We start from the raw sequence: 140635 nt of genomic DNA on the forward strand, positions 1-140635 counted from the left end.
CACTAGTTGTTCTAGTCGACTAATGGACCAGATGAACGCATTCCTAAGACAAATATATGCAAAACATGTGCAGGCCTTAATAGCTGCAGGTCTGCTTTGGCACCAGCAAAAACTCCAATTTTCAAGAGAGTATTGCCTACCCAAACGATCCATCTGTGTCCATCAAAGTGTATGACGATCTGAAGCAGCTCTTCCACAGCACAGTTGCCCCAAGATACGACTGGACATTAAGGAGGATCACCTGAAGAACGGGATGCAACTGTCAAGAAACACGACGCTGAGGAGGGTTGCATCCCAAATCCACAGCATTTCATCCCAGCCCGTGGAAGTATAAGAAGCAGGAGATCGGCTAGAGGACAAAGCTCACCAATGTTCATCTTCGGGAACTTATTGAATATCTCGATGGTTCCCGAAGGAGGGAGTCGCCAAAGCTGTTCTCAACAGAGGCTAGCATGGGTGATTCAAACCTTTCTTCCTTCTCTTTTTGTGGATCGATGAAGGCATTCTTATGTGCCGAACACCGACAGAGACTAACGAAGCAACTGTCAGGCAAGTACCTTCGCTGTACGGAGAAAATCAGAAACACGAAGAAGTGTCCTTCAACTTGAGTAGTGTTTCTGTTTCTCATACAGTTTCTCTAGCCAGAGTTTCCATGGAAATGGTCGAAACTCAAACATCATTTCTGCAATAGCTTGAACAGATGATATGAGGTGAACAACATGCATGGTTGCTCGGTCACACGGTGTCAGTCGTGTGGCCAGGGGCATAACTACTTTTCCTTATGCAGATATTTGAATAACTTGTCAAGACGATATTTGGAAGTCCTGCGTAATCGAGAAAAGAGAGAGCAAACAACCAATCTAAGTGCTTAATTTAGGTACATATGTAGGAGAGATAATGTCATACTTCCGGTTTCATTTCCACTTAGCAATAAAGCGATCAATGAGCAATTGAACAAGAAAATAAGAACTAGTGAATCAAAGAAAGTTTGGGAGAAGTTTATTCCGACATGCGTTACTTGTGTGAACGGAACAATCTCCGGGCATCACCCGAGTAAGTATCCATCAAGGAACATGCAGTTTGCACCACGGTGAGAACAAGCAGCACCACAGCAACAACCACAGAGATCCCAGACCACGGGTTGCTGAAGTAGTCCCTTTTAAGGATGACCCTCGACCGGTAACAGGCAGCCATGCACTGGTGCCACCAGGTCCGGCTGTATGCATTCAGGCTTTCGCACTGGCTCGAGTAGAAGAACTGGCTGGATTCCCTCATGGTCTCCTTGTACAAGCTGTTGAAGAGACTAGCCACGTCGTCTGTGCTCTTAAGCTGATTTTCCAAAATCCCACAGTGGGTTAGAATGTCAATGTCGTCCGGCGTGTCGATGAGGCTGTCCATGAGGATGGCATAGCTGCTGATGTACTTGTAGTCGTGGTGGCACTGCTCGTATGCGATCATGTTCCTGAAGTACACCTCGGTCCACTCGTGCACAATCAGGTGTGACATCTCGAGGGTCCCATCCCTGAAGACAACATCAAGCACGGAGGAGGTTCCCTCAGCCTGTCTGAACTTGACGCCGGCCTCTTGCAGCTCCTTTGCGCTCCGAGTCAGCTCGAATTTCTTGGCCTGTTTGGACGACTTGTCCCGTGGGAATGAGGGCAGTTGCAGGGCTCGCACGTAGTCCACTAGGTGCCTCACCTGAATTCTCGTGCCTGCGAGCTCATGCCCATGCAAGACATCTTTGAAGTACTCATAGCTGAGCTTGAAGAACGTAACAGTGGTCCTCAATGTGGTGAGGTTATAGAGCTCCTCGAGGACAAAGAACGGGACTTGGTTTTCCAGCAGCAGGACATCGTGGAACACGCCATTTTTCATCCACTGCTTGCTGAATATCTCGTCGTTCTCATCTCGGTGCTCGGGCCAATGGTTCCTTATGAAAACCTCAACAACAAAAACTGCATCCACTAAGATAATTTCGACGAGCTCGTCGCTGCCTTGGGTGAGATTTTCTTGGTAGCACTGCCGAATTCGGTCTTCCAATTCCTTGATCATTCTGGTACAAGCCAGGAGGTCGGCCTTGATGCGACTGAGGAAGCCTTTCAAGTACTTCATTTTGATCTCCTCCCTCGGCTGAAGCACTGTCTTATCGCGGTGGAACGGCCCGATGGAGATGACTTGAGGTGTGTACGCCTCTTCGTTTGCTGCACGGAACTTCTCAGGCACTCGATAGATGCAACACTCGACGGACACGGGAGGTAATTTGTTGATCTTGGTCATTATGGTAATCGCGACTTCCTTGACAGTCTGACTCATACCTAAACAAAGTGAAAGAAAAAGATTACCAGCCCTGGAAACTTGAAAGACTGAGACAGGTACATCGGGGCATGATTACAGCGATTTTGGTGCCTAATGACAAGAATGAATTAAGCAGACGCTCTATTTTGCCATTAACGGGACTTGACGAGCACGCTCGAGTCCAGTCTAAAAGAAGAACAGAGGCAAAAACAAGATGAAAATGATGTTTTCTCTAGTCAGAAAACACGCGATGGTTCTTGACGCGTTCAATCTGTTCTAGAAGGGGCACATAGGCCTCCATTGACAGAATAATTTCATCTAATTTTGATTGTCATGAAGCAATCCCTGATCTCAAAAGATTCAACCTGCGGTGCTCCGCTGTGTTTCTGTTCGTGGACTTTGGTCAAATTGGAAAGGTCGTTGGGTTTCAGGAGGCCCTGTGCCTCAGCTAGTTGAGAAAATATCTGAAGAATCTGCAAAGCCTGAGAAGTGAATAATGAAAGATCGTCAGCTCCCCAGAACTCTCATTTGCGGTGCAACAAGATCAATCTGGGGTCAAAATCACGTTGCTGCTAATGATACAAGATCACATAAATCCTATAAATCTTGGGATAAGGATGCTATAAGCGCCGTAACTTTCTACGGCACTCATTTAAATCTCATAACTTTTTCTTCCCACACTTGAGTACCAAATCGGTGAAAAACCGTTCACTTCAATGCATATTCTAGCGATTCATTCTACATGGCTTTTTAAACTAAAATTTGATTTTGCCGTAGTTTTTCAAAACAAAAGTAAAGTCCAACATGGAAAGTTGTCGGTCCGACGTGGCATAACTCTCTCTCTCTCTCCCAACTTCTTCAATCTTCGACCATGGTGGTGATGGTCGCATCCATTGCTGCACTTTCCGTGATAGTCACCGAAGCCCTCAAATCATGCAACTTTGGCTTTTGCAGCACAAGATAAAAGCAAACGCTCGTGCTGCCCCACTCGGACTCCGTCTTCTTTGCATTCTTCACCGTCCATTCTCAAAGCTTATCGCACGCCGAAAAAATCAAAGCTCCTGAAATGGCGAGCCTTTAGAAAGAAGAAGGTGGTGATGCGGGTTGGTTTTTGTGGGTGACCAGAGCCGAAAGAGGCAACGAACTTTTTCACAGCCTTCCGATGATGGTCACAGGTTGTTCGCGAGGGTGAGGAATCCGAAGCCCGCATAATCAAATGCGGTTGCTTCAAGCGGAGGTCCAACGCACTACACAAGCTGAGCAATCTTCGTTTTCGAAGTCGAATCCCCAACTGCGAGTTGGGGCAAGGCAAATTGTGGGGTAGGGCCTCAATTGAAGCTATTAGCCCCAAGTGGTCAATTTAAGGCAAGAACAAATATGGAACCATGTCGTTTCTACACTATTTAGCTGATTGGATTTCTCCGGCGAGCCACCTCAGACTTTCCAGCATGGGAAATTGCCGATGACACTTAAGTGAACGATTTTTGAAAATTGTGGCACTCAAGTGCTCGAAAAAAAAGATTATGATACTCAACCATATGAAAATTATGGCACTTGCTGTGGGTGTTATCCCATGTAAATCTTACTGGAACACGAATAGTCTAACCTTCTATACTCTCGATTATCATGCGAGCGTTGAGTCGAATGCATCCATAGTTCCTGTACTTTCTAATTTGAAAGTAACTGCAGCATATGGTCACTAAACATGATGCACAAGAAGTACCGAGTTGAAAGGTGTTGAGAGAAAAGCAAAGAAGGCTTACCTGAGACCCCAGATCGAGAATGCCTTATTCCTTCTTGCTGTCTTTGGAGAAGTCCCGTTTGCTTCCCATAATATATAGTGAGAAACCATGCAAATCACGACAACATAAGCTATTGGGGGACAAAAGAAAGATCTGATATTCTTTAACCTTCTATGAAGCATTATTATCTTATACACACACACAAAAAAAGGTCTAACATTACCATGCACCGCAAAGAGAAAAGACAAGGGGAAAAGAACACAGACCAGAGTTACCTCGTTTCTTTGCCATTAATCTCAAAAGATCTCCTCTTGGTCCAACTTTGTCTGGACTGTTGGAGAAGTTTTTGATGCAGAAAAAGTGACGGTTCTTTGGTCATAATTGCACGGCAACTACGCAAGTATCCTAGTTATTCTCAGTGATGCAACAGCAAAAGCAAAATTCTTCTTGTCATATTGTTTGTTATAACCATTTTATAGTTACCGCTACCCATATGACTAATTTAAGGCTTATGACGAGTTTTTTCTTTAGCAAATGGGATATGATTTACTTTATTGTTTGTAGAAGATTTATTTTATAGAATTCCTTGCGCATATGCCATTTGTGCTGTCAAATTTTTTTTTTTTATGGTCGATTGTGCCATCCAATGAAGCAACAAAATCCGAAGGATTACCTAGATGATTGGTCCAAGAAACGCACATATGTTACTTTGTACTAATTCATCATGGAGCCTATTAGAAGTAGAAAATTCTAGGAGCCAACCAATTGTGAAGGCCCTAAACCTTTGCCATAAAGAAGCAAATAAGAAGGCTAAAACAGAGACGGAGAATCCAGGAGGGAGAGATCTCAAGTCATAGGATGAGCAAGATTGGTGCAAAGATGAAATGCTCCCATTGTCGTAAGGAAGGACACCATAAAGAAAAGTTTTGCATTGAAGACGCAACATCGACAACAACAGCCACTTGCAAGGGCTGATGTAGGGCCATCTAAAGATCTAGCTGAAAGGCTAGGTGCAAGTCTAGCTCAATAGCCAACAGAAGGGCCTGTTGTAGGGCCAACCACTGAGTCGACTATTTAACAAAGGAGAAGAAAATATCTAGTAAGCTGTACCATTTGTGCTTGTATTATTTTAAGGGATGAAGTTTAACTTCGTTATATCTTTCTCATATGAGAAGAAGACCAACTGCACAAATTGCTAAAAGTGAGGTACAAAGCAAAGAAGGGGACTCTTGGGAAAAGGATAAGGCAATTTGGTTTTGGCCTTTTGATAGACGAATGTGCTAGAATGACTAATTTGAATGTAACTTTTGTAGGACTCATGCATTTATTTTATGGTATTTCATTTTGTTGACAATATGGTTATGTTGTTGTAGCATGGCAAAAGTTCAAAGGTGCTTATCTCTCAAGGTGGCCCAATTCAAGAGTCAAGGACCGCGCCGGAAAAAAGTACTTCAAAGAAGAATATGTCGGGTGCAACTCCAAAACAACCACCAACAAAAAGCCCAGCAATAGTCAATCTCAACCAACTGATTTCGACACCATAATGACTCTATGGGGAGCTCCCATGAATAACACATCCTAGAAAGAAAATGATATTTGGGCTAACAATACAACCTAGAGTGTGGTGAATAGGTTGAGTGAGATAAAAATAAACTTTCACAAAATGCAAAACCATTTGCAATCAAGATGATGTTGCAAACATATGGGCATGTATGCAAATGACAAGTGAATTAGAGTGAGATAGATAGATCAAATCCATAAACAACTTTGCGAAACATAACAAGTTAAAGCTTCACCGGCAACATAAAAAGTTTAACACAATGCGGAGTGTTGCGGTTGAACAAATACGCAATCGAGTGCGGTGCTGATAAACAGATAATGTAATCAGGAATGATGATAATAAAGAGATAAAAGATAGCACACTTTATAGTGGTTCGACTTTATTCCCAAGCCTACATCCACTCTACGGATTAACAGCCACAATGAGGCTGGAATCCATTAGTAATCAGCAGTCTTGCTCCTATACAAATAGATCACACTATCGGGACAGCCACTAGTCCTACATCCATACACTTAACCATTTGCTATTACAACTCAGTAGCACTACATAGAGATAATAATCAGCATCGCATATGCTAACAACATAAGCAAATAGAAGGAGAAGACTCAAGAGCTAAGACTTGATTTTTTCATCTTCACCCAACACCGACTCACTTGCTTCTTTAGCCTTCCTTCTCCTTATATAGACCTTCGGGCTTCATACTAACTGTTGAGGGTTTTCAAGGAAGCATAATTGGCCACCAAGAAAAAACAGTTGAACAACAAGCACATTGGGCATCCTTATTTGCATGGGAGACAATAACAATACTAATACATGCTAAAGACAAATAGTAGTGGTCCTGATCCGAGACAATCCGTACATGTCGGGTCGGGATATCATGTGGTACAGCTTAGCCCTTTGTCATAAGATCAAATAGTACAGATCCTCTCGCATGTAAGGAATGATACTATAAGGTATACTATTCATCCATACTATGCATAGTGTCATTTGTCAGTGATCCTTCCGCAGTCTATGTTTATGGAATCTACAACATCAAATGGCTCTATTATGAACAATCAATAGTCGTATTGGATAACAAATATCACACCATTGTCACACCAACAACCAACAAGTATACGCACTATCACCGGTGCGCACACACACTATCACCAATATCGCTTGCGAGTAACCTGGCTACAATCTCCAGTGATGATATCATCCCAAAGACATATTGAGATGACAACAATGATCTTACCACCTTTCATTAGTACCAAAGACATCCAAGAATACTATCTTTCTTGGTCCTTCCAAGCTACCATGATGTATACTCTAGACACTTGTTCATACATCTGCCACAACACGGTTTCTTGTCTTTCCCGACAATGTACGATAATTGATAATGGTAATAAAACAACCAGTTATGTATCACCTACTATTACTTGACCAAAACACGTGTTAGGAGCCTTTGATTGTTTGTCATCTTCAAAACATCATAAGGGATTTTCCCAACAAATGGCTGCTGCTAAGAATAAGGTATATAGGACATGAAGGCCAATTGAAGAACCTACATGGCCAATTAGAAAAAAAATGCAATGATTATGAACCAAGTCAAAAGCCCATCCAAAGGAAAAGGAGCTAGGGGGTTATGCATATTGACTGATGGAAGGGTGCTGGATATGATCTTTTTTGTTTTTAGTTAGGAGGTTGTGCATACTAAATGATGGGAGGTTGATATTGATTGATGGGATTGATATTGTTAAGTGTTGAGATTGTCGGATATTTTTGTTTAGAGGGAAGCCAACCCCTAGATGTGGATGCTTTTGTTTGGTTATTCAGATTGATTAAATGTAAAGAAGCGGTTGAATGTATAGGGAGCGATGATTATTTTGATAATTCCATATGTTGTGGTAGGTTATGCTGGTGCAATGCTTGTATGTGCAAGTGTTTGCTACGATACTGATACTTATTGATTGGTGATGGTGTGGTACTTCTACCAACAATTGTATGAGTTGGTGCAGTAAGGGCTAGTGCACTGCTTGCACCAGGAATTGCATGTGTTAGTGCCAGTACAAGATGCACCGGCACTTATATGTACTACATTGTGCTTGCACCAGCACATACTGATGCATGTGTTAGGGTATGATCAAAAGCAAGTTCTGAGATGACTTAAGAGTCTAACTACTCACAATTCCACTATCACAAATACAGCACAGAGACATTAAAGGATAGAAAATTTTGCACATAGAGTTTATAGTAGTTCGGCTTTGTTTCAAGCTTACATCTACTTCTTCACGCTCACAACCAATCGGCTGGATAATATTAGTAAATAGCTCAGAGGTTACAACTTGATGACTATTCTTGAGCCAATAGACTTCCCTTCTAACACTCTCTTACTTGGATATGAACCTTTAGGTATTACACTGCTTGGGTCAAGAATAAATGAAGGATGTTGAAGCTTTCTTGAACTTTGGAATTATAAATTCCGAACTCTCTCTCTTTCCCTTCAACCTTGAAGTCTCCTTTTATACTCATTCACCTTCAAACTAGCTATTGCAAGGTCTCCAAACAATCCCTCTCCATGCTTCCCGTTTGGATGAGATTATATATAAAGGATTTCGTAGCTGTTGAGATTGAAAATTAGAATCTCCCATTAGATCGGATCGCCCATACAATCATGATCCGGGTTTCTAAAGAAAGAATTCTCCATTTCGTAAATCATTATCTTCTTCCTTAATCCACACTCTTGAATGATCTTCGTGATTGAAAATCTTGAAGAACAAATCCAGCTTGTTTTGCTAATCGTTGTGATAATATAATATCTCACATATATTATCTCGAAAATATCTAATGATAATCTAATCATTGCATATGAAGTACTCCCTCAGAGCCTAAGCTTTGCGATAATATCTAAGCTCCTTAACTTAGCTTCTGAGCTTGCTGCACGTTAAAAATCCTTCGACTAAGCCCAAACGGATTCTCGAGTCTTAACCCAAGAGAGGTTAAGGCCCAAAAGGATTATCCATGCAGGAATCTTTTATTGAACTAGAATGTTCGTTTTCCAATAAGGAGTTCTGGGTCGGTTTTGGACGAAGAGTGTCAAATGCGGACGATGTTTGTATTAGCGTTGAGTACGTAGTATAGACTCTTGGTAACTCAATGACTAGCACGTTCGATGGTTTGTGATGAACCACCCTTCGACACACTATCACGTATGATACGACATCGAAATTGAATCGACGGAGTCGGACCCGAATAAAGGACACAATGTCGGAATTTAATCGACGATTCTTGGACGGGGGAAGTAGAACACAGCACCGGAATCTAATCAACGGTACTGGACAGGATAGATGAAGGGTACAACACTGGAATTGATCGACGGTATCGAACCTGACAAGCAGATGCCGGAATCTAATTGACGACACCTAACTCTAGGATATGAAACTCGCCAGAATGGAATCAACGACGGGAATCTAAAGCTATAGCTAGACTAAAAGCTAAGTGAAAGGATAAAGACTTGTTTGTTGAGTTGTCCCCTTTTCGTCGAATGACTTGGGGTATTTATAGAGAGCTTCTTGGTAACCGTCGACCAGTTATTGCCTTTGGTTCTCCACTTTCGCACGTTCTTCCATTCTTCGACAGTTTTCATCGACGGTTCCCGGGTTCACGTGCCACTTCCTTTTCACCTTTTGGGATTACCGCCTTTTTGCGTAATCGCTTTGATCATGGTCTCTTCGCGCGTCTTTTTCCCTTTGCTTTTGGGAGCTGCCGCCTCTAACGTATGGCATCTTCTCGATTAACCAGAACTTGATTTTAGTACGCCCGGTTGTAGCTAATCATGCATTCTTCACACACCTGTCACATAACACCTTAGGTAATTTTAGGTGTCAACATATGCCCTCTTTTTTAAAAGAGGGGTAAATTGAAGATTTATCTCTTTTAAAAGATATCCTTCGATTCGAGCGTAATCGGCTGTGTCTTCATGATTACACATTTTCAATCTCCATTCCCAAAGCGCGGTCATTTCGGATTTCCTGTTTTGTTTACTCTTGTACACCATCTTGACCTTTGATTCGGACCACTTTTACATTTGTGCAAAAGCCCTCTGTCGTCATTCTCTTGCCTTCGGATATTCCAAAACCCTAAACCCTTTAGAGTTTTGTTTGAACCCTTTCCATGGCAACCTAGACCTTCGAACTCACGCCTAAACAGCTTGTTGGCCGCTTCAACAAGCTAGTCAACGATGAAGATGCTAACATTTGCTTCCTTAAATTATTGAACACCACTGGAGAACACGCTGGATTTATCCTAGGCCCTAGTCTTCGAGATCACAACCATGTCCCAGCTTTCCTTCAGCCTTGTTTCCCAACAAGGAAGAGTGGGAAGCTTCCTATCCAGGCTACGCCTCCGAGGGATATATGGTCGTCTCCGTCTCCTCGATTTAGAAGTTTTCCTTCATATGACTACAAGTTCTACTCCTAGTTTCAACGCCTGCGAGATGACCCACCAACCGCTTCTTCTTGGAGAGCATCAGAAATAACGACAGCACTTGAGGTCGGCATGTTAGCGCATGATTTGAATAGAGGACTACTAGGCTGTATCGTGAGTTTCTGGTCTCCATCGACCAACCGCTTCTTCTTCCCGTGGGGCCTTATGTCGGTCACCCTTTTAGATATGTTCGCAACAGCTGGCTTTACTCCCCATAGGACCCCTCTTGTCAATCTCAAAATCTTCGATGATTGCTCCATCTCCGAGGACGCATTTGCTTATGGAAAATTCCCGGACGCCTACTTGCAAAACTTCGGCCCGATGACTCCTGTCGAACAGATGACTTTTCTCCCCTTTTGGCTATCAAAGTATGTATTCTTCAGTCCAACACTCAACGTTTCCAGAGACTATGCTGTCCTAGCTTCCAATTTAGCATGAGGAAGAAACATTGCTCCCGAACCTTTAGTTTTAGCAATCATGTACCGCATCATTACCCATACTTCTTCATCGATGATGTCTACGGACGAAGGTGTGCTATTTGGTTCGCTCTAGATTTTGCAAGCTTGGGTGGCATTCTATTTTCCTTTCCGGTTCGAGATTGTACCCTGCTATCGGGAGACTGGACCACCTTTTCCCTTTGGTGCACGATTGCTTATAGCTGCCCAATTGAAGGTTCCTGTTGGTACTCCATCTTTGTACTTCTATTTCCAGTAGATTTTATCATTCGATGTGGCGATGATAGACATGTTCCCTTATCATTCTGCCAACTTCGATTCCATTTTTTATTCTGGATCATCTAAACCGTATAACTTCCGCGAATTCTGGACCTGTATTCTATCCCCTATTGATTTGCCTATCTGGCTTTGTTCCAAAGGTAGATTCTATCCTAACTTCAAACCTTACTCTCCCCAATATTGCACCAGGAAGTTCTATCTTCGACAAGTTGTTCCTATGCCTATTCCATATTCCATAGACTTTCCTTGGATGGCCAAGAAGCCATACAATCTTAAGGTAGATGCGCCTTTCACCTATTGTGCTCGGGTTACCACCCCGATTCACCAACAATTCTCTAGAGACATTCCAGGAATCCTTCAATCTAGTCCTGGGGTCACATTTGAGTTCACGGACTGATGGTTGTCTTTTGCCTTCAAGAGCCCTTATGAAGATGCGATCTCATCACTTCTAAAGATGTCAAAAATCGATCAAGCTTTTCCGCCGATCTGGTGTTGAGGACCAATTGAAGGCGTAGATCACCTCTTTAGGAGAGAAAAGACAAGTTGATCTTTCCAGGATTGCACAGCAAGAAGCAGAGTAACATCGAACTAGGAGTGCTTGTCTGGCTCGGAACCACAAGTTCGAGGGTCTTTTTTGTAACTTGCTTAAGGATGTACAAAAAGCTCTGTATTCCAAAAGATCTCAATGAAACTATTTTCGCGCCAATACTTCCACGATCTTCCCACGTTCGCGATATTAACTTACTAGCATGAATCGGTTACCTTAATGTCTTCTATATATAACGACCATCCTCGATCATTAGGCAACATCCCATCATGGCAAGCCATCGCCCAATTTTTGTAGGAGTTTGCGAGACTTCTCATCTATCTCGCCTTGATGATCTTTCATGTTGTGAGGATAAGGGTGAACTATCTTTGTCTTTCATGGATTACCAACCTGATAATGGCCACATCATCCTCGGTCCACATCTCAATCGCTTGCCTCCTCTCTCAATGTTAGTAGAGTGTTTCCCTCGTCATTATGAAGAAACTTTGCCCATCGATCTATCAACCATCTGCACTGCCCCTTGGCTAACGTGTAATCATCTATGCAATTCTTACCCATCTTTTGATAACTGATTCTTTTATTGGTACATTAGATTGAGGGGAGAATTTTCTGACACATGGGATCAAGCCCATATTGGCAAAGCGTTGCGGTTTTGTGGTATGTCCGTCGATCCTATGGAATATGGCCTTATCGGTAGTCCGTGCTGCTTCTAGTCACCCTCGTCTAATTGTTTCTTTCTCCCCATTGGTCCGGTGACCATTACCTTGTTCGACATTTGGTCCATTGCTGGCCTTTCTCCCTTCCTTGAGTGTGATATTCAACTAGCGGGTGACCAGCCTTCTTTCAATACCTGCCGACATCCGGACCTTCCTTACGATGAATTCATGAACTATCATGCCAAGCTTTTAGGACCCATTTCTCTAAAAGAGCATCGACCTTCCTTTTATGCTTGGCTAAGCCGATACATTTTCTGTCTTCCCACGTTGCAAGTATCTTTAGAGTTCCTAGATTTAGCATGTGCACTTGCTCGCGCAATCAACGTAGAACTAGGTCGTATGGCTCTAGCTTCACTATATCGTGGCCTGTCAGCTGCACAAACTTTTTTGACTGGGGTATACCTCAACGTCTTCTCTGGTCCATTGTGGATCTTGCATGGGTGGTTGTGAATCTACTTTCCCTAGTTGTTTCAAAAAGGAACGGCTCCATTTCGTCGAACCCCAATTCTCGAGTCGACTACTACCAATGACTCTGATCCGGGGTTGTTCAACCGAATACTTTGCCTATTGCCCGATGGCTTCTCCTCTTTCGACGGCTTTCTCAACATATTGCTATCCCTTACCAATTTTGAGTTTCGCCAGCTATCCGTCGATGAAGGAGTTCATAGTCCATTAAGTGACGATCCCGATGTTCACCTGTTTTGGATGAGCATCTTGACCCCATCCGACCTAGCACTTAATCTGTTTGGCGGTGGCACATTCTCATCGGGCTTTGAAGTCTATAATCCTCACTACTATGCCCGCCAATTTGGGCTTACCCAAGGCATTCCTATGCTAGTGGTGTATTCGATGAACTTTCGTTTCTCCAATCATCAGGAAACAAAAGCAGACATGGTTTGTTATATTGAAATTGCACACATTATTCTCGAATGTGCTTACTTTATCGGCTTTTCTAGCCATCCATGTGGCTCCCTACTTTTTGACAAATAGTGGGCTGATTATCGCATTTTTCTATTCTCTGATGGTGTTGATGACATTCTTTTGAAAGTTCATCGAGCTCCATTGGGTTTACTACATCCTTTTATGAAACGCGCTCCGTCACCTATATCGGATATGAATTTGGAGCATTCAGCTAATGAAGGTACCTGTTTTTTTGCTTATCGGTTATATTTGACTCTGTTCCAACTAACTTGCTCCAATACGGGTGATTCGATAGCTTCGAATGGCAATATCGAAAGGACCCTGGATGCTCCTTGGGTCGCCCACACTAACATGGTAAGTGCTTCAAGTGGCCCATCAACTTGGTTCTCCAATGACTACCACCTCATCCACGCTAAATGGTTGCGACTTCACAACTTGTTGGGAAGAGGGTATGTCACCATATGCAACGACATGGTCATCGAAGATGAAATTAAGACTCTCCTCACTTTCTTGGCTTATTTGCCGTAAACGAGCTTTTCCTTACATGTAGCTCGACTTTGAGATCATATAGGGCACGGCAAAAAGATCTAGAAGTCATTATCAAGCTAGAGGAAGATACCCTCTTTGCTACCGAAGAACTAGCGCGCTATCGGGATATTCTTGATACTCCGGAAAATGACGGATATATCCCTCTACGGACCTTATCCGCTCGGTTAAGGACAATCAACAAGCAAGAAATCCTTTGCGATTCTCTGCACCTTGAACTTCTAAAGGCCAATTTCCGGAGAGAGGCAATTATTGATGTCAATCGTAGCAGTGATATGCAGCTTCATAGTTTTATCTTAAACATCCAGCAATATGTTTTATAATTCACTACTATTGATTTCAATGTTACCTTTGTCGACTTCATTGCCCCCTTGTTTCAATTTATCTTCAACGAGCATTTTTTGTCTTAGTTTAGACCCGCGCAACCCATCATGACACAATTTCAAAAGATCTCTTTTTTCCCTCACGGCATTTAATGATAGACGCCGTTTCAAGTACCTCTCTTCAAATTGAACAGTCACGGCGCTTCGATGATAGTGACGAATAGTTATGGAACCGCCGTCCACATCATCGCGGTTATTTGCATCTTTCCACTTTTCACGATGCACTCCTTCGCCTTGTAACTCGATAACCATCCACTAACTTTATTGTCTTGGCCATCGGAAGGTCGTGGGTAGATATTTGGTATCATGGAGACAACTGCTCTTGATCTTTGCCTATAAATAGCACGGCTCTTTCGTGGTGGGTCCTCATTCACACTTTGGCCCTTGCAAACTCAAAGCAAATCCTCACAAAGCCATTATGAAGCTTGTGTCTTCTTCTCCATCTTCATCCTCGCCCCAACCTTCTATCCGTGAGTTCAATACCCTCCGGAAGGAGATCATTTCCCTCCCGAGTTACACTTACACCATGCTGATGGTGAGGCCCAAGGCGATCGAGAAACTAACTGGCCTACTTCCTCGTGCTGCACCCCATAACTTTCCTGTCGATCATCCACTCCGGCCCAACTATAACGAGTTCATGACCACTTTTGGCTATGGGCTCGAAAAGTTCCAGCAAAACCAGACAGCAATCACCAAGCACGATCTAGTCGATCACGAACCGTGGTGCAAGATCGAGGAGATCGAGAATGGTGAGGTTATCTACAAGGAGCTCTGCGCAGCCTAAGAAGCTCTTTATGCTTCTCATTCGAGCGTCCTTCGGCTCCGCAACATCTTCTCGGATCGCTCGAAGACTAGCCGGCGCTAACCGAAGAGATCTTTGGCAGGCGGGGCGAGGCAAAAGCATGAACTAGCCGAGAGCTACGAAGCTCGGTCTTTAACTTCTGCCGAGACCAACATTGAAGCCCCGAAGGCCATGGTGGATGCAATCGACGGTCACGTGCAGACGCGGGTGATGCACCTTCGACACTTAGAGTGCGAGCGGGATGACACGGAGGCCTCTGCGAACGATTTAGCCCAAGCCAAGCATCGGGCTCAAGAGGATAACATCAAGCTGGAGGACCGTCTGCGCCACTTTGTCGCCCGCTTCAAGGGGCACCTTAAGCAGAAGTAAGGGCATGCTTTGGAGTGCAAGAGAGGGACAAGAGAAGAGAGAGAGAGAGAGAGATATGGAGGGAGAGAAAAAAAGGAAAGGAATGTACTTGGTCCAGTCAATGCAATTAACTTTTCTCATTCCTTGCCCCCTGGTTCTTCTCACATCTCCCACATAGACGAGTAGAATTTCTTCAAATATTTCCTGTTAATCGATCGCTGTAGATCTTTTCCATTGATTTCTTTCATGATATAAGCATTCTCAGGGAGAACATTGGTTATCCGGTATGGTCCCTCCCATTTCGACGACCACTTACCATATCTCTCGTTATCGAGGCTTGTGGACAAAATGTTTTTCCACACTAAGTCACCAAAGTCGAAGCGCTAAACTTTCACATGTTTGTTGTAGGCCTTGGCAATTCTTCCTTTCTAAGCCATTAACTTTTCCAATATTGTGGCTCGACTTTCTCCCAGCTCATCGATCGTTACATGCATTGTCTCATCATACTCTTCTCTCGTTATATCATCTTGCAATTTCACCCTCAATGATCGCACCGTGATCTCAAATGGAAGTACAGCCTCTTGTCCATATGTTAGCATATAGGGACTAACCCCAGTGTTTGACCTTTTAGAAGTTCAATAGGCTCATAACACTGTGGACAGAAGCGAATCCCATTTTCTTAGGTTATCTTCCAGGTGCTTCTTTATTAATCCGATGATCACCTTGTTAGAAGCTTCGGCTTGGCCATTAGTTTGAGCATAATACGGTGTTGAATGAATCATCTTGATTCCCCTAGACTTAGTAAAATTCAGTATTTCTCGCCCTATAAAGACTGTCCCTTGGTCCGCCGTCATGGTCTGTGGGATTCCAAATCTATGTATAATCCGCTTTTTAATGAACTCCCTCACGATCTTCTGCGTCACACTTTTGTACGAGGTCGCTTCGACCCACTTCGTGAAGTGGTCGGTGGCCACTAGTATAAAGCTATGCTTCTTCGATGAGGATGGATATATTTTTCCTATTATATCCATTGCCCAACCTCGAAAGGGCCATGGTTTGATAATTGGCTTCATCGGCGCAGCGAGGACATGTTGGACTGCTCCATGCCTCTGGCAAGCCTGGCATCCCTTGGCATAGTCGATACAATCCTTAGGGACATGTTGGACTGGTCCATGCCTCTAGCAAGCCTGGCATCCCTTGGCATAGTCGATACAATCCTTAGTGATTGTTAGCCAGAAATACCCATGCCGTCGTAATAGCCATTTCATCTTTAGGCCGGCTTAATGAGCCCCACAAATTCCTTCATGAACTTCTGTCATTATGAGCATTGCTTCTTCTTACCCAAAACATTTTAAAAGCAACCCACCCATTGTTTTGCAATACGACTCCTCATCGATCAAAAGGTACTTCATAACTTGTCTCCTAAAATCCTTACTACAAGGATCTAGGTTCCTCAAGTAGCTCACCAGGGGAGTCCTCCAGTCTGTTCGACTAACCTGGATATCTTGGCTTTCAACTAGTTTGCTTTGAGCCATCAACACATGAACATCTACCGAAGGTAACACTTTCATCCGGGTGATTATATGGTCTGCCAGCTCCTTTGATGTCTTGTACCCATATGCCATCTAGGCTAACTCATTGGCTTCCAAATTCTCACTTCTTTTGACATGAACTAGCTCATACTCCACAAAGTTTGACAGCAATCCTTTCGCCAAACTATGATGTAGGATGATATTTTCACTAAGGCATTGGTATTCTCCACTGAGTTGCCTTATAACCAACTGTGAATCACCTTTAATTCTAACCGACTTGACCTTCATGTCAATCAAAATATTCAACCCCACAATCAAAGCTTCATATTTAGCTTGGTTATTTGAACATTCGAAATCCAATCTATACATCAGCTTTGTTTTTTGTTGACGGGGTAATATGATCATAATCCCGGCACCAAACGATCCAAACGCAATCGATCCATCAAAACACAGCACCCATGGTGCAATACGAAGATAATTCTCACTATCTTCTATCTTTAAACGTAATGGATATTCGGTAATGAAATCGGACACGCTTTGCCCTTTTATTACTTTAAGCAGCATGCATATTAAACTGATTTCCAACAAAGTAAATGTCCATTTAGAAATTCGGCCTCTGACAATCGGCCTGGATAACATGTACTTAATTTCATCTGTCCTACAAATTACATGTACCGTAGTCCGCAATATATAATGTCGTAATTTCGTACATGCGTAGTACAATGATAGATATAACTTTTCTATGGGAGTGTATCTTGTTTCAGCGTCATTCGACGTTATTTCGGCGTCGTTCAGCATCCTACTCGGGTAATAGACCGCTTGCTCCCTTCCTTCGTCGTTTTCTTAAGCCAACATGCTTCCAATCGCAGTATTGGTCACGGACAAATACAGCTTCAACGGAATACCTCTCTTTGGTGGCGTCAGAGCCGGCGGCTTAGTCAGATACTCTTTCAATCGATCAAAAGCCAGCTGGTGTTTCTTTTCCCATATGAATGCTTGTTCATTCTTCAACTTGAGCAAGGGAGAGAATACTTCGATTTTTCCCGACAAGTTAGCTTTAAAACGACGCAGAAAGTTTAACTTTCCTAGCATCTTTTGAAGTTGCTTTTTATTCGCAGGGGGCGATAACTCTTGGATAGCCTTGGTTTTGTTTTCATCTATCTCTATACCCCTTTGGTGAACTAAAAAACCTAAGAAGTTACTAGCCCTCACGCCAAAAGCGTATTTCAAAGGATTCATCTTTAATTTAAACTTCTGCATTATAATGAAAGCTTGCTCTAAGCAATCGAGATGACTTACTTCGTCGGTCTTGACTATAACATCATCGATGTACACCTTCATGAAGTCGCCAATCATATCATGGAAGATAGAGTTCATTGCCCTTTGGTACGTGGCGTTAGCATTCTTTAGTCCGAAGGGCATGATGACCCATTCAAATGTTCCAATGGCACCGGGGCACCCAAAGGCTATCTTATGCATGTCCTCCTCAGCTATGAATATCTTATTATATCATGAATACCTATCCATGAGAGACATAATCTCATTTTTGGCAGTCGAATCAATTAGCATATCGGCCATGGGCATTTGATACTCATTCTTCGGAGTAGCCAGATTAAGATCTCGAAATCGATACATTCTCTAAGCTTGCCATTCTTCTTCTTGACAGGTACAATGTTTGACAACCACTCGATGTACCTTGCCGTTCTTATAAACCCCGCAGTGAGGAGCCGTTCGATTTCCTCCTTGATCTTGAGTATCACTCACGGAGTAAATCTTCTTGGAGCTCGCTTATGTGGGCTAAACCCCTTTTTGATTGGCAATCGATGCTCAACCACCTCTCTTCCAAGACTAGGCATCTCATGATAATTCCAAGCAAATCAATCCTTGTACCTTCTTAACAGGCCCACCAATTGATTTTTGTACTCTGGGTCAAGCAACTTACTCACATACGTCGGCTATGAACAAACCTCATTTCCGATATTCACTTCTTCCAACGGATCTTGGGTTTGGACGAACTTGTTATCTTCCTTTAATGGTGACTTCTCAAAGTCTAAAATGTCACCGACAACCTCATCTATTTGCCCAGCTTTGTTCGGCCCGTAGGCCGAGTACCTCTTAATGAGGTCTTGTAACAATTTATGGTCTCCCATCGACAACTTCGTGGTGTCGTTCTGCTAGTTCTTTCTTAGGGACCCATTCGGTGTTTCCCTTGTCAAAACGGCAGAACGCTATGTTGCTTGGATCAACTTTGGGGGGTTTGGAGACGCGCGAACAATCATTCGATATGTCCCGACTATTTTTCCTTTGTCTCGATGCCCGAGCCCAAATAACACAGGGCTGGTTGTTGGCTTTCACATATTCCACCTTATCGCTATTCTAAAATGTCAGCATTTGGTGCAAGGTTGACGGGACACATTGGTTCGTATGTATCCAATCTCTCCCCAAGAATAGGTTGTATGATCCGTTAGCATCGACTACACAAAAGGATATCCTCGACGTCTTTAACCCCAATGTCGGATTTGCCACGAACATGCCTTTCACCTCGGTAATCTCGCCTGTAAAGTCCGATAACTGGATATTCGATGGGATTATATCATCATCTTTCCTTCCTAACTCCTTAAAGAACACGTACGGGATGAGATTCAACGTAGATCCGCCATCTACCAGTACTTTCATTCTTGGCTGGCCATTTATCTTGGCACCAATATTTAACGATTTCAAATGGCCAGAAACGTCATCATGAGGTCTCTCAAATTCCATGACCTCTTCACTGTCGAAACAGAATCAGCCCTCTCATTTTCTTTGGTTATAACTTCACCATCATCGCCAAACACATGCAATTTCGTCGAAACTCATTAGGAAGTTTAACTTGAACCATAAATGAGCTTAAGGGTGATACTGACACGCTTGCAAGAGACCTGGCTCGTGATTTTGGCTTCGATACTTCCCGGGTCGCAAGCCGAGCCTCTTCACCATTTGGTGTGCTCCTCCAGATCAACCTCTTGACTTTCCTAAGTCTAGGGCCATCTACCGCTACGAGAGCTGGTTTAGCTCGAACATGACCAACTGGGTTGGATTGCTACCATAATTGGTGAATTCGCCTTTTTCCTTTGTACCCTTCTTTTTTAGATATGGGTCATGACCTCCTTTGGAATTTCGGTAGTCTCATACCATAATCCCTCGGGTGGATTATTTGGTATCTTGAGGGTTCGTTGACGACGCGGTTTGGTCGGCATGCCTATCCATAAGACGCTCCCTCGTGAGGATGCATAGGCAAGAAAGCATAGCTCACACGGTAGTCGAACTTACCGTTAGGCTCTCCCAACGTGCCGGTCGTAGGATCTCCTTCCCCATACCTCTGCTTGAATGTCTTGCGGGATTTTTGGTAAACAAGAGGCTTCCTCGATGCTACACTCTCGATTTGGAATTGCTTCCGATTCTGTTTGGCAGCTTTGAGGTTATAGGACTTCCTTTGAGCTTGGTTATTCTAATAACCATTCTCCCGTTGGCCTATGTTCTTCAATTTTTGTCTGCAAGCATAAGTTTGAGAACTTATACCTTTCTCTTGATTGTTTCGGAGATACCATTCTTGTCATCACAGGGAACGGATCGACATCTATCTCCATTAGAGATTTGCCCTTATCATCGGCGAACTTGATCTTCCCTTATCGAATTGCTTCCTATATATTTTTCTTGAGGACCAAGCAATCCAAGGTGTTGTGGCTCCATGAGTGATGCCACTTACAATACTTTTTTCCAACTAACTCGCCCTTAGTCGGTATCTCTTGCCCTTCGGTCGCCTTAATTTGTCCATCAGCTAAGAGTAAATCGAAAATTTCTTCGGTTTGACTTACGTTGAAAGAGTAATACACCACTTCCTTAGCCTTAGCCATGATAGTCGATCTTTCTTTGACCTTCACAGGCCTTAACGCTTGACGGGTGTAAGGTTGGTCGATGATTATTCGAGCAACAGCCACTTCAACAGGATCCGTTGGTTCCTGGTCGAGGTCGAGTGAATTGACAAAATTCAAATCTCCTCTTCGCGGGTGTCTCTTATCTTTTTCTCTAAGCAGACTTTCATGCTTGACAGCTATTGTCGATAGTTCGAACAAGTCGACACACAGTTGACCACCCATCCTATCTCGAATTTCAAACTTCAACCCATTGAAGGCAAACTCCGCAAATGTGCTTTCAAGCAAAGGGACCAGGCATTTGTTCCTAGCCTTCTTGAACCTTGTGATAAATTGATCAACAGTTTCATTTGCCATTTGTTTCATTGTCGACAAATCAGCAATCAACAAATTTGGCACGGCTCACTGGAACCGGCTATGAAATTGACGTTCCATCTGTTCCCAAGCTAGTATCGAATTTAGTAATAAGGCAATGTACCATGTAAATGCTGTCTTCGACAAAGAAAGTGGGAATAATTTTAACTTCCAATGATCAGCATGAGTAGCATCTCCACATAAAGCTAAAAAGCGATTGACATGCTCGTATGTAGACTGCTCATCTTCACCAGTGAAAAGTGTAAACTCTAGTATCTTAAATCTTCTCGGATAAGGGATTGTATCCATCCAATCGGGGTATGGCTTGCGATAAACATTAATTCTATACCCTATAGTTGGAACATTATACCCAACCACCTGGTCGACGGCTAGCTAGTTTGAATACATCGGTTGACACGGTACACGATACCCCATTTGTTGTAGAGCTTGATACCATGGTTGTAGGGCTGGCTGAACAACCTGAAATACTGGCTCAGGAATCTGTGGCTGTAATCCTAGTTGAAATCCTAGTTACGCATATTACTACTGGACATGATACCGTGGTTGAAAGGGTTGATCTGGTCCCCTAACTTGGGGCAACCGATCCTACCCTCCGGCTTGGCCTTGCCCCCTAGGAGGAATGGGTATCACTCCTTGGTTTTCATTGATCATGGGTACGGGCGGCTCTCATTCACCGGGGCATGAGCAACAATAGGTTGAGTAGTAGGTATTGCCTGTTGATTGACAGATCCTAACACCTCAATTGGATTTGCATTTACTTAAGGGTTAGAACCATCACCTAGCACAGCAGGAAGGACTTCTCCTCGCTGTAAAATCCTTGTAGGCGCCATCGGCGGCAAGTTTTGCCCAGCATAACCCATATTTGTTAGCGTAGTGGCTGAAGCAAAGGAATTTCTAGCGGGTATGGGAGAGTTCCCACCTTGACGTTACACTGAAATCCCATGTTGACCCGAGGCACCTTCATGGTAAATGTTAATGATCAATGGTCTAACAACATTAGTTATTCGTTGAACCATATGATCTGTAAACTCGTTTTGGATTTCCTCAATAGTACATCTTATCGACGATAACATGACGGACGTCATCTCCATATTTCTTCTAGGCTCTTCAATATGCTGTCGACGCGCCTCATCATCATTACCCTAGACCTGGTTCACCAATCCATGAGCTGCAGTTGATGATTCCGCTCGCGGCACTTCTTCCATGTGTTCATCTCCAATGCCGTCTAAGTTGTTTCGTCCTCTTGTGCGTAGCATAGCACTCTCTCGAACCGACACCTTGTTGTCCCACCGGGTGTGCCAAAAAAGACTGTTGCACGTTAAAAATCCTTCGACTAAGCCCAAACGGGTTCTCGAGTCTTAATCTAAGAGAGGTTAAGGCCCAAAAAGATTATCCACGCAGGAATCTTTTATCGAATTAGAACGTTCATTTTCCAATAAGGAGTTCTTGGTCGGTTTTGGACAGAGAGTGTCAAATGTAGACGATGTTTGTATTAGCGCCGAGTACGTAGTACATACTCTTGGTAACTCGATGACTAGCACGTTCAATGGTTTGTGATGAACCACCCTTCGACACACTGTCACTTATGATACGACACCGGAATTGAATCTACGAAGTCGGACCAGAATAAAGGACACAATGCCGGAATTTAATTGACGACACTGGACGGGGGGAAGTAGGACACAAGACCGGAATCTAATCAACGGTCTTGGACAGAATGGATGAAGGATACAACACCGGAATTGAATCGACGGTATCGAACCCGATGAGTAGACGCCGGAATCTAATCGACAACACCTAACTCTGGGATATGAAACTTGCCAGAATTGAATCAACAACGGGAATCTAAGCTACAGCTAGACTAAAAGCTAAGTGAAAGGATAAAGACTTATTTGTTGAGTTGTCCCCTTTTCGTTGAATGACTTGCGGTATTTATAGAGAGCTTCTTGGTAACCGTCGACCCGATTCTGCCTTTGGTTCTCCACTTCCGTACGTTCTTCCATTCTTCGACGGTTTTTATCGACGGTTCCTAGGTTCGCGCGCCACTTCCTTTTCCACCTTTTGGGATTACCGCCTTTTTGTATAACTGCTTTGATCATGGTCTCTTCGCGCGTCTTTTTCCCTCTACTTTTGGGAACCGCCGGCTCTGACGCGTGGCATCTTCTCGATTAACCAGAAATTGATTTCAGTACGCCCAGCTGTAGCTAATCATGCCTTCCTCACGTACCTGTCACATGACACCTTATGTAATGTTAGGTGTCAACTGAGCCTCTTTTAACGGATTCAGTTATGTGTAACTATTATTTAACAATTGAATGTACATTACGAAAATATACAAAATAAGTAATTCACTGTATTAACTCAGATACTAGGGAATATGAATTGTTTTGCCAACTGGAAAATCAATTGAGGTGTTTTTCTCTCAACACATGGCACCTATTTTTATTCATTGCACATGTGATTTTTGTCATTTATATGCAACGGACAAATTACATTATTTTACATGAACTTAAATAATATGTTGATTGCCCTATTGACAGGGATATGTATACCTGCTGATTATTAATTACTGTGCTATTATGCTTTTGGGTAGAGTGGTGGGTAGATCTCCTAGTTTAGACCTACAGCTTTCATTTAATAAGCTTAGCATCATCCCAAAATATTTTCCAAACTGGTCGAGTTCGGAATCCGGGGATACTTACCAATTCCGGAGATCTCTTTAAGGACCTGATCAGCAGAAAAAGTAAAGTTGTGTATTTTGTCCTAGGAACTTTTTATTGTTTATAGTAAGAAATGAATGTATGTATACAATACTTGAGGTTACATCATTTACTCATTTGAGGTTAAAATTGCATGAAAAATTCAAGTCATGACAACTCCACTACAAAGGCAATGTCAAGTCGTGTTATTGTTAACTAGATAAGAGAACCCACCTAAAATGTTCGACCTTCCAATTCTGGTCCTTCAACTTTGCACAACTTTATATTACCGTTCTCTTCTTCGACACCCAGAATCACGAACTGCGAGTTGAGAATCGAGATCATCTCGAGCGAGAGAAGACTTGGAAGCCAATGTAGGATCGGTGGCTAGATCTTATAAGAGGAACGAGCTGGTTCAGATACGCCATGACTCCGCAGTGCGGTTTGTCTCCAGCCACCGCTTCATTAGTGTCTTTGGTTTGCTTCCCCACTTCCTCTTTTGCTTCGATTTTCGTTCATCTGATTTGGAATTTGAAGTTAGCACTCTAGATCCTGGCATTGCTGTTGGATTAGTTCCGAGGCTCCATGAATTGTTGGAAACTCTAGTGTGGACCCTACTTTCGCGAGATCGGTCGCTTCTTACAAGGCATTATTGGAAAGATCGAGTATTTCTTGTAATTACTTTCCTGGATAAGAATCTGCATTCTCTGTTTCTTCCATTAGATCGGAATTGATCCTGCATCCCTGGTCAATGACCTGACATTTTCTTAGCTTTTGATTCTTCTCTTTCTGGTGATCGCTCGTCCCACTCAGCCTGTTACTTTTGAAAGCATTAATGTGTTCTACAGTATTAGTCGACCTTTCTGGCAGCAGAGAAACTCAATAGTAATACTAGGCTTCATCAGGATTTATTTCACAAATGATGCGGCCATTGACAAGTATGTTTAGGATATTGAAACCCTAGTTTGAGACTTCATTTCCTTGGTTCTGGTAATGCCTTTTATATTACCACTTGCGGCCGCGGAACAATCTCCGGGCATTGCCCGCGTAAATATCCAGAAATGAACACGCGGTTTGCACCAGGGTGAGAATGAGCAACACCACAGCGGCGACCACGGAGACCCCAGACCATGGGTTGCTGAAGTAGTCCCGCTTGAGAATGACCCTCCAGCGGTACCAGGCAGCCTTCCACTGTTGCCACCAGGTCCGGCTGTACGCGTTCAGGCTCTCACACTGGCTCGAGTAGAGGAACTCGCTGGAGTCCCTCATGGTCTCATTGTACATGCCGTTGATGAGACGAGCCACGTCGTCCGCACTTCCAAGTTGATTTTCCAGAATTCCACAGCTGATTAGGATGTCGATGTCTTTGGGCGTGTCTATGAGGCTGTCCAGGAGAATGACGTAGCTGCTGATGTGCTTGTACTCGTGGTGGCACTGCTCGTACGCAATCATGTTCCTCAAGTACGCGTCGGTCCATTCATTCACAACCAGGCGCTGCATCCCTAGGGTCCCGTCCTTGAAGATGACATCGAGCAAGGAGGAGGTTCCCTCGCTCTGTCGGAAGTTGAGGCCGGCCTCTTCCAGCTCCTTTGCACTCCGAGTCAGCTCGAATTTCTTGGCCCGTTGGGATGCCACGCCCTGCGGGAATGAGGGCAGTTGCTGGGCTCGCACGTAGTCCACTAGGTGCCTCACCTGGGTTCTCGTGCCTGCAAGCTCATGCCCGTGCAAGACATCTTTGAAATACTCATAACTGAGCTTGAAGAATGTGATAGTGGTCTTCAATGCGGTGAGGTTATAGAGAGTCTCGAGGACAAAGAAAGGGACTTGGTTTTCCAGCAGCAGGACGTCGTGAAGCACGGCATTGCTCATCCACTGCTTGCTGAATATCTCGTCGTTCTCATCTCGGTGCTCGGGGTAATGGTTCCTTATGAAAAGCTCAACTACAAAAACCGCGTCCACCAAGATTATTTCCACGAGCTGGTCGCTGTCTTGGGTGAGACTTTCTTGGTAGCATTGCCGAATGCGGTCTTCCAATTCGCTGATCATTCTGGTACAAGCTAGGAGGTCGGCCTTGATGCGGCGGAGGAAGCCTATCAAGTACCTCAGTTTGATCTCCTCCGTCGACTGAAGCACTGTCTTATCACGGTGGAATGGCCCGATGGAGACGACTTGAGGTGTGTACGCCTCTGCTTTTGCTCTGCGGAACTTCTCAGGCACTCGATAGATGCAACACTCGGAGGACATGTGAGTCACGTTGCTCATCTTCGTTGTTATGGCAAGTGCAACTTCCTTGACAGTGTGACTCATACCTAAACAAGCGAAAGAAAAAGATTACGAGCCCATGAAACTAGAAAGAGTGAATAGGTACATTTGGGCATAATTCTATCGACATTCATGCATGTCGCGTTGATTTAGAGCCTAATGACGAGAATGAATGCAGCATATGTTCTTTTTTCCATTTAACAGGACTCGAGTCCTGTCAAAAAGAAAAACCGAGCCATAAACAACATGAAAATGATGTTTTTTCTTGTAAAACAGAAGACATGCCGTAGCTCACGGTGCATTCAATCTGTTCCAAAAAATGGCACAAAGGTCTACATCGACCGAATAACGTGATCTGATTTTCATTGTCTTGAAGAAACCCGTGCTCTCGAAAGATTCAACCTGCGGTGCTCTGGTGTGTTTCTGCCATCAAGTTTGGGCGAATCGGGCAAGTCCTTCAGTTTCACAAAGGCCTTGTGCCTGAGCTAGCTGATGAAGAATCTGCAAAGCTGGAGAAGGGGATAAGGAAAAACCGTCAGGTCCCTGGAGCTCTCACCCCCGCGCAACAAAGTCAATTTGCAGTATAAATCACATGGCCACAACAATAATAGGAGATCGTAACGCGCGAAAATCTTGCTGGAACACACATAATCTATCCTTCTATCTCTTGGCTATTCTACGGGCAAAGACTAAAGTCGAATGCATTCGTAGTTCTTGCACTATTCGATTTGAAAATAGTTGCAGCATGTGGTCACTAGACATAATGCTGTGTGTCTGAACAAGAAGCACCGAGTCGAAAGATGTTGGAGAGAAAAATTAAGAAGGCTTACCTGAGATTCGAGATCGAGAATGCACTTGTCCTTCTTGCCGTCATAGGAGAATTCCGGTTTGCTACCCATAATATATACTGAGAAACCATGAAAGCAGTAGCTATGGCGGGACAAAAGAAAGATCCAATATTCTTTATCCTTCTATGAAGCATTATTATCTTATACACTCGGAAAAAAAAAGGTCTAACATTACCATGCACCGCAAAGAGAAAAGACAAGGGGAAAAGAACCCAGAACAGAGTTACTAGGTTTCTTTGCCATTAAGCCGAAAAGATCTCCTCTTGGCCCAACTTTATCTGGACTGTTAGAGAATTTTTTGTTGCAGAAAAAGCGACAATACGTTGGCCACGATTACACTGCAACTATGAAGCATTCTAATTCTTCTCAATGTCGCAACAGCAAAAGCAAAATTCTTCTTGTCGTAACGTTTGTTCTATGGTTACATTCACCCTGAAGACTAATTTGAGGCTAATGACAGGGATTAGCTCCCCTGTGCTGGTTTCGTATCAATAATTTATTGACCACAAATACTTTTCAAGGTTTTTCGGTATTTAATGGGTCTAATGATTAGCTCCCATTACTTGATCGGTTTGTTGGGGTTTAGTTTGATGACATTGTGGAACCTAGCGCTTGAGGAGCAAGTCTTCCAAGTGTTACGGGAGAACGACCTGTATGTTAGCACAAAAAATGCGCATTCCCACAGCGAGAGGTACCGCTTCTCAGCCACATCGTTGGGGGAGGTCAGGTACTGTTGGATTCAGCAAAGATCCAGCTATCCCGGAATAGGAGCCGCCAACCAAGGAGATGGAGTTGTGATGGTTCCTTGGTCTCACCAACTACAACGAGTTATTCAAGCATCACCATCCCACTCACATACATGCTAGAGGGAAGCAGTGGGAGTGGACGGATTGATGTCAAAAAGCGTTCAACCAACTGAAGCAGGCAATGACCGAAGCCCATGCTCGCACTAGGCAATAAGTGGTGTCCTCATGCAAGAGGGGCATACGATGGCATTTAAGTCAATGAAGCTTAACGCCACCGAGCGACGCTACACGGTTCAAGAGAAAAGGGATGACGGCAGCGGTGCAGTACCTTTGTACATGGCATCATTATTTCTTGGGCTTGCGTTTCATCAAGATGTTAGAGTTATCCTAATGTGAGCTTATATTAATTGGGATTGTAATAACTGATTTGGTCTAATAAAGATTGGATATAAAGATTTTTAATGGGCCTAATATGAGCCTAACTAGTGTGGGCCGAGTTCGGCCCGGCCCGTGATGAGAGAGCCCACCAGAAACTCTATAAATAGCGCTCAATCCCTCCTCTAACCCTTAAGGATTCAAAAATCACCTTACATAAAGTTCAGAGAGAAAGTCAAGGGCGTCTCATCAAGCCGATCATATGGAGGGTTATAGAGAAGAAGATCTAGAGCGTCGGCTCATTGCGATTCCGCTTGAAGTACAATGGATTTGAAATCAGGTGCACAAACTCTTTATTTTCTCCGTATAGTGTTTTATTTCTAGTTATGGTGATCCAAGGATAGCCGCAATAAGTTTATAGCTGCCAACAGTTGGTATCAAAGAAGCTCCATAGTCTAGATGTGGAACGTTCGGTTTTTGCTTGTTTCCGAAAATTTGGGCTGATGAAAATAGAATTTTATTGCATATTCGAAATCAGCTCGTTGTTCCGAGCCTTTTGAGTGGTGATCGGCCTCCGGCGGAGGCCGCAAGGTGTCGCACGCGCGCCACGCACCACCGCGGCGTCAAATCGCCGCAGGTCACGTGCGCCCACACGCGCCGTACGCGGCACGCCTCGGGCGCGTACGCAGCATGTGTGCACCGAGGCGGTTGCCGCCCGCGCACGCGACGTGCGTGTGACACGTGTCCTCGACACGTATCCCTTCCGGGCGAGGCGGTGGGCCCACGTGGTTGCTGACGTCAGCACGCCACCGCCTTGCGTCCGGGTCGACCCGACCCCGATCCGGTGGCCCGACCCGTTGACTCGCTCCAACCCGACCCGTTGACCGACCTATTTGACCGTTGGCCGGGTCAACCTGACCCGATCAGTTGACCGTGGACCGGTTAGGCCGGTCAATGGTCGGATCGGATTTTTGTGGACCAGTCAAACAGGTCGAACCGGTCATTGGTCCGGCTTACACGGCCGGCGCATGCATGGCACGTGCGACGCGTGAATCCCACGCACAGAGGCTTTAGGCGGCGCATGTGGGGACGTCTGAGCTCCGTTTGGGGCGATTTTGGTACCGGCGTGCTCATATGAAAATTCTCTACATTGTGGTATATTTATTTTAAATATTTAGAGCTTTTAAGGATTGAAAAATTGATAAAAACCCTATATATGTGTATTTCTAGGGGTATTTTTGGCATTTTTCTTATATTTCCATATAGTTTTGGAAATACTAAGGCCGGCTCATACATGTATGACCACATACGGAATGTGTAGAGTATTCTTAAGTATTGGCATGTATAAAGGTTAACATGCATCAATAAATGAAGCAATATCATTGGCATCAAATGTGATTTTAATGACAATTGCCCATGTCTTTAAGTTTAAAATTACATGTATATGATGAAGGTAAGACGTAAAGATTATATCCTTGGTATGAGAGAGTTTCAAAGATTCAATTGGACCGTGATCGCCAAAGTGGCACACTTGATTGAGTTTGAGAAATATCAATCTCGTATTGTGATAGGATGTCTCCTATTCTAATGCATGATCATACTCCCAAAGGAGGTGATTGTGTATTGATTATGGAGGGATACATGTACAGCTTATGGTTGAGGATTGACTAATCCTAATGGTTCATCTACCCAAAGGTGGTGATTCACGAAGATTGAAATATATTCTAATGACCGCCGACATATGGAGAGTTTACAACTGCATGTTATACAACATACCCAAAGGTGATTGTATGATGGTACATGTAACTCTCTAGTTGTGTACTTATATGGTTTTTTAAGTTACATAGTACTCACTTGATGCTGATTATATGCACTACTTGTTTTTCCAGTCACCTTCATTGTGAACGACAACTCCATTACGATTGAGGTTCTTCATGGTTCAAATTTTAAGAAATGGAGAGAGCATTTTTTATTTGCTATGGAGCTAGCGGATGTTCATGTGGCTCTTTATGAAGATAAGCCAGCTAATCTCATTGAGACCAGTACAGCAATTGAGATGGCATGTTTTGCCGCTTGGGAAAAGAGCAATATGATATGCTTGTTATCAATGAAGCGATCCACACGGGAATATTTAAAGAGTAGTTTGCCAGTTGACTACACCGCAAAAGAAATGATGGAAGTTTTAATGGCTAGAAACCGAGTATCATCTAATGCTGAGGTTGGGACACTTGTCCAGGTACTTTTTAACATGAAGTATAATATGGGTGCAAGAGGAGTTGGGGATTATATCCTGAGAATGCTGGATTTGCAAACAAAACTTAAGATTACGGGTATTATAATTCTTGATACCATTATGGTACATCAAGCCTTAAACACCCTTCCCCTTGAGTTTGGTATGATCAAGACTAGTTTCAACACACGGGATGAGACTTGGTCTATCAATGATTTGATAGCCAAGGTAGTGGTAGAAGAAGAAAAGCTGAAAAAGGATGAGGGCATTACGCTATAGTTGCCTCCGGTTACGGCACTAAGAAAGGTAAGGGGTTCAAACTTCGTACTCGTAAAGGAACTCATTTTGCTACTAGTTCAACCGACAATACGGATTGGCTGTCTTAAGAAGGATAATGACCGTTGCTTTAAGAAGGATAATGACCGTTGCTTCTTCCGTAAGAAGAGAGGTCACAAGAAAAATGATTGCTTCAAATATAAGAATTGGCTGTCTAAACGTGAGGATGCAGATATTGATTCTTTGGCATCTGTTTGTGAATCCAACCTATCTCAAGCCCCATCTACTTCATGGTGGTTAGATAGCGATGCAACTAATCATGTTGCATTTACCATGCAAGGGTTCATAAATCGGAGGAAGCCAAATTAGAATGAATCAAACCTCAAAGTGGGAGATAACAATAAAGTCGACGTTGAGTTCGTGGAAGATATAATTTTGGTTTTAGAATCTAGTTTCAACTTGATATTGAGGAACACTTTTTATGTACCTTCCTTTAGACGAAACTTAGTGTCTGTATTATGTTTGGACATGTGTGGTTACTCTTTTGAAATAAAGAATAATGTGGCTTCCATATTTTTTAATTCAAATAAAGTTAGATACTGCAATATGTCCAATGGATTGTACATATTGGCTGCGTTTGGTCGTCCGTATAAAACTCGGGATAGGATATGTTTTATCCTATCCCGTGTTTGGTAGGTGTCCCGGATAGTATAATGTCGGATATAGGGGGGATATAACCCGTATAAAAAAATCCTAGGGGAGGGGGTAGGATAAGGTCGGATAGGATTTTTCTTATCCGTCATATAAAAACTAACTTTCTTGTCTCATTTGTTTCTATTTTCATTTTATTTATTTTTTTTTTGCAAAGAGGTTTGAAAATCTAATAACATGTGTATATTTTCAAGTTTTTTTTTTGTGTATGAGAACATTATTTTTATAGTAATAAGATCGGAATATTTCATGAGCATCACGTAGGGCATATATGTTCTTTATATTGATATACGGTTTACGCCAAATGCATGATAGGATAGGATATGAGAATATCCGACTTTAAATCCGTAGTTCACCAAATGATGGATAGGATATGGCCAAATCCCTAGATTTCTTATCCTATCCTATCCAATCATATCCCGACGAGAAATCCCGACGACCAAACGCAACCATTGTGTTTAACTCCCAATGATATATACGTCACTTATACAGTTGAAAATATTATCTCCAAAAGAACTCTACCTAAGGAATAGTCTTACGCATTGTGGCATAAACGTCTTGATCACATTTCTAGGGAAAGAGTGGAAAAACTAATAAAAGCTGACATCCTACCTACTCTTAAAAGTGACTTGGAAACTTGTGTAAGCTGCTGTAGAGGTAAGATGGCTAAGATAAAGAAGAAGACAGCGGTCATGAGTTCTAACTTGTTGGAGGTCATTCACACCGATATCAGTGGATCTTATACTGCGACCTTGTGTAGAAATTTTTATTTCATCACTTTTATCGATGACTATTCCCGATATGGTTATCTGTACTTGATTAAGGAAAACTACGAGTCTCTTGACAAGTTCAAGATATTTCGGACTGAAGTCGAGAAACAGCTTGGGGAAAGTCATAAAGGTTGTCGATTTGACCGAGGTGACGAATATTATGGCCGACATGGCGATCTTGGACAGTTTAAAGGGCCATTTGCTAAATACTTAGAAGATTATGGGTTAGTAGCTCAGCTTACTATGTCTGGGAGCCCCGAACAGAATGGTGTAGCCGAAAGGCGTAATCGCACCCTTATGGATATGATAAGGAGTATGATTACTAGAACTAACTTGCCACTTTTTCTTTGGGGTGAGGCTTTGAAAACAGCCCTTTATGTTTTAAATTGGGTTCCCACTCAAGCCATTCCATTGACTCCTTTTGAGTTCGGGACTGGACGTAAACCCAGTTTAAATCATTTAAAAGTTTGGGGTTGTCATGCAGAAGTAAAATTATATGATCCAACATTAAGTAAGCTGGACTCTAGAACCACTCGATGCTATTTCGTATCTTATCCAGATCATTCGAAGGGATATCGGTTTTATAACCCTAATGGAGGTACAAGAATTGTGGAGTCACAGACAGCGAAGTTTCTGGAATTTGATGTAAATAAATAGGATAGTTGTTCAAAGACTATAGAAGATAACGATACGATGGAGACTACTATGTCGTTTCCACTACCAATACATACCATTGTGGAGCCTCATATACCATAGACCGAGCCTGTTGGGCTTTAAGATCCAATTATTGAAATAGTTCCCGATGAAGTTATTCGGGTCCCACGGTTGTAGGATCAAGCTGAGGTAGCTCCGCTTAGGAGGTCTATCGGGCAGAGAAGATCGGTTATTCCACCGGATTATATAGTCTATCCGGGAGAGCAAGACTATGATATCGGCTGTGTGGTTGATCTAGTTACTTATACAGATGTTGTTTCTTGTCCTTAATCGGATCCGTGGATGGATGCAATGAAAGATAAGATGCAGTCTATGAGACATAATGGTGTTTGGGAACTTGTTGTATTGCCTGGCGGTCATAAAGCAATTGGCTGCAAATGGGTGTATAAAACAAAGAGAGACTCTAAAGGAAAGATAGAAAAGCTTAAAGCTAGACTGGTAGCCAAATGTTTCACTTAGAGAGAAGGAGTGGACTATAAAGCAACCTTTTCTCCAGTCTCTTCTAAAGATTCTTTTAGAGTGATCACGGCATTAGTAGCTCATTTAGATATGGAGTTACACAAGATGGATGTAAAGACTGATTTTTTGAATGGTGATCTTGATGAGGAAGTCTATATGGCACAACCCGAAGGTTTTGTAGCTGATGACTCGGGTAAGCTTGTGTGTAGATTGAGAAAGTCTATTTATGGTCTCAAGCAAGCTTCCAAACAATGGTATTTAAAGTTTCATAGTGTTGTGACTTCTTTCGATTTTGTGAAGAATATAGTGGATCGGTGGGGAAAAGTACAATAGAAATGCCATAACTTTTGTACGGCGTTCACTTGAGTGCCATAACTTTTAAAAATCGTTCGGTTGAGTGCCATGTTGACGTGGCAGCCGAAAAAGTTGACGTGGCAGTAGGAAAAGTTACTGTAGCACGCCGAAAAAATTACTATATATGTCAGAAAGTTGATGTGGCACATCGGAAAGCCGACGTAGCACGCCAAAAAAGTTCTTGTAGCATTCAAGTAAACGATTTTGCTCCGACGTAGCACTCAAGTGAACGATTTTTGAAAGTTATGGCACTTAAGTGAACGTTTTGAAAGTTATAGCACTCAAGTGAACGATTTTGATCCTTCACTAGGGAGATCGCCAAGTGGGAGCTTAAAGCCGAGCCCACCAATATATCTAATTGAACCCACATTCACTCAAAAGCTTAAGCTAATGAGTTATTGGCCAACTTGGATATATTAACTGATAAACACCACATTAATTATCCAATATGAGACTTTTCTAACACAGCTCACACGTGCATCCTAGCACGATGGACAAATGGAAGGGATATGCAAGTTTGTAGTTGTACATTCGGCATCATGTGAACCCAACTCAAAAGGATTGGGCAAAGATAATCAATGTAGCCCAGTTCTCTTATAACTTGTATTAGGGCGAGTCCACCAATAAAAGTTCCTTTAATATCATGATGCGCAACAACCACTCACACCTAGATGGCTGCCACAAACTATCGAGGGAGCAGCCCATCGGCTTACAAGTTTGCAAAGGCATAGCATGAGCACGCTAACTTGGCACATTCTTGTCTACATAAGGCCACGAAGTTCATGAACAGTAGGTCAAAAAAATGCTTGCATGTAGAGTACTAAGTTTGGGACCACTTTTTTGGCCAAACCGGACCTTATTCTTCAACATCGAGATGTGCACATGTAGTTGGATAGCCATTATCTAGGTCGTTCCGAGTCTTGTAAAGAATGGAGAAGGTGACATACAAGCTACGGCTCTCACCGAAGTTAAAGATACATCTAGTGTTCCATATAAGCATATTAAGTTTGTTTCATGTAGATCTAGAAGACCCAAATCAAGGAGAATTGCAACCTGCACCTCTAGGGGCGAAAACCTCTTATGATCACAATGTCGACTTCATTATGGCCGATCGGGTCATGCAGAAACAGTACTATATGCCAAAGCAAGAATACTCCATCCAATAGAAGGGGTTTGCTTGAGAGTGAGACGAGTTGGGAACCTGTGGAAACACTCTATCAATTCAAGAAACAGATTGGTTCCTTCAATGCCAAGGATACAACAAGGGCATTGTTATATTTGGCATGGGAGGATGTTACGATGTTGCACTTTACCCGGGAAGTAGGCAAAGATGGCCCATGAATCAGCCGCATGATCTAGAATCTTCTTTTATCTAGGGTTTTCTAAGAGATTCTAGAATGATACGAGGGTAATATGGAAAATGTACATATGTATATTTTGGAGTACTCCTGGGGCAATATAGAAACTATCACGTGCCCTCTGTCTTTCTTCGGTTTCTCTTCCTATGTCACCACCCTTACTATCAGGTCATTAATTAACAAGGTCTCATCTTAGGAATTATAACTAGTCTTGATAATCCCAAAATCAAATGGAAAGGTATTTAGGGCTTGATGCACAATTCAAGTATCAAAATAGCAACACTAAGAGCCCTAAGCTTTCTCTACAAATCTACCATCCTTAGGACATAATTCCTAACTCACGGGAATCAGCATACGTCATATTGAAAAGTCCTTGCGGATGTGTCTCAATTTCAACATTAAACGAGATACAGTTCCTAACTACCGAGGCTTCCATTATCTGTCTAGCAATGCAGTCAGCTAGCAAACCACTCTTTACATGTTCCTGAATGGATCACTTCATAGATAACAAGCAAATCTGATTGCTCTTTTCCTAAGTAGTAAAGCGTGCTTTCTCGAGTTTCATACTAGTATCAAAGAGAGCTATCGACCCATTCTCAGTAAGAGCAATATGAACATCTATCAGCTGCATCCCAAATAGAAAATCCTTTCTCCATTTCTTAAAGTTTGAACTGGTAAGAACCACAATCTTAATGGAGCTATCGTTTATAGAGAAGGTGACTAAAAATTTAATAATGTGTACAATTAGCATCATGTGAGTACTACATCTTCAGAGTTACATATATTATCATATAATCACCTTTGCTAGAATACATGACATACAATTGTATACTTTCCATATGACAGATGCCATGAGAATATATTCCAACATCGAGTTCACCACCTTTAGATGTGTGGACCACTAGGATCAATCACTCCTCAACCATATGCTATAGATGAAACCTCTATGAACCAACACACAATCACCTCCTTTAGGAGTATGACCACGCATTAGAACAGGAGACATCCCACCACAATGTGAGATCAATATTTCTCAAACCCAATCAAGTGTGTTACTTCAACGGTCACTACCCAATTGAGTCCTTGAAACACTCTCATACCATGGATATTGACCTTATGTCTCACATTTACCATATACATGTGATTTTAAACTTGAAGATATTGGTTTTTTGTCACTAGAATTACATGCCAGGCCAATTACTTTGTTTCACTCATTAATACATGTTGAACTTTATACATTTCATCATGAAGAAAATACTCTACAAATTCAGTAAATTATCATGTACATCCGAGCTTGCAGTTATATTTTCGTAACCATAAAGAAATATAGCAAAAAAATACAGAAATATCCTAAAAATACACATAGATAGGGTTCTGTACGCATTTTTTCCATCCTTGAAGCATCAAACATGTAAAATAAATATATCACCACATAGAGAATTTCAATATGAGTCTGTCAGCACTAATCGTGCTCCAATCGAAGCTCCAATGAGCCACTTGAATGTTTAGTGCATGTAACCCACGCTCGAGGCTTCTTTCGGCCTGAATCGCCGGTCCAACCGTACACCGTTTCGACCATAGGCTGGCCTGATCGACTTCACCTGTTCAATCGGAAGATCAACAGGTCGATTTAACGATAAATCGGGTCAAGTCAATGGTCAATCAGGTTAGGTCCGGGGTCGCAGCCGCCCGACATTAGCGATGTTGTCAACCCTATACGTGCCTTTGCACGCGCTGGGTGAAGCCTCACTCATGTTCGTCTCCCCTTCAGCACGTGGTTACGTGTGGTACTACGTACGGCGTCATTCGGTGGCGATCCACTCATGGTTTTGCTTGTCTCATTGAGACAAGTCCATCTATGTGATCAAAATCAAATTTTTCCGAACAAAAAGTACCGCAAGGAGGCCAAATCCCTAAGTTCAAGTTCTAGACTATAGAGGCTCTGATACTTCATGGAAGCTGCGAAAGCGGCACCCTAAGATCACGATAGCTTGAATTTAGAACACAATAATGGACTAAAAGGGATATGCGCACCCGATTTGAAATACATCATTCTTTAGGCAAAATAACGACGATCCACACTTAAATGTTTTTTTCTCTATTTTCCTCTGTATCACTGGCTCAATAAGATTGCCCCTTCATCATTCTTATGTGAAGTTACTTGTGCACCAAGATTAGAGGAGAGAGACTTAAGCTCTATTTACAGAGTTTTCAATCAAGCTCTCTCATTACAAGTCGGGCTCAACTCGGCCTACACAAACCAGTCCCACATTAAACTAATTAAGAAACTTTATATATTTTCTTTGTTAGACCAATAATATATTAATGTCAATTAGTGTAACCTACATTAGAAAAAACGTTACACGCGCTGTCTGTGTTCAAATGGACATCACTTCTCATTCCCCCAACGACTGTCCTCATAGTAAACTTGGTGGGCAATGGGCATCGTAGCTGGAGTCTAATACGCCATTAACGGGGGCTATCGGTCATGGGGTGCCCTCTTCGGAAAGCTTTTCTTTGCTGTACGGGTCATTGCTCATCTATATCCATTCTTGAGGGAGTTGGTCGGCCGGCAGAATAGTGCCCCCACTATTTCGATCGCGTGGTCAATACTGCTTGCTTTTATCTTCTCTCAGCTTTTGGTGCGTATCGATCCCTTCACCTCCGGCTTCACGAAAGCTGCTGCAAAAGGTCGATGTGGAATCCACTGCTAGTCAGGAGAAACCTTTGTTTCTGGTGCTGGTAAGAGCCGACTACTTCCCACTTCTTGTGATGTAAATGATAGATACAGTGCCACCAGTCAGGTCCATGCAACGAAGTAATTCATGTTACGTCTTGGAGGGGGATCTGTGCTTATCGTTATTTGTTGCTCCAGCTTGAAATTTGTGTATTCATTAGTCATGGAGTTCTCCATAGTCCTTTAAGGAGATTGCTCAGTTAATTTTCTGTACATACTTCAGTACATTCTTATATAAAGCGCATCCAGTGGCTGAAAAAAAGTTCGGCCTCAAAGTTGTCCCTGGAGCGCCCCCTGCCCCCGCCCGTACGGGGCGGGGGCAGGTACGGGCACTGTGATCTCCAGCCCCACCCTGCCCAATGTCTTTCGTAGCCATGACACTACGAAAATATGAATCAAAGACACATCGATTCGCTCGAAAATACATTTCAAACGTCCTTATGAACTCAAACGCAATTTTTTGAGACATTAAAAGCCAATATTTCTCCTCCTATATTGAGAAGAACTTCGCAATGTACATCCGATGAACCATTGCCGTTCCAATGAAAAGAATTCAAAACTCGTAACTCACCTTGACAATCGTGACAATCATGTCGATTGCGAGCGCGACCTCCCAAGTACGAAAAAGATGCAAAACCGGAAAGACGAAGTAAAATTTCGTCACTGTGCGGTCGATAAATATAGTATTTCTAAGTAACGGCCCTACGAAACGCCACAGTTCTATACACCTCATGCTGTTTCATCACACTGCACCACAGAAAATAAAAAATTTCATAAGTTTGGACCAAAATAAGAATCTTTTCCATTTTCTTTTTCTTTTTTTTACCATTTGGAGGAATACAAAGAATGGAAAGTATAAATATATGGACTCAGACAAAGAAACTGGTCGTCGCTCAAATGAAAATCTGAAAACAGCTTAGAAATAGGCATTCATTCCTTTGTTAGATATTAACGTGAGAAATTAGTTTAGTTTCATTTAGCTAGTATACATATAGTTTAGGGATTAAGAAGTACCATTGACCGCATTTTGGTTTAGGTAGATTAACCCTTTAGAAAAAAAAAAGGGGGGGGGTAAACTTGATTTAAACTAAGCTCGTGGGGGTGCTAAGGTAGGGCTTAACTACAAGGCCATGTTATATTATTTGCCCGACTCAAATTCCATCACTTTACTGCAATTCACCCTTTACTCGTTTTATGATTACTGCTTTGACGTGTTGGATGTGATTCTTTTATATTGCTTTCGTGTCGTTATTTGCTTGCTCTTATAAAAATAGTTAGGTTACACTTTATGACAATAATAAATACAAAAACATTGCACGGACATTTAGCGGACAAGAACTTTAGGACTCATAATTGAATAAAAAACCGCATGTGACACTTGGTTAACAAGCAATCAAGTTTATGTACCGAAAGAGCGCTAGTTAAATAACTAGTATAATCAAGTCCCGACTCTTGATCTCTAGTTTTGTAAGAAGTTTGGGAGAACCCGAGCCATCTCCAATAGGCTAGTGGTGACTCCTTCGTATAGAAGTTTTTGGATTAATCAAGACCGAAACAAAAATTTCAACGCCGTGCGAGGTAAGGTTTGGATGAACGCAAGCTGATTGACGACTGTTGGTCCCCAACTCGGCATTACCTCTAAATCGATCATTGCCCGACACCCGATCGGGAGGATCGCGATAGAGTTGTCGACTATTCTTTTCATCGCTAACTTCTGTTATTCACCAAACTCTGCCACTATCGACTAAGTCTGTCACTTGTCGATTATAATCAAAAGTTAGTCATTTTTGGGTGTAAACAGCTTGCCATTCTTTTGCTCCGTTGCCGAGTCTTATTCAACACACGCATACACACACTTTTACATTAAAACCAAAAACCAACAATGGAAAAAAAAACAAAAAAAAAAACAAAAAAAAACAAAGAATGAGCGAATTGAAGAGTAGTTGGTGAAAAGTTTATTCGGACGTGCATTACTTGTGCCAACGGAACAATCTCCCTGCGTCGCCCGCATAAGCATCAATCAATGAACACGCGGTTTGTGCTGTGGTGAGAACGAGCAGCACCCCCCCAGTGACGGCGGAGAACCTGAACCAAGGCTTGCTGAAGTAGTCCCGGTTGAGGGTGGCCATCCACCGGTGCCACCAGGTCCTGCTGTACGCGTTCAAACTCTCGCACTGGCTGGAGTACAAGAACTGGCTGGATTCCCTCATGGTCTCCTTGTACAAGCTGTTGAAGAGACTAGCCACGTCGTCTGTGCTCTTAAGCTGATTTTCCAAAATCCCACAGTAGGTTAGAATGTCGATGTCTTTGGGCGTGTGGATGAGGCTGTCCATGAGGACGGCATAGCTGCTGATGTACTTGTAGTCGTGGTGGCACTGCTCGTATGCGATCATGTTCCTGAAGTACACCTCGGTCCACTCGTGCACAATCAGGTGTGGCATCTCGAGGGTCCCATCCCTGAAGACAACATCAAGCACGGAGGAGGTTCCCTCAGCCTGTCTGAACTTGACGCCGGCCTCTTGCAGCTCCTTTGCGCTCCGAGTCAGCTCGAATTTCTTGGCCTGTTTGGACGACTCGCCCCGCGGGAATGAGGGCAGTTGCAGGACTCGCACGTAGTCCACTAGGTGCCTCACCTGGGTTCTCGTGCCTGCAAGCTCATGCCCGTACAAGACATCTTTGAAGTACTCATAACTGAGCTTGAAGAATGTGATAGTGGTCTTCAATGCGGTGAGGCTATAGAGAGTCTCGAGGACAAAGAACGGGACTTGGTTTTCCAGCAGCAGGACGTCGTGGAACACGGCATTGCTCATCCACTGCTTGCTGAATATCTCGTCGTTCTCATCTCTGTGCTCGGGGTAATGGTTCCTTATGAAAAGCTCAACTACAAAAACTGCATCCACTAAGATCATTTCAACGAACTCCTCTCTGCTTTGGTTGAGACTTTCTTGGTAGCATTGCCGAATTCGGTCTTCCGATCGTTTGATCATTCTGGTACAAGCCAGGAGGTCATCCTCGATTTGGCTGAGGAAGCCTTTCAAGTACCTCAGTTTGATCTCCTCCCTCAGCTGAAGCACGGGCTTATCACGGTGGAACGGCCCGATGGAGACGACTTGAGGTGTGTAGGCCTCTTCGTTTGCTCTGCGGAGCTTCTCAGGCACTCGATAGATGCAACACTCGGTGGACACGACAGGCAAGTTGTCGATCTTGGTCATTATGGCAATCGCGACTTCCATGACAGTCTGACTCATGCCTAAACAAGTGAAAGAAAAAGATTACAAGCCCCGGAAACTTGAAAGACTGAAACAGGTACATTTGGTCATGATTCGGTGCCTAATGACAAGAACGAATTAAACATACGGTCTATTTTTCCATTAACGGGACTTGCGGAGCATGCTCGAGTCGCGTCTAAAAGAAAAGCAGAGGCCTTGAGCCTCAGCTAGTTGAGAAAATAGCTGAAGAATCCGCAAAGCTTGAGAAGTACATAACGAAAGACCGTTAGGTCCCTAGAACTCTCACTGCCTTTGCAACAAAGTCAATTTGCGGTCGAAATCACTTGGCTGCAGATCATATAACTCCCACAAGAATACTTCAATTGTCATAACTTTACATATGGCGACGGCTTTTTAGCGCCATAACATAACAGTGGAAGATCCTCACTTGGGTGCACATTCCGGCAATTTGTTCTACATGGCTTTTTAAAACTAAAACGTGATTTCGTCGTGGTTTGTTTATAACAAAAGTGAAGTCCAACGGGGAAAATTGTCCGTCCCGACGTGGCATAACTCTCTCTCTCTCTCTCTCTCTCTCTCTCTCTCTCTCTCTCTCTCTCTCTCTCGCAAATATTTCAATTTTCGACCATGGTGGTGTGGTCGGAACTGGATTCCCTAACATTGCCAAGTAACGTTAGGGGTGACATGATCGATCCAGGCCGTCCATTTTTTATTTGGACGGTTCGGATTGATCCACATCACTTTTTTTAAAATTTTGAAATTTCCCACCAAAAAATTTCCCTCCTTTTAAAAAGTGATGTGGATCAATCCGGGCAGTCCATTTTGAAATGGACGGCCCGATTTCCTCAATGTCACCCCTACCCCCATAAAGGATCCGGATCCGTGTGGTCGCTTCCGTTGCCCTCAAATCATGCAACTTCAGCTTTTGCAACACCAGTTTGAAACAAACACTCGTGCTGCTCCACTCAGACTCTGTCTTCTTCGCATTCTTCACTGTCCAATCTCAAAAATTATCGCACGCAGGAAAAATCAAAGCTGCTAAAATGGCGAGCCTTTCGAGAGAAGAAGGTGGTGATGAGGGTCGTTTTCTGTGGGTGACCAGCACCGAAAGAGGCCATGAACTTTTGCGCGGCCTTTCGATCATGGTCACAAGTAGTTCGCGGCGGCGAGCAATCCAATGCCCGCATAATCAAATGCGAGTGCTTCGAGTGGGAGGATCCAACACATTGCACGAGGCTGAGCAATCTTCGATTTCGGAATTGAACCCCAACTGCGAGTTGGGGTCCGGCAAACTGCGGGGTTAGGGTTTCAATTGAAGCTATTAACCCGATTTCGTGAATTAGAGGCAAGAACAGATAGCGTGGTTGCTACACAATTTAGCTAATTAGATTTCTCCGGTGAGCCACGTAGCTCGACCAATAACAAATTGATGTCGGGTCAAACTTTTCGCCATGAGAAATCGCCGATGGCACTTAAGCGAATGATTCTTTTTGTAAAAACTTAAGTAAGCGTTGTACGAATGTCATAGCACCTGTGGTGTTGTTATCCTATGAATCTTACCGAAACACGAATAGTCTAACCTTTTATAGTATCGATTATCCTACGGTTGAAATACATATATAGTTCCTGTACTATCTAATCCGAAAGTAACCGCAGCATATGGTCTCTAAACATAAAAATTTTATGTCTGCACAAGAAGCACCGAATTGAATGATGTTGAGAAAAAAACGGAGAAGGCGTACCTGAGATTCGAGATCGAGAATGCGCTCTTCCTTCTCGCTGTCATCGGACAAGTCCCATTTGCTCCCCAGGATATATAGTGAGAAACCATGACAACAGTAGCTATTGGGGAGACAAAAGACAGATCCGATATACTTTAACCTTCTGTGAAGCATTATCATATTGTACCTGCACACAAAAAAAGTGAAAAGACGAGGGGAGAAGAACACAGAACAGAGTTGTTTGGTTTCTTTGCCTTTAAGATGAAAAGATCTCCTCTTGGTCCAATTTTATCTAGACTGTTAAGAGAAGTTTTCGATGCAGAAAATGTGATGATTCTTTGGTCACAATCACACTGCAGCTATGCAAGCATTTTAATTATTCTCAGTGTTAAGGCTTAATCTCAGTGTTAAGGCTTAATTTACAGTTGCTGCTTCCCAGATAACTAATTTAAGCCTCATGACAAGTTTCCAGAGTGATCACTCTTTCAATTGTTTAACCTGATCCTTAAATTTTGTTTTTTTTTTCTTTTCCAATTGAGTCCTTTGCCTTTTCATTAAATTAGTCATTCTGTCCAACATCGATGGAAGTGCTGAGGTGGAACCACTTCAAATATGAGGTGGGGCCGCCCACTCGCAGGTCCGTCGTTAGGGACACAGCCCTAGTCATCGAAGTGGCAAGTTCTATTAGAATTTGCAAGATATATGGTCCGAGTTCGAGTCTGAGTCCATGATGTAACATGCTCGTCGTGAAATCATGATGGAGGTGGATTAATATTGAGAATCAAGTATACGCTCGATCGAAATAAACACTGAATCATTATTATCAAAACAAACTCTCCACGCCACACGGACAATGACAAAGTATTTTATTATGAGATTTGAATACCAACACATGGAGGAGTACTCCTTTCTTTCTTAACACCCACCCCCTCTCGTTGCTCGGACCTTGCGACCCCAACTTCGAAATTCTTCGAACTTGTCAGCGCCATGTCCTTTGGACAAATTTCTGCAACTGGATCATCTGTCCCCTTCCCCGATAATACTTTTTTTTCCCGCGGGAAGTGATAGCGGACTTCTACATGATTAGTCCTTGCATGTAACACAGGATTCACCATTAAGCTTATGGCCGATAGATTGTCACAATATAATCTTGTCGAGAAGCCTACCAGCTGATGAAGATCCTCCCATAAGTGTACCAACCACATGCTCTCTTGAGCTGCTCTTGCTATTGCTCTAGGGTTAGCTTCTTTTTGAAACAATGACATAGTTGGTTATCTTTTACTGCACCATGACATCAGTGCTGATCCGAGACTAAATATGTACCCGGTAGTTGATCGCCTTATGTCACGATCGCCAAAAAGAATTAGCATCACAATGCCCTACTACCTCATATGATACTTCTTTCTTATACAAGAGCTTAACATCAAATGTAACCTCTAGTCTCCACATATCTTAGTATGCATCTGACTGTATCACCTCACTTTCGTGGTCTTTCCATGAACCAACTTACTATTCTTGTGACATCCTAAATTTTCTTTGGGATATATGCACTGGAAATCCCGAAACTCGTTATAAAAGTGCAATTGAGTTTTAAAACTTAGAAAAAGTACAATCAAGTCTTAAAACTTGTCAAATTAATGCAATCGAGCCCTTCCATTAATTTTGTCTATTTAGACTAATGAAAAATGCTGGCATGACTTTATTTAATATTTTCTCTCTCCTACATGGCTAAAAACTTAGACATAAAACTAATGTGTGCATCGTAACATTTCTGGAAGTGAATTTTTATTCCACAAGTGCTTCTGGAGCAAAAATCTGTATGGTAAAAATTTTTGCTTCTAAAATTATTTTTTTCCAAATTTGAGAAGTTAAAAAAAATTATTTTTCTCCTTACCAAAAAAAAAAAATTATTTTTCAACTCAAGAAATACTTCTCTCCTCACCCTCTTTTCATTACGCCATCACCCTTTGTTTCATTACGCCTCTCTCGCTCAATCACTCCTTCACCGTCACCGCCCACCATCGCCAACCATTGAACTCCGCCAACCGCTGTCGCGCACTACCGACCACTACTACCACCCGCCGCCAACCACCGCAGCCAACCACCGCCGCCAACCACCGCCACTAATCCCGCCCACCGCCTACCGCCGACCTCCATCTCCCACAGCTGCCCCCCATTGCCCACTACCCCCTTGACCTCCACTAGCTGTCGATTGATGTCGCTCCTCGCCGACCACCTCTCGCCACCACCACTAACCGCCCACTACCGCCTCTGACCTCCACCGACCGCCGCCAAACACCGCCCCTCGCCCTTAGCCTACCTTTACCGATTGCCGCCGCCACCACCACTAAGTCACCATCCTCAGCCATCGTAGTAAAAAATAAATAACATTTTTTATTTTCAAAAAATAAATAATATTTTGAATAATAAAAATTATTTTTTAAAGAAATTTTAAAAAATTAAAAATGAAGTATAAATTTTTTTACCACTGATAATAATTCCTCATAGAAAATTTTGTGTTAATAATTTTCAAAAAGTAGAAATTTTCAACTGTTGTCAAATGAATTTATTCGATCGTAAATCAACTTCCAAAGCGGAAGTAGAAAAATCAACCTACGCTTCTGAGTAGAAGTAGAAAAATTAACTTATTTCTAGAAGTTGATTTCTGAAGCAAAAATATTTAGGAGTGAGTGAATCGGATCGACCGGATCAAGAACCGGCCGGACCGGACCGGACCGCGGGTCCGATTCCCGATTCTAGAGGGCGACGGTCCAATTCTTGGTTCTAGAGGTATAGGACCGGACTGCTCGGACCACCTGGACTGGACCGGTCAATTTGAATTTATTTTTTTCATTTATAGGGTCTCATATGGTTGAGATTTGAACCACATGTTTATTTTGTAGTTTTTGTTGCCATGACTCCACCCAACAATGTCGAATGCTATGCATTACTAAATTGTGCTCGAAAATTCTACCATCTCACTATTTTTTTGGAAAAAAAATCTACTATTGTAGAGTCATTTCTTTGAAAATAATGGCCCCGATAATATTTGCTTAACTCCATTGGATCGCTAGGGAACCGGACCGAACCGACGGTCCAGTCCATAGTTCCGAAAATTGAGAACCGGCACTACCCGTCCAATTCTCGATTCTTGAGGGGAACGCGACAGGACCGGGAACCACTCACCCCTAGAAATATTTCCATACGTGCCCTAAAACGGCATCGTTTTGGCTTAAATGCTATTTTTTTAACCAATATCTTAATAAAATAAAATTAAAACATTAGAAAAAGTATTTAAAAAAAGAAAAAAATATATTCAAGTTGATCTCTTTCCTTATTTGAACTTATTTGATCGCGGATATCATCTGATTGCATGTTTAAAATTCTAAAGCCTTTGCATATGGATAGTTTTCCTTGTAGATTTGGATTGCATATCTTAGATAATTTGCATATTTAATTTATTTCTAGAATAATTAAATTCAATTGAATTCTAGGTTAGAATATGCATGTATGTAGTTTAGTTTAATTTAATGCATTCTTAGGACAGTTTGCATTTATATATGTCATTGCATTCAGATTAGAATTTACGTATTGTATGTAGTTAGATTTCATTTAAAAAAGCGAAAATAAAAAAGAGAGAAGAATTGCTTGGTGCATGCTCTCCGCATTATATTTTTCTTGAGTTTGGGTGTTTCAATTGATTGCGCACCCATATGATAATCTATGCCCTAATGAATTATGTTAAAATCAATCAAGCTACTTGCTTAAACATTTTCATGAATAAAATGAAATCGTATCGAAAGAGCGTTAAAGTAATCTGGTGCGAACAAGTCCCCGTACCCATTATCTCCGATTTGTAGAAGTAAATTAGTTCCATGCTATTTTATTTATGTGTCTAATCAATATATCTTAAACAGATTAGTGGCGACTTCAAAGTTTAAATTATTTGTATGTTAATGAGTAAAACCCTAAGTTGCAATTTAGTATGAGCTTGTGAGAGCTTGAGCTATGTAAATTAACTTACTAATCCATTAGTATGAATATGAAAATTTAGGTAGCGACAACACCCTCTAGCCATCTCTACTATGTGTGTTGCACTCCGTTTCTCTCTTTTGCTTGTGATGTTTACAAGTAACGAGGAATAAGGACACATCAAGTGCCAATATTTGTGTACAGTGCTTATTTTGGTGTTAATATTTTTTTAATATCACTTTGGTGCCAAATCGGAGAAAAAATGATCACTTTGATGCCAACGGCAAGAAATTCCGATCACCTCACTAAAGGTGGCACTTAAATAATCATTTTTAAAAAAATTGACATTTAAGTGATCTAAAAAAATATATTGGCATCAAAGTGGGCATTGTGCACAAATATTGACACTTGAGGTGTCATTTTCTCCAAGTAACGAAGGCAAGCGTCCAATCGCCAATGATACAGAATATATTAGTTTGACGTCATCACAATCCTCAACTGTTTTATTTCTTGACTAAAGTTAAAATGATTCTTAATTAGTTTACAACTTTCCAGTGACTAAAACATGCACCGCCGACCATAAGATTACGACCTAAGGGCATTTTTCAAAAGACTGCAATTCAATGGACTAAAGTGGAACATTCATAACACAACCTTGCGGGGGCTTTACGACAATGCCCATAACCTCTGCTCGATGTTTATTATTAGAAAATGCCTCGGCCTCAGAATAGTTTTCTTTCGGGCGAATCTGTGGCGCTACATTGATTCTTTGCTTCAGATCGAGGCTCTTGACTTGAGATTGAGAACAAGAGACGAGAATAGCAAAGCAGTTTCCAAAGGGTTGAACAATAAGACCAGACACAGAAACCAACAGCGCTTTTGTTGACCAGGCTGGACACGCACATCATCATCGTTTATCTCGAAGCTTTGTGTTCAAACTCGTATAAAATACTACGGGACGGACTCTGTTGACTAGGAAAGAAAGTGGTATGGAATTTATTTTAAGTCAAGAATGGAACCGTAAGAAAGGATGTGATCATTTCGATTCGTTAAGGACGTCCAAAACTAGGATAGAGAAAAAGCGTGTGCCTTTACCGCATCATAAACAAAGCCAGCAAAGGTTTTATCTTTAACCAGGAAATTAGCTGTAATATAATATAAATAAGATAAATATAATAGAATTCAAGATGAAATCTAACCAGACAAGGTGCTAGGAAAATATCTCGTCGAATCCTGTCACGGTGTCCCCCATTACCCGTACTCTCCAAGTTGCCTCAAGGGGATCCGAAACGCCGTGACCCGGTCCCCACCCGGACCTTGATTTTCTGTGTAAATAGTTTTGCAAAATTTTGAAAGTAACTAGTTTGTTTATTACAGTTAAAGTTACAGTTGACAGCCAAGAGCGAAACCGACGCTATTATTCCCACCTCCAAGTTTGGTAGAAGAGTGAAAATTGAACCCACCGACAGCAATTTCACGAACTAGTCGAGGCTACCGCCTACCGGCGGTTCCCATCAAAGCGAAAATTGACCTTCAACTTTTTGGGCTTTTGAAACGTCGCCTTTTTCAATAAAAAAAAAAAAAAATTTGCAGTTCAGTCCTTGATCTTTTTTGAATTTGCGCATTATTAATCCTTCTATTAGGTGCTCGAACGAAAATGCTAATGTGACAATTAAATAGGTGTTAAGCGCCTACATCTACATGTCGCTAACGGTGTAGCACAGTGCGTGCGTGGCTTTACGAATTTAAAAGAACTCAAAGAATGAAGGCAAGGGTTCGGAAATAAAGAGAGTCGAAAATTAAGATAATGGAAAATTCATATATCAGGTTGCTTCAACAAAGAGAGGGTGATCGTTGTGACGGTCTAACACTGTCACCTAGAGAAGATGAATAGGTGATTATAATCGAACTCGATAAAATAATATAGAAATAGAAATTGCAAGTTTCATAGCATCGGACATAAAGAGCATAACTGTGCAATGCTTGTATCAAACTGTAAATAGATGCGAGTAAGAGAGTAGAGAGTAATGCACAATAGTTTATAGTAGTTCGGCTTTTGTTAAGTCTATGCCCTCTCTTCCATACTAACAGCTTACTGACTGGATTCCAATAAGTAATCAAATGAGAAATTACAGAAAAATCATAATAGCTAATGCCCAAGCACTTTAACAGAAAGCGAGCGCTGCTTTTACCCAAATCTTTTTCACTCTACTCACTTTTGAACTCTGTACAACACCTATTAAAAGATCTCAAAGATAAGCTCGAAGAAGATAATTTAGAATATATGTAGCACTCTTGAAATATGATAAACTCTTGATTTCTCATGCTCTACAGTGCCTTGTGCTCCTTATAAATTCCTCAACAATCCAAGCTTCCCACTCCATAGAATCGCCTCGAGGATCAATCTCCAAACTAACCGTTCACTGATTGATAAACAACAATCAAGTAATTGTTGGGGCTGAATAATTAACAATTTGAGAGTATTTATTTGCCAATGTAATCAAATCCTTAAATCCACAAATCAACTTCTAAAAAGGAAAATTATGTTTGGGGTAATTGCCCATCAATCAAGATTTCTCTTGTGGAAAGTTATGAAAGATCTTTACGATTGATAGGCAACAATATAACTTAGGAAAGAAATACCAACCAAATCATGAATTGTTAGTGAGGGATATTTTGCCATAAAAATAATAAGATTAAGTTTATAAAAAAAACTTTGAGAATTGCATGAAGATTCAGAATATGTCTTGCCACAAATGAACAAAGATACCTTGAGAGAATCTGCTTTTGTCAATTAACCTCATATCAAAATCTAAGCATTTTGCAAACTAAATATATAAGGCAATGTGAGTTTAAGTACATCCCAAGTGCCATAAGTTGTGTACGGCACTCACTTTAGTGCCAAAACTTTCAAATCGATCACTTTAGTGCTAAGTTTTTGTAACTTCGATCACTTGAGTGCCAAAACTTTCAAAACGATCACTTAAGTGCCAACTTTTTTTAAAAACGATCATTTAAGTGCCAATATTTTAAAAAAATGATCACTTTAGTGTCAAATTCACCGAGCCACGTTATCTCAAATATTAATAAAAAATGTCACGTGTCGAATTTTCGGCAAGCCACGTTAGCTCCGGCACTAAAGCGATCGTTTTTAAAAGAAATTGGCACTGAAGTGATCGAAGTTACAAAAACTTAGCATTAAAGTGATCGATTTGAAAGTTTTGGCACTAAAGTGAGCGCCGTACACAACTTATGGCACTTGGTGTGTATTTAAGCCGGCAATGTGTCATCAAAGTACTTCACATAGTCTTTTCAAAATATTATAACAGTCTTGTCAACTTCAAAATCTAATAGAATTTCTCAACAGCAGCCCTCATGAGTTTTTGCCAAGTTACCGGCCAATAGAGACATCATCTAGGGCTAGCATACCCTCTCTTTCTCGCACACACATATTGACACCTAAATTTTGGCTAAACATTAAGGATTAATTTCATGAAAAACTAGAGACTAACCTTAGTCCCTAGCAAAAATATTTAAATCATTTTCCAAATAGTTTGTGTTTAGATTAATTTAATTTAAGCAAGTATCGCATTTGCATTAAATTGAAATGGCAGCGGAAATGGACTTGAAACAAACATGCTGACCGGGCCAGAACTTGATGGAAAATTTGACCAAGGCATAAGGGTCTAATGGCCGAAATTCACAACGCCTTTGGGCCTATGTAGAGCTTAATTTATCCCATTAAACTTCAATCAAGGAAAAGGAATTTTAATTAAAAGCTTAATTAATCATAAAAAAGAACTAATTAAGCAGAGAAAAGAACACACAAGCCCACAAGCAAGGCCATTGGCCGGCCAAGTCCACTCAAATGGGCTAGCTAGCCATATTGGACTTAATGGCAAAAGAAATATTTCCCCAGGGATCAAATTGCAAATATCCCAAACTTGAGGCACTATGTCGTAAATAATTAAAATAGCGTGAAACCCTGCAAGAGTCTATTTATACGCTCTTAAGCCTCAAAACCCTTGGTCTGCAAACGTTATTTAGAAAGCACCTGAAAAACACGAGGGAAAAGAGAGAGAACCCGATCGAGAACTAGTCCCAGCCGCGACCTCCATCATCGCCGTACACCTTTGCTACCATCGTTCTGACCGATGGCTACATAGCCCCGGCACCAACCTAGATGAGCAGTTGGTCTGCACCACCGATCCATCCCCGAGGCGACCCGCTGCTTATTGTTGCCAAAGACCAAACGCCTGCTACCCGACCCAGCTATCGTCGCTGCCGCTATTTCCATCCCGACAAGCCCCCTGTCGCGCTGGTGATCTCCTCCAGCCGCAACCCCCAACATTGTCCCTGCCGTCACTCCCGTTGGTCGCGGAGGAACCAAGAGCCACGAAGCTCTAATAACAAGCACCTTTGTGCCGGTGACCTCCTTGCGAGTTGCTGAATCAATCCATCGAGAAGCCGAGAGCCACCAAGAGCCACCAAGAGCCTAGCCATGCGTTGCCGAGCCCAGTTGTATTGATGATCATTGAGAACCACTGTCGATTCTACTGCCATTGTTCATCACCGATTGTCGGTCATCACCTAGTCCGACTGCCTAACCGAGCACCACCGTCGCCGTCATCGCTGTCAAGCCATGTCCCATCAGTCATCTGCAAGCCGATTCACTAGAGTTCAAATTTGGGAAGTAATCCCTAAAGATAAAGTAAATTTCCTATTTTTATTGATTTGAACATTTATTTGCTTCTTTTGAATAAAACATTATCTAACGAAATCTTATGGAGTTGTGGGCATATTAATTAATAATCTTTCTTAATTGATTCTATCTATAACACCTTAGATAGATTTAATTACATAGCGGGATATTTTGAATTTGATAGGTTGATCTGTGAAGTCTTAGATCAATAATCGATTCGAAAGATAAAGTGAAATATTCAAGTTGATCTCTTTCCTTATTTGAACTTGTTTGATTGCGAATATTATCTGATTGCATCCTTAAAATTCTAAAAGACTTTGCGTAGAGATAGTTTTCCTTATTGATTAGGATTGCATCTCTTAGATAATTTGCATATTTAATTTATTTCTAGGATACTTAAATCCGATTGAATTCTAGGTTAGAATATGCATGTATGTTGTTTAGTTTAATTCAATGCATTCTTAGGATAGTTTGCATTTATATGTGACATTGCATTCAGATTAGAACTTATGCATTGTATGTAGTTAGATTTCATTCAAAAAAGCGAAAATCAAGAAGAGAAAAGAATTGTTTGGCACATGCTCCCTACATTACATTTATCTTGGGTTTGGGTGTTTCAATTAATTGTGCAACCGTATGATAATTTATGTCCTAGCGAATTATGTTAAAATCAATCAAGCTGCTTGGTTAAACATTGTCATGTATAAAATGAAATGGTACATTGTCATGTATAAAATGAAATGGTACCGAAAGAGTGTTAAAGTAATCTAGCGTAACCAAGTCCCCATACCCATTATCTTTGACTTGTATAAGTAAATTAGTTATCCTGCTATTTTATTTAGGGAAAATTTCAAATAAGAGCCCGAAGTACCTTGATTTTCTCAAATAAGGGCTTAAAGTGGATCTTATTTCAAATAAGGGTCTGCCGTGCGGTCAAGGGCATGAAATGATATTGTTTCAAATAAGAGCCTGAAGTGACCATATCATTATAAAAAAAGAGCCTCTTACTAATTATTTACGGACATTTTTGTCATTTATCCTATTTTATTATTGTTTCTCCTTTTTCTTTGTGTTTTTCCTCTTCTGTTTTTTAACGCCGGAATCGGTAGAGGGCCGAGACCCTCTCCCGGATCTAGGCAAGGGCCAACCCTAGCAGATGTCCGAGGGAGGGCCGCGGCCCTCGACGAGACCGGTGCCGGGGCCACCGACCCTCGTTTGGGTCGGGCCAAGGGCGGTGATCCTCTCCCAAGTACCACCGAGGGCCGCGACCCTCACTCGGACCTGGGCAACGGCCGGCGACCCTTGCCTAGATATAGGTGAGGGTTGCGGCCCTCTCCCGACTCCGATGAGGGCCCTGCGGCCCTCGCCATTGGTAGGCGGGGTCACCATCCCCTACCGAGGTGAGGGCAACCCCAACGGCCACCAACGCTGCCCCACCCGCGGTGGGGTGGCTTCCACGAGCGGGAGGCTCTTGTCGCCTGTATTCCTTTGTGTTTTTTTTTTTCAATTTTAGTTTTTTTATTTCTTATTTAACTTAACTAAAAATTATGTTAGAATCATATTTTGACCAAAATACCCTTGGTCGGCCCCATTACTTGAAACAGCAATGATCACTTCAGGCCTTTATTTGAAACAAAAATGACACTTGGGACCCTTATTTGAAACACGTTCACTTCAAGCCTTTATTTGAAATTTTTTCTTTTATTTATGTGTCTAATTAATCTACCATAAATAGATTTGTGGCAACTCCAAAGTTTAAATTATTTGCATATTAATGAGTAAAACCCTAAGTTGCAATTTGGTATGAGCTTGTGAGAGCTTTAGCCATGTAACTTAACTTAGTAATTTATTAGCCTGACTATGAAAATTTAGGTAGTGACAACACACTCTAGCCATCTCTATTGTGTGTGTCACACTCCGTTTCTCTCTTTTGCTTGTGGTGTTTACAAGCAACGAGGACGAGCGTCTAGTCGCCAACGATACAGAATATATTAGTTTGGCATCATCACAATTCTCAACTGTTTTATTTCTTGATTAAAGTTAAAACGATTCTTAATTAGTGTACAACTTTCCGGTGACAAAACATGCACCGCCGCCCGGGAGATTACGACCTAAGAGCATTTTTCAAAAGACTGCAACTCAATGGACTATAGTGGAACATTCATAACTCAACCGACAATGATGAGAGCTTTTAAAGAATCCTAGGAAAGAACTTTTAGGACTCCTACTAAAATCTTTGCCCGCTCGCACCGTTAGAGGATAATGCAGAATATAATTTCATGACATACCACTCATCTCTGTACAAATGCTAGTAGAACAACATTTAAGGTGCGTTTGTGTGAAGGAAAGTACTTTTGGAAATTAATTTTTCGGACTCCACTCGTTTGGTTTGTCGAAAATATCAATCGAAAAGACTTTCCGGTCGACGGAATATTCGTGCATAAAATTAGGAAAACGAATTCTTAAATCTAAAGAAGTAAAAACACTTTCCGAAATCGCACTTTTTGAATTTTTCAGTATTTTAATAAACTAATATATATTTTATTTTCAATTTTTTAACGTTTGATTTTTTAATTTTCCTAATTTTATCTTTCTCTTTTTGCTTCTTCCTTTGCCGGTGGTTGACCACGGCGACAATCGCCGACCAGCCGGAGGCGAGGACGAGGTTGCCCAAGGCCGGCGAGCTCGTGGCCTCACCATAAGTCGGCGACTCGATGAGCTCACGAGGAACCGGCAAGGTCAAGCCTTGCCGCCTTAGGCAAGCTCCTCCTCGCTTGTGTCGGTCGCCAGCTATCGCCGTGGCCGGCCACCGGCAGAGAAAGAAGGAAAAAAAAAACTTTAGATAAAATTAAAATAAAAAAATTATTAATTTTTTTCCTCAAATAAAGTTATGAATTGAAATCAAATATTTGATATGTTTTTGGTCACATATCACTAAACATAAAAAAACTAAGCATTTTCTTAGAAAACAATTTTTTGAAGAGCATTTTCCTTTATCATGGAGGGTTTTTGCTAACCAATAGCACCCTTATTGGAGTTGTGCGGCAAGCATGTTGTTTTTGATATATTGACGTGTAGTTCCATGCTCTTGATGAATCAAATTAAGCTAGTGAAAAGTACGAAAACTTATTAGGTTTTGCTACATCTTACTCCCATAAAAAGCAACACTTTTAAGGCGTCATTTGTTTTGCGAAAAATAAATGATCTAACAAAAATTTTCTTAAAAAACGATTGCTTGTATCATTTAAAAAAGTAAATAAACAGATATATTTTCATTGTAAACATAAATTATTCTCGATAATTAGAAATATTTTCAATTACCTAATTATCTCAAAAAGTAAATAAACCGATTTAAGCGAGCATTTTAGGACAATATTTTCCAAATGGTTCATTTTTCGCCAAACAAACGGAGCCTAAGGATGTGTTTGATTCTATGCATTTGTTTCTCAAAAAATGAATATTTTCCAAAAAATGATTGGTTACATTGAATAAAAGAAAAAAAATATTTCATCGTGTACGAAAATGTTCAAACAAAAATCATAGTCGATTTCGATAAAAAAAATAATAATCGATAATTTTTCATTAGTTAATTATTTCAAACGATATAAACAATCATATTTTGAAAGATATTTGTTAAATCATTCGTTTTTTTACGAAATAAACGGAACCTAAGTCTTGTTTAGTATAGCGCCCTACCGGTTACCTGCTCCCCCGGTCAAAAAGGATTTATGAACAGACAACCCCCCCCCCCGCGCCCCCACCGCCCCCCAAAAAAAAAAAAAAAAACAAAAGCAAAACAAAACGTAAGATGACGAAAAGACAAAGCACTGAGAAGTAGTAGCTGGAACTGAAAGACTGATGATGATGGAGAGAGAGATGGAGTGAGGAAGAAGCCTCTCCTCTCCTTCAGCAAGTGTTCGCATTGCACCTGCACTGTCTCTGCACTCGCCATTGATCTCTGCTTCGACGCCCAGGATCGCGAGCCGCGCGAGTGGAGGATCGAGATCGTCTCGAGCGAGAGAGAGAGGAGGGACGATGGAAGCGAATGCGGGATTGTTGGCCGGATCTTACAAGAGGAACGAGCTGGTTCGGATACGCCACGACTCCGACGGCGCGGTTCGTCTCTTCAGTCGCCGTCCCCGTCGTTTCTTCACATTTCTGTCGAGTGTCGTTTGTTTGCTTCCGGAGCTTCGTCTTTCGCTTTCGGTTTTGGTTCGCCGGGCTTTGGAAGTTGAAGTTAGCACTCTAGATCCCGGCATTGCCGCGGAGGCGCTGTGAATTTGTTTGGAAACTCTAGTGGCGGGCCCTACTTTGGGATAATCGGTCGCTCCTTACAAGCGTTATCGGAAAGATCGAGAATTTCTTGTAATTTCTGTGCTGGATCAGAGTCTGCATTCTCTGTTCCTTGCATTAGATCCTCAGTGATCCTGCTTCCCTGGTCAAATGACCCGACATTTCCTTAGATTTTGCTTTTGATTCTTCTCTTTCTGGTGATCGCTCGCTCGTCCCTTTCGGCCTGTTACTTTCGAGAGCGTTAATGTGTTCTAGTGTATAGTCAACCTTTCTGGCAGCAGATAAGCTCAAGTCAATAGTTATACTGGGCTTCATTAAGATTTCCTTTTCCTTTGTGGTCTTTACGATTTATTTGGTACACGATGCGGCCATTGACAATAGTGTTTAGGATTTGGAGGTCTAGTTTGAAACTCTCTATTCCTTGGTTCGAGTAATGCATTTTGCATTATTGCAAACATGAGAATTGGTTGCCGTCTTTTCTTGGTGGAGGCTGAATTGTTGATGGTTGTGCATTATGCAGCCCAAGCCCCTGAAGCACTTGAATGGCCAGATATGTCAGATTTGTGGTGATTCCGTTGGACTTACGGCCAGTGGTGATGTCTTTGTTGCTTGTAATGAGTGTGCATTCCCAGTGTGCCGTCCCTGTTACGAGTATGAGAGGAAAGATGGTAATCAGTGTTGTCCTCAGTGTAAGACTCGCTACAAAAGGCACAAAGGTTAGCTCTTTTAATTTATTTGTAAATGCACCTATCCTGTCCCCCGTCCATCTTATCTTGGATAGAGTTAATGAGGCAAAATCCTGCAGGGAGTCCTCGAGTGGAAGGAGATGATGAAGAAGATGGTGTCGATGATCTAGAGAACGAGTTCAACTACACCCAAGGAAATGCCACGAGGCGTCAATGGCAGGGAGAAGATCCTGATCTCTCGTCTTCTTCTAGACATGAATCTCAACATCCAATCCCCCTTCTCACTAATGGGCAGCCAGTAAGCAATTAGACCACCTCAAGCTGCCTTCTTGAATTTATATTGTTTGGTTGACCTTAAATGATTAAAGAAATGAGACTCTAGCTGATTACTTGACTCATTCATTAATGTACTAAAGGACTTCGCACAAGGGATTAAAAGGAGATACTTGAGAAAGTTCCCTCATCCTTAATGCTAGACCTGCAGAGCAAATCTATCCTTTTTGTCTGCCATGTCAATACCCCCATTGAGTGGTTACTCCTCCCCATCATGGAGAAGGAACCGGGCTATGGCCATCTGCTTCAGAGCTATGTCTTTATACTTAACTCAGTCACAAAGCTCTCATGATAGGCATAAGCAATCCAAAGAAACAGCATTCATTTTTATTGTGAAAAGAAAAAGAAACATTTCTTTAGAGAATCAAGTTATGTCTGTCTTACAATTCAATATTTCAGAACTAAGAAAAGTTTCTCAAGCTTTGTGTGAGTCATAAAACTAGTGAATTTTCTTTAGTTAAGTTGTTGTAACCAAGGCATTGTCCCAGAATATGATATGTTACTGAAGACTATCTAAAGCAGCTAAGCTGAAAAAATTTCTTTATGCTGACAAAATGAAATATTTCAGGTATCTGGTGAAATCCCCTGTGCTACACCTGACAATCAGTCTGTTCGGACAACATCTGGACCTTTGGGCCCTTCTGATAGGCATTCAGTTCATTCTGTTGATCCTAGACAGCCAGGTAAGTAGTAATTTGAATTCTAACTCAACAACTGTTCGATTGCCATTGCATATGCATGGATTATATTGGTTGACAATGCTTTCTGTTGTTATAGTTCCTGTTCGAATTGTGGACCCCGCAAGGGACTTGAACTCTTATGGCCTTGGAAATGTTGATTGGAAAGAAAGGGTTGAAAGTTGGAAACTCAAGCAGGAAAAGAACATTCCCCACATGACCAGTAGATACCCGGAAGGAAAAGGAGACATAGAAGGAACGGGTTCTAATGGAGAAGAACTTCAGATGTAAGACATTTCATGCAGGGTATATAAGGTTTCAGAATGAATATGCTGGTTCATTTATCAATATACAGTTTGTTGCATTCGCTTCTTGCATTCATAAGCCCAAAGAGATAAAGAGATTGTGTTCGTGTCCCAATATGTCCATGGAGTAACGGTTTTACTTTTGGTGTGGATGTTATTGACTGCTGATCTTAGCTTTCATCCATTGCGAAGCAAAGTTGACTTTCATTTTGTTTTTTCAGGGCTGACGATGCTCGTCTACCTTTGAGCCGCGTGGTGCCTATACCATCATCACATCTCACCCCTTATCGTGTTGTCATTATTCTCCGTCTGATTATCTTGGGCTTCTTCTTGCAATATCGTGCCACCCACCCTGTGAAAGATGCTTATCCACTGTGGCTAACATCAGTCATCTGTGAGATCTGGTTTGCCTTATCTTGGCTTTTAGATCAGTTCCCAAAGTGGTTTCCCATCAACCGTGAGACTTACCTTGACAGGCTAGCGTTGAGGTGAGCTGAACTTATCTTCGCTGTATTAAATAATGAGGAGAATATTTGCAAGTATTTTCATCATCTTAATCTCCATTTTCAATCACAGCTATGACCGTGAGGGGGAACCTTCTCAATTGGCTCCTGTTGATGTCTTTGTTAGTACGGTGGATCCACTCAAAGAGCCACCTCTTATAACTGCGAACACTGTCTTGTCCATACTTTCAGTGAATTACCCTGTTGATAAAGTCTCATGCTATGTCTCTGATGACGGATCTGCAATGTTGACTTTTGAAGCACTTTCAGAGACTGCTGAATTTGCAAAGAAGTGGGTGCCCTTCTGCAAGAAGCACAACATCGAACCTAGGGCCCCTGAATTTTACTTTGCCCAAAAGATAGATTACTTGAAGGACAAGATACAGCCATCTTTTGTAAAGGAACGCAGGGCTATGAAGGTAAGTTTTGTGGGACTACACCATTTGTTAGTTCTCTTTATGTCAATTTGTTTATCTAATAATTGCTTTTACATCACATCATCATGCTTTGTACAGTTGAGGATCGTGGATAAACGCTCTGAAGTTCCCACTGGGAATTATATTTACTAATGTCATGTATACTAGCATTGCCAATGTTTTTAGATTATGAGTTCATGAGCAATAACTAGATGTCTGTTTCTAAACGGAGAAAATAGATTTCTGGCAACACTCATTGCTTTCAGAAAGGTAGAGCACCACTGTGGCTTTGGGGTTCAGAGCCTGCCCCCCAACCAGCCCATCAAAACTAAGCCCTATGAAAAACTAAATTAAAAATGCTGGACTGAGAACTTAATAGTTTCTCATGATGTGTTTAATCAATCAATGCTCATATGGTTTTATTTCTTGAGCGAACTTTTTTGATAATTGTTGGTGTTTGTGCTTCCATACTTTTTAACTTAATGTGCAATTACTCGTTGTTTTGTTTTAATACTTCAAAATTTTGTGCAGAAATTTCCTGTTTGGCTCTTACCTGCAGTGAAAAACCTTGTAAGTTAACTATTTTCCTGCATATAATCTGCAGAGAGAATATGAAGAGTTTAAGGTACGGATCAATGCTTTAGTTGCCAAAGCACAGAAGGTGCCAGAAGAAGGATGGACAATGCAAGATGGCACTCCATGGCCTGGAAATAACCCCAGGGATCATCCAGGAATGATACAGGTACACTTAGATACTTGCCATTTAAGTCGAGCAGGATAGCTCCATGTGTGAAGGTACAAGGGATCGTCCAGCGAGTTTTGAAATTAGTCTTAATGTTTTTAGTATTTCTCTGGTATGTGGGCACGTTGGTCCACAGAGAGAGAGAGAGAGAGAACAGTTCTTGTTCAAGCGAGCACACACCTACATGTGTGAAAGAAGAAGAAGAGGAGAAAGTAGGGTGCGCTAGAGGGAACGGTTGATGGAGAATAGATAATGTAATTCTGGAGGTTCATTTTTGCCCCTTATTTTTTAAGTGAATTGCTTAAATTGTTTCATTTTATAGATGCATGCCAAGAAAAATTGTAATACCTTTTCAATTACATGAATTTAGACTTCATTGTGACCAGAGTCAATTGAAAAATCTTTCCATCATTTTATCCAGGCCATAATACCACGACTTTTCTCACTGGGTGGCATTAACTCACATGCAGAATTTGTGTTGTACTATACCCAACGCGCCCACCTCCCACCCCCGCACCCGCCTCCCCTCCAAAAAAAAAAAGCATATAAAAAATATACAATAGGAATGATAATAATAAATATTAACAATTATTATTGTAATTATGGAAACCCTGCAAGGGCAAAATTCCAGGTCCTTCCTGATTATATCCACGCTCTCCCCTTAGAGTCCCCGAGACTTCTCTAAACCTTTCATTGGTGATGCAGGTTTTCTTGGGTCACAGTGGTGGGCTTGATACAGATGGAAATGAGTTACCAAGACTTGTCTATGTGTCACGAGAAAAGAGACCTGGTTTTCAGCATCACAAAAAGGCTGGGGCAATGAATGCCTTGGTATAATTTTCTTCAAGTTCTTACACAGCTTTCTAATATAGCCTGGAAAGGAAAAGACCATATCAATGGCTTTTGAAGTTGCAAAAGTCACATATATTGCTGGGCATAGTCATCTAGCTTATTCTGATTGTTATGAACTTTGTTTTTATTGTTTCCTACTTCCATTATTCTTTTTTGATTATTTGTGTTGCCATGCTCCAAACTCTTCAGAAGAATTATAGGAAACAAAACGTCTAAAATAAGTTGATCTCTCTTTATTATGATGCTTTGTTGGTGTGAGGAGTGTCATTCTGCAAATATTTGCAGCTGTAGATGGTATTACTCCTCATGTGATATAAACAACTGAAAGACTCGCGGATTTTCTTTCTCTTATATGCATTTGTAGCATTGTAGCTCATAATTATCTTTGTTGAACAGATTCGTGTTTCAGCTGTCCTTACCAATGGAGCATATCTTTTGAATGTTGATTGTGATCACTACTTCAACAACAGCAAAGCTCTTAAAGAAGCCATGTGTTTTATGATGGATCCTGTTCTCGGAAAGAAGACATGCTATGTCCAATTTCCACAGCGTTTTGATGGCATTGACTTGCATGATCGATATGCTAACCGGAATATTGTCTTCTTTGATGTAGGTTAACTTCATTTTCAGAGTAGAGTGTCTCAGGTTCTGTTATCCTTGACTATAATGCTCTAACTTTCCATTTTATGTAGATTAACTTGAAAGGACTTGATGGAATCCAAGGGCCTGTCTATGTGGGAACTGGATGCTGTTTCAACAGGCAGGCCCTATATGGGTATGACCCAGTATTGACTGAGGCAGATTTGGAACCAAATATTATTGTTAAAAGCTGTTGTGGTCCCAGAAAGAAAGGAAAGGGTGGTGACAAGAAATACATCGACAAGAAGAGAGCTGTCAAAAGAACTGAATCCAACATTCCAATATTCAACATGGAGGATATTGAGGAGGGGGTGGAAGGTAGGAGCCCTAGTAAATTCAGTGCTTCTTAGTTTTTAGACAGAGTTCCCCAGTTTGTTTCATTTCAGGTAACAGAAAGAAAAGTCAGATAGATTAGTTAAGACAAGGTTGATATACTTTCAACCTTTCAGTGAGGCTTCCTAATTTTGTCGTATTCTGGTTCTTATTATGACTGATGTGCCAAAGCCTCTAGAGTTATCTTAGACCCCTAGGTATTCACTACCTTCACATCTGTGCCATGCCTGAGATGTGGTTTGCTTTCACTGCTGTTTTCTGTCTATGCAACTCGTCAATAAGGTTTGCACTTTTTTGGTATAGCTCACTTCCTATTTCCCTTGTGGGTTTCCGGGGTATTCACATTCGTAACTCAACGATAGGAGATGAACAAATACAGTTTCCATGTTGATTTTGTCAAAATGCCTTGCTTCTGTCCTGCAGGTTATGATGATGAAAGATCACTGCTTATGTCCCAGAAAGGCTTAGAGAAACGCTTTGGTCAATCGCCAGTCTTCATTGCAGCGACATTCATGGAACAGGGAGGGCTTCCACCGTCTACTAATCCAGCAACTCTTTTGAAGGAAGCGATTCATGTTATCAGCTGCGGCTACGAGGACAAGACTGAGTGGGGCAAAGAGGTCGGTTACATAGAATTTACTACGGCATCTCTATTATCATAACCCCATCCACAATGTCTTTCTCATGGGCGCCTACATTTTATTTGCTGGCAGATTGGATGGATATATGGTTCTGTCACAGAAGATATCTTAACGGGGTTTAAAATGCATGCGCGAGGTTGGATCTCCATTTACTGCATGCCTCCCCGCCCAGCATTCAAGGGTTCTGCTCCCATTAATCTCTCAGATCGTCTGAACCAAGTTCTTCGATGGGCATTGGGGTCCATTGAGATTTTACTAAGCAGGCATTGTCCTATATGGTATGGTTACAGTGGGAGACTGAAGTGGTTGGAGAGATTGGCATATATAAATACCATTGTGTATCCCCTCACTTCAATCCCTCTGATTGCTTATTGCATGCTTCCTGCATTTTGCCTTCTTACTGGAAAATTTATCATCCCAGAGGTAAGTGGGCTCCCATCAATCACAAGTACAATTGTTTCGGCTTTTTCTGCTGATGTTTTAGGCTGTCTGGATAGACTTTTACTTTAATTTGCTTGGTCTAAATCTTGCGACAGATGTACTTTGACCATTTCTAGCACACAACACCTGAAACGTTCACTTTATACGAATCTTAACACATAGAGCCACATACTTTTTTCATAGCTTTTTGCCAATGCTTTCAAATCTAGACAAGACCAGCCAATTGAACGAGGAACTACTCCTCAGTCCGGTCCAGTTGAACCCCTAGACTTGTTTTTGTCAAAACCTGGTCAAACACAGAAGAACCGGACGGCTGGGATTTTAGTGAAAAAGCTTGATTTTTTGGGTTCCAATGGGTTCAAATCCCAATTAAATCTTCAGCCCACTGTTGACCAGAAATAAAAAAAGTAAAAGCCACATTTTCATACCCTGAAATGTCCTCTCCTCCATGCAAAGAAAAAACAAGGGTCACGCTGTCTCTTTCATGGGAAAAAACAAAGATGAATGCCCCCTCTCTTCCAGGAGGCCTTTATTGGACTTTTTTTATGATGTAATATTGTCGTCATTGCAAAAAGGTTTTTTGTACATTTAAGTTGTGACATTATACTCTTATCCGTAGACATGATTTTGTGTTTTGAGTGTTTTATCATCTAGACATTAAGTTCAGCATTTTGCTGAGTATTCAGGATGTTTTCCGGACTTTTTTTCCAAAATTTTCCAGATTTTTATTTGCAGTTTTTTTTTTTTGTAGTAATGATGTCATAAAGTTGACTCGGCCTGGTTAAACCAGATAAACCGGGAATTGGTTTGATGACTGGTTCGACCTTCAGGAGTTTGAAAACATTGCTTTTTTACTTGAAAATATTTCTGAACAAACAAGCCCTTAATGTGGCTAGGACATTGGGCAATAGTATGGGTGTACATGCCATTTAAAACACCAACATTGACGACATTCAATTTTATGCCGCTGTAACCAATATATGCTAATTTGTTTATGCAGATTAGCAACTTTGCTAGTATGTGGTTCATTCTCCTCTTCGTCTCCATTTTTGCTACCGGAATCCTTGAGCTGAGGTGGAGTGGAGTGAGCATCGAGGACTGGTGGAGGAATGAACAGTTTTGGGTCATCGGGGGTACGTCAGCTCATCTTTTTGCCGTGTTTCAAGGGCTCTTGAAAGTTCTCGCTGGCATCGACACCAACTTCACCGTCACTTCAAAGGCGTCAGATGAAGATGGGGACTTCGCCGAGCTCTATGTGTTCAAATGGACGTCACTCCTCATTCCCCCGACCACTGTCCTCATAATAAACTTGGTGGGCATTGTAGCCGGAGTCTCATACGCCATTAACAGTGGCTATCAGTCGTGGGGACCACTCTTTGGAAAGCTTTTCTTCGCCATATGGGTTATTGCCCATCTTTATCCATTCTTGAAAGGGTTGGTGGGCCGGCAGAATCGTACCCCCACAATCGTGATCGTGTGGTCAATACTGCTTGCTTCCATCTTCTCTCTGCTTTGGGTGCGCATCGATCCCTTCACCTCCGACTCCTCGAAAGCTGCTTCAAAAGGTCAGTGTGGCATCAACTGCTAGTCAGGAGCAACCTTTGTTTGTGTTGCTGGTAAGAACCGACTGCTTCCCGCTTCTCGTGATGTAAATAACAGACACCATGCCACTAGCCAGGTTCATGCATTTAGAGGGGGAGCTGCGCTTTTATTTAGTCGTCGTTCCAGCTTGTACCACAATGGGTGTTTCAGACTCGAAATTTTAGTAATCATTAGTCATGGAGTTCTCGATAGTCCTTCAAGGAGATTGGTCAGTTAAATCCCTTATGTTGTGTGCAATTCAATTAGGAAAAATGTGTCTGTTTCCTTTTTCTTCAAGACCGGACATTGGAAATGAATCGTTCATCGTGGTAATTGCTGGCTCTTACGTTTTGTCATCATTTGCGAGCCCTCAAGGAGTTTAGGCTTCTGAAAGCCTGTTTAAATTTGATAAGCATTAAATCAAGGAATGGCTTGTTTCGTTTGTACATGCTTCAGTGCGGATGAAAAAAAATCCAGCCTTAAAGTAGTCCCCGGCATGGCCCTGCTGCCCTGCCCCGCATGGGCAACGGGGCAGTGGTGGGAGCGGCAGCAGCAGTCCGTCCCTCCACAGGGCGTGTATGGGCACTGTGATCTCCAGCCCCACCCTGCCCAATGTCTTTCATAGCCGCAACACTCCGAAAATATGAATCAAAGACACATCACTTCACACCAAAATATGTTTCAGACGCCCGTATGTTTCTAAAGATAATCCAATTTCTAAGACATTGTCACTTTTTTTCCTCCTATACAGAGAAGACCCTCACAATGTTAATCCGATGGACCATTGCCGTTCCAATGAAAAGGAATAAAAAATCATTACTCACCTTGAAAAATTGTGACAATGAGTCGATTGCGACCTCCCACATATGAAAAAGATGCAAAACGGGAAAGACAACATGTAAAACATGAAAATGCCTACGACTAATAACTAAAAGGTGTCCCAAGACCAGCTCCTCTTCGTCAAAAAACCGAAAACCAAAACTCCCTGCTCCTTGCAAATTCTATTTCTATGCATCCTCGTCATCCTCCACCAATATCCTCTTACATGCTTCGTAGGACATGAAAGATATCCCAGCAGCCGGCACCAACTTCATGCAGCTCGGGCCCAACCCTCTATATAAGCCCCCGATTCCTTCATGCTCAAGTATGCTCGTGAAAGCGTGGATCACGTCCCTATACACCTTTCTCCCGCTCAAGGCCCCGACCTGCATGTGCTTACGCACCACCTCCAGCGGGAAAGTCGCACTGCTCGAAATAGCCCCGGCCATGGATCCAATCAGGAGGGTCTCGATGTTTCCGATCTTCTCTTGCTTGAAAACCTTCCTATATGCTTTTCTCAATGTGTCATAGGCGAAATAGTTGGTGGCAGCATATGGGATGACGCCAATGACGCTAGGCCCGAGGCCTCTGTAGAGCTCTGCTGGACCCTCCTCCTTTACTATTTTCACAAATGCGTCAAAGAGACCATCGTAAACCCCTCTCTGCAATTTCAGCAGAAAGATATAAGTTTATTGCAAGTTTGCGCACTTTAAATACCAAGCAAGCTTTTGACCAGCACCTGTATCGTAAGACGAGTTTTGACTAGCTCGAGAGGGTATGTGCATAACGTTGAACTGATACCCGCACAGGCCCCGGCAACCAATGATGCAGGAATTGGAAGTTTTGGCTGCTCCCCGGGTTTGGGTGACAGCTGCTTGTTGACCGTATCATATGCAAATAGCTGCACAGGAAGAATAAAAACCTTCTAAGTACACATAACCAAAGAACATCCCTTACGCGTACAAAAAGAAGTCCCTGACACAATGCGTCTTAATGCATGAAGAGAAAAGGAAACCTTGGCCTACTAAATGAGAGGCTAGCCAATTTTAAAAAGCTCTGCGCTAATGTTGGGAAGATAGAGAAGCAAGAAGATTAATTTGTTTCGAGACTTGCCTCCCCAGTCGAAGATTGTGCTTATTAAACCAATAAGTCATTGTCAACACAAAATGGTAGGCATTAGTCTTTGCCCACTTACCATGCTCGACGACATGCCTAGCGAGGAAGTAGCTCTAGCACTACATTTGAAACGTTTGAGTGCATAGGAAAAGGAACAAACCTAGTCAACTTAAAAATAGGGTACTTAGAGAATCACGGTTAGTGACTCTCGAAGTTGTTTTCCCCCCTCTTCTTCATCATTTTCCTACTCATTTCCTCTCTTAGGGAGAGAAATGGAGACAGAACAAGATTATCCACCAAATGATACATTTAAATAGCAAGCAACTTCTCAACCATTCAAAATACCCATGACTAATTTCGAGTGACCTGAAGACGTTGGTTGCATTTGAACACTTGAGACAAAAGACCAACCTAGGAGGTTATCTAATAGATCACATAGCGACAGGTACTAGTGCTCAGGTCTATCATGGAGATATTCTGCCGACAAATAGGACTTGGTGTTATATTTGAGAATGGATCAACTATAGCTTACAGGAAGCATCGGTTCCACTCTAAATGAGTGAGAACAGCAAAACAGAAAGAAAAGCATTGGTTCCACTCTAATCTCTAATCAACATAGTAGCGCCATTGATTGTGCAAGCTGGCAAAAAAGTCTTTTGGAAAGAGGAAGCATTATCATCCTTGGCTTTTGAGAAACTAATCAATACCTGATGGTACTAACAACACAACACATCATCCCTAGAGTGGAAGATTAATTGCCAAGGAAATGAAGGATATCATCCCTTTCATTTGATAAGGAAAAAAGATATTATGATTACTCCAGTTACATTTGCATGATAAATGAGAAAACCGAAAACCAATCTACATGCAGATATACTTTCTAACTTCAATCCTAAGAAAAAGGTGATACATTCATAGTGCCATGAACAAGTTAGTTCAAGAACTGTCACCAGATCAGCAAGATACAAGCCTTCACGGTGACCTCAGTATTTTCAGTGTAATGGATACTAAGACCATCCCTCCTCACTATTCATGTAAGCATGAAGAAATTTTATGCATTCCCATTAGAGACAAACATTAGAAACTAATTGTGATATCGGAACTCAACCATGATGAGCAAAGCATGGGCCTTAAATATCCATTACTACGGCCATGTCACAAGCCCCAGATGAAGCAAAGATTTAACTGAAAACATTATGATAAAAGCATTGTGAGCCATCAAGTTAGTACAAAATGCAACTCAGTCAAAGTCTTTCCAATTGAACAATTAAGTCATAAAGCCTTTCACAAACATGCAATCAAATATACATTAAATTCATCTTAGCTTAAGTCGACAGAAAATCGTAAGCAAAGTATGTCTTATGGTTTAGTCTGTCCTGTTGGCCTGGTTAAACACAGATGGACAACTCTCAGCACTACAAAGGCGTCAATATTCCAATCAAGAAACAGTGCTGTCAAATCGAGCGACAATTAAATCGAGAGACTACAAAGAGACATAGACTGCTGAGTGGCTTTGCAGGAATATCGATGATAGCAAAGCACAACAATGCATGACCTCTACAAGAAATAAACAACACATGAAGCAATAGAGCCAAATATGGTACATGTATGTACCATGGCTGAAAAAGAGAGCAATGGACTGGATGATAAAGACAAACGGACATCAGAAGATTCACCGAAAGAAGATATCCTAAATAGACAATATTGAGGGCACTAATGAACAAAGCAGGACAGCATGCATAGTTTCAACCGATTAGACACAAAAAGTCACAAGAAACCAATTCAACTTTCAAAAGTAAATAAAGCAACATTACCTCTATGGCCTTGCTAGGGGCAACCCGAATCACATTAACCAAATTACCCCTAAACAATCCCTTCCACCCATCAGTCTTCACAATATTCTGGAACACCTCGGTACTAGAATGCCCACTGTTTCCTACCATCAGATGTGTCCTTATAGTCTCCAATGGCGCTACTGCAGTCCGTGACACAGCCCCAGCCACTGCTCCGCTGATTAACCTCCTCAACGAAGGGTTTTTCACCTTTATTTTCAATTTAAGCCCATTCTTTTTATTTCCCACAGTTTCTTCCTCCTCCGGGACCCCAACAATCCGAATACCCTCCGGAGTCGACACGTACTTAATCATCAAATCGGGGCAGGCTAGTTTTAGGCTATTCAAGCCCCCGTTATCACCGGTATTAGGCGAACTCGGCGATAAACCGAACTTCATCCCCATTTGGCCTACACTGGCAAATAAACCACCTCCAGGATACATATCAGGATCGACAGAACTCCATTGATAGCCCAAGTTATTAATAGAGAAGAACCCATCCTTCCTATCATCAAAAAGCTGCAAATCTTTCCTGCCCATGATCAAACCCTTGTCCACAAGCACTTGCTTCCGACGTTCCAATCAAATCCTTCTACAAAATAAACAACCCCTCTTAATCACAGACAGCTGAGAATTCTCCTGTGAACGCGAAAAAAAAGGCATATCAGAAGCAAGCTTTTGACGAGGTTCACTCAATCAACCCCCATTCACCATCTCATAGCCAAAATTCAAGAGCTTAAGAGGCAAAGACTGGATTTTGACGAGACGGGTGTCCCAAAAAAACTGAAGTTTTCACCGTAGAGACCAACAACGAAACTGAAATACATATAGTTAAAAGAGTCAGAGCAGAGCATACGAACGATGTGAAGAGATTCTGATTCTGGTCGGACGTTACGAGAGAGGAGGCGATGAGGATCAAGGAACGTTCTCCGAGAGAGAGATTGGAGGACACCCAGAAGAGTCCCTCTCTATCTCTCTCTCTCTCTCCCTCGAGCTGTGTTGCTGGACAAATTGATTTGCAAAGTCTCTCTTTTTATAGTGTTTTGAGGCTGCTTCGCTGTTTGTTTGAGGTCGGAGGAATCTGATTCGAAATCGGAGTGGGCCTCGTTCTGAGTTAACGAGGGAAACGAGTTTCCGACCAAAAAAAAAAGGAAACAAAATATATTTCAGAATTTCGGTTATTTTCCTAGGTTCTTTGTCTGCAAATTTTTCCTTTTTTCTTACCAATATTGCTCGGGTAAAAGTTTTTATCAAAACAAGGCCAAAATTCATTGATACTTGAACAAATTTCAGAAGAAATTATAGGCGAGGGGAAGGGAGAAAATTAGGAAAACATGATGATTCTTTAGCATAAGTCTCCAATCTACTAATTCTTTATGGAAAATTATTGTGCAATTTTCTTCGTCATAAGATTTCAAACTTATCTTTTAGCTCTTATTTTGCCTAACTTGTTTAAATTTTTCTCAACGGGATTTAGACTCACAACACAAATGTATGACTTGTTCGAAACTTAACAGCCATAATAAGTTAGTATATAATTACTACTAGATAAGCGTATAATGAAGCATATATAATAACAGAAGAATGATTCTCAAACTTAATTAATGAGATGCGTTAAACTTCCACATGTCCATAACCAACCAAGTTTTGATATTTGACATTGTAATTTCTCGAAAATACTTGAGGAATAATGGCAAAGCCCAAATTACTTTGTGATAATCACTGCCTAATTTCTTTAATATTGCATCGTATTTTGATAATTTTAAATTAACAACATTATATAGCAAATTATAGTAGCACTGTAATTACATTATGAACTATAATATCTTCTACGATCCTACCCCGTTGAAGCATCCCAACGCATCGAAAGATCCGTAGACTCCGATGAACGACGAAACTCGGAAGAAATGAGTCCGAGTCCGAACCGACTCTTCAGATGCAATCCTCACTCACCATCAAGGCCAGCAAGCTCGCACGCGGGTTCACCTCCCTCTCGACGTCCCTCGCCGCTTCGTCTCCCCGTCGTCACGTCCGCATCGACGGCGGCGGCGGCGGCGGCGGCGGCACCCCCGTCGCGAACAAGCGAGAGGCGGAACAGAGCTGCCTAGCTTCGCTCCGGCTCTGCGACACTGTCCCAAAGCTCGCCCAAGCCCACACCCACATCATCAAATCGGGCCTCGGCAACAACCCGCTCGTCCTCACCAAGTTCGCCTCCACGTCTTCGGATCTCGACGCCGTCGACTTCGCCTGCTCTTTCCTCTTCGCGCCTGATGCAGACGCTCGTCTTTACGACGCCTTCCTTTTTAACACCGTCATCCGAGCTTGTGCCCAGAGCAAACCCCGAAAGGCCTTGGCTTTTTATAATCTCATGCTTAGGGCTGGCATTTCGCCGAACAAGTTCACCTACCCATTTGTTCTTAAGGCCTGTGCCGGCATTGGGGACTTGAGTTTGGGCCGCTCGGTTCACGGCTCCGTCTTTAAGTTCGGGTTCGATGAAGATGTTCATGTGCAGAACACGATGGTTCACATGTACAGCTGTTGTGGAGGGGGGATAGAGTTTGCGAGGAAGGTATTTGATGGAATGACGAAGCTGGACTCTGTTTCGTGGAGTGCCATGATCGGTGGGTATGTACGTTTAGGCGAGTCAGGTCATGCAGTAGCGTTATTTAGAAAGATGCAGATTGCCAGGGTCAAGCCTGATGAGATTACTATGGTTTTGTTGTTGTCGGCTTGTGCAGATTTAGGTGCCCTTGAGCTGGGTAGGTGGGTTGAGTCCTATGTTGTGAGAGAAAGTGTTCAAAAGACCGTGGAGCTGTGCAATGCTCTTATCGACATGTTCGCCAAGTGCGGAGATGTTGATAGTGCATTAAGGTTGTTTAGAAGCATGAGTAAAAAAACAATTGTTTCATGGACTTCTGTCATTAGCGGTCTTGCAGTACATGGCCGCGGTGTGGAGGCTGTTTCTCTTTTCGATGAGATGATAGCAGCTGGTGTGGTACCGGATGATGTTGCCTTCATTGGCTTGCTTTCAGCTTGTAGTCACTCTGGCTTGGTTGAGAAGGGCAGAGATTATTTCAACTTGATGACAAAGAGATTTGGTATTGAACATAAGATAGAGCACTATGGTTGCTTGGTAGATCTGCTCTGTAGGGCTGGTCTCATCCAAAAGGCCATAGAGTTTGTCGAGAAAATGCCCCTCGAACCGAACCCAGTTATTTGGCGAACCTTGGTTAATGCTTGCCGGGCACATGGTGAGCTCAAGCTTGGGGAGGACATCACCAAAAGGTTAATCGGAAAAGAACCCATGCACGAGTCAAATTATGTTTTGCTCTCGAATATATATGCAAAAATGTCCCATTGGGAAAAGAAAACCAAGATCAGAGAGGTGATGGACACCAAGGGGATGAGAAAGATTCCTGGAAGCACCTTGATCGAACTAGAGAACGAGATTTATGAATTTGTGTCTGGCGACAAGTCGCATGATCGGTATAAGGAAATCTATGAGATGTTGGATGAGATGGGGAGGGAGATAAAGAAGGCTGGATATCTTGCTTCTACGTCGGAGGTGCTCCTCGATATTAATGAAGAGGATAAGGAAGATGCTTTGAATAGGCACAGTGAAAAGTTGGCAATTGCATTTGCTCTTCTCAGGACACCACCTGGAACTTCTATCCGCATAGTGAAGAACTTGCGAGTTTGCGAGGATTGTCACTCTGCTACCAAGTTCATCTCCAAAATTTATGATCGAGAAATAGTTGTGAGGGACAGGACTAGATTTCACCATTTCAAGGATGGCATGTGCTCATGTGCAGACTTTTGGTGATATGTCCCTGCATTGTGGGACTCACATCAAGTGGAACATCATGTTTCATGGCTTGGGATCGAATGTTTTAGCTCCACTCAAATGTTTTACTTGTAGAGAGAGAATGTCTTATGCAAAGTGCAAAAGTTCTTCGCTCGGAGGTTCTTAGCCAGAATCCTCTATCGGGGATCATAGCATCCACGATATTCCAACCTGTGTGATTGTGAGTACTCCATTGACTGATCCAAAATTGAGGTGATCTCTTTGTTTGAATGCAGAACATGTATCAGAGAATAAGATGGGTTTGGAGGCAGGAGCTGGCTTTCTTTCTCACCTGAGGCCTTCATGAAACATTCATTTTAGGGAGGAAACAGATTTCGACAAGGTGCTATTTGCTTTTATCTGAATACTAACTCCTAAGTGTTGGATAAACCTGCAAAATCTTGCTAAGGCCTCCGCCACAACTTCTCTTCGGGATGCTTGTGAGATTTGCGATCTGAGAAACAGGAATTTTCATCTGGAGCACACCGTTGCTCTAATGATTATTTTGACAACCCACCCTACGCTGAGTTCCATCTGGGTGGAGCAATGTGTTTTACATTGGGGGCACCAAATTTGGAATAGCAAGGTAATACGCCATAAAGATAGCCTGATTGAGTCTGGGTTGAGTAAGCAGGATCTGCAAAATAGTCATGGATATTGAGATGTCCCCAGAACTGAGAAACTTCAGCTTCAAAATCAAAAGGCATGCTCTGAGCTTTTCAGAATTAAGGGAGAGATGGGTTGCCGATACACTAAGTGGGGTATGTTCATACAAATCATGTTTTGTCCTTGCTCTCGTCAAGAAGAATAAATTAGATCATTAGTACTACCTGACTAGTCTGGAAGAAACTGGTACGCACTCCGCCTGAGGAGGGGCTCGCATCTGATTAGCTATGATTATATAACCGGTCCTATCTCTCTCCAGACCTAACGTGGTAGGTTTGACATTTAGTCATTAGAGGAAAGGAATAGCAGCCCCCTCAAACAGATTCGAAGGGGCCGCAATTGGATCTAACTTTCACCTGGACTGTCGTCGAGACAATTTATAAGCTTTGCCACTCAGACTGAGAGCCAACAACAGAGCTATGGGGTCTAGTGGTAAGCTCACTTGAAATCAGTTGCAGCGTGGGGATCCGCATCCTGCTTCTTATCAGGGTAATTGCCTTTTAGCTCTCTGCAATTTTGCAAGGTCGGGCCAAGAATGGAGAAGACAGAATGCACAACTTGGCCAGGTTGGGCCGAGAACCGAGAGGGGATGCTTTTCCGTTGGATGTTTACATCTAGATCATAACTCAAAACAGGGGAAGCATATGACGGAAGAAGCATCTTCTTAAGGTGGATGACCATGGAGAGATGCTTTTTGGCCTTTTGACCGCAAATGCTGCACGGACTTCCCGCGAGTTCCACAGATCTAAGGCATTGTTTATCACAGATAGAGACAAAACGGTCAAAACTCTGCATTTGGTCTTCTTCGTGTACTTGAACAGTGCCATGATAAATCACAGATTAAGACAGATTATCCCTCCCGGTCGGGCAGGGACAAGAATACCCGCATCATCGTCGTTATTGTACTCATGAACGCGTCGGCGTTTGGTCATACGGTTTCCTATTTTTAGGTGGGAGCGAAACTCACCAAGAGAGCAACTCTTTTAAGCTCACCGACACAATTTAAGAGGCTCTCTGAAACAGCGTACAGCTTTGTGCCTAGAGAAGACGTGAACTTCACTCTCCTACGCAATCAAAGCGGAACGTGAAACCCCCAGTGAGCAACAGAGAGCATCAGCGCCGACGCAGCCTCGCAGGGGGGAAGGTAATAAACACCCTGGAGCTGCCATTGTCGTCTGTTGGGTCCAGTGCAGTTACTTCTGCAACTTCAAAACTTTCATGGGCTGAGCATTTTCCATTGGTTTCAACCATTTATCCTGTCGTTCCTCCACTCCTCTATGACGGCCCTCTGTGACTTCCAATTTCACAATGCACACAATTTCAGTCTTAAAGAAAGAAAGGGTCTCATGGCTTCAAAATCCAGAGACTCATAGGCCCACCAAGTCGGACAAATTGCTGAGCAGACCTAGTGTTTTTGTTGGTGCCCTGAATCAAAGTTTAAGAGCCAAGGCACCATGTTTAACCAATGTGACAGCATGCCATTAGTGTCCACATGAAGCATTCCACAACAGAAGGCCTTCAGAGGACAGGGCACATGAAATTCACGGGGCAAAATCAGGAGTAAATCTCCATAAGTGAAGAAGAAGGTTTAGGATACAAAAAGGGACCGAAAATTTGCAACGATAAGAGGAAATTTGACTAGCAATAAGAGATTCTTCACCTCTAGTGAATAAGGCTTTGAAGTATGCTAATCGGTAACCAAAAGAAGTAAAATCTCATAACCAGCATGTGAAGCAGAGCAAGAAACTGCAAGAATGCATTTGCATACTCTGCATTGGATTTAGTCTTTCTGGCGGGTATCCTTAATTCTCTCCATTTTCGTTCTTCATTTCGCAGATTTCGCCTTCTTGGTCATCGAACGTTCAAGGAATTGTCCTCAGGCTTGAGAGTCCCTCTTCTCTCCCACCGACCCGTCTCCTTCCCTCTGCCCCAGCAACCTCCCGGCCTCCCCCTCGCCCGCCTGCGCCGCCGCCTTCTTCTGCGCTTCCTTCGCCTTGAGCGCCTGCAGCTTCGAGTGGTTGTAGTACGCGACGCCCAGGAACGCCAGCCCGTACCCGAACAGGTTCACCGGCGTCACCGTGTCCTTGATCACCGACCACGAGAAGGCGATCAGCAGCCAGTCCTTCACCACGCCCGCCACGTTCATCGTCAGCGCCGAGGTCTTGCCGACGAGCAGGAACACGGCCAGGTTGAGCGCGAACGCGCAGAGCGAGTTGGTACCGAAGACCACGAGGTCGGGCCGGAAGCTCGAGGACTTCACGAGCACCGGGTACTCCACGAAGACCCACGGCACGAGCAGGAAGACGAGGCAGCACGGCGCGACGTAGTACAGGGACGTGATGGGGTTCAGCTGAATCCCCTTGGAGGTGAGCAGGATCTGGATCAGGACCAGCCTCGTGGCCTCGAAGGCGACGGCGCCGAGCTGGAGGGCCACGCCCCAGGCGTCGAACTTGGCCTCGCCGTAGGCGGCGACGCCGACGCCGAGCGAGATCGACACCATGTTGAGCATGGTCTGGGACTTGAAGGTCTCTCTTTTAAGCAAGACGCCGATGGAGTAGACGGCGACGGGCATGAGGGCCTTGAGCATCTGGATGAAGGAGACGGAGAGGTAGATGTAGGCGGAGTTGGATAGCCAGAGGGAGAGGGCGTACAGGGCGCCGATGGGGACGACGGAGGAGAGGTAGAGGTCCCGGGACATGGCGACGGGCTCGACGACCTTGAAGACGTTGACGAGGAGGAAGGCGAGGGCGGAGCAGAAGGACATGTGGAGGAGGGTGAGGGAGACTGGGAAGGGCCAATTGTAGAGCTTCCGGTCGAGGATGTACTTGTTGTAGACGATGACGGTGAAGGAGAGGAAGATCCAGACGGCGACGTAGGTGTAGGACAGGACGATCTTCCTCACCAGACCCTCGCTCAGCGACCCTCCCTTCCCCATTTCCGGCAGCGGAGCGGCAGCGGCGGCGGCGGGACGAAGAGGCGAGTGGTGGGGGCTTTGGTGAAGAAGATGGTGTCGGAGAGAGAGAGAGAGAGCGCAGAGGATTTTTAAAGTTTCTGTGCTCGGCTGGGAAACAAAAGATTCACACCTCTGGTGATTTTAATTTTCCCCTTTTTTTTTTTAAATTTTGTTTATTTATTTTGTCCGGAGTTACCTGTTCGGACGGTTTCCGGTTTCCCCAATTTGATCCTCGCAAAAAGTAATTTTTTTTTAATCCCCCTTTTGTTTTTTTAGGCACTTTTAAGTCTCTTTTTTTTGCATAATTATCTCGACACTCTCAAGTGGTCTCCAATCACGAGTTGCTTGTGTTGTACATACATGAGAGAAAAAGCATCATGGCATTCGATAACCACATTCTAGAACAAAACATTAGATACAAGATTAATGTTAAACAATCAAAAAAGGCGAGTTAGTGACTAAGGGCTGACACGATTCTTGATTCATCCAGTAGCTTGAATGATAGGTAATAACGAAAGGCAAAAGGTATAGTCAAAATCTCCGGTCGAATTTTCGAATCTTGGATAAAAGTAAGGTGTCTTAGTTTGTGTCGGCACCATCATGAATCCTAAAAATATGTAGTATCAAGGACTGGTTTTGAGTCCGCGAAATTTTTTGCGAACCTTAGGCATGCAGGATTAAATTTGTCTGGCATAGCTACCATGTTTTGGTATGAAAACATCCCGGATGAGGAGCATCATCCTGAGAAGAATGGGTGATACATATAATTCGAAATTCGGATATCGACATCGCTTATATATTTTCGTCATTGTGCGGTCGATGAATAATTAAATAAAGTGTTTCTAAATAAACGCCATGAAAAACACCACAATTCTACACGCTCCATGCAGTTTTATCGCACCAACACCACACCCCCAAAAAAAAAAAAAAAAAAACATTTTGCATAAATTGGTTCCAAAATAAAAGTCTTAAACGAGCCAATTTTTCAACTTTCCCCCCCCTTTGGTGCAATGCATGCGTTCCATCTCCATGCCTCGCCCTCCACGCGACAAGCACGTGCCTCGCGCAGTTGACTTGGCTTGCCTTCCCTCGACTTGGCACGGAGAGGAAAAGGAAACAAGATATGATTTAAATTCAAACTGTTATTGAAATTAAGCTAATTATATATTTAGAAGCAATGAGTACATGAGATCACATTTAGTCTCACCTAAAATTACCAGCTCTGCTTCATCAGAAAAAATAAAATAAAAATTACTTGCTTCAGCACATTTTCGGATGATGCAGTGGACAAATCAATCGCGGTGTAGTAGTTGTACGAAAACTCTAAACACTCAGTTAATTAGGTTCGATGTGGATCCACTGTGTCCTTAAAATGCAATTGATTCATACCATTATCTTCCACCAACCAAGCAACTAGACATCGCATTTGGAATGATGTTGTTAACAGGCGTTTTGCGTCACTTATGAAGCAGTGCCATTGAAGAAATCTAGTTTTGAGAGGATTTATTATAAGTAAAACAATAGATCTTGGTATACAAAAGATTATGATATATCTTTATTCGATCAATTAACAAGTAAGATTTACTATTTTAACGAAATTCATTGTAGTTCAGAGTCTTTGGAAAAACACGTCTAAGGCTTTGTTTACTTCATGAGAAAACGAATGATTCTGAATATATTTTTCTGAAAGCAATTACTTCTATCGTTTGCAAAATTGAATGAACAAAAAATATTTTCATCGTTGACGAAAACATTTAGACATAAATTATATTATCGCTAGCAAGAAAATTTTCTATTGACTAATTATTGCAAGCGATACAAGCAATCATTTTAAAAATATATATTACGAATTATTCATTCTTCACGAAACATACGTAATTAATTAAACTCTATCACTCTCCTTAAATTAATTTTTTTTTTTGGGTCGAATCCTTAAATTGACTTGGTGCCTCGATTTTCAAACATGAAGTTCTTTCCCCGGTGCAAACCGGTTGACAAAAAAAAAAAAACGAAAAAAACAAGAACAAAAACAGCTCATTTGATAACACCTTCGTACCAAACCTTATCATTAGACTTCGTACCTTCGGGGCATGTATTGTTTCGAGGTTTGACTATTGGTGGATCGATCGCTGTAGCGTTCGGCAAATTTAGGGTTTCTTGAATCTTTATTCTCTTCTTATTTTCTTGGGATTATTACTTTCATGGAGAATAAGTTCGACGTCCCAAAAGCATATTGGCAACGGACAAGACATGGAGACTTCCAAATCTATGGCAGCAAACAAAGAGAGAACGCCTATCTCCAGTTAACCGACTGCGACAGCCTTCCATGGTTCTCGTCGCTACTGATGTTTGGACATCTTATGTGGGATTAATAGTTAATCCCGCATCACTGGCTGCTTGCTCTTGGCAATTTTTTTCTGATCGATATGATCCTCATTGCATGGTCGGGCTCGATTTGATCAAGTGTGAATTTCTAGGGTTGGCAGCCGAGGTCTTCAGTAGGGGTTTCGAGCCTAAGTGCCAAGGTACCGGCTCTAATCGTCGGGGATGGCCTGGCCTAATAGGGTCATTGAGGACCTATTAGACCGTGAAGCGGGTGTCTAGGTCCCAAGCCTAACTTTTGGTCCGCCAAGATCCTAGGACTACTAGTCCCGGGCACCAAAGAGGCGACTTCGATACCGGGTCCTGAGTTTGGGCATCGGGATCCCTAGACCACCAACTAAAGGCATCTGGCACCCGGGGCCAAGTGCTTAGGTTCGAGACTAAGAACTTGGGTCCGGGTTCGGCCGTGAGGTCTCCAGTCCAAATGGATGTGATGAAGATAAGGGGGGGTTTTGGAAAAATGAGTTCCAAACTTCTAATAATGTTATTGGCACCCTAAATGTGCCAACTTTAATGTCAAATGGTTAAGTTAATAAGCAATTGATAGCCACTGACCATTGATACAAATGGGAAGCTCTTTAAGTCTGGTCAGTTGATGATAGAAAGCAAAGTTGGGTCAAGACTAACTCTGAGTGTTGATTGAGGAATCGAACATGTTGAGCATCTACAAAAAGAGAGGAGTAACTGCTTACCAACAAGTGAAATGTTTAGTTGATTTATTTCATGTACTTTCAGTCAATTTATGTACATGTCATGCTTCCTTTGTTGGTTGCAATCTTCTGTCAATCAAGTACAAGGATTGTAGTGTAACTTCGGAAATCGTTAATCTTGTTTTGTTATTCAATGTTGTTCGATCGATGGTCCCTGTTGACGGTTTTTAGCGAACAAACATGACTCGATTTTTCAAACTCCAATGCAGTTTAAAAAGCTGAAATCATTTTTCCGAAATATTCATGAAACCCTACACTTGAGCATGGAAACCCCAATGCTAATTCTTGAGTCCCTGACATCCAATAAGAGATCTTCGGCGCCTGCGTCCGAGTCCATCACGTTTGGACTCGTGCTCAGATCCCCGCTGCCCTCGTTTGGGTCCAAAAAGGCAGACTTGGGACCTTGATGCCCAAGCCTAGGCCCCAAACGCCAATCCCTGTGTCCATTGAGGTCAGGATTGAAGCATCGGGGCCCATGCTTGATGGCTCAACACTCGGGCCTAGGTCCACAAAGGCTGAGCATGAGATCTAAGTACCTATGCTCGGATCGCCAACACCTGCACCCGAGGTTGTGCTCGGATCCATTAAGGCTAGGCCTGAGACCTCGGTGCCCGTGCTCGAATCCAAGGAGACATAGGTGCTCGTGCTCACGTCAGGATCCATTGCAGCTAGAATAACGTGTATCCTAAAAAAACTTAAATTAGATTTTTCTTATTAAACGAAGGAAAATATTATTTCGTTTTCATGTTTAAGCTGAGAACAAAAAAATAATGTCATTTTCCTTAAAAAAAAAATAGTGTCATTTTCTCAAAAATAATTTTCAGAACTGTCACATTTTCCACCATATAGTTTCCGATAAGAAGTGGGCGTGCACGTTTCCTTGACCGGTAGAACTTTCAAGGGGGCGGTGCTAATTGCGTTGTTGACGCAGTCTATCCATCCAACTTCTGCATCTGCTCATTGGGAAATTAAACAATAGACAGAGGGCAGTTGAATCGAGCCCTGTCGTTGTCTCCTTCCCTCTTCCTTCCTCGGACTTGCACTAGTTTGTTTCAGAAAAACCCTCTTCACACGTGCCAGACAACGAGAAGGAAACGGCCACCGCATCATTGAAACCGGTGGGGGACAGCGACCCGGGCAACGATGAACCGAGCCGGCGGATCTGAGGGCAACGACAAGCACGCAACCTCCGTCGACACTCTTTTCCATTTACAGCTGAAGAAGGCGTCAGCTGGTTAGGCCTTTAGCTTCCAACGTCGCCTACGTATTTACTCGGGAAGAGAGGAGGGCTTGCAGTTGCAGGGCCTTCCCATGGAACTTGCTTGAAGCGTGTAGGGTGAGCGGGTTGGAACTTCCAACCCTTGATCCAGATCTTATTCTGATAACACGTCCAAATCCAATCCCATATCTGATGACAGAATGACTCTGTGAGTTACTTCCTAGGTAGAAACCATTCTCGACTATCAAGCTCCTCCAAAGCGCCGAAACCGATAAAAAATCATATTTCTAAGTGTTAGCGCTCCATATAATCTGTCCATCAAAACATGTGCTGCGCATGTGAGAAATTGACATCCTTGCAAAATACGTGGGGGGAATCGACACACATGATAAATGCACGAGGAGCAGGCATTTCAACAGAATATGAATAAAGGCATGTGCAGAGCGCATGAAAATGCTATTGACACCATCAAGGAGAAATATCATTTGGCAAGGATAATGCCGCATTACGGAGCATATTAAGGATAGGTAAAACAAGTTTGAGCTATTGACATGGGCGTCAATGAAAGGTAGTCCCTCCAAAGATTCAAGAACTTTTCAAGGAGCGTCAAACAAGACAAAAATTTATATTTGAATTTCTTAGCGGCAAGTAAAGATGGAGTAAGCTCCTGAAAATACGACCCAAGAGTTCGTAAAGTACGGAGGACATGAACATAAGTTGCACGAATGAGAGAAGATTAGCTAACGCACTTATCGACAATTACTGGGATTTTGACTTGAAAGTCTCGAGAAGTGGAAGAACGTGGACGCAACTGGCCTGGGTAAAGAGGTTGAGCTAAGACAAGAATATGGACAATTATTTAAAGCCAAGTAATTGCTTAAGGACCTAGTCAAAAAGGGTGGTGAAAGATGGTAAATTGTCGGCTATTGTCATGCTAAAATCACAACTTATGAAGAGCAGTACCTCCTCAACCATTATAAATACCACTAGAGAACCATAGAAAAGCCCTCCGAACAAATTAATAAATTTATCTTATTTTCACTTATCGTCTTGCACTTTACTTTTCTTAATTGTAGCTTTCGGATCATCGTTGTCTAGTCAAACTCTGGTATATTATCGAAGCGTATTCAATACTTTGTCGTAAAGTCAAACTTCAGCACAGTTTTGAGTGCATTGATTCATCATCTTTTGAGTGAAGTGGTGCTCACCAACCCATTCCATTAAGTCAAATTCTGGTTTTGTATATTTTCTTTCGTTTTCATTTGCATCGATTCCTTTGAGTTGTGCTTACAGAGCCTCTCCATTGAGTCAAACTCTGGTTGAGACAATATATATGTAATTCTATCGAAATCTTTGCAAACCTCACGTGTTGGTTTTATTACTATTTGGATCTCTCACGTCCGAGATCTCCATAGGACCCTTTATCACTTCTAAAAGCCAAAGAATGAATTTCGGTGAAAGATATTTTGTTGCAGAGAAATTTCAAGAAACATCAAGAGTGCAAAACCCAAGCAACGAGGGCTTGATTCGTGGATATATTTAGCTTTTACATTGAGTGAGAGTTATTTGCAGAAAGAAGAGAAGATTTTTGTCATGTACATCAACTGAGTCACTTTACATTGGGCCTCAAGTTGGCCGTACCACCAATAAGATCACCGGAGGCGACTTGCCGACTGCAACAAGGTAGGAGCTAGCTGAGGCCCGTCCTCTAAACAAAAGCCCTCCTATGCCCAATTCAAAATGTAGGGTCTGGAGAACTACTTATGCCGTTGCAAAAGGAGTGTTTGCCACTTGTCGCTCGGCAATCCGGTGTGGAGTACCCCGAGGCCGACACGAGAATCTCGGCTTTCCGACTTGTTCTAGATTGGGTGCAGTCCGACCAACCCATTCGTGTGACGTGTTGGTCGGCACCGGCGGCCCTAAATGCCCACCCCTCATTCCGTTAGATGTCCTTGGGGCCTTTTTATCTCACAGACATCTTGCTACATTATAATGATTAGACACGACCGAGCGTCACCTAGCGTTTGTAGTCCAACGGTTAGGATAATTGCCTTCCAAGCAATAGACCCGGGTTCGACTCCCGGCAAACGCATGTCGTTTTTGCTTTTTGTGGGCCTTCGGGATTATATTTATATACCCCACTGTCAGAAGTCCAACTTTGAATCGGTCAAAGGCAACCCTTTATTTGAGAAGGTAACATCCAGCTTCACTTTCCTTTATATTTACTTTCTTCGTGGACTCCCAAGTCACGAAAGAAGTAACCGTGTTCTGCTTGGGTTGTTTCGATCATCCGCAAAAATTCCAATTTCCGCTTCAATTTCGCGGATAAGTCTTGTCCGCAAGCTACCTAGATTGTTTAATTTTTGCTTCAGGCTCAAACTCTAGACATAGTTTAACACAAATAATGTACAGCTGTCTTTTCCATAGTTCTTGTAAGAAAGCAACATTAACAGAGGAACGCAAACGCAAATACAGCACGGCTAGCTTCAAAGAGTATCCATTCTGCACGACATTGTGGGCATAACACGAGTAAAACTCATTCCCGGATGACTCGGATGCGAATTATCATCGCGGCCCTGGCATCTCCTCTTCATGCTCGAGTTCTATCTCGTGCAGCGAACGGAGCTGTGAGAGGCCGAAGGCGGACTTGGTCCCGGAGGAGAGAGGGGACCTGGTCCCAGAGGAGAAGCCGATGGTGGCTAAGCCTGAGAATGAGACCGGCACACAGAACGCGCTGGGCCGGGTCGTGGGCAGCTCCATCAGTGGCTCGCTCGGGTTCAGGAAAATCTGGACCACCTTCCGCATCCTCGGCCTGCACGCAGCGTTCGGGTGCAGGCAAGCAAGGCCCGCTATCAGTGCTCTCTCCGCTTGCTCCTCCTCAAATTGGCCTTCCATTTGCGCATCCACACACTCCAGGAGCGAGCCTCCTCCGTAGAGACTCCACACTTGATCCACCAAGTTGTCCTCTTCCGTGATCCCCTTGGATCGCCTACCACACACCACCTCCAGGACCACCATCCCGAAGCTGTACACGTCCGACTCCGGCGTGGCCTTCCCTGTGTATGTCACCTCCGGGGCCAGGTACCCAAGGGTGCCTGCAAGCATGGTTGTGACTGAGGTGTCGTTCTGGAGCAGTCTCGCGAGCCCAAAGTCGCCCAAGTAGGCATTGTAGTTGGAGTCCAGCACGATGTTGTTGGGCTTGACGTCCCGGTGAACCACGGGGTTCCCACATTCTTCGTGGAGGTAGAGCAGCGCCGAGGCTAGGCCGGTCAGGATCTCGTACCGGTTCTCCCAGCTGAGGGGCTGCTTGCCGATATAGAGGTCAAGGCTACCGTTGGCCATGTATGGGTAGACTAGTAGAAGTTGTTCCCCCTCGTGGCACCAACCTTGGAGCTGTACTATGTTCTTGTGCCTCATCCTCCCAATTGTGCATAACTCTGCCAGGTACTCTCTTTCACCTGTTGAATTTGAGGTCGCAAAATCGCCCTAGAGTTAATTGACAGATAGTGAAATCAAGAACCTTTTCAAAGAGGATCTTCGCAGTTGTGGCAATTAGCTATGAATATGAACATACCCGAACTATAGGATTGCTCCAGCACTGTGTTTGTTTCCGCAATGTTTAGATCTTATCAACAGGACCGACCTTGTTCAAGAAAAATGTGCTAAAAGGACACGATACAAGTAAAGAAACAGACCTTGTTTCGAGGTTGCCGAGATCTTTTTCACGGCTATTTCACCTGGAGGATCTGAGATCACCCCTTTGTAAACGCTTCCAAAGCCGCCGGTGCCAAGCAGGTTCTCCTTGCTGAAGTTGCGAGTGGCCTTCGCTAGCTCCTTGTAGGTGAACATCTTCGGAACATTCGCAGCCAGCCTTGATTGGCTTTCTATGTCACCGTCCTTGTCTCTCTCCCTCGGCGCTTTCTTAACGAGTAGGTAGACGCATATCGCGAGGAACAACACCGTCATCACGCTAGGCACGACCACAATCAGTATGGTTTTGATCCTGTTGTCTCTCTTGAGCCGCTCCTCCAAAGATACAGGAAACGAGGTGAACGCCCAGTTAATGACCTGATGGCTTTCGGGAAGAGGACCAGTAGATCCCGAGAAGCCCACATACACGAGACTAGGGACAGTTTCCGACATTTTGATCGAATAATTGAGAACACTTGTTAACGAATTCCCGGAATATGCCGCTGAGATTTCGAGTTTATGTTTATAGCCATCATAGTCAATGCTGAATGTGATGTCCCTTCCACTTTTGAGGTTCACTCCGGTGCTGTTTAGGCTCTTGGTAATGACCGAGTTAGTAGTGCTTGTCGTGTCTATGCCTACATGGTTGTCATCGGGATCGAATTCGTTCATGTAAGTGTCCAGCTCCACGGCTAGTTGTCGAAGAACGCCGCCTATATATTCAGTTGAAGAGAAATCGTTGTTTGATCAACATTCCACAGCAATGTAGCACAGAATCCGTCTTCATCTAACAAAAGATTGGGGTGGAAGTACCTTGAGTGGACCGATCAAGAATCCCCATGTACGAGCCGTAACTTCCCGACGGTGAGGGCCTATTGTCCTGTGCGAAAAGGAAAGCCATCCCGTCGCCGGAGACCGTGGCATTCGGCGACTTGGTGATCCTGACGGTGAACGTGGTGGAGATCATGGCAGTCCAAGCAACCACCGGCTGGGAATAAAGAACCCGCCCTATCTGGTTTGTCTGGTTCGTCTTAAGGCTCGAATTGGCCAGCTCCGCCAGGTCCGGTGTGATGTTCAAATACCCGTCTTGCGAGCTCGAAGAGCCCGTGCAGATGAGCTCTTTGCCAGCGCAAGAGCCAGGGTCGAAAGAAGGGAAAAAGAAACTTGTGGGTTCAAGACTTGAAGATGAAGAATGAGCTTCCTGAGAACTAAGGAAGAGCGAGACTAGGATCAGAAGCAAGGACATGGTTTGGGCACGAGAGAACCTGCAACACCAGATGAGGCATCATTGGTTGGTGCGTACATAGTACAGTTCATAGGTTGCTTCCTAAGCTGTCGTGTTGGGTTTAGACACGTGTCAAGAGATGGCGGCGCAGTTGAAGTTACGATAGTGCCTAGACTTAATTTGGGAGGCTCGGGAGATGGACGGGTTTAAAGGTAATGCGGAGTTTGGCACCAACGGTCCTGAATTAGCACTGGTCCTTCCAAACGTTTACCTTGCTCGACGTTGGGAAACTACTATTGAAACTGATCTATCCATGAAGTCCAATCTAAATAGGAGTTGTCGCTAACCTATTGGGGCTGGATAAGAGCCAAGTGAGACTTAACGAAGCACCAAGAATAGAATACACATGGCCTGGTTATTAAGCACCGGGACAGCAACCCCGTAAACTAAGTTCGAAATCGAGTTCAATTTCTTACCTAAAAGATCGATTTACTTGAACCTAAGCTATATCAAAAGTAACTACTTAAACCCCTAGACTAAAAAGTTATGTTATCCAACTGAAACTAAACTAAATCTTATTACTAAGATCTAACAACCGTATCAAGGCTAGTAGTAAATCACTCAGGAAATGTTCGAAATCAACACAACCAAGTCATTCAGAACCGGAACGAGCATGAACTGAAGAAACCGAGCCTTGGCGTTTCACTCAGAACAGGGGAAGGCAGGGGGTTCCAACATTACCTTGTCAAGGAGGAGTTCTCTGGGGCTGCGGTTTCCGGCCAAAAGCTTCCGGGAGGATCGTCTGAAAAGCGTTCCCGACGAGAGTGCCCGCCGGCGACGAAGCTTCAAAACACGTACGAGTCGCTTCGTATCTTCACCACCCGAAAAGCAGGGGAGGGGAGGCAAAACAGGGTTTCTTGTGATAGCTGGACTGGCGATGGCGAAACGACGATCCTACGGCGGCGAGGATCGGCAACGGAAAGGGAAGAGATGGGTCAGAGTATACCCTCAAGGGAGCGCCTTCCGGACGCCCCGAGAAAAGCTCGCGAGTCTCCTCAGTCCATGCTCTCTGTTCTTGCTCTGTTTCAATGAGTAAAGCTCGTTGGTGGTCGGTAATGGTGTAAAAACCGTGCTCTCCTTCTCCCTGAACCTACGGGCGGCGACCAAGACCTTGGTGGGAATAGAAAGAGGCCGCCCTTTTTGAAACGCCAAAGCCCTCCACTAATCAAAGGAAAGCTCCAATTTTTTAACTCCTAACCCGACTATGGTGGACGCAAGAAAACCTTGAATAATAGAAGAGACGTCCTGTTCATCCGAGTGCCGTCGCTTTCGTCTCTACGCAGAGCTGAGGAATTTGGTGCACTGCTCCCGTTGACCGTGGAAATCGATTTCCTCCTCAACGCAGAAAACAAAATACCACTGAACGGCATTACAAAAAAAAATCTAGAATCCTTACCAAAAATAAAAAAAATAAAAAATCTAGGATCAATCTGCCGTTATCCATTGTCAGCCACACACTTGCCTCAGCTGCGTCGAGATTGGCCACAACTTTCGATGGGTCGTGACCATGACAAGGACGAGTTTTGAGTCCGCCGGACTTTCTGCCAACCTCAGGCGATTCAATTCTGTCCGACGTGGCCACCATGTTTGAGTATGAAAACAAACCGAGACGAGGAGATATAATTTCGAAGAAGGAAAACGTTTTTCTACTCGGAACGGTACAATCTCAATCGTATATTTACACTTTATTATCTCTTATTTGACAAAAAGTACTTATTAAATGAGAAATCGTACTATCAGAAATAACTAATACTACTGTTGGATTATTAGACTTGCAATTTCCTTCCATAAAAATTAATAACATGTTAATTCGGGATCCCAACATCAGCATCACTTATATGTTTCCATCGGTATGCGGTCGGTAAATACAGTGTTTCTAAGTAAATGCCATAGAAACCGCCACAATTCTTATACGCTTCATGCACTTCTGTCATGCTACATCATAAAAATTAAAATATTCACGTAAGCTTGGACTAAAATAAAAATCTTAAACGACCCAATTTTTCCTTGTTTTTTTTTTTTTTACTCATTTGGCGGAAGACAAAGGATGGAATTGGTCGTCGCCCAATTCGGACTTTCACCATGCATACTCAAGTACATGCTTTGCATCTTGTGCGCAAAGCGACAAGCACGTGCCTTGCACAGTTTAACTGACTTGCCTTCCCTAGACTTTGCTCATAAAATATGGCAAAATTTCAATTTAAGGGCCTAGGGCCATTTTCTATATATAAAAAAAAAAAAAAAAAGCTTAAGAGTGGACGGTATTTCAAACAATGATATGAAGTGGCCAAAATTCGTCTAAAATAAATGTCTAAAGAAGTCAAATTGTCTCGAATAAGGACTCGAACTCTCCAGCCGACGAGCATGTGACTAATTCGGCCACCGTATAAAGGGTATTTTAGCCAAAAGGAATTCTAGGTATAAAATATAAAAACAAAAGAGCCCCAATTTCTAGGTATTGCCCTTCCCCCCACCCTCTCTTCTTCTACTCTTGCTCAACTTGTCCAAAGAATTCTAGGTCAAATATCGAATTTCCTAAAACCGTAAACCCCAAACCCTAAATGACTTTCGCTCCTTCTTTCTTTCCATGTGTTACATGTGGTTTCTTCTTTACCTCGGTTTCTTCGCGTGCCGTGTTTCTTCGTTTTCAACTAATCTTTTTGTTCGCTAAAATGAAAATATTGGTCTGCTGCGCGTTCTTACCACTGTAGCTGGTCTTTCGTTCATCCAAGAGGAGGCCGGTGCAGCTTGTTGAAGCAAAACGTGTAGTGGAACGCCACGCCGATCGCGGCAAGGACGATGATAGTAAAACGAGTGTTTTTACTTATTTCATGGTGTTGATTTGCTGTTTTGACCGGACTTTAAGGTGCTGTCTGTCTCCTTTTGTACGTATTGATGAAGATAAGTTGCATTTTTTCTATTGGCAAGTGGTATCACATGTGCATTTCTCATTGGATTTTCCGCACCTATTGGTGGTGGTCCCTATTTTGCAATTTCTTTTAATGCTCTTCTTTTATGTTTTGTTGGTGTACGTTTTGTCGTTTGCAACCGATCCACTTATTCGTGTTTTATCATATATTACATGAAGGACCCCATCCATTAAATGTCTTTAGCGCTGTTTTAGAGATAATTGTGGTTTTAATCCTATTTCATGCCCTTTTCCGCCAAGAACAAACACTTATGGGACCACCACTCTAACCTATGTGGCTTCAAGTGAACTAAAAAATTAATTGTTTACCGCTTCAGAAAGAAACTTTGAAAATCCAAAAAAATTAATTTTTTTTCTTCTTTTTTTTTCCTTGTATTTTTCTGGTGTGTAGAAACATATTGACTTTATTTTTGCTTCCATTTTGCACCAGGTGAGGGGTATGAAGAAGTGAATTGTTCCCTTTATAATAGTAGGTGTTGAGGATGCTGAGGAAGATGGATTTGCCATTATCAATCTTGATGAGTTACACAGAAGACATGTAAGAGGTGTTGAAGGTGATGGATCGACGGAGAGGGATATGGAAGTTGGAGATAGCAGCATGTATGTGTTGATGTTGTCTTGAATTCCACGAAGATATGTCAAGATATTCCTAAAGATTCAAAAAATAATCACTAAAGATTTATTAGTTAGTCTTCTAAATTGATAAGATCTTTATGGATACCAATCTGAAGATTTTATTTATTGAGAAAATATTGGGCAGGCTGGGGACAACAAGTCACCGTGCACCCCTGCCAATCAAGAGGGGCCATGTCAGTCGGGTGGGCTCCACCGGCTTACTGGCACATAAAATTTCTTTTTCCTTTATTATTTTAAAAATACTTTCTTTAAAAGTTGTAGCACTTGCAGTGTACTTACCCGAGAGCAAGTGTGCGCCGAAGCAGAGGGAGAGCAAGCGACGAAGAAAAGACTGAACAACTACCGGAGCAGAGAGAGAGAGAAGCAAGTGGAGCAGAGAGCACGGAGAAGGAGCGAAGATGACAACAAAATTGTTGTTTACTGAATGTGGTGGGGTTGTGGGGATCGAGTGCTGAAGTTGTCGTGACTTTGTTTTATTGTGGTTCCTGTCATGGAAAAAAATTATTCTTTCTTTGGTGTAGTGTCAAGGGTTGTGGTCCCCATTATAAAAAAAGATTGTTTTTTCTATAACTGCACTATCAAAGGTTTGTGTTGTTGTGGTACCTGTGATGGAGAAAAAACTGATCTACGATTGGCTGCGAAGGCTATCAAAATTGTTAGCAAATGATAGAGAATGCTAGAAAAATTATTTCTTTTATAACTACACTGTTAACATGGTTTGTGCTGTGGTCTTTGTTATACAAAAAAATTATTTTATCTTTTATGTAGTGTTAACATAACTTGCATTGTGGTCCTGTTGTAGAAATAATTATTTTCTGAATGAACAGTGTTACTATGGGCGATACGATCGCGCCGTTCAAATTTTTCTATGGTGGGAAGTTTGTAACTGGAGATAAAGAGATTGAATATGTTGGTGAAGATTTGGCTTTTGTCCTTATTAGTGTGAGTAGATTGTCATATAAAGAGTCTAAGAAGGATATAGTGCAACACTTGCGATGCAAAATTGCTAAGCTATATTATCTAGTACCTGGAAAGAGTCTAAAGGATGGAATGAGATACATGCATGAGGATAGTCGTGTTAGGGATGTTATTTACTATTTTTTTCATGGTCAAGAGGTGTCTGTGTATGTTGATGGCAATGAACATGAGGAAGCAATTTTGGAAGTTGGTGTGGAAACCTAAGGTGGTAACGCATCTGTTTTGGAGGAAAATGTGTGCACAGAGGATGGTCGGGCTTCCCATATAGCTCGTGTGTTAGAACCGTGTGAGCAACTTGAGAGAATTGGTGGTATATCCGATGGTGAAGACATAATGCATGAAGAATCGACTCGAATAAATGTGAGCTCTTAGGAAGTTGCATTGTCTAGTGATGACGATGAGGAAACACTGCTGCATACACATTGCCCAAGTGATGCTGATGTTGAAGACATTTCACAAGCAAGAGAACAAGTGAGAGCATTTTGGCAAAAGAAAGAAGCACAAGCTAGGGTGGTGGATGAGGGCACTTCCGTAAACAGAGAAGATGGAGCTGCTGTGAATGATGTTGATGATACGGAAAATGAGGAAAGTAGTGAGAATGCTGGCGGCAGCTTAAACGACAATGAAGATGTTGCACTTCAAAGTAGAAAAAGGTCAAGTAAGTACCTTTTTTATGATTCAACTGCTTCAAGCCCTTTGTTTTGCCTATCGATGAGATTTGATAATGTAAAACAATTGAAAGAGGCTATCATAAAGTACTCAATCACTAAGCAGAGGAATCTTAAGTTCACTAGAAACACGAAGAATTATATTAGGCTGAAGTGTGTATAAGATAATTGTCCATGGATGATATATGCTGCATTGGATAGAAGAACTGGCTCATTCCATATCCGGTCACTCCAGGAGGAGCATAACTATGGTATTGATTTTCATAATAATAGAGTGACAAGTGTGTGGTTGGCCAAGCACTTCTTCAACACCATTAAGGCCATGCTAGAAATAAACATTACTCGATTCAAACAATTAGTCAGAGAGGAGTAGGTGTGAACGTATCTAGAATGAGTGCAAAAGAACTAAGCACAAGGTGATGAGTGAATTGATGGGCATGTACAAGCAAGAGTATGCACATATTTGGAACTATGCCAGGAAATGTAGGCTTTGAAATCCACCTAGTCGAATTCATATCAAGGTTGAGGAACTATCATTGGATGAGCATGAGACACGGTTTCATAGGATGTACATATGTTTTAAGGCATGCAAAAGGGGATTCTTAGCTAGTTGCAAAAAAGTAATAGGGTTAGATGGTTGTTTCTTGAAGCGGTTATGCAAAGGAGAGATATTGGCAGCAATTGGAAGAGATAGAAACAACCAAATGTTTCCAATATCCTAAGCTATTATGAAGTCAAAGAACAAGGACCCTTGGTTTTGGTTTCTGAAAAATCTAATGGCTAATCATGACATAGCTGATGGAAGTGGCTGGGTATTTATGAGAGATCAACAAAAAGTAAGATACTGTGATTGAACTATTATCTTTGTAATGATACTCATTTTGTGTACGTTACTAATGTTTGTTGGTTTTGTAGGGACTTGTTTAAGTTATGGTTGAATTGCGAAGAGCACCAATATGGCAGACTTTAGAGTTCACAAGCAAGCCCTATATAACTTATCTGCTGAAGCCTTTGAAGACTTGTTCCGCACTGAAGCAAAATATTGGTGTAAGGCCTTTTTTAGTGAAGAATTCAAGTGCGACATCGTTGATAACAACCTTTGTGAGGCATTCAACGGCATGATGGTCATGACTAGGCTACACAGGCAGAGAAATGAATATGCAAAGTGGCCTAGACAATTAGGCTTAGGATTATGAAGAAATTGGAGAAAAGTGTAAGTGGTAGTAGGTTTTGCAAGCCGATTTGGAATGGGGACGATGGATTCGAGATTAGGAATAATGGTGAGAATTATGTTGTCTACTTGGAGATAAGAAAATGTTCTTGTTGAGCGTAGCAATTGCCCGGGAGACCATGTTCACATGCCATCTGTACCATCCAGTTGAAGAACCTCAATGTAGAGGATTATGTTGATGACTGTTATAAGAAAAATCAATATTTTACTGCATATCAATTCACGATGCAGCCACCGAGGAATAGAAAATTTTGGGAGGAAATAAACCATCAACCCCTAAAGCCTCTACATTGAGGAAGCAAATTGATAGGCCTAAAAAGAAAAGGAGATTGCAAGAACTTGAGAGCAGTAGTAACGGAACGAGCAAGGCTGGTGGAATAATTCGATACTCACTCTACCATGGAGAAGAGTACAATAAGGCTAGTTGTCGAACTAAGAAGCAGCACCAATAACAACAACAATCGGAGACAACACAAGCCAATCATGCAAGGGCACCGTCAAACAAGATTGCGGACCCAACTCGGTCCAAGAGTGTACGGCGGAGGAAGAAATATCCGGTAAGCTGGTTGTTATTGCCTTTGCTTTTGACTGTAAATCCTTGGCACAATAACTTCATTGCTTTCTATTTTTTTACAGGATGGAAGGAGACCAACTAAAGACGTTCCTGAAACTCATGCGGGGGCACCGCAGGGCAACACAAGCACCCATGCGGTTCCAACTCCGGACCCAACTCGGTTAAGTAGTATACAACAGAGAAGGAAATATCCGGTAAGATGTTTTTTATTGTCTTTTCTTTTGTCTATAAATCCTTAGCGCATTAACTTGATTGCCTTCTATCTTTTTGTAGGTTAGAAGGAGACCAGCTGAAGATGTTCCCGACACTTGCACACCACAACGTACACATGGTGCAATTAGAAAAAGGATAAGGCATGGCTATGGGTTGACAGACATGAATCCCGGGATGACAATTTTGAATGTTAATTTTTTTTTAAAGTATTATGCATTCAAGATATGACATTTGACTGATATAATAATTGAAGGTTATATGGTTGCAGCTTGGGAGAACTTCAGAGATCTTGATATCCGAAGAAGGACCAACTCAAGAATCAATTGCATCGATACAAATAAGCCAAGAGAAGGCACCGATAAACCAACTAATGATTACTCGAGCACAAGTTGAAAAAAAGCAATCAATGCCCCTCCAAAATAGAAGGTACAAAGGCTAGTTACAATAGAAGCTCCCGCCCCAAGCTCGGTTCTATCTCGGTCAAATAATCTCGCAAATGTCATCGCACAATCTGCTGCCACAGTGCCAACATCTATGAAGTGAGTTCAACAAGAAACAACACAAAAGTACCTAAACATCTAAGCAAGGGAATGGCTCCTTCAAAAGATAAGACAATTGAAAAGGAGACGGCAATGTAGGATCTGAATATAATTCCAATTCGGAAGAGTGCTAGGATCATGCATCAAGTGAAGTCTTTGAAGAGAAAAAAAGGAAGTGACAAGGTTGTTCAGCTTGATTGATGGGACAATTTGATGAAGGAGGTGATATCTGTTGATGTTTCTTTTAGAATTTTGAAGTTGTTAGAGTTGTGTTTGATGTTAATGCTGCAACTTGGTTTGATATATGTTCCGTAGCAACGTGGTTAGGTGTCATATTGCTGCATTTTGATTGGATATACATCTGCAGCAATGTGGTTAGGTCTTTATTATTGCATTTTGGTTGGTTGGTTATATGTTCAGCAACAATATTGTTAGGAGTTTTATTGGTGCATTTTTTGCTAGTGTGTTTAGTAGCAACATTTTCTCGATTTTATGTAAGTGAATAGGTTCCGGCTATTGTTATTGTTGATGATGTAAGAACATGTAGCACTATTGAGTAGCAATGATTATGTTGTTGTTGGTGCAAAAACCTAGTTAGAGCGAGGTCCGGGCTTGTTTGAGCTTGTCGTATCAGCATAAACTTGGTATTGTACAGCTGATACGGGTAAAGAACAAGACCACATGGTTTTAGAAAGAAAGTGAACCTAAAACAGGTAAAGAACGAGACCGATGAATGATTTAAAAAAGTGAACCTAAGCGATCACTTTTCAAAAATTGAGGACCCTAAGTAATCACTTTAAAAAAGATATAGTGCTTAAGTGGCCACTTTGTGAAAGCTAAGTAATCTAAGTGGTCAATTGAACTAAATTTATGGCACTCAAATGATCATTCGTAAAGTTGTTGGAACTCGTTCCATCCTTGAACACCATACGCAGAATAGCAAAAATCATGAGGAAGATGCATCATCATATGTGCTCTTGTTGCACATCATCTATCATTTATATAAAACATTGCATTTGCACCAAAGAATCATGCCACAAATTGCATCATCTATTTCCAGCATTGGCAATTTTCATTTCTCCCCAAATGCACATAATCGCAAAAAGTAACGACATTCTTGGCATAAAAACATTCCAATATTTCGTGTTCATGTACAACATCGTCATATCATTGTTCCTCAACTACGGTAGACTCAAAAAAACCTTCTCTTTAATAGGGTCACATATGCCCATAAACCAGAACAAGCCCGCCAACAATAACACCATAAGAATCACTCGACAAATATCTTTTTGATTTTTCATCCTTGAAAAATTCCTTCTTCCGGTGATTTAGCAAATATTGTAGAACATTTATCTCTGTTTCCATTGAGTCGCCATCGTCTAACTCATCTGTCAATATATGCCGACGTTCATCTCATTCGTGAAGTAGCTTCAAGATAACCTCTGTTGCTCGGTTTGAGAATTTTGAGTCAACTCACCTATAAGAAAGTTGACAACAATATAATGGGTTACCAAGACAATTTCATTCATGTTTGTTGCATTAGCAGGGCAAAGCACCATAATATATCTCCTCAAAATAAGCAAAGAAACCCCAAATCCAAAATATTTTTATGGGCTAAAGTCATCAAAAAATTGATAGATCAGTACAACAGAGTAATGGGCACCTAAATTATCCACAATTGAAGTCTTCTCTATACTTGGCGCATCCATGGAACCTTCTCCCAAGATTATCTCTTGTCCAAGCCATTCTCGTTGGACTTCGCAGCCCACAATAGCAAAAATGTGAAGCTTCATCTTGGCTTCACTTGTACATCCAGAAGCCACTTGCCCCGCTTATGCTCTCCATCGCGAATTTGAAGAGTTGATTTTGGGCAATTTGAAGATTTCGAATTCGTGGAGTTCGGCTTGGTAGGATTAGGGTTCTTCAGATTTCATTTTGCAGGAATTTGATTTTCTCCCAAATTATTGAAAACTCCTTTCGGTAGGGTTAGAGTTCTTCAACTTTGATTTTGCCCCAAATTGTTGAAGCAATTGAATGGTTCTTTAATAAGAGAAGCGTGTGACGTTGGTTGCTAATTCATTTGCTGATTCGGCATTTTGGCAGGCCACGTCGGCTTATTTTACATTATTTTAATGCCACGTAGGATTTTTCGGTGACCCAAATCGTCGATGGCACTCAAGTGGTCGATATTTAAAAGTTGTGGTGCTCAAGTGATAAAAAAAAAAGTTATAGCACTCAAGTAATCGCCGCACAAAAGTTGTGACACTTGCGGTATACTTAACCCCTTGCCCTTGCTCTAGTTCGGTGCTCCTTACTCCTCCGATGCTCGTTTGGTCTTTGATCGAGCACTCGCTATGTCGCTCGGTCGCTCACTCAATCTCTGCTCCGGCTCTCGCTCGTTGTTTGTTGGGTCTCACTTGATTGCCTTTGCCAATTCTTGATTTGCGCAATGCCACGCCATTCCTTCACGGGTTCACTCTCTCGCGCTAAGTTACAATTTTTCCTATTAGAAATGGCATACGTATAAAACTAGTGGAGATGATACTGGATAGGTCGGTGAAATAACTTGAGCATTTCTCTCCAAGAAGAAAATGAAAAGGAATTCATTTATGTCCACGATTTCACCGGGACATAGAGTGGCCTACTGCCACCGCCGAGCCCGGCCACCACAAGGCGGTTTGATCAATCTTTGATGAACAACAAGCTGCGTCGCGCAAGAGCATGGAGTTGCACTTGGGGGTGAAACGGGAAGACGAACAACAATATGCGAAATTGACAGCCGACCACCGACCAACGGGGCAAGCGAGGAAGGAAGTGTTGATCCTCCGGAGTCGATGGATGAAGGGAACGAATCGGGAGAGACTGCATTGTTTGTGGCAGCAAAGAGAGGGAATGGGAGCATCGTGAATGAACCGCTCAAGCATTCGACTATAGAAGAGGTTATGAGGAAGAACATCAACGGTTTGATCGGCCTGCGCATTGCTGCTGGTCATGGACATGCTGGTGATTAGTTCCCGATGTTTGCATTTCTTAATTTCTTCAATTTTGGCTCTAGCATCTAGATTATATGTTGGATACCTAGTCATTGAACGTGAAGTTACCTCATTTAAACCTATTACAGAATAGCCTTCTCGACTACTGGTGTGTAGCATTTGGGACATAAAATGTGTTCACTAAGCAAGGAAGTGACCTTGGACTTCTCTGTCCGAGGCAAGCTTCGAACAATCGGCGAAAATGTTCTAGAAAGCAATTCCCATTTTGCGGATCTTTTAGCAATGCGGATGTCAAAAATGGTAGATACACTTGGCACTAACCAGAGGCGCACCTTAGTTGAATCTATATTCATAGTGAAATGCATACATCCTGGCTACCTAGAATTGAATCGCCTAGAACTGCAAGGATGAGAGGTGGATTTCTTGAATGTCATGGCATTCCGATAATCGTTTTGTACTTACATGGACCTTTTCATTGCAGATATTGTTCAAATGCTCTTTGATTATGAACCCGAGTTGATCAAGCTTGACGGCCCCTCAAATAGCAGCCCTCTTATAGCCGCAGCCACAAGAGGGCACGCTATCGTAGTCAATCGGGAAAGCCGCTCCCGACATAACCGAAGAGCTCCCTTACTCTCTGGAGTTCATTAACAAGAAACAGGGAAGCATATTAAATGTTGATAAAGTTTCCAACTAAAGGCACATCTGCGGGTTTATTTTGTCGTTTTAGAATTCAAGCGGTGGTAATGAATTCGGAGAAGTCATAATGCGGGAAAAGGACTTCTTCATAGAATACGATGAGGCAAGTCAAAATGAAATTCAAGAAGTAATTGGCCAGGGTAGCTATGGCAAGGTTGCATCAGCAATTGACACTCATTCTAGAGAAAGGGTAGGTATCAAGAAGATCAATAATGTTTTTGAGCATCATCGTCTTTTTTCTTTGAAAGAAAATTGCGCATTGTTTTTTTAGCGCCATTACTTTGTTCATCATAATGAAAGAAATCTTTGAGATTTGAAGGAGTGTAGATTGCTATAGCACCATTGTTTTTTTTATTCCTTTTTTTTTTTTACCTCTTGTGCGTTTGTGTATGTTTCTCTTTCCTTGGAAACTAAGCAACCGAACAATACAGAGCAATGTTGGACAAAAAAAAAAAAAAACACAAAGCTAAGTAAGCAGAAATACACGGGAAAAGTACACTAGAAGTGCCATAACTTTTGTACGGTGTTCACTTGAGTGACATAACTTTCAAAACGTTCACTTAAGTGCCATAACTTTTAAAAATCGTTCACTGGAGTGCCATGTTGACGTGGCAGCCGAAAAAGTTACTGTAGACGCCGGAAAGATGATGTGGCACGCCGGAAAAGTTACTGTAGCACTCAAGTGAACGATTTTGCTCCGACGTAGCACTCAAGTGAACGATTTTTGAAAGTTATGGCACTTAAGTGAACGTTTTGAAAGTTATGGCACTCAAGTGAACGCCGTACACAAGTTATGGCACTTCTAATGTACTTTTCCCGAAATACATTGACCTACCAAAATGTGCATGAAACACCTTAATTGGTGAAAAAGTTTCATCTAAAATATATCATCTCCAAATTTCAGTACAAGGAGGAACTCTAGTACACATTTCACCTTGGCTATGGATGTTGGTAAAAAGTTTCATCTAAAAATTTCTTTTATCACCCGTTTCGCCTCCTCCACATCCCCGCAACTCTTAACTTTGGAAGTGAATTGCAGAAAGATATCCACCATACTCAATGCCAAGGAAAAACTTTGCATATTTGTGCAAATGGAGAAAATCATGCATTCTAATGAAACGTAGAGTTGTCCTATCCATTTCAATTAACACCTCCTGCATCTTTACATAAATCTTGAAATTGGTTGCTCGTTGCTTCATGCATTCCTTTGCATGCGAACTAATTGATTGATCGTGAGCAAACCTTTTTTAGTTGTAGTTTTTGTGGGCGAATTAGGGAGGGACTCTATGAGACGGAGCAAAGAAGGTACACCATACAAGCCTTTGTTATCAGAGAAACTGGACAACATTGAATAATACTCAATTGAGCACAAAATACAATGGCATAAAGGACGTCAAAACTATGAACAAGAAAGAAACCCATGTGAGTAGTCCTCAAATGAGCACATAATTTATGCAAATAATGAAGTTCATTCAGCACTAATGGGCATCAGAAACCATAAAACAGCAGAAAACAAAAACCAAGCACTTGCTATCGGAGATGACACCAAATGAGGAAAGAGAACAATCTTAACTATGCAGCTATTCACAGTTCAGTTGGCAATCTTAACTATATATACAATGATACCCAATTGAGAACCAGCATTCTTAAAAGAAAAAAAAGGTAACAATGAGAGTTAAGTCAAGATATCTATACATTTGCATCGAATGATTCTTGTATAATCCGTGCATAACGGATATGTAATGGGTTGCCATTACAACCAAGACATTTGAATCTATTAAGCCAAGTAAATCCTAATGCAAGATAACACAACACAAGCAACAAAGTAATTCTAGCACAAACCTTTCTTTCCTTGGGGTGTGAACCAAACTATGCTTACAGTGCTCGAGCGATGAAGCAAGCGAGGGATGGAGTAGAGAGCTCGCAAACCCCGGAGCGTAAAGCGGGAGCAAGGGCCGGAGCAGAGAGCAACATGAGGGAAAGTTTCAGTATAGTTAATACTTGGTTGTTGCAGTTTTCCTTTCGCCAAGAGTCTTGTCTTATGCTTCTAAATAGATCCATTTGGTTTAGCTTTGTCTTGTAGACTCACTTCACATCAATGATCTCTTTGTCTTCGAGCCTATCGACGAGCTCCCAAGTTTCATTTTTCTCGATCATCTTGATCTCTTCCTTCATAGCTTTTATCCAAACTTCTCCTTTGGACGTCTCTTCATAGTTTTTGTGCTCTAAGGTAGCAAAATTGCATGTGTCATAAATTCTTCTAAGGGATTTTACCCTCATTATTCGAGACTCTAGAGTATAATCATCCCGCGTCTCGGAAAGGATGGTGGTGTCACGTTGTGAGTGGTGATTTCTGACACTTCACCTTCTTCTTGCGATGTTGACTCCTCACTTGCTGGTGGTATGTCCGGTAAAGTGACATACCTCTTCTCAATCTTCTCTTCCTCCCGGTTCCGGGCAGCATTCTCATCGAACTCGACATCTCGAATAATCATGAGCTTGTTAGTTCTTAGGTTCTAAACCCAATAGTCTTTTGATTGTTTGCCATAGCTGAGGAATATTCCATTTTTTTTTGTCTTTTTGTCGGCCTTACTTTTCCTTAGCAGGAATGTGGATATAACATATACTCCTAAACACCTTAAGATGCTTCATTGAAGGCTTCAATCTGCTCCATGCTTCAATTGGAATTTTATTTTGGATTGCTTTAGTTAGACATATGTTTAACATGTATCTTGCCGTATAGATTGCTTCTTCCTAGAACATGTTGGGAAGGCCTTTCTCCTTTAGCATGGACCTTGCCATCTCTATGATAGTTATACTCTTCCTTTCTACTACTCCATTTTGCTCCACAACGTAGCCAATAGTTTGTTGATGATGAACTCCTTCATCTTCACACAATTTATTAAACTCTCTTGAGTTGTATTCCCTGCCTCTATTTCTCCTTAACACTTTGATCCTACGACCATTTTGATTTTCTACGTGGTTCCTGAATTTTGGAAAAATAGAGAACGCCCTCGATCTTTCTCGAAAAAAGTAGAGCCACGTCATTCTTGTGTAGCCGTCGACGAATATGATGAAATTTTTATTCTGTCGAGGTGTGGGGTCCACACTAGACCACACACATTCGTATGGAGTAGTTCCAAAGGCTTCTTAGCTCTCCATCAACCTCCAATGGGAAGGACTATGTTTGTTGTTTCCAAGGAGAGAGCCTTCACAAATATTTGAAAGTATAGAGAACACCAACTTTGTATCATTTGGCACATGCTTAGCAGATTTTGTGCAATATTGGGGACTAGATATACATAATGAATATATTTTGGGCATTTATTCATTTCAATGGCGATGGAGCCCTTTCCTTTGACATCAACCATGCAATGTTGCCCAATTTTACTTGAGATTTCATGGATGTACCGATATCAATGAGTATAGATCCATCCTCATCGTATGATTGGTACACTCATTGTCAATATACTACATATCATATTTCTCATCATTTGCAGCTTTAGTTGGTTCGATAATTCATTTTCGTGCAACAATCTTTTTCTATGTGGCCATATCATTTAGGAAAGCGGGATTATGGTTTATTTCTCAACCAGCAATCTTTTTCCAAATGATTAGTTTTCTTGCAAATACAACACGATGTATATTCTTTTTAATAGTTTCTCCTCCCCTTTTATTTTTCCATGAGCTCCTTCCACCTTTTTTAGATTGATGAGACCATACGTTCATTTTCGACTGGAAGGCACTTTAAACTGAATCTTCATCTTGTAAAGTCAGTAATTTCTCACGTGCTTCTAGAGAGCCAATTAATTTACTTACCGACAGGGTCATTAAATCCTTAATTCCTTCTATTATTGTGACAATAGAATTATTTTTTCTAGTAAGTGTCTTAACATATATGTTTATATATATACTTTGATCAATGATTTCATCTCCATAGGCTCTCATTTGATTAACTAGTTCTTTCAATTTTCCACAATATTCTTGGACGGTCTAATAACTTTTCATTATAGAATTCTCAAAATCTCTTCTCAAAGTCTAAAGTCGAATAGTGCGTGCCATTTATAATCCATGGAATTCTTCTCATAGTAACTCCCAAGCCTTCTTCGCTCCAATTATACTAGAAAATACGGTTTTGTGAGAGTGCTTGCTAAATGACACATAACGCCCTTGCATATTTTTGTAGTTGATCCTGCGGAATGCTTGCACCATCTTGCAGAGCCTCATAACCTTTTTTCCACGATATCCCATAAATCTTGGGCCATCAAGAACTTAGTCATTTCATGCTCTAAGAGTCATAGTTGCTCTCATCAAATATAGGAATTGGAAATGAGGATGAGGCAGCATTGGCCGTAGATTCGGTATCGGAAAATTTGGATGGGTGGCTGCAACTGTGGGGAGGACAAACGCCCCATACCGACCGAACAAGGCTCTGATACCACTTTTAATATTTGCGGAAGTTTGAGTTGGTTTTTGGTGTGTGCGTAAGTGTGTGTTTGCGTAAATGTGAGAATAACTCGGCAAAGACGCAACTTCAATTGAGTCACTTCATAATGGGCCTAAAGTTGGCTGTAACCCCGACAAGATCACCGAAGTCCCGCCATCTACTATATGCCGGCCCTCCTCCTGAACGTCGGTGATGCGTAGACCTGAACCACTCCAGCTCGATTCCATTTTGGTCAAACAATGTACAACTGTCGTTTCCCTAGTTTTTGTAAGAATGTAGTATTCACATAGGGATGTAAATACTGCACAGCCAGCTTCAAAGAGTATCGATTCTGCACAACATCGTAGCATGATTCGAGTAAAACTCATTCCTGAATGACTCGGATGTGAATTGGGTGGAATTCTCGGCCATCTTGAACTCTCGAGGCCATCAACACAACCCCGGCATCCCCTCTTCATGCTCGAGTTCTATCTCGTGCAGCGAATTGAGCCGGGAGAGAGCGAACGCAGACTTGGTCCTGGAGGAGAAGCCTGTGGTGGTTGAGCCCGAGAACGAGACCGGCACATAGACCGAGCTGGGCCGCGACTCGGGCAACTCCATCGGTGGCTCGTTCGGGTTCAGGAAAATCTGGACCACTTTCCGCATCCTCGGCCTGCACGCAGAGTCCGGGTGCAGGGAAGCAAGGCCCACCGTCAGTGCCCTCTTCACTTGCTCCTCCTCAAATTGGCCTCTCATTTTCCCATCCACACAGTCCAGGAGCGAGCCTCCTCCGTGGAGGCTCCACACATGATCCACCAAGCTGTTCTCTTCCATGATCCCCCTTGACCTCCTCCCGCACACCACCTCCAGGACCACCATCCCGAAGCTGTACACATCTGACTCCGGTGTGGCCTTCCCCGTGTATGCCACCTCCGGGGCCAGGTACCCGGGAGTGCCCGCGGGAATGGTTGTGACCGAGGCATCGTTCTGGAGCAACCTCGCAAGCCCAAAGTCACCCAAGTAGGCATTGTAGTTGGAGTCCAGCATGACGTTGTTGGGCTTCACGTCCCGGTGGACCACAGGGTTGCCGCATTCTTCATGGAGGTAGAGCAGCGCCGAGGCCAGGCCAGTTAGGATCTCGTATCGGGTCTCCCAGCTGAGGGACTGCTTGCCGATAAAGCGGTCAAGGCTACCGTTGGCCATGTATTGGTAGACTAGTAGAAGTTGTTCCCCCTCGTGGGACCAACCTTGGAGCTGTACTATGTTCTTGTGCCTCATCCTCCCAATTGTGCATATCTCTGCCATATACTCTCTTTCACCTGTTGATTATGAGGTTAAAAAATTACCCTAAAGCTAATTGATAGATAAGGAAATCAAGAACTTTTTCACAGAGGATCTTCGCTGTTGTGGTAATTAGCAATGAATATGAACATAGGCGAACTATAGAATTGCTCCAGCACTGTGTTTGTTTCCGTAATGTTTAGATCTTATCAGCAGGACCATTTTCAAAAAAGATGTGCTAAAAGGACATGATACAAGTACAGAAACAGACCTTGTTTGGAGGTTGCCGAGATCTTTTTCACGGCTATTTCGACCGGAGGATCTAAGATCACCCCTTTGTAAACGCTTCCGAAACCGCCGGTGCCAAGCAGGTTCTCCTTGCTGAAGTTGCGAGTGGCCTTCGCCAGCTCCTTATAGGTGAACATCTTTGGAACGTTTGCAGCCTGCCTTGATTGGTATTCTATGTCAGCGTCCTTCTTGTTTCTCTTCCTTGGTGCTTTCTCAACGAGTAGGTAGATGCATATCACAATGAACAACACCATCATCACGCTTGGCACGACGAGAATCAGTATGGTTTTGATCCTGTCGTCTCTCTTGAGCCGCTCCTCCAAAGATAAAGGAAAAGAGCTGAATACCCAGTTAATGACCTGGTGGCTTTCGGGAAGAGGACCGGTAGATCCCGAAAAGCCAACATACATGAGACTAGGGACCGTTTCCGACATTCTGATCGAATGATTGAGAACACTTATTAGCGAATTCCCAGAATATGCCACTGAGATTTCGAGTTTATGTTTAAGGCCATCGTAGTCAATTCTGACTCTGATGTCCCTTCCACTTTTAAGGTTCACTCCTGTGCTGTTCAGGCTCTTGGCATTGACTGGATTAGTAATGCTCGTCGTGTCTATACCTACGTGGTTCCCATCGGGATCAAACTCGTTCATGAAAGTGTCCAGCTCCACGGCTAGTTGTCGAACAACGCCGCCTATATATTCAGACAAAGAGAGATCGTTTTTCGATCAACAATTCAGCAAAGTACCACAGATTTCATGTTCATCTAACAAAAAGATTGCATGGAAGTACCTTGAGTGGATCGATCAAGAATCCCCATGTACGAGCCGTAACTGCCCGGCGGCGAGGAGCTATTGTCCTGCGCAAAAAGAAAAGCCATCCCGTCTCCAGAGGCTGTGGAATTCGGCAATGTGGTGATCCTGACGGTGAACGTGGTGGAGATGATGGCAGGCCAAGCAACCACAGGGCGTGAATATAGAACCCGCCCTACCCGGTTCGTCAGCGCCGGCGCCGGCGAAGGGCTCGAGCTGCTACCCTGCTCCTCCAGCTCCGGCGTGATGTTCAAGCACCCATCTCGCGAACTCGCCGAGCCTGTGCAAACGAGCTCTTCACCGTTGCAGGACCCAGGGTCGAAAGAAGGGAAAAAGAAAGTCGTAGGTTCGAGACTAGAAGAAGAGGAAGCTGAAGAACAAGCTTCCTGAGAAATGAGGAAGAGCGAGACCAGGATCAGAAGCAAGGACATGGTTTGGACCAGGAGGAGACCCTGCAACATCGGACGAGGCATCGTGGGGTGAATATATGGAACAGTTCGTACGTTGCTTCCTAATTTGTTGTGTTGGGTCGTGACGCGAGTGCTGGGGATTGATGGGACGGGAAAGAAGTGAATTCTTGTTCTTGGCTGCATGCATTGGGATCTAGGGTGGTTCTTTCTTCGCCCCGAAGAATTGACCGTCAATGATTGGAAGGGATATGCCATCTCTTGTCTCGTGAAGACGTGGAGGATATTAGGGGACAGAGACCTATTCAACGAGAACTACAGAGACCCTACTGACTTAAGTTGACGCATGTGGAGCAAGAAGCCCAAGAGAACATATTGGATTGCGGTTTTTACCTTAGTCAAAAGAAGCATAATGCGTCCATGCACGTTGGAAAGTGACATGTTTCACCGCATTGCGCAATTGACCACTTCAGCGGAGTATCAGAAAACAATACGCTCTGTATCCTCTCTTTTATTTTCCATTGTTGAAATTCGAGTTTGTAGCTTAAGGTTGCATTCGATCGTCCAAATTTTTAGTCAGAATAGGACCATAAGCAATCCATGGATTTGGCAATATCATATCTCCCGTTTGACAAATTTCAAATTTAAATTCGGATATCTTTATATCATATCACATACATTGTGTAGTAGAAGCTGGGTATCAATAAAATGATTATTGACTTGTACCATCCGAAGTTCTTCTCCAGAGTCAACGCAACGGATCTCCGGCCACTCATCGGGTCGGAGCTCGAGGGGAACATCAAACATCGCAAACCTTCCTACATTTCAAACGGTTGATGATTATAGTTATTCTTTACGGGAGTACGCAAGTTATAGGATTCGAGATCTTAGTTACATCGAGTACCTCATCGAACTCGAGGCACTGGATCCATCCTTCCGTGAGCATGTAGTCAATCTCTTTGGCAATTGAATCGCCCGATAGAGGAGGGAGGTAGGAAAGGGTCTCGAACTTCTTCTTGTTGATCGGATTCCATGTCCATGGAATGGAACAGATGCAATTGATCTCAAAAAAAAAAAAAAGGAAAAGGAAGTGATATGAACTTCAGTGCAAGTCCAGAACAGCTTTGAATCATTTGAATATCTGTGTAAACATTACCTTCGTGGCGCAAGTTAAGAAACCATTGGAGACAGTTCTCTGGCGCTATCTTCCAAAATCTTTTATCGGGAGCGACTTAAATTGCTGTAGTTGCAAGTCAACATATTCTGATCCGACGACCGGAGAGGTAAAAGTCGATACGGATTCGCGGTGTGAACTCATGACGACCCGATTCGCGGTGTGAACTCATGACGACGTTAACTTCGAAGTCGAACACATTATCCCCGCGGACGCTTGTTGCTGGCTGTCCTCGTCATTAAGACAAGAGAGTAGTCAATTCACCTCTGTAGGATTTACAAAGAGGATTAGGTCTCGTACGACTGTCGGTTGTAGTTATTGTTGTTTTTTCACTATGCAATTGTAGGAAATTCGTTGCCTATGACGTAACGCCCCGGGTAGGTTGGAAGTTGGAACCCTTCCGTGGCTTCCGCCACAAACGTGACGTTTCCAGAAAATGCTTTTTAAAAATTTATTTTTCAAGAAATTTGTAATAATTTTCGGTATTTAGCTGAAATTTGAAAATGAATTGAAAAATATCTTTCGTCGTTTAGTATGAAAAACCTAATTTGATTTTTCTAAATGGACATACATTATTCGGATGCAACTAACTTGCGCACGAGGAACCGAGTATAGGCACTAAAGTCCCTGTTCGGCCTCGGTGGACCCCAACCAGGGTGCCGAGGATTAGGGGCACTAGCAATCCCAGGCCGAACATCATTCTAATGAAATGAAGTCCCTCTCTTATTACTCTACCAAAGAAAATCAAAAAAATTACTTGCCAGAAAAGTGGTTCGCCGCTGCTGGAAAGGTGACTGGGCATGCTGAAGAGTAGGTGGCTTAAGCAATGGGGAAGAGAAATTTTATTCAGCTCCATCTCACCCCTCCTCCTACGATTATTTTATTCCCTTTATATCCTCCTCTATTCCCTTTATCCTAAATTTTATTCGGACGACTAATTGCAGCCTAAGTGTTATGTTGGATACCTAACTATATAGCACACATACAGTTAACAGCCTAAGACTTATTCATAGAATCATTTTTCTTAAGGGTGAGTGGTTTCAAGTTCCATACAGGTTCACTTGAAAAATGGAATCCATCCATCGAAATAAATCCCTCATTTTTTTGGAACTTGAAACCTACTCTGCATATCTTGGAATCTAGAACTTACTTTGGAACCTTCTAGGGTCTAACTAGGTTTCACATGTATTATTAATTGAACGATTACAACGAGTTATCACCTTTCTCGACCACCATTTGCTGTTATAATTTATTAACCATGTCTTATATTTAGATACATGAATAAATATGAAACAATAACGAAGTAAAAGTCACCGTCATAAATATAGCCCGAAATAGAATATCATACTAGGGGTTTCAAATTATACTCATCGTCTAACACCATGGTGAATAATGCAGGATCACGTGAAGGCATATACCAAGAAAAACACAAAAAGTTGCTATAGATTACAAGTTACAAGTTCTAGTTTCCACTTACCTAAACCAGAAACTTATCCGTCGGAACAAGTTCCTTAATTTTTGAAACCTAAAACTTACCATGCATACCGTAAAACTTGAAACGGGACCGATTCTTCACCTGTCCAATTTCATATTTTACTTTGAAATCATGCGCACCCCTAATTTTTCTTTCCTTAGTCCAAGTTCCGGTTTCCCCAACTCCTGTCTACCCCCCAACAACATCTAACCGACAGCTTTGTCTCCACGCCTCCACCGCCCTTCACCCTGTTTTGTGCCGTCTCTCTCTCTCTCTCTCTCTCTCTCTCTCATCTCAAGCGCGACCCAGCACAACCTTCGACGATGCTTGCGAGGTCGCCACTTGATCTTAGGTTGTCATAAACCATAGATAACCCGGATTTGAGGTCGTTTGAATTGGTGAGCTCGAATTGAGGTTGGGGGCACCTCGATAACCGAGACGTGAGGTCGTAATGCCCTTTCACGATCCTTACATGACAGAGAGAGGTGCACAGAGGGGGGAGAGAAAGAGACGGCGAGCTCGCGTCGGAGAGCAAAGCTGCAGTGCCTGTGATAGTGGGGTAGGTGTAAGAGACTAGGCTTCAGAGATGAGTTACGAGTTTGTGGTCGGTAAAATTAGACTTGGTTGATTTGGTTCTTCAGATAATGTTTTTCGTCTTAAAATATGTCACGGTATTTCAAGAAAAAGAAATAAATATGTTTGATGTTCTAAAACTTATCACGAAAATATAATTAAGTCCTAAAATTTTTAAAAGTACAACTCAACATTGATATTTGTCAAGTTAGTGTAATCAAGTCTTTCCGTTAACTCCATCCAACTTGACCAATGAAAAATACTTACGTGACTTTTTTATTAGTTTTTCTATCATATGTGATGTTGATGTCACTAAACATAAAATATAAGACTAAAATGAGGTCGTTTTGGTCTAAATCTAATTCTTTTTAACTTAAATTTTAAATAAAAGATCAAAATTTCAAAAAAGAACACAAAAAAGAAAGGAAAAAAAAAACTAGGCACGGACCTACAGGCCCTTTCAATTATCGAGGCCAAAACAAGGGCTAGCGACCTTGATCCGGTAATCGTCAACCGGAGATCTAGGCGAGGGTCAACAGAAATTCCTCCACCATCATCGGCCATTTCCGGCGATGGTGTGGCGACAGCAACAAGGTCTAGCCTTCAGCTAGTTTTTTCTATTGTATTTTTTTTTTTGCCTTTTATTTTTTAAATCTAATGTAACTCAAATTTGAGTTTAAAAAGAAAAATTTTGATCGAAACAATGCCATTTTAGCTTCATGTTTCATGTTTTAGTCACATCGACCCTACGTTGAAAAAAGAAAATAATGATCGGTATTTTATGACAGCCAAGTATGACGAAGTTAACTGAAAGACTTGATTATATCAATTTGACAAGATTTATGATTTGATTACACTTTTTGAAAATTTTAGGATTTAATTGCGCTTTCGAGATGAGTTTTAAAACTTATAGTGCACGTATCCCTTTAAAAAAAATTAAAGAAAAATGTTGTAATAGAGTAAAATAGTGATGGTGGGAATCGAACTTACAAGGTATACGAGCATTAGGTCAATCCCTTCGATAATTTTAGGTAAAGGAAAAGTGGATCATACGTATGATGTTCTAATTGAATAGGTTATGTCGCTTGTCCTAATCTCGAATTCTTGGTCTGACTTTCCTTGGAGTAATTTGGTAACAAATCTTTGGGTTCATACTGAGATTAGAATATAGCCTTGACCCAATTTTATCTCTCAACTTCTTTTGACAAGCACCGACATTGCTAGTCTATTTTCTTCTAAAAACATGATCATCTCTAGATAAATATAATGCAGGCACATTTAGTAACTAGAAATGTTAATTAGGTCGGTCTTAGAGGATAATGCAAAGATCCACCATCAGAAAATCTTTTATCTCCATGGAACTCTCGAGTATCGAAACTTAAAAGATAAGAGAGAGTTCTCGGTTCGATTGCTTTTTCACATTTCGACGTCCTCTCTCGAAGCGAATGATTTCTTTTCATGGCCATAGAAAAGATCGCCCGTCTCTCGTGATTTTAGTATTGGCACACCTATTCGCAAGTCTCCTTGTACATGAATAGGTAGAAGCTTAACGAAATCACGGATCGGGATAAACCGAACCAATCAAGATTCCATGAGATCCATGCATGCACGAGAAATGTAAGAAATTAAGGGGACTTACGTCGGAATCATCAGACTGGCCATGGCCTCCAAACGCGGTCCAGGCAACACGTAAAATCACGATACTAGTCAAGAATGCCTGCCAAAATCAGAATTTTTCATATAGCAAAATGCAATAGAGAGAGAGAGGGGGAGAGGGGGAGGTACAAAAACGTATCTCACCATTGTAGCAATCGAGAAAAAAATGAGAGATTCTTAGGATCTTTCGAACATATCGTTCTTCTATGAGAAAAGTGTCAAAAAAGTCATAATCCTATTGCATTGATTCATATTTAGTCCTACATTTATTGCATTATACGTCGTTCAAAAGAAAATCTTCATTTACCGATCCGCTCGTTTCGGTACTTAATGCAACACCTTACGGCACAATGGTTCCAGACGATCCAACCACAGGAGAATTACTGGTCTGCTAAAAAAATCTGATGTCGTAGGTTCAAAACTTGAAATCCGACAGAGCAAATCGCACAATCCTATCTTACGAATAATCTAAGTCCCATTTTTTTCTGTTTGACTATTTCGTTTGGTGGAATCGATTGTTACTTCTTTTGCTAAACAGAAGATGTAAAAATCTAATTATCAATCGATTCCACCAAACGAAATGATTTCAGTCCCTTTTTCTTCTTCTAGCAAATGGCACAATCCTATTTTACGAATCTATTCATCAATTTCTCTGTAAAATATAAATGCGTTTTGATTGCAGCTTAATTTTTGTCCCTCGTTAGTAACCAGTGGAAATTTAATACATGCCATACAATCTTTGTAGCGTCCACCTTTCATAGGTACATATTGGAGTTCTTCCTAACAGATTTTACATCTTCAAGTTCCATCCTTAAGCATGAATTGACTTAGTCAATGTTCGAGGGACACACTTGTGTGTCCTCTAACTATCAAATGCAACCCATTATGTGTAGAAATTGTGTCGATCGGGGAAAATAACGCAACTGGTCCTCGAACATTAGTCCAATATGCAATGTGGTCCTTGAACTTCTAATTTATTCAATGTGATCAGTGAATTTTAGTCCAATGTGCAACGTGGTTCATAAACTTTTGATTTGTTCAATGTGGTGCTTGAACTTTTGGTATATGTTCGGTTTAGCCCCTGAAATGTATGAAAAGTGTTCAATATTGTCCCTAATATTGAATCGATGGAAAGACAATATTGAAACATTATCATGTAGTTCGAGGACTACATTGAACATATACCAAAAGTCTAGAGATTAGATTGAAAAAAATGAAAAGTTCGAGCACCGCATTGCACATTAAATTAAAATTTATGGATCCGATTAAACAAATTAAAATAGAGTGAAACAATGAGGATGGTACCTGGTATTTTTCCTTCTTAATATGGTATCACATTTGTAAACATTTCTCTTTTTTTTTCTTTTTCTACACTAAGTCAAGAATTCCAAATGTTATTTCACTGATTTCTCGTAATCATCCGCTTTTTAGACTTCAATAGTCATTGCAATCTTTGCTTATGTGGTTATTAATTTATGAATGAAGTACCACTTTACTATCTAATTAATTAAATGGCGATAGCGTTACTGCCGTTAGAGTCACTAAAACTCATTAATAGGAAAGATTTACCTATAACATAAATTACCTGACAAGATTCCTTTTAATAATTCTGCCAACTAAGTCTATAATTCTAGCACTCTCCATTTTCACGGCATTAGCATTGCCGACAACCTTGCTTGGAGAGCTCTTTCTTCACGTACTTATGTTTATATTGATGTCATAGGTTAATTTCTACCCAAAAAAAAAAAAATTAAAAGTCCACAAAACAAATTTACTTATAGTAAAAATTAAAAAGGTGTTATTTTAATTACCCATATGTCGCAAGAATATTCTTTGCAAATTTTAAAAGTCCTAAACCTATTATACTTTGGCTAATTCAGTCATAAACATTTCAATTTTGCCAATTAAGTCCTAAATATTTTGGTACTTTGCTAATTGAGCCCATTCGGCAAATTTTAACCAAAAATTGTTGACGTGGACGTCAGATGCCAATGATACCACATAAGACCACCAATGCTAACGTCGGTAATTTTGTTAAGATGAATTTGGAATTTATTATTATTTATTATTTTCTTTTCTTTTTCTTTCCCTTTTTTTTTTCTATCAACTCTAGGAAGGATGGTTGGCCAACCTTCACCCGCGGCCGGCCGGCCCTCGCCTGCGACCAATGAGGATTGGCCAGCGACTATTGTCGAACTTGGCAAAGAAAAAGGAAATTGGCCAAAGTGTAACAAGTTTAGGAATTTATTGATAATATTCCCATAAAAAAGAAGTTCCTTGAATCCTTCTTTTTTCTCGTCTCGAAAATTGGTGAAAGCCTCATGTGATCCGGAGATATAAACCCCATCCTATCTTCGTTTGATTACTTTTTAGCTTTGTAATTCTTTGTATATCAAAACGACTAAACTCTTTTTCAGTCCTTTTACTAAGAAAATATTATCACTAAATATGAAATGATTCTGAGTCCCTTTTTCTTCTGCCAGTAATGGGCAAGATCCAATTTTACCATTTTTTTTCCTCATTAATTAGTCAAACATAAAGTTGCACTTTTTGCAAGTTCAAATTAATTTTCCTTGTCCTGATTAGATTTCATATTTCAATTTACATTTTTGAACCACGGAGATTTTTTTTTTATTTTATTGAAAAAGGTTGTAACCTTTCATTCATAATAATAATGAACCACGGAGATGACTTGGCTATTCTTAAGGGTATACACACGTAGAGTGCTTTAAGCGCGTTCTCCTAGGACTCTCAAATGCTATCGATTTCATGCGTCAGTTGTTCCCATTTGGTAACTTTTTTTTTTTTTTGGTCCCACCATTTGGTAATCTTACATAATGCACGAAGTTATCGAAATACTATCAAGAAAAACGAGTTGTATTCACATGTTTGGAGTTCCTTCTCAAAGTGAAAAGGACACAAAAAAAGGGAAAACTACATTAAACAGCTATTTGGAAAATAATGAAGTTGATTCATATCCAAACCATCTTATTTGATGGCATTTTGCATGAGACAACATCTAATTGTCGTGTGATTTCAAGACGCTAGACATATAAGAACTAGGATCCATGAACTGCCGAAGCAAATGACACATCTAAGACAATCCACCCAGACTGGCCACCGCCAGACGAAGTCACCACCGATGCATTGGCCGACAATGATGAACGAGAACCAATGGCAGTCGGGTTGGGGGTGGGACCAACTTGGAACCACCACCAAGAAGCGACTGAAATTTAGAAAGGGAAGATCAAACAATGGACGATAATTTTCTCTAGCAAACGGATGGACCAAATGTACAAAAAAATCGATTCAGCCATTAGTACCAAAGATTTCATTGGCTCTTCACAAGACCATAGTAATCAAAGGAACCAATTGCTAACAGTAACGCCACATAGGCTAGTCAAGTATCACACCACTAGAATGTAAAATGTGACATTCAAAAGAAGATCCCATCATTTTAATGATTTAGTTCACAAGAAGTTGGAAATGCAGCTGTGCAATAAAACTTTTAACAGTCGGTTTTGGGTTACTACTGAACCAGAGCAAAACCCCGTAACCCCTAAATAACTGCAACCGTCTCATCTACTCAATATGAATTAAAGGGATATACGGATAACATCTAGGGGCTAAGTCACTAAAACATTACTGCAATTAAATGTCAAAAATAGTTCTCGAACTCTAATGGCACACCCAAGATAAGATAAAAGCAGAGTAGAGATCACTTAGTACTAAAAATTACAAACTCCTCGAAGAAAGGGTAAGCGCCAGAAGCATGCAACTCTCCACAACGCAAGAGTTTGTCAAAAAGTTCGAAGAACAAAACCCACAACGCCTCTCTGGCAGCAAAACCCATCTTCTGCAAACAGTGTAGCCTTCGATATCGCCCAGCAATCCTTCAAGATGGCACTGCAAGGAGGAAATCATACATAAAAGCCCTCATGTTAGAAATTCCAACCCCAACAAAGCATACATACAATATAAGCTCATAAACGAAGGAGATCAGATGCCATGCAATCATACGATATAAGCTCATAAAAGAGGAGATCAGATGCCTTGCAATCAAACTTGATCTCAAGATGAAAGGAAAGAAGTCTATCAAAAGGGAAAACCTGACGAACCCTAAAAGTCTAAGCCAAACACATACAAAGTAAGTCTGCAACTGCCGACTCATTAACATCAAGGAAAGATGGTTAATCAGAAACCTAAAATGCAGAAATATTTAAGCAAGAACCAGATGTTTTCAAGTTTAAAGAGATGGTCCTTTGAGAGAAAAATCAAATAAGATAGTCACAACACTTTCTAAGTCAGATAAATAGAACACAGAATTAAAATGCAGAACAATTCTCCAACACTTCATTTAAAAACACATCCCTAAGGATCAAGATAATGATCAATTGACAACCCAACGCTTCTCAATGAGTTTGGGAAAAAGAACAGAATACTTACTATATGTAGAAGTATCAATCTGCTCAGGAAGCTCCTTTATGTCGACCTCAAATCGTGCTTGTACCTGAAACAGCCCAACAAGTTTAAAACACATCCCTAAGGATCAAAACAATGAAAGACTAGGAACACCAAATCTACCTGATTGAGAATGTCAGAATCAGAGGCAGATGAAACAAACGTGATTGCAAGTCCTTTAGTCCCAAACCTCCCAGCTCTACCAACCTGCCGTTTAAGAGGCCCAGAACATCATTTTATAGGCACACTGAAAATGTTCACAAAATAGAACTTTACGCTGAAGAAGTAACTAGCATACCCTGTGCAGATAAGTATCAGCAGAATCTGGCATATCGTAGTTGATCACGATGTTGACACGCTCAATGTCTATTCCGCGACCAACCAAGTCTGTAGCAACCAGGATTCTTTTATGCCCCTCCTTAAAGCCCTTGTACCGTGTTAACCTACAACAATATTAAATTCAGCTTAAGGTCAATCACTTCTTGGCACACCATGGTAAACACCAAAACTAACAGCATTCTCAACATCAAAGGCTAAAAAAGAAGATGAAACTAACTGGAGGCATTTTGCAACTGATACCAAGATTCACTTTAGTATTGCACAATCACAAAACAACATAGGGGCAACATGTGCAGCTCAATGTGATAATGTGTATGCAGTCTAAGCCAACAGATAAACCTAAAAGGAATCACATAACAGAGTTGGCAACAAGAAACCTAACAAAAACTTAAGTCCAGCAAGACATTTTTCTATAATAATAAGATAGCACAAAAACACCAGGCAATGCTTGAGTCTAAATCCTACCAAAAAAGCCAGGTCTTTAAAACAACAGCGACAGAATCACCAAAGGAACATTGGCTACAATCCTTGATATTGGCTATGCATTAAACGTTATTGACACTTTGACCCACATATCAGATAACTGGAAATAAGCAAGTACCCATTGGGTCAAATGAAAATATCAAGGCAAAGGACATCTAAATCTGTTTGAAGGTCAATGGGTAAAAAGCCAAACCAGATTCCTGTAGGGGGAATTAAAGGAGCAGTCTGTTAGGGAATATAACAAATGATGCTAATAAAACCCAAGCAACTCACACATCCCAGTATACTTAAGAGATATACAAACTCGTTAGTCTAGCACTACCACAAGTAGAGTGATGGCTCTTTAACATAAATCCCACAAAAAGCTTCTACTTCAATTTAAATTTCACCAGAAGCTTTCAGCCCCTGCATGTTCTTCATCTTTGACCAATTTTCCTTGAGGAAGTTTTCAATGTTTATCATTCCCTTCAGATCGAGAATAAAACCTCCCAAATAACATTCCTGATTGCCTCAACTAGTTTTAAATTGGATAAAAATTTTGAAATTAACATTTTGCTGATAAAACTATATGGCCCCCTACCATTACATTAAGCACATAAAGTCTTCCACAAATGGGAACACATTCCCTAAGCCTGAACCGTTATCACAGTGCAGAAACCTAATCAGCTATTGCTCCTAATGCATCTCAAATTACATAAAAAATCAAGAGTGAAGATTAAAATGCTACTAAGGATGTTAGAACTGCTGCGAGTTGGCTGTTGGCAAAATTAAAACTCATCTAGAACCATCAAGTCCCAGAAAGGTAGCAAAATAAAGTGATGAGAAGTCTTAACAAGTCTTGAATAACACTGATAGCGTCATGTCACCAAGATGAGTTCTCATCTCGATCTGCTATAGAGAAAATTAAATGTCACAAATTCAAAACACATAAAAACACCACCCCCTCCGTTCTATAAGCACCAATCCAATCCAGTAAAAGAACCGAACCAGCTGGATCTCTTCCACAGGCACATGGAGTAAACTCAATTTCAAACTCAAAAAGAAACAATTACCAGCATGCACCCATTAATGGTGCCCACCAAAGATTTTTCATATAAAGCTGGGCTAAGATAAAATACAACAATAAAAACTAAACACCCAGATCAAAATTAAACAAGTAAACAAGAGCTAGTGAAAAGAAGCATCGCCATTACTAACCTTTCCTCCTGGGACATGCCGGAATGAATGCATATCGAGGGGAAGTTGCAGTCCACTAATAACTTATTCAGTTCTGCAGCTCTATTCACACTCTTGACGAATATGACAACTTGATTGAAGTCCAATGCATCAAGTAGGTCATTCAGTTTGCGATTTTTCTCCGCTTCGCTCAATTTGATGTAGTGCTGCGTAATTCTCCAAGTTAAAATATAACTTCACACAAAGCAGACCAATTAAATGGGGGAAAAAAAAGGGAATCAACTCATACCTGTACAAGACCATGAAGGGTCAGCTTGGCCTCGTCCACATATATTTCCATTGGCTGAAAGGAACAAAGGTCATAGCAAAATAATATTAGATGCCTTCTCAAAGCTAACAGAATCCAGTAGCTAATGACTCATGGAAGCAGCAGATCGCTTAGTCTTGCTTCATCTGGTGTCTCCTTGCTGGATTTTCAGAATGTGTACCACGCAAGTGCCAGAATCCTTTTACACATCCTATGTAGGAGGAGCCCATCCCACAAGAGGCTGCAAACCTAACCCCAAGCTAGACAAATCCCTCTACGGGTGGAAAAAATTTAGAAAGGTCATCTTGAGCTATGCACAGCCAAAGTCGCAACAACTAAATAAAGCAAAACAAGTGCAGGGACTGACTGAACCAATCTTCATGACCTTGACAATCAACTCATGTCTCTACATGCCTCTCAACATCCTCAGCTTTCACCAACTCTTCCGCCATCAAGATGCGATTCCGACAAGATGACTTACTGAAATAATGTGACAGCGAGAGCAGACGACTGTAGCACCCAAATTGAATTATGACTATCTTAAAACCCATGGAAGTAGCTCGGAAAACAGAAGAAGACTTCTAAATGGAAGCGATAACTGGCCACGAGACATTACATCTTGCATAAACTTCTTGCAAACCGGACGGATCTCCTTGCTGAGTGTTGCTGAGAACATCATGACTTGCTTATCATGTGGGGTCATCTTGAAAATCTCCTGCACATCTCTCCTCATGTCTGCAAAAAGCAAATGAATAAGTAAGCCAAAAATAAAAAGTCCGGGCAAAACATTAAGTAGCCCAGCATATAAGTTGGAGACATAAGAGGACGAGAATCATACCAAGCGATTCAAGCATCTTGTCACACTCATCGAGTATGAAATGCCTGACATTCTTCAAAGAAAGATCCTTATCCCTAGCTAGAGCAAGTATCCGACCAGGAGTTCCAACAACGATATGGGGGCACTCATTCTTCAATAGATCTTTATGGATTTTGATATTGACGCCACCATAGAACACAGCAACCTTGATATCAGGTAAATATACACTGAACCTCTCAAACTCGTGGCATATCTACAGAGCAGATAAGCAATGAAAAACTTCAATGAGATGCCCACAAAATTTATAACTGTAAACATTAAATCAATCTCAGATCTAGCAAGAACCTGATAAGCCAATTCCCTCGTATGACAGAGGACAAGTGCAGCAACTTGCCCTGCAACTGGCTCAATCTGCTGCAAAGTCGACAGGACAAAAACAGCAGTCTTTCCCATTCCGGATTTAGCTTGACAAATGACATCCATTCCCAAAATGGCTTGTGGAATGCACTCATGTTGAACTGGTGAAGAACCAAAGAAAATTGGATCCAAGGAACCGTCGGTAAGTAAAATTATAACCTCCCACACCCTTTCAAGTGAAAGGTTTATCAAACCAGGTTATTTCTCCAAAATCAAGAGAATGGCTTTAGTATGTTATATTACCTGAAAGAAAATAAGACCAAAATGAAAGTCATTGAAGCAGAACATTAACTGGAAAAGCCAATAAAAGTGAAGGCAATCAAGTAGATGAAGTTAAAATTGAAGCAGCATTAGACAGAGATACCCTTTCAAAGTCTTGTTCTAAGTCCCTATTTTGAGGTTGAAGCTCCTTCCAAGCAAATTGACAGATAATTCTGTCTAATCTGATGTACATATACCTTTGGGTTTTTTGGCCAAACTTTTATTAGTTGTCCAGTCCCTTTTTGTTATGGAATAATATACTTCAGATATAGCTCAAAAATCTCAATCAAGGTAATCCGGCTCTGAAAACAAGGCCTCTTACGAGCAAATCAACAGATCGTTTCATATAAAATCTAATAATCATATCGCGGTTACTTCTTATGTCCTTGTCACTGTCTAGATGCTTTTCAGGTTTGAGAACTAAAATTTCATAGTAGCTAAATACTTAACTGTACCAATACAACAGCCCCAGAACACCATCTACTGCAATCAAAGCATATGACAGGACAACATCCACCTTTGCAGATGGCAAAAGACTAATATTCAGATAAAAAGAAGATCAACAAATTAATTAAAACTTTGCCTTCAGAGGGATGCTCAAATCCAGAGTCAACAATAGCTCGAAGCAGCTCTGGCTTCAAAAGGAAGTCTCTGAATCCTGAACTGTGAATTCCCACGTATCCCCTACAGAAGACACGTGAAAACCTAATTAGACACGCTCCCAAGAGCACACACTGATATATCCAACTGTGTACAGTGTTTCCCAAGAATAAACCCCAAAATCCAGCTTCTACTCTCCGTTTCCCCTCATACGACGCTAAAACAAAACCTAAATCTACTGGTACCACCTCTCAATGAGCAATAACAACAGCAACTGAACTAGAACGGACCCCACCTCACAAAAAAGAAAAAAAGAGCAAACCTTTTAGCGGCCTCGCCGTTGGCCTTAGCGTTGACGGAGTCGGGGGCTTTGTCTTCCTCCTCTTCGTAGTCGAGAAGCTCTTCTTCGTAGGCATCGTTGTCCCTAGCATCCCCCATTTTTCCTGCAAACACGAACTCAGCGCCTCAATAAACAAACTCAACGAAACCCCAGACAGCCGGTAAATCAACGACTACGGAGCGAGGAAGAAGAGCACTGGAGAGCGAAGCGGGAAAACTAGGGTTTACAAGTAGAGACTAAGTAAGAGCGAGTACCTCTGAGCTGGTAAGAAGACAGTGCTCAGGAGTTAATACGAAAGAGAGCGTCTGCAATGGAAAACAAGGTTAGCTGAAGCGGGGAGAGAAAATTGGGGCGGGGGGAGGGGCGAACTCTCTGGTTTTGAGCAGAGGAAGAGTCGAAGACGACCTCGACGAAGATCGGGAGAAGACAGATGGACGAGCGGATTAGGGTTTTCCACCGATTCGGACCTCGGGGCGGGTCTATTTATACAGCAAGACAAATTCGGGTTCCCATTTTGCCCCTGTTGCGACGAAATTGGGCAATCATCGCATCACGGTGTCGTTGAAAATTCAACCTCGAGGTTTAGGATAGGGTGATGATGCGTGTGACATTTGAACTCATTTTGCCAATCGAGGGGGGAAACTACCATTGTATGCTATATAATAAGCGAAGCAACGCCGGCATCTACATGCGATACGAGAACTAAGATTGTTCCAATGTTCCTTTTAACTATGCATAAACTAAATTTATGATAAAGATAAGCACGAAAATTAGAATTTCTATAAATATGCATACCATCAATATATTGTAACTAAAACTCGATGAGGGCCACTGGATCTAGAGATGGCCATTTTGAGTAGTGGGTCCAGAACCGGCCCGTTGACCGGCCCGGAACTAGCCCATTAATCGGGCTCACAGTTCCATAATTGTGGAAACCGGCCCGGAATCGGCGGTTCGAGGCCGGTTCTGACCCTTTATTTATTAAAAAAAAAAATTGGACCTTTGGGGCAGAGAGCTCAATTCTTGCCTATAAATATTTATCCTCCTCCTTTCATTTTTCTCACAAATCCTCTCAATAATCCTCTCAATAATTCTCTCAAATCCTCTCAATAATTCTCTCAAATTCTCTCAAATCCTCTCAATTCGCTCAAATTCTCTCAATCCCGCCTCCATTCTCTCAATCGGAATTCCGATCAATTCTCTTAAAAATGACAAGTGAAAGCGTAAATGCTGAAAATGACAAGATGACTATGGGAGATTCCGAGTATCTCATTCCCGAATATGATCCTCGTGAGTATGCATGTTGGGAAGACAACGACGATAATATCAACTATGTCCCGATTCCGAACGCCGAGCACATCCCAACAGAAGAAAGTCTTCATCCTCCTACCGGTGTCGAAGAAACGTCAACGGCAAATAAGCCGGAACGGAAGGACCGAGATGGTACATCCGACTTGTGGCTACACTTCGACAAGGTACGTGATGAAGGCAAAAGTAAGTATAATATAAAATGTAAACATTGTTCGCAAACATATAAATTTATGAAAGGAGACGGCTACGTAACATTCCGTCGGCATCCGACGAAAAAACTTCCAACGCAAGCGGGGATGGACAATACGCAATAACAAATTTCCGAGTACGCCACTCCTAATATTCATCTTTTATTCCGTTACATCGATGCACTTTATAAATAAGCATTAGTTGAATATGTTGCCCTTAATCATGCTCCGTTTAATACTGGTGAAAATTTTAATTTGAAATATTTGATAAATACTGTGTTGGTTCCGCAAGCACCAACTATTCCAAAAAATACTCTTAAACGCAAAGTTTTTCATCAATATAAAAAAGGAAAAAATCTTTAACAAAATTTTTTGCGGAATTCAATGGACGTGTACATATAGGTAGCGATATTTGGAGTGATCATTGGCAAATTCATTCTTATATGGGTGCCACGTGTCAATGGATAAGTGATGATTGGACCATTCAAAAAAAACTTATTGCATTTCGAGTTTTTGATGAAAGACATTCGGCTCATAATAATTATAGAATAGTTAGGCAAGTTTTAGAAGAATATAATTTGATAAATAAAGTATTTTCAATTGGTTTTGATAATGCCGCCGCAAATACCAATTTTATTCCCGAGTTAGAAAATATTTGCAAACCCACTTTTGGCGGACAATTTTTTCACATTAGATGTGCTTGCCATGTTTTAAATTTATGTGTACAAGATGGTTTACGAACTCTTGACACTTCTCTCGCCCCAATAAAGGATGCAATTAAATTTTTATGGAGTCGTCCCCATTTTATGAAATCATGGGGAAAATTTTGTAAACAACATGGGAGAAGGGCAAAAAGATTTTCAAAAGATATTCCGACTCGTTGGAATTCTACGTACGAGTTGCTTTGGCAAACTTTTGATTACAAAGATTTATTATGTAAGTTTATTTCACAAAATATTCCCAAAATTACTTTACTTCCGCAACATTGGGACGTTTGCAAAAAAAAATTTAGAATTTTTGAAAATTTTTAATGATGCTACTAATACTTTATCTGGTATTTATTATCCTACTACGCATTTATTTTTAATAGAGTGTGTTAATATTGGTAATGTTTTTAGTGAATATGAAAATGATACTGCATTAGCTCGAATTATTTTAGTAATGCGAGAAAAATGGTTGCATTATTCTATTTAGTTGGTATTGTTTTTTATCCACGTATTAAATTAAACGGTTTACTAGATTATTTGAATGTGTATTATCATGATTGTTTACATTTGGAAGATTCAATAGATATTTCAAATATACAAGGAGATGTTAAAGAATTTATAGTAGTATTATATGGAGAATTTTGTAGTAGATATGGTTTAAGTGATTATGGATCTTTACAATCTACTATCTCACGTAGCGAAGGTGGTAGTTCACTTAGTAGATGGTATAATATGCTCAAGAGTAGGCAAAAAAAAAAAAAACAAAAAGGGACAACATGTAGTATTTCCGAATTAGAAAAATATTTAACCACTCAATTTGAGTTTCGTGATGCAAAACATATTACTGATTTCAAAATCCTAAAGTGGTGGAAGAGTCACCAAATCGATTACCCAGTTCTCGCCCTCATCGCTCGCGGGATATTAGCAACCCCTTCTTCAACGGTTGCGGTTAAACAATCATTTAGCACTGGAGGATTATTTTTGGACTCTTGCCATTCAAGATTAAGCCCGGAGTATGTGGAACCTCAAGCTTGTGTCGACGATTGGACGATGGAGAAATTTCGACACCAAGAGCTGGATCGAGAACATGAATTTTTTAGCGAGTATTGTGGAGATACAAACCCCACGAGTACCACAACGGGTAGCGATGATTGACGATGAGGTAAGTTGGGGTTATCAAAGATAAAAGAACTACATGGGCTTTGATTCTTCTATCCCCAAGAAGATATGTAGGCGCTTAATGATAATTCATTAAGTTCAAGCTCATTCCTCCTCTCTTTTTTTTCCCCATATTTTATTACAATGTACAATTTTATTATATTTTATAATTTATAATTTATAATTTATATTTTATTATTTATTATTTTAAAAATTAAAATTAAAAAAACGGAACCAGAAGGAATCGGCCTGGGAATCGGCCTGGGAACCGGCCCGGAACCGAAACTAGGCCAGAACAATTATTTTCAAGGGCCGGTTCCATGGAACCGGCCACCCTAATCGGACCGTTGCCGTTGGTTCGATACGCCACCACTCCCCGCCCGCCTCTCGCTCTAATTCTAGATTATTAAAAAAAAATCCATATTTCACAATGGCGCTTCCTTGGATGAGAATACCGATGATGGGGATTATTGCATCAACAGTTTTGTTATGTTTTTTTTTTTTAATGGAAGTACCGATTTGAAAAAATAAATGTATAGTTTCAACCCAAAAAAACAAAAACTTGGAAAAAGTCCGAGGTCCCCTTGTGTCCTCAATTCCTCGTACCTAACATTATTTAGGCAACTGCTTTTGGTTTAAAAAACTATAAGCACTTTTCGGTTAGATATTTGTGAAAGCCCTTGACTTTACACCTTTCATACAAAGTAAATATCTCGAATCCTAGAACATCCTCAAACTTATTTTTCCTTCCTAAAGACATCGTGGCAACGTAATTCTCGACGGGATCAAACTAATCTCGACTTGAGAGACTCTCAAGCCTAATCCAAGTTACACGTCCATGTTTACAAGATAAAGTTCGAAAATTTTGAGTTCGAGCTCCATCTAATAGAGTCAAGGACGTTGATCTCAAGTTTGGGGACATGGAATGCTTCGCCGAGTCAGGCTAGAGAGCCGGAAAATATCAAGTCGGTTCGTCGAAAATTCACTAAAATAGATAATTCGTATTAATTTTTCTCTAGACAATTAATAAGAACTCGAGAGACTTTCGAGATTTAACTTGAAACTCCGATTTTCCTCAAATTGGGTCCACTTCCATAGACATGTAAATAGTTTAAATGACCGGTCTAAGATATGCTAAAATCTCTTCATGAAGTGGCTCATTTGCTTATGGAGCAAAGAAGTGGCCTCAGATTTAGGATGAAACACATGGTAGACATGTTGCTCCCCCTTGGCCTCCACCAGCTCCACCTCCTTCACTCGCCCCTTCAAGAACTCTGCATACATCATCCCCCTCTCCTTGAGGAAATCCAGCTCCGCCACGTGGACCACCACCGGCGGGAACCGCCGCCACTCGTCGGCCGACATTCTTGCCATCTCGAAGTTGCAACCTGGATAGTCGCGGTCCGAGCCTTCCGGTATGCTCAGTCTCCAGAACAAGTCGTTCGAACCGACGTTCTTGCCGCCTTCGTCTGCCAATTCCTTCTCGGTCCTTCTCTTGCTGCCGAAGTACGGATGTATCGACATCAACCCTGCGATGGACATGGGGCAGGTGGCGTCCTGCAGCGCCCTGATCACCACGTGGTGAGCTATGTTCGCCCCGGCGCTATCTCCAGACAAAAACAGGCGGGAGAGGTCGGAACGCTTGAGCCAAGGGTCGGTGCCATTAGAGCGGCTTAGCCACTCCAGGGAGGCGTAACAGTCTTCATAGGCAACGGGAAGGCGGTTCTCGGGTGCCAATCGATAGTCCACCGAGAAGACAATGCACTGGGCCACAAGACAGAGGTCCCCGAGAAAATGGTGGTAGCCCAGCCATGTTGTGGAGCCGATGCAGAAGCCGCCGCCGTGGAAATACGCCAGGACGGGGAGGCGGGCCGAGGAAGTAGCAGGAGCATTGGGGATGAAAATTCTTGCAGTTATCGGTTTGGACGTGTCGATCACCACATCCTTTGAGAAATACCCAGCGGAGGAATCATTCGAGGCGGGGGCGATTTCGGGCACGAAGCGCTTGATGGATCCATCGGACAAGACTCGAAGGAAAACGGGCATTTCTGCATCAATGGACATCTTGTTGGAAACGTTTGAGCTAGTCCACACGGCTTACTGAGCATTCAGAAGAAAAATCAGATTATAAAACTTGGAAGGAGGCTTAGGTTTATATATAGTGTCACTGGGGAAGAGGATGGGAATTTGCTCCTAGGATTTAGAATTGATGTTTGGTGAGTCTCATGTCAAGCGTGAGTTGCTCCAGTTTCATCATGCATGAAGAGTGTGAGCGATGAGATCATGCAAAGAGTCAAATGGCTATTACATTCAAGGTTCGATGAGAAGAGCGTGATGCGGCAAAAGCGGGGCGAATTGCAGCATTGCAGCAGAAGCTTCGTATGAGAACTCGATGCGGTCTCGGCAGCAGCTAAATCCCCATGAAAATCAAACTTTAGTTCGTACAAGGCGTGAAAATTGCGCAACAATTCGATCTTTCAGACACTTAGGGAGAAATCTGAAGCAAGGACTGGTAGATAGCAAGGTTTTGCTGCACAGAAGAGCAAGCAATCAAGAAAATGAAGCGGTGAGAGTTGCCAAAGATGAAACAAAAGATTTTGCTTAAATTCCACAATAGGAGCACAATGAGTTATTCCACTTGTACAAATACAATTTTAAAACAAGAAGCATCCACAGAGTTATCCGCCCCTAACTCTGGAAAAGAAGACGGATTATCAGTATCGATATCGGTAAACCTTTCGAGCAGGAATAGGAAAAGGACACATAATGAGAGTCCGAGGGGTCCTTCCGAATCACTAATTAGCGTGTCGGTGCCAAATTGGGTTGTTCTCCGTCTAATCTTCACCCTTTTGATTATTATGTAGAGGCGGTGGCGAGAACATGCTCACTGTCGAGCTTCCGCCCCTAATCTCCTCAGACACGCAAAGCCGATAAAGTGAGCTTCTTGTACATGCTCTCCATGATCTCAATCTCAACGAACTCGCTGGGAACTCTAAGCAGGCTATCTTTCGGATCAGCCACAGTAGTCTCATCATCCTTCGTCTCGAAGTCTACTGTTTGGTGGTCGTTCTCGAAGAGAAGCTGATCGAGCACGCTTTCACACTCCTTCACAAGCTTTTTGAGCACATCCCTCCTGAAAAACGGCTGCTGCAGAGCCTTCTCGATGAAAGCAAGCGGATCAGCGTGCCGCTTCGCTTGTCGTACTTCTTTATTATCTTCACTAGTCCCCTGCGATTTGAAGCTCGATGTTAAGCAAGAGAAACAAGGGAAGCACTGAAGCACTCATCTTGAACTAACTTCATCTGTATGACCAAGCTTTTATCCTACAAAAATCTAGTTCATCAATGAGATACCTATGCAGTTCAGAGCGCTGTAATTCTCCAGCAAAACCATTTCTCCATGGAAATCCACTATTTCGCTACGCACTTCCATCAACTCGCTGTCCGCGCCCTCGGCCTTTGCTACCCGATCTTGCAAATCCTACACTCCAGTGAGACCTGCGAGGAGTCGGACTCGAGTTTCAAGTTAAGAGTATCACAGCGGCAAAACCAAGCGATTGCTTTTAAATTAGAAGAAAAGTAGCAAAGACACTGAACAACGTTAACGAAGTTGCTGGCTTTCAGAATTCTGGTCCTGGCTAAGGCATTTTTATCAGTCCGAAGCTCCTTTTTCGGTATATCATCTACCGAACACAGGCAAAAAAACTCGGTTTTGAAATAGGTTCTGTCCTCATAAACAGAAAGCAATTACTAGTGATGTGCGCTCCTGGTTATAGAACTCCCGAAATGATGTCTACGGACGTTTCCACAATGCTGTTCCATTGAGAATTGAAACACGAATACTAATCAATTTGATCGCCCCACTCTGTTATTCTGAAATTTACTATCCAGCTCGGATCCTTTCGGTCTTTCTAGCTCGACCCCATGAGTAATTCGATCAAGCCCTCTGAATTGGTTAAGCTCTTGCATGCTACAACACCACTCTCTCGCAGAGAGATGCTATAAAACAGAACCATTTCATCCATTCATTGATTTCCAGACTAACACAGTAAGCATGAATCATAGACACTGCCATCCACAGAAAACAAGCTATCATAAATTATTAAGGGTCTGCATGGTAACCATTCTCATTCTATAATTCTGATTCTAAGAACAAAAAAGGATGAGAACCGCATTTGGTAACGCAAATAAATTTGATTCTGATTCTGTTCCCGGAATCAGTTTTAGAGCAAAATTCAGAACAAAAAAAAAGTTGGTTCTGAAAAAAAGAATCACTTTTGAGAATCACAAAATAGAATGAAGTCTATGATGAGAACCATTCGCATTCTATAATTCTGATTCTAAGAACAAAAAAGGATGAGAACCGCATTTGGTAACGCAAATAAATTTGAATATGATTCTGTTCCTGGAATCAGTTTTAGAGCAAAATTCGGAACAAAAAAAAAAGTTGGTTCTGAAAAAAAGAATCACTTTTGAGAATCACAAAATAGAATGAAGTTTCACATTTCTTACTTTTTCCTTTCAATTCTATTGTCACTTTTCCCTCAACCTAATAAAAATAAAATAAAATAATTGATTTTTTTTTAAATCACAAAAAATTTAGAAAATCCCTAAAAATAGAAGAAGCTTAGATTAGGCTAGTTTGACGTCATTTCACAAATTTGGGCCTAAATTTTCTAAATTTCATAGATTTCACTCTTCTACAAAAAAAAATGTCGCAGAAAATGAGGGCATCCAACATGCGAATGATAACATATACACTCGTAACCGCGCGTCACAAAATATGACCATCTCCACATGGAGCTAGAGCTAAACATCCACTTGAATTTAAGACAGAAGCTACAAAATGATAGTGAAGGACTTGCACTTCGTATCAAGGAGTATAATTTAATTTTTTTTTTGTCGGTTGATAATTTGGTTATTCAACCAATATGTTTGTATGTATTTTGGACAATACAATATTTAAAGAAAAAAAAAATGAGTTCTTAATATGGGAAATGTCCCCCGCTTTAATCAAACTTCAAACTTTATGTATTAAAATTTATGTTTCATTTATGACATGCTAAAAAAACAATGTATTTTGAAATATTTGAGTGTGCATTGGAAATTAGCCTTCAATTTAGGATTAAATTTTACAAAATAACTACATACTTATTTGACTTAAATGAAAAAAAATTAGGGAGAGAAACAGTTTTTCGAAACAGAAATTCTATATAATTATCAAAAGCGTTCTAATTCTCTAAACTTCATCTAGGAATAGAATCAGAAAAAGTTATTTTAATCAGAATCAGTTTTCCGGAATAGAATGGTTACCATGCACGACCTAAATCTCATTCCTGGTGCACTAAATTCAATTGCCTCAAAAAGGTTAGGGAGATGAAAACCAAGCGAAAAAGCGAGAAATAAGTTACTTTACCGCCCATCTAATGATATGCTCTTCCTCTCTGTCCATGAAGAACTCATTGATCTTGTTGATCTTGCCATCCAACAGCTCGAAATCGACCGCCTCCTCTGCCTCCGTGGTGCAGTCCCTTCCCCCCTCTGCGGAGTCCAGACGGAGGCAGTCGACTAGAGGGCAGAACGGCGTGCTGCCGTTTTTCGGGTAGATGAGCTCGAGCTGCTTCTTCAAGTCCTTGTAGGACAGGAACTTGTCACGCCAATCGGGGCTGTGCCTCGTCGACCAGCCTCTTCACGATCTTCCAGAACTTCATTGGTATCGCACGGGCCCTCTCGGTCCCTCTCTGGGTTTTGTAGAGAGAGGGTGAAAGGGACAGGGGAGAGAATACTCGGCTGGTCCGGGATCATGGGAATAAACTGGGACTGACAGACTGTTGCTTGGTTCTTCTTCTTGGTCTTCTTGAATCGGCATACGATGGGATTGGCTTCGTTTACTTCTTCCAATTCTTGGAGTTGGCGAAAACGTGGGGATTGAAGCTTCGTTTCCAGGAAAGCGACGAAACGTTGGTGCCTGTTATGCTTACGAGGAGGAAAACGAGACATTCTCGGGGATCTTCTCTTTCATTCGATCCTCTTCCTTTTGTTCTTTTCCTCCGCTGGGTTTCGTAACCTCCGACGGGGAGACAGAGTTGATACCAACTCTCGACACAATCGAAGCTTCAGCGTGTATGATGAATGTTAAACAAGTCGATACGGCGAAAAATGGGGCAGCTTCAGCTTGGCTTGATTGGATCCCGGGAAATACCGGTCTGTCTCTGTGAGTGAAAGAATTTTTTACGAATTGATTTTCTAGAATTTCACGTGTTTGAATTGCTAAAAATGATCTGTCGACGGAAAATCATTTGTGGTCAAAGTGTTGGAATTATACATCGAGAAATACAACTTACCTCTTCGATATTCAACTACGGAAGTAACCCGGAATGCACGTTGAATCGCCAATGCACCCTCCAAGTATTTTCAAGCCCATGATGGTCTGAATATAATCACAAAGGAAAATGTCCACGTTTCACAAAGATAGTGCGGATTTGATTCTCAAAATAGTGATGGATTGCCTGTCGTGTTTGTTTGTGTGTGAGAGAGAAAGGCGGGACAAAGAAACTCATGTTGCTCTTTTGTTTGTTATTTCGTCTCGCGTATCCCTTCGAACGTTATCTATGTCTTTTCATAAATAAGAATGCAGCCATTCAAAAGACACATCTTCGTGGGGTCCTCTCAATTGCAACCCATCATGGATGTAATCTTACACAAAGGAAATATAAAGTAGGTCTGTCAATAGAGGTTTTGAACAGATTTATTAATCCAAACTTATTGGAATGGGACATGTAAGGGTCACTATAAATTTGAAAAGCCTAGCCATAGCTGATTCTAAAAGCCTAAAATAAATGGGTTTAAATGGGTTCTAAACTAAACCCATTTTCAACTCAAAAGGGCATGGTGGGTTTGGTTCAACTTTGGAAATGGCCTTTGGGAAAATGCAAATACTTTTAGCCTAATGGGTTTTGGGAAAATGCAAATGGCGTTTGGTAAAAAACGCTTTGAAAAACAGCTTTGGGCTAACTAATATTTTGCAAAACAAATTTGCAAAGGGACTTTCTACCAGATTTATTTTTTAAATAAAAAATAATTAAAAAAGAAAAAGAAAATCCAAACCTAGGGTTACGGCCACCGGCGTGCCAGATTTGGCTATTACATTCAAGGTTCGATGCGATGCGGCAAAAGAGGGGCGAATTGCGGCATTGCAGCAGAAGCTTCGTATGAGAACTCGATGCGGTCTCGACAGCAGCTAAATCACTATGAAAAATCCAACTTTAGCTAGTACTAGGCGCGAAGTTGCACGGCAATTTGATCTTTCAGACACTTACGGAGAAATTTGAAGCAAGGATTGAAAAGTAGGAAGGTCTTGCTGCACAGAAGAGCAAGCAATCAAGGAAAATGAAGCAGTGAGAGTTGCCAAAGATGAGTTATTCCACTTGTACAAGTACAATTTGAGAACGAGAAGCATCCACAGAGTCATGCACCCTTAACTCTGGAAAAGAAGAAGGATTATCAGTATCGATATCAGTAAACCTCTCGAGCGGGAATAGGAAAGAGACGTATAATGCGAAGCCGAGGGGGCCTTCCGGATCGCTAATATTAGCGTGTGGGGGTACCAAAACGGGTTATTCTTCGTCTAATCTTCACCCTTTTGATTATTATGCAGAGGCGGTAGCGAGAACATGCTCACAGTCGAGCTTCCGCTCCGAATCTCCTCAAACACACGCAAAGCTGATAAAGTGAGCCTCTTGTACATGCTCTCCATGATCTCATTCTCAACGACAGTAGTCTCGTCTGTCTGGCGGTCGTTCTCGAAGAGAAGCTGATCGAGCACCCTCTCGCACTCCTTCGCAAACTTTTTGAGCACATCCGTCCTGCAAAACGGCTGCTGCAGAACCTTCCGGATGAAAGGCAAGCAGATCACCGCGCCGCTCCGCTTGTCGTACTTCTTTATTATCTTCACTAGCCCTGCGGTTTGCAGCGCGAGGTTAGGCCAAGAAAAACAAGGGAAGCACTCGTCTTGAACTTCCCGCATAGGTATTGCCTAGACGTACCTATGCAGTTCAGAGCGCTGTAATTCTCCAGCAAAACCATTTCTCCGTGGAAATCCACTATTTCTCTACGAACTTCCATCAACTCGCTGTCCACGCCCTCGGCCTTTGCTACCCGATCTTGCAGATCCTACATTCCAGTGCGACCCGTGAGGAATCAGACTCGAGTTTCAAGTTAGGGGAAATTATAACAAATTAGCAGCGCCGTGTTAATGAAGTTGCTGGTCCTAACTGTCATCACAAACTGTTAAATCTCATGCTATGAAACCATATTCACAGTGACATGCTAGAAAACAGAACCATTTTCATTCATTCATCGATTATCAGATTAATTCAATAAGCATGATTCAGACCCTCTTGCATCCACGGAAGACAAGCCATCACAAACTGTTAAATCTCGTTCCTGGTGCACTAAATTCAGTTGCCTCAAACCAAGCGAAAAAGCGAGAAAGAAATTACTTTACCGCCCATCTAATGATATGATCTTCCTCTCTGTCCATGAAGAACTCATTGATCTTGTTGATCTCACCATCCAACAGCTCCAGGAAATCGACCACCTCCTCCCCCACTGCCGCCACGGTGCAATCCCCGCCCCCCTCTGTGGAGTCCAGGTGGAGGCGTTTGACCAGAGGGCGGACCCGCGTGCTGCCGTCTCTCGGGTAGACGAGCTTGAGCTGCTTCTTCAAGTCCTTGTAGGACAGGAACTTGTCGCGCCAATCGGGCTGCACCTCATCGATCAGCCCCTTGAGGATCTTCCAGAACTTCATCAGGTATCCGCAATCCGCATGGGGACTCTCCGCCCCTCTCTGGGTTTTGTAGAGAGAGGGTGAAAGGGACACGGGTGAGAATATTCGGCGGGTCCGGGAATATGTGAATAAACCGTGACTGACAGACTGTTGCTTGGTTCTTCTTCTTGGTCTTCTTGAATCGGCATATGATTGGATTGACTTCGTTTACTTCTTCCAATTCTTGGAGTTGGCGAAAACGTGGGGATTGAAGCTTCGTTCCCAGGAAAGCGACGAAACGTTGGTGTCTGTCATGCTTACGACGAGGAAGACGAGACATTCTCGGGGATCTTCCCTTTCATTCGGTCCTCTTCCTTTTCTTCTTTTCCTCCGCTTGGTTTCGCAACCTCCGATGCAGAGACGGAGTCGATATCAACTCTCGACAGCTGGTTACGGATTGCGACTCGAACGCGACACAAAACATTGTGAAATTTGACGTGACATACAGCCGAGGGCGGTCAAATTCGAAAATGGCACGACTCGACATGTTTGGACCATCCGGCCTTGCACGTAGAGATGGTTTGGCTTGAGTGTGTACGATGAATGTCAAACAAAGTCGGTATGGCAAGAAATGGGGCAGCTTTAGTTTGGCTCGATTGGATCACGGGAAACATCGGTCTGTCTTGTGTGAGGAGTGAATGAATTTTTTGCGAATTGATTTTCTAGAATTTCACACAGCTTGATTTGCTCAAAATGACCGGTCAACGGAAAATCATTTGCGGTCGAAGAAACTATAATTACTTGAAAGTAGATCTGACAATATAGGTTTTCAACCCTTTATTAATCCAAACCTGGCAAAAAGACACTACAAGTATCAATATTTGTGTGTTGTGCTCATTTTGGTATCAATATATTTTTTGAGTCACTTAATTACCACATTGGAGAAAAAATATTTACTTTAGTGCCAACGGCGAGAAGTTTCGATGACCTAACCGAAGTTGGCATTTAGATAATTATTTTTTTAAAAAAAAATTAGCACTTAAGTGATCCAAAAAACTATCATTTTAGTGCTAAATTTTTAGTGCCAACAGTGAGAAATTCCAGCGACTTCACCGAAGTTGGTACTTAAATAATCATTTTAAAAAATATTGACACTTAAGTTATCTAAAAAAATATCGGCATCAAAGTGAGCGCCGCACGTAATATTGGCACTTAGAATGTCCTTCTGCCATCCAAACTTAATGGAATGAGACATAGATGGGACTCTTTAAATTTGAAAAGCCTACCCATGATGGATTCTAAAATTTAAAGCCTAAAATAAATGGGTTCTAAACTGAACCCATTTTCAATCCACCAGGGCTCAGACTCCCTTCTCTCTCCCTCTTCGCTCGTCGGCTTCTAGTTCTTGCTCGCATCCCTTAGCCTCTTGCTCAACATTCCGAGCTCTTCGATTCGCTTCGCTGACTCGGCAATCTCGGCTTTCTTGGAGCAGATCATGCCCTCGAGCACCGCGGCGAGAGGCATTGTCTCTTGTACGAGCTTGTACTCGAGGAGCGACTCGCGCTCACGGAGGTTCTCGATGAAGCGGAGGAGCCCGGACATGCCCGCAGGCAGGACTAGACATTGGTGGAGGAGCGCGGGAAGTAGGCGCCAAAGGAGCAGCCCGATGCTGCCTTCTGGGAGGACCACTTGGCCGAGCTTAGCAATGGCGACGACGGCTTCAACAGCGACCGGTCATGTTTAATGGTTTTTCTTTATTTTGGATGTATTTTAAATTTGCTAAATGATTTTGGATTGTGTACGTGTCATCTAAATTGTTCTTAAATAATTGCGTCAAAACGAGTTCAATACGTTAATTTAGATTGTACCCATTTAGGATCCACTCAAGTCCGACACCTTTGACCCAAAAAAAAAAAAAGTCCGACCCCTTAGACACAAAAAAAAAACAAAAAAAAAAGTCCGACCCACCTATTTATCACCTTTAGCTTAAACATTTTTCCTTTAAAATGATCTTTCGCAAGGAATTGAAATACCTTCGTTATTTTACGGCCCTATGACTGCGTGGGCCGCGTGTGTTTGTCCTTTGCGTTATGTTAATGATTGCGTTGGACGCCAACGACACTTCTAGGAAGAATAGCTCTAGTTTCCAAAGTATCCTTTGAAAATCATGGCATGCAAGGTCTGAAACGGAAATAACAGCCTACGGAAACTATAAAAATCGCTTAAATTTATTCTAATAGAACGACGAGGAAAAATTATCGAAAAAAATGTCTTAAATCTGTTGTAAGCATGCCAATTCAGTCTTAACCTTTTAATTTTACAAATTGAGCTTGAACCTTTTGACGATTTTGCCAATGTTATCCCTTCGCCAATTTGGCTGACAACCTCTAACGTGGATACTTGTCATCCTGCGTGCCACGGCAAGCGCGGACGTGTATAAATTCTACAATTTTCTTTTTCGAGATGCAAAGAATCGAGACTTTTTTCGGCTTGTTATATAACTTTTAGACGAAGGAAGGGACTAGTAGGGTTCGAGAGATTAGCAATGTAGTATAGCGAGATGAGGAAATGAAGACATGGAATTAGTGATTCTTAGAAGCAAAGGCGGGAACAGATTCTGGCTTCCATGGCGTATGAAAGACATGAATAATCTCTTTCTTCTCGTGTACAACCTTCTCTCTCTCTCTCTCTCTCTCTCTCTCCTTCTTCATCTTCTTCCTTTACGAACCCAAACTCTTCTGGCCTGCCATTGTACCACCACGTTCTCTCCCAAAAAGGTTGCATCTCCTTACAGAGACACCCAAAAGCCAAACGTATGTTCCTGTGCTATATTGACTTTTTTCTTATTTTGTCTCTCTCTTTTACTTTTTTTTTTTCATATATTTTTAGATTAATACCACGAAAAACTCCAAACTGATTCATCCATGGCAAAGTTATCCCGAACTAATTTTTTGATCAAAACCCCCAAAGAAGTATACCTGCGACGGATTTACCCTATGTTAATTTTCATTAAATTTTGCTATCAAATTGCCGACTTGGAAGACACGTGGCGGTTGACAAATGTATGAGGTTTGGATTTTTTACCTTCGTTTGCCACATGTGTACTAGTTTGGGGCTCTTTCGTGGCATTAACCCAACTTAACGGAAATTAACGGAGGTGTATCGGTTTGGGATTTTTGGTAGTTAAAAAATTAGTTTCGAGTAAATTTGTCACATATGTACCCACAAAAAAAAAACCCCCTATATTTTTCTTTGATTTCTCGAGCATCGTTGTACATGCTTGACTCAACATTTTTACTTCCAATCCTGACATCAATATCATTTCAGGTTTTCCTCCTCCTCCTTCTCTTCGCTCCCCCGCGGATCGAACATGTGGATCACGAGTACGTGAGTTCGGTCCTTGAAACACCTCCGCGAATCTCCGCGGAATTATTTTTCGAGTTCATCTAGGTTTTCTTTTGATGTCGCGTGTGTTTCTTGAAGGGGAAAGGACGCCGCGTCTGCTTCATGGAGTGCTCAGCGTGGACATACTTGAGATGGATAGGCTCCGACTGGGATGTGGATACAATCTTTGGGGGCAGGTAACACAATTTCCCAATACAGTTTTATCTTCTTCTCTTGCTAGAAATACTGCAATCTATAATGATACGAAGCGACAAGTAAGATTCCGTTTTGGGATTGTATGTGTCGCTCAGGACGGCGCATGGCAACACTTCTGCTCTAGAAATTTGCTTGCTAATGATTAATATCGATGTTGGAGCCAGTACCATCTCATTAATTTGATTTGTTTTGTTGGAATTGATGAAACGAGACGTTGCTTAGACCACAAAATTTTGGTGGGTACCAACTTTTCCCAATTAAGGATTGGACATCAGATTAGCCAAATAAGATATCATCGGAAGAGGTGTATCCTTGTTTGAAGTTTGCTTCATATTTCTAGCATTGAGATCGTATGCAATTGAGGATGTCGTGGTCATTTGAGCGGTCATATATAAGGTAGTTTTCTGTTTTTCGTATAATCGAACAAGTATTTTCACTAGCGAGACCTTATTTAGGGGTGACCAGTTTCAAAATGAGTAAGCTCCGGACTAACAACCTGGACCCTATCCTGTTTGAGCCGACTTCCGCCTTTTGAAACTGGAAGCCGAACCTGATTATTTTTATAGGAACCGGAAACACAAGCCGAGGTTGTATATTTATACAACTTCAGGTAGAATTTCGAGGTGAGCTATGAAATCAGATTGTCGCGTTGGACCTTTCTAGCATCATTCCTCTGTATTTGAATTCTGACATGAAAGTTAGGAGGCTTTTAAAGTTCAATTTTGAATCGGTTCGAAATTTGTTCTACCCAAGAACCGGCCTCAACCGACGGACCGGTTCAAGATGGGGAACCCAAGTCAGGGTTGGATCCCAAACTTTTTATTCGGAACCGGACTGGAAGCCTGGAACTGATTGGGTCAGCCGGTTCGGTTCGGTTCCCGGATTAAACAGGCTCCCTCGAACATCTTTAGTCTCACTGACAGAAAACAAAAGTCTGCAAAAGTATTCGCTAAGCCTTATAGTACTATCCTTTTAATTTTGACTCTTATGTTTGATTATGAACATGGATCTACTTTCCTTTCCCCTTCAAACTCCGAAATCTCAAGACCGTGATCGGCCAGAGTTTCACGAGAAGACTCCTATCCGAGGTCAAGAGGGTGATCTTGTGCCGTCCCGAGGTACTACCCGATCTTCGGCTGGCTCTTTTTGTTTCCTGATCCTTTCGCTCGGCCTCTAGGCAGGATAAAGACTGTTTTAACACCAATTGCGTGCAGACCGTGGGATCTTACCTCTATGCGTGTGTGGATTTGGACCGGGGGAGGGTCGCGCGGACGGGGACGATCGGGAACGAGGATTCGAACCCGTGCTGGGACGAGACCTTCCACATCTACTGTGCTCACTGGATCACCCACATCATATTCACCGTCAAAGATGACAATCCCGTTGGAGCAACCTTAATTGGGAGGGCCTATGTTCCGGCCGAGGATCTCATGAAGGGCTTTATAGTGGAAAGGTGGGTTCCGCTCGAGGATGAAGACCACAACCCGATCTACGGAGGGCCGCGGATTCATGTCAGGCTGCAATTCTCGAGGGCCGCCCAGGACAGTCACTGGTCACGTGGGATCGTTAGCCAGAACTTCGAAGGTGTTCCGCGCACCTTCTTCAACCAGAGGCGACATTGCAGGGTCACTCTATATCAAGATGCTCATGTTTCGGACCATTTCAGCCCTCGCATCCCGCTCTCTCACGGGCAGTATGAGCCCCGCCGGTGCTGGGAGGACATCTTTGACGCCATCAACAATGCGAAGCACTTGATTTATATAGCGGGATGGTCGGTCTACCCGAACATTGCCCTGATAAGGGACCCGCGCGGGCCCAGGGAAGGGACCGGTGTTTCGTTAGGTGAGCTGCTGAAGAACAAGGCCAACGAGGAGGGCATGACAGTCCTGATGCTTGTCTGGGACGATCGCACGTCGGTCCCAGATTTGAAACGGGACGGGCTGATGGCGACGCACGACCAGGACACGGAGCAGTACTTTCGGAACACGAGAGTGCATTGCGTCCTGTGCCCTCGGGATCCCGAAGAGGGCGGGACTAGCATAATTCAGGGCCTGGAGGTGTCGGCGCTGTTCACTCATCACCAGAAGACCGTGGTGGTCGATGCTGAGATTCCTGAGGGAGGATCGCAGAAGAGGAGGATCGTGAGCTTCATCGGAGGCATCGATCTGTGCGACGGCCGGTACGACACGCAGGACCACCCGCTGTTCAGGACTCTGAATTCCGACATCCACAGGAATGATTTCCATCAACCGAATTTCCAAGGCGCTTCGGTCAAGAAAGGCGGCCCGAGGGAGCCGTGGCACGACGTCCATTGCCGTCTCGAAGGCCCCGTCGCGTGGGACGTCCTCTATAACTTCGAGCAGAGGTGGAGGAAGCAAGTGGGGGAGAAACTCCTCATCCCGATAAGCAAAATGGACGAGATCGTGATCCACCCGTTGCAAGCCATGTTAAGTAATGACACGGACGCATGGAATGTCCAATTGTTCCGGTCCATTGACGCCAGTTCAGCAGCCAACTTCCCCGAAGATCCCAATGCTGCAGTCTCCGTTGGCCTCGTCCGCATGAGGGGCAACGTCATTGACCGGAGCATCCAGGATGCCTACATCAATGCGATCCGCCGGGCCAAGAACTTCATCTACATCGAGAACCAGTACTTCCTGGGCAGCTCCTTCGGGTGGAGGGCCGAGGGCATCGAAGTTGCGGCCATCCACGCGCAGCACCTGGTCCCGAAGGAGCTGTCGCTGAAGATCGTGAGCAAGATCGAGGCCGGGGAGAGGTTCGCCGTGTACATCGTGATCCCGATGTGGCCCGAGGGCAAACCGGAGAGCAACTCGGTGCAGGCGATCCTGGATTGGCAGAGGAGGACGATGGAGATGATGTACACAGACATTGCCAATGCCCTCCAGAAGAAGAGGGTTGATGCCGATCCTAGAGATTACTTGGCCTTCTTTTGCCTTGGAAACAGGGAAGCAAGGAGGAGTGATGAGCTAGTGCCTGAAGAGAAACCAGAGCCAGGTAGTGACTATCTCAGAGCCCAGGAAGCAAGAAGGTTCATGATTTATGTCCATGCGAAGATGATGATAGGTGAGTGAACGATGAACTTTGATCGGATTATGACGGATTTTCCGGCGAAGTGCTGATTCATGTCCCTGTCCCTTTTCAGTTGACGACGAGTACATAATCGTCGGATCAGCCAACATCAATCAGAGGTCCATGGACGGCGCCAGAGACACGGAGATCGCGATGGGCGCGTTCCAACCGAACCATCTTGCCACTACTGAGCCGCCTAGGGGCGACATCTACGGCTTCCGAATGTCGCTGTGGAATGAGCACCTCGGCCATATCGAGGAAACCTACAATCATCCGGAGACTCGGGAGTGCGTGCGGCGTGTGAACGTTCTCGCCCAGCGGAACTGGGACCTGTACGTGGACGACGCGTTCCACGAGGACTTGCCGGCTCACTTGCTTCGTTACCCCATCGAGGTTGCCAGAAATGGAGCCGTCACGCCCTTGCCCGGGTTTCAGCATTTTCCCGACACTAAGGCTCCAATCTTGGGCGCGAAATCTGATTATCTTCCTTCCTTTCTGACCGCTTGAAAAGATGATCAGATGCAAAATGGTTTGTTGCAGTGACAATGCTGTATTAAACACCAAGAAATTGACAATTAACTTATACTAGTTTGCAATATGAATCTATGGCTATCTGTACCATGTAAATCACAAAGGACTCAGTTTTATAATGTATAAAGAGTATGAATAAATACATGGCGATTCTCGATACAACAGGTCAAAACATGAGAACTCAATCTGATCCGACACGAAATTGGTGTCGCGGGATCTCTCACCTTGAACATGTTCATATAAGGAATATACATGTATGCTTTCTCATTGCCGTCGAAGTAAAGTCGGGGCCTCCGCAATGGCGACCATCCTTGCATGGCGCCCGACGAGGGTTGTGGCCCTAGCCTAGCATCCGTGACTCGCGAAACGATGCGGCGAGCAATGGAGAGAAGACAAGTACTTGAATCTCCTAATCTCTTTGAAGAGGGGAGTCAACAGAGAGAACCAATGGACAAGATCAGCTAGCCTCGCACGACCTCGAGCAGGTCTCTAGCTACATAGCTAAACCCTAGCCGGCGGCAGCCATGCCGCCGACACCTCGGCCGGCCCGATTTGGGACATAAGGCAACGTTGTCTTTTTCTCTATCCCTCTAACTCCAACTCGTGCTATTTGTCAATTCCTGTCTATTATTTCTTCTTTTAATTTTTTTTTTCCAACAATTTTGCTTAAATGTGGCGGTAAAATGAATAACCACATGGCCGAGATTAGAGGTAAGCATAGTTTCAGAGATTTTAGGATGTGCATGATAGTTTCCAAGTTCCAAAAATTAGGGAATCTATTTCGATAGATAGGCTTCAGAACTTGGAACTTGGAACAAAGTTTTGTGTTTTTCTTGAATCGCGCAATCCCACAGGATTCTATAATATCAGATGATGAGTGTGTGATATGGAACCACTAGTGCGGGTTTTTATTTCCGGCGATATTTATTACTGAGACTTATACTTTATTAATATTTTATTGTGATCAGTGGATTGTAACGATAAACGATGATCATTAAATGTGCTTATTCACCGCAATCATACAATAAATAAATTAGGTGAAATCTAAGTAGACCCTGCAAAGGTAGGCAGAACCTAGAACCGCTCACCGCTCATCAAGATGAGCTGAAAGATTAAAGTGGTCGCATTAAAATAGTTTATTGATCAAAATTGAATAAAATTAAAATTAGGGTTCAAGGATAAAAAAAAACGAACAAAATGTTATCTCAGAAAAAAAAAAATGTAAGAAAAGGAAGAAATCAAGAGCAGCTTGACAGCGACAAAGGAGGCCCCTTAAATCTTTCTTGAATCTTCACTGGCCAGTAACCAGGGGGCGAGCGACCAGACTCGAAGGCGAAGGGGAGAGAGGAGGCGAGGGGGAGAGAGAGAGAGAGAGCAGGCGGCTTATCAACCTCACACCATGCTTGAGGTACTGGGCGAAGCATATTGATGCGACAGTCTCTCCTTCTTCTTTATAAAGCCGAAAAATTTAGGGGAAGTGATGGATGGGAGGGGTTCATTCTTCTTTCTTTCTCGGGTTCGGGTTCGGGTTCGGGTTCTGTTGTTGCTTGTGCTTCGGAGCCAAACTGGGCTCGAACGTCATCAAAAGCTGAAAACTTGTTTCTGGGTTTTGATTTAGTCCGATGAACGCGATTCGACATAAATTCTTTTTCGCAGGGTCGCTCGATCTCTCCCTTCAGTTCTACCGGGAGGTCTCGAGCTCGACTCCTGTAGCTGTAAATGCAGCAGCTGTGGAGATTCCTCCCATCTTCGATCTGTCGAATTCTTGCATGCATGGGGTGAGCTTTTGCTCTCTGGCTCTGTGCTCGTTTCTGGGAACTATTTGCTTGCTGGAGGATATGTTATCGCAGGAATCTCAGATATGCAGGGGCTACAATGCCCATTTTACTGTTCAAAACACTTGGTTAAATATGATACTTTTGTAACTCCTCCTTTGTAATGTGAATTGTTATGCATTTTGATACTTATCAAAAGAATTCGTGATTTTGATATTCTTTGGTCTCAGTTGGTGCTAGGATGAAAATTTTTGGATTAGAATTAGATTGCTTCTGAGGTCGGGAAGGCAGAGAGTTTCATTTCATACGCCCGTGATGTATACATACGAGTTTCATGTCACCAAAAAATTTCTTTGGCTTAATTGAGTGCGTGTTATATATCGGACTCGATACTTGACGGTTCAAATAAGGGTAATATATCAGTTTTATCGGTTCGAGCTTATTGAGAGTGTCTATTATCAGTTTCTTGAACTTGGTCCCTCTTTGTTTCTTGTTTGCAACTCTTCGGCTCTCAACTTTACTTTCTCTGCGGTTCCAGGAATCTTATGCGCACATCTATATGCTATTATTGGGAATGTTAGTATCTTGTTCTTACCTTCCTATGTAAACCAAGTGCATTTTTGGGAATGCACACTCTAAGGTTGCTTTGCAGTTGGTATGGAATCCTTTTGAGTTTGCTTGTTTGGCAAGTGAGTATTCAAGAGTTTGTGAACATTGTAGATCTATTTCTAACAAGAATCTGTTGACCCTTCATAGTTTCCATTCTTTACTTGAAATCTTGTGTGTTTGGTTGCCCTATCTGGGAGTCCTTTTTCGTTTCACAGGATTTTGTGAGATCGATGCATCCTAGAAATAAATGCTGTTCGTTTTCTCTGTTGGATAGATGCCTTGGAAAGAGAAGTAGCTGCTATTTTTTAGGAGCCTGTTGTCGTAGTGTTGCACTTTACATCATGGAGAAGTTTAGGGAAAAGTTCAAGGCACTTTTCAATGTAAGGAATTTTCTCTAAAAGTATTTGAAGGTGAAGGAATTGTATTTGGAGATGTTAGTGTCTACAATGTTGATGTGCAATTTTTTTCTCTTTTTTCCCTTTGATCAGTTCATCTAGGTAATTTGACTTGCCAGGCATTGAGATGAGCATTCAAAAACTGATAACCAAGTTAATAAGGGCAGCCTGGTTCAGGAATTTCCTGCAATGGGTGGGGTCCGGGCGAGGGCCAGACCAGTTTGGGTTGAATATATGTAGCCTTAAATTGTGAGACACTTTTTGTTTGCAATTGTCTCAGCTTCCTTCAGTGCTTCACCTGGCTAAATAACACTATGCTGAAATTTGGCAAAATTTTTTTGACATACTTGGGGACGTAGTTAATTTAATGGAAGATTTTATCACTCTGGGAATAAGCTTTTGATGGTGAAATGCTGGTATCTAAACAATTGCAAGTATTTGATGATGGCATAGTAGGAATAAGCTTTCGGTGGTGAAATGCTGGTATCTAAACAATTGCAAGTACTTGATGATGGCATAGTTGGCCTCATAATATTTTCCTTAGTTTGGTAGTTGATTGAGCATCAAGTTGTTTTAATCCAGTACTAATTTTTTTTCGTCAAACCTGATTTGTAACAGAGCAGAGGCTGTCTTGGATGCTTTACTAAACCTCCATTAGGCATCTCTGTGAATGATCCTTCAAAGGGACAGCAAATTCAAGGCCAAGCAGTGAAGAAACAATTCATCGTGGACGACTACTGGAGCACCAGCCCTTGTGAAATGGATAACAGTGTTGCACCTTCTCCAAGAAGTCTGTCCTCCATCAGCACCTCGAACCAGACCCTTGATCCTCCTCATAGTGGTGATGGGGAACCAAGCAACCCATCTGAGTTTGTAAATCACGGTAAGTCTGATTGCCTCATGCATTATTTCGTTTAACATATCCGAAACACCTTTGGCTTCTCATTGTGAAGACGTTAATTAGAATATAATGTCATGCAGTGGTAATTTAACTGTTTCTAGAGGTTAGTGGTTTCTTGGGCGTACCTGAAATGTACTTCAGTATGTTAATTTGCACTTCTCTCCTAATACGGGCACATGAATATTGGCTACACGGTAGGTTCATATACCTTGTCGCCTGTAGACATAAACTAAGATGAGTTGTACAAGGCCTTATTTTTGTAGTGAGGTAGTTTTGCAGGCAAAGCATATTGTTATCTCCAATTTGATTCTTACATCATCCCCATATGCTATTTTTTGGGTTTCTATTGTTTGCCAGAAACTATGCTCTTCTAGTGAGTGTTTTGACATGGTCAACCTGGTAAATTCTTGATCTATGACGTATTGATTTGGGATTGGGAACAATACAGTCATTATGTTATGTTGGTCTGGCTACTTTAGTTGACTGCTTGAAACAATTTGCCAGGGCTTACATTTTATCTTGAGTTCTTTTTTAGCTTTGCATTCATGCAGGTTCTCTGTTTTCCTTTTTGTTTATGCTTTTCATTTGAGCAATTTGCTGGGGCAGGCCTTCTTCTGTGGAACCAGACAAGGCAGCAATGGACTGCAAATAAGGGAACTCAGAATCGCACACAAGTTCGTGAACCTAAAATCAGGTGAAATAAGTTTTATCATCAATTATGATGTATTCACTCTGATGAAACAATAAGTATATTATGCAGTTGATAGCTTCTTTGAGTTATTTCTCTGTATGAGATAGGACCTTTGCCCACTAGGACCAAGCAATCACTTCAACCTCTTGTCTAGGATCACAC

The 140635-nt window shown here is 42.1% G+C and overlaps 13 protein-coding genes, 1 non-coding gene and 1 pseudogene across 31 annotated transcripts in view; 5 read left to right on the forward strand and 10 right to left on the reverse strand.

Annotated features, from left to right (window-relative positions):
- Positions 1 to 533: 533 nt before the first annotated feature.
- LOC115743553 (UPF0481 protein At3g47200-like) lies at positions 534 to 26338 on the reverse strand. Of its 3 annotated transcripts, none has more exons than XM_048277687.1 (2): positions 26223 to 26338; positions 534 to 2317 (listed from the first exon to the last, which is right to left on the reverse strand). In XM_048277687.1, the coding sequence occupies exon 2, from the start codon at positions 2311 to 2313 to the stop codon at positions 1015 to 1017; it is 1299 nt and encodes a 432-aa protein (XP_048133644.1). In that variant the 5' UTR covers positions 2314 to 2317; positions 26223 to 26338; the 3' UTR covers positions 534 to 1014. The 3 variants fall into 3 exon arrangements, with proteins under 3 accessions (XP_048133644.1, XP_030534253.1, XP_048133645.1); XM_030678393.2 differs by lacking the exon at positions 26223 to 26338 and adding an exon at positions 4059 to 4145 and having other exon boundaries at positions 534 to 2315; XM_048277688.1 differs by lacking the exon at positions 26223 to 26338 and adding an exon at positions 2661 to 2816 and having other exon boundaries at positions 534 to 2315.
- On the reverse strand, positions 24012 to 26691 carry LOC115743551 (UPF0481 protein At3g47200-like). The gene is made up of 4 exons (XM_030678390.2): positions 26669 to 26691; positions 26241 to 26347; positions 24568 to 25885; positions 24012 to 24230 (listed from the first exon to the last, which is right to left on the reverse strand). Exons 2-3 carry the CDS (start codon positions 26266 to 26268, stop codon positions 24582 to 24584), a joined length of 1332 nt encoding a protein of 443 aa, XP_030534250.1. The 5' UTR covers positions 26269 to 26347; positions 26669 to 26691; the 3' UTR covers positions 24012 to 24230; positions 24568 to 24581.
- A 12665-nt stretch (positions 26692 to 39356) lies between these two features.
- Positions 39357 to 42466, reverse strand: LOC115743478 (UPF0481 protein At3g47200-like). Its single transcript, XM_030678267.2, has 2 exons — positions 42389 to 42466; positions 39357 to 40666 (listed from the first exon to the last, which is right to left on the reverse strand). Exon 2 carries the CDS (start codon positions 40662 to 40664, stop codon positions 39387 to 39389), a length of 1278 nt encoding a protein of 425 aa, XP_030534127.1. The 5' UTR covers positions 40665 to 40666; positions 42389 to 42466; the 3' UTR covers positions 39357 to 39386.
- Positions 42467 to 45909: 3443 nt separating this feature from the next.
- LOC115743504 (cellulose synthase A catalytic subunit 1 [UDP-forming]-like) lies at positions 45910 to 63816 on the forward strand. Its single transcript, XM_030678309.2, has 15 exons — positions 45910 to 45913; positions 54935 to 55157; positions 55855 to 56050; positions 56140 to 56318; positions 56922 to 57036; positions 57131 to 57317; positions 57557 to 57823; positions 57912 to 58257; positions 58859 to 58996; positions 59702 to 59827; positions 60245 to 60457; positions 60541 to 60805; positions 61244 to 61440; positions 61534 to 61884; positions 62903 to 63816. The coding sequence occupies exons 2-15, from the start codon at positions 55077 to 55079 to the stop codon at positions 63488 to 63490; spliced, it is 3249 nt and encodes a 1082-aa protein (XP_030534169.1). The 5' UTR covers positions 45910 to 45913; positions 54935 to 55076; the 3' UTR covers positions 63491 to 63816.
- Positions 63817 to 64287: 471 nt separating this feature from the next.
- On the reverse strand, positions 64288 to 68361 carry LOC115743507 (adenine nucleotide transporter BT1, chloroplastic/mitochondrial-like). 3 transcript variants are annotated; one of them, XM_030678317.2, is made up of 4 exons: positions 68111 to 68361; positions 67233 to 67889; positions 65042 to 65203; positions 64288 to 64964 (listed from the first exon to the last, which is right to left on the reverse strand). In XM_030678317.2, exons 2-4 carry the CDS (start codon positions 67788 to 67790, stop codon positions 64491 to 64493), a joined length of 1194 nt encoding a protein of 397 aa, XP_030534177.2. In that variant the 5' UTR covers positions 67791 to 67889; positions 68111 to 68361; the 3' UTR covers positions 64288 to 64490. The 3 variants fall into 3 exon arrangements, with proteins under 3 accessions (XP_030534177.2, XP_030534176.2, XP_048133646.1); XM_030678316.2 differs by having other exon boundaries at positions 68107 to 68360; XM_048277689.1 differs by having other exon boundaries at positions 67233 to 68361.
- A 721-nt stretch (positions 68362 to 69082) lies between these two features.
- LOC115743506 (pentatricopeptide repeat-containing protein At4g21065-like) lies at positions 69083 to 71914 on the forward strand. The gene has a single exon (XM_030678315.2). It carries the CDS (start codon positions 69187 to 69189, stop codon positions 71071 to 71073), a length of 1887 nt encoding a protein of 628 aa, XP_030534175.2. The 5' UTR covers positions 69083 to 69186; the 3' UTR covers positions 71074 to 71914.
- A 1392-nt stretch (positions 71915 to 73306) lies between these two features.
- On the reverse strand, positions 73307 to 74750 carry LOC115743508 (probable sugar phosphate/phosphate translocator At2g25520). Its single transcript, XM_030678318.2, has 2 exons — positions 73567 to 74750; positions 73307 to 73526 (listed from the first exon to the last, which is right to left on the reverse strand). The coding sequence occupies exon 1, from the start codon at positions 74693 to 74695 to the stop codon at positions 73637 to 73639; it is 1059 nt and encodes a 352-aa protein (XP_030534178.1). The 5' UTR covers positions 74696 to 74750; the 3' UTR covers positions 73307 to 73526; positions 73567 to 73636.
- Positions 74751 to 81044: 6294 nt separating this feature from the next.
- Positions 81045 to 81116, forward strand: TRNAG-UCC. Its single transcript has one exon. It is a non-coding gene; the product is annotated as a tRNA-Gly (tRNA).
- Positions 81117 to 81577: 461 nt separating this feature from the next.
- On the reverse strand, positions 81578 to 102739 carry LOC115743505 (L-type lectin-domain containing receptor kinase IX.1-like). Of its 3 annotated transcripts, none has more exons than XM_048277686.1 (4): positions 102252 to 102739; positions 83528 to 83544; positions 82720 to 83427; positions 81578 to 82482 (listed from the first exon to the last, which is right to left on the reverse strand). In XM_048277686.1, the coding sequence occupies exons 1-4, from the start codon at positions 102737 to 102739 to the stop codon at positions 81590 to 81592; spliced, it is 2106 nt and encodes a 701-aa protein (XP_048133643.1). In that variant the 3' UTR covers positions 81578 to 81589. The 3 variants fall into 3 exon arrangements, with proteins under 3 accessions (XP_048133643.1, XP_030534174.1, XP_030534172.1); XM_030678314.2 differs by lacking the exon at positions 102252 to 102739 and adding an exon at positions 84681 to 85183 and having other exon boundaries at positions 83528 to 83979; XM_030678312.2 differs by lacking the exons at positions 81578 to 82482; positions 82720 to 83427; positions 83528 to 83544 and adding exons at positions 100106 to 101204; positions 101438 to 102148 and having other exon boundaries at positions 102247 to 102739.
- Positions 102740 to 111177: 8438 nt separating this feature from the next.
- On the reverse strand, positions 111178 to 117260 carry LOC115743493 (DEAD-box ATP-dependent RNA helicase 15). Of its 3 annotated transcripts, none has more exons than XM_030678297.2 (13): positions 117157 to 117260; positions 117006 to 117056; positions 116734 to 116854; positions 116395 to 116495; positions 115479 to 115651; positions 115155 to 115386; positions 114933 to 115051; positions 114299 to 114352; positions 114031 to 114215; positions 112310 to 112454; positions 112135 to 112218; positions 111997 to 112060; positions 111178 to 111456 (listed from the first exon to the last, which is right to left on the reverse strand). In XM_030678297.2, exons 3-13 carry the CDS (start codon positions 116847 to 116849, stop codon positions 111446 to 111448), a joined length of 1284 nt encoding a protein of 427 aa, XP_030534157.1. In that variant the 5' UTR covers positions 116850 to 116854; positions 117006 to 117056; positions 117157 to 117260; the 3' UTR covers positions 111178 to 111445. The 3 variants fall into 3 exon arrangements, with proteins under 3 accessions (XP_030534157.1, XP_030534156.1, XP_030534155.1); XM_030678296.2 differs by having other exon boundaries at positions 116734 to 116856; positions 116995 to 117056; positions 117157 to 117209; XM_030678295.2 differs by having other exon boundaries at positions 117006 to 117206.
- Positions 117261 to 121091: 3831 nt separating this feature from the next.
- LOC115743554 (probable carboxylesterase 17) lies at positions 121092 to 122288 on the reverse strand. Its single transcript, XM_030678394.2, has one exon. It carries the CDS (start codon positions 122177 to 122179, stop codon positions 121250 to 121252), a length of 930 nt encoding a protein of 309 aa, XP_030534254.1. The 5' UTR covers positions 122180 to 122288; the 3' UTR covers positions 121092 to 121249.
- Positions 122289 to 122697: 409 nt separating this feature from the next.
- LOC125314715 lies at positions 122698 to 126219 on the reverse strand (annotated as a pseudogene).
- On the reverse strand, positions 122698 to 128925 carry LOC115743528 (SPX domain-containing protein 1-like). 2 transcript variants are annotated; one of them, XM_048277636.1, is made up of 4 exons: positions 128621 to 128925; positions 128160 to 128286; positions 127710 to 128073; positions 122698 to 122850 (listed from the first exon to the last, which is right to left on the reverse strand). In XM_048277636.1, the coding sequence occupies exons 1-3, from the start codon at positions 128921 to 128923 to the stop codon at positions 127742 to 127744; spliced, it is 762 nt and encodes a 253-aa protein (XP_048133593.1). In that variant the 5' UTR covers positions 128924 to 128925; the 3' UTR covers positions 122698 to 122850; positions 127710 to 127741. The 2 variants fall into 2 exon arrangements, with proteins under 2 accessions (XP_048133593.1, XP_048133594.1); XM_048277637.1 differs by lacking the exon at positions 122698 to 122850 and adding an exon at positions 127528 to 127638.
- Positions 128926 to 131658: 2733 nt separating this feature from the next.
- Positions 131659 to 136337, forward strand: LOC115743543 (phospholipase D alpha 1-like). Its single transcript, XM_030678373.2, has 6 exons — positions 131659 to 131694; positions 132209 to 132264; positions 132365 to 132462; positions 133528 to 133599; positions 133696 to 135565; positions 135645 to 136337. The coding sequence occupies exons 2-6, from the start codon at positions 132252 to 132254 to the stop codon at positions 136076 to 136078; spliced, it is 2487 nt and encodes an 828-aa protein (XP_030534233.2). The 5' UTR covers positions 131659 to 131694; positions 132209 to 132251; the 3' UTR covers positions 136079 to 136337.
- A 1114-nt stretch (positions 136338 to 137451) lies between these two features.
- Positions 137452 to 140635, forward strand: part of LOC115743544 — a 4039-nt gene continuing 855 nt past the window's right edge. Inside the window, exons 1-4 of one of the 9 annotated variants that reach the window (XM_030678376.2) lie at positions 137452 to 137533; positions 137758 to 137880; positions 139500 to 139764; positions 140389 to 140476. In XM_030678376.2, the coding sequence (XP_030534236.2) occupies positions 137531 to 137533; positions 137758 to 137880; positions 139500 to 139764; positions 140389 to 140476 (479 nt within the window). In that variant the 5' untranslated portion in view covers positions 137452 to 137530. Of the gene's footprint in view, positions 137619 to 137754; positions 137881 to 138342; positions 138867 to 139499; positions 139765 to 140388; positions 140477 to 140635 lie in introns of those variants that run through there. The other 8 variants (XM_030678378.2, XM_030678377.2, XM_030678379.2 and 5 more) reach the window with 8 other exon arrangements.

The sequence above is a fragment of the Rhodamnia argentea genome, chromosome 4, assembly GCF_020921035.1.
Source record: "Rhodamnia argentea isolate NSW1041297 chromosome 4, ASM2092103v1, whole genome shotgun sequence".
Taxonomy (NCBI): Eukaryota; Viridiplantae; Streptophyta; class Magnoliopsida; order Myrtales; family Myrtaceae; genus Rhodamnia; species Rhodamnia argentea.

Bases quoted from the DNA above. Each gene is read 5' to 3' on its own strand.
- LOC115743493 (XM_030678297.2), bottom strand. From the start codon at position 116,849: ATGGGGGATGCTAGGGACAACGATGCCTACGAAGAAGAGCTTCTCGAC. The intron at 114,216-114,298 runs GTATGAGTTGAT...AGAATTACGCAG, and splicing joins CCCTTCATGGTCTTGTACAG to CACTACATCAAATTGAGCGA. The intron at 112,061-112,134 runs GTAGATTTGGTG...GGGCTGTTTCAG, and splicing joins ATTCTGACATTCTCAATCAG to GTACAAGCACGATTTGAGGT.
- LOC115743504 (XM_030678309.2), top strand. From the start codon at position 55,077: ATGGAAGCGAATGCGGGATTGTTGGCCGGATCTTACAAGAGGAACGAG. The intron at 56,319-56,921 runs GTAAGCAATTAG...GAAATATTTCAG, and splicing joins TTCTCACTAATGGGCAGCCA to GTATCTGGTGAAATCCCCTG. The intron at 58,258-58,858 runs GTAAGTTTTGTG...TATAATCTGCAG, and splicing joins AGGAACGCAGGGCTATGAAG to AGAGAATATGAAGAGTTTAA.
- LOC115743554 (XM_030678394.2), bottom strand. From the start codon at position 122,179: ATGTCCATTGATGCAGAAATGCCCGTTTTCCTTCGAGTCTTGTCCGAT.
- LOC115743551 (XM_030678390.2), bottom strand. From the start codon at position 26,268: ATGGCAGAAACACACCAGAGCACCGCAG. The intron at 25,886-26,240 runs GTTGAATCTTTC...TCGCTTGTTTAG, and splicing joins AACACACCAGAGCACCGCAG to GTATGAGTCACACTGTCAAG.
- LOC115743507 (XM_030678317.2), bottom strand. From the start codon at position 67,790: ATGGGCAGGAAAGATTTGCAGCTTTTTGATGATAGGAAGGATGGGTTC. The intron at 65,204-67,232 runs GTAATGTTGCTT...CTTCCTGTGCAG, and splicing joins CCCCTAGCAAGGCCATAGAG to CTATTTGCATATGATACGGT. The intron at 64,965-65,041 runs GTGCTGGTCAAA...CTGAAATTGCAG, and splicing joins AAACTCGTCTTACGATACAG to AGAGGGGTTTACGATGGTCT.
- LOC115743506 (XM_030678315.2), top strand. From the start codon at position 69,187: ATGCAATCCTCACTCACCATCAAGGCCAGCAAGCTCGCACGCGGGTTC.
- LOC115743508 (XM_030678318.2), bottom strand. From the start codon at position 74,695: ATGGGGAAGGGAGGGTCGCTGAGCGAGGGTCTGGTGAGGAAGATCGTC.
- LOC115743478 (XM_030678267.2), bottom strand. From the start codon at position 40,664: ATGAGTCAGACTGTCATGGAAGTCGCGATTGCCATAATGACCAAGATC.
- LOC115743553 (XM_048277687.1), bottom strand. From the start codon at position 2,313: ATGAGTCAGACTGTCAAGGAAGTCGCGATTACCATAATGACCAAGATC.
- LOC115743543 (XM_030678373.2), top strand. The intron at 132,463-133,527 runs GTAACACAATTT...CGAAATCTCAAG, and splicing joins GATACAATCTTTGGGGGCAG to ACCGTGATCGGCCAGAGTTT. The intron at 135,566-135,644 runs GTGAGTGAACGA...GTCCCTTTTCAG, and splicing joins CCATGCGAAGATGATGATAG to TTGACGACGAGTACATAATC.
- LOC115743528 (XM_048277636.1), bottom strand. From the start codon at position 128,923: ATGAAGTTCTGGAAGATCCTCAAGGGGCTGATCGATGAGGTGCAGCCC. The intron at 128,287-128,620 runs GTAAAGTAATTT...ACTGGAATGTAG, and splicing joins ATCATATCATTAGATGGGCG to GATCTGCAAGATCGGGTAGC. The intron at 128,074-128,159 runs GTACGTCTAGGC...TGCAAACCGCAG, and splicing joins CAGCGCTCTGAACTGCATAG to GGCTAGTGAAGATAATAAAG.
- LOC115743505 (XM_048277686.1), bottom strand. From the start codon at position 102,739: ATGCCTCGTCCGATGTTGCAGGGTCTCCTCCTGGTCCAAACCATGTCC. The intron at 82,483-82,719 runs GTCTGTTTCTTT...CAAATTCAACAG, and splicing joins CTCGGCAACCTCGAAACAAG to GTGAAAGAGAGTACCTGGCA.